This window comes from Oncorhynchus mykiss, chromosome 10, assembly GCF_013265735.2.
Source record: "Oncorhynchus mykiss isolate Arlee chromosome 10, USDA_OmykA_1.1, whole genome shotgun sequence".
Lineage (NCBI taxonomy): Eukaryota > Metazoa > Chordata > Actinopteri > Salmoniformes > Salmonidae > Oncorhynchus > Oncorhynchus mykiss.
The window spans coordinates 85,851,433-85,973,328 of record NC_048574.1 but is presented as its reverse complement, the minus strand read 5'-3'; the positions used below and the strand labels follow the sequence as shown (position 1 = coordinate 85,973,328).

Below are 121,896 nucleotides of genomic sequence, written 5' to 3'. Positions count from 1 at the left end.
AGAGTTGGACCAAGTCTGGACCTGAGGACACCAGAGACCATGGTGGAGAGAGTTGTATCAAGCCTGGACCTGAGGACACCAGAGACCATGGTGGAGAGAGTTGTATCAAGTCTGGACCTGAGGACACCAGAGACCATGGTGGAGAGAGTTGTATCAAGCCTGGACCTGAGGACACCAGAGACCATGGTGGAGAGTGTTGTATCAAGTCTGGACCTGAGGACACCAGAGACCATGGTGGAGAGAGTTGTATCAAGTCTGGACCTGAGGACACCAGAGACCGTGGTGGAGAGAGTTGTACCAAGCCTGGACCTGAGGACACCAGAGACCGTGGTGGAGAGAGTTGTATCAAGTCTGGACCTGAGAACACCAGAGACCATGGTGGAGAGAGTTGTATCAAGTCTGGACCTGAGGACACCAGAGACCATGGTGGAGAGAGTTGTATCAAGTCTGGACCTGAGAACACCAGAGACCATGGTGGAGAGAGTTGTATCAAGTCTGGACCTGAGAACACCAGAGACCATGGTGGAGAGAGTTGTATCAAGTCTGGACCTGAGAACACCAGAGACCATGGTGGAGAGAGTTGTATCAAGCCTGGACCTGAGGACACCAGAGACCATGGTGGAGGGAGTTGTATCAAGTCTGGACCTGAGAAATGTGAGTGTTTTTTTGATTTCATTGTTTTTAAATCAAAATAGTTTTAAAGCATTCATTATACTTTAACTTTATACTTGACATTCATTGTAGTTGATTTCAAGGCAAGGAACACAATCTATTTGGTCAAAACAAACGTCAGTAATATGACGTAGATGCACAACGTAAACAGCAGAGTGGGTCAATTTCTACAATAACTAAGAGTGTTGGAGAGCAAGGCTAAACTTCTCTGCTGTTTTGGTCCCGTGACTAACATTGTAAGAGAGTGAAGAGAACCCACGCACATGGGCAGATACTGTGTGTGACTGTGTGAGAGAGAAGTCAAGCATCTTGCTCATCACAATATCTGTGGTGCTGCTCGTACATCATCATTTAGCTGACTCTACCTTTAAGCTCTCATCCTAGAATCTACCAGAAATCAGACACCCAACATCTACAAAACATGGACCAGAACGATGTTGTTTCCTGCTTCTACAAACATTCATTAACATAACACTAATGTCAGATTATGGTATACTAAAGAGTGTACATTCTGTGACTGTTGCTCACTTATATTCATTTTTATTACAATTCTATTTAATGATTATTAATTCATTATTACATGAGATTGTCCATTTTAAATAACTACTTTTGACTTCAGGGATTCCTCAGAGCTGTAAGACTTGTGACCATGTTGTGGTAAGTCATAATGTCAATTATTACTTTTACATACCTGCAGGAGTCAGGCACAGTCTCAAAGCCAGGTGTGTACTGACCAACCATTCATACTGGGATATAGACAGTCCTGTGTTCTGCTTTAGTAATATAAACACAGTCTCAAAGCCAGGTGTGTACTGACCAACCATTCATACTGGGGTATAGACAGTCCTGTGTTCTGCTTTAGTAATATAAACACAGTCTCAAAGCCAGGTGTGTACTGACCAACCATTCATACTGGGGTATAGACAGTCCTGTGTTCTGCTTTAGTAATATAAACACAGTCTCAAAGCCAGGTGTGTACTGACCAACCATTCATACTGGGGTATAGACAGTCCTGTGTTCTGCTTTAGTAATATGAACACAGTCTCAAAGCCAGGTGTGTACTGACCAACCATTCATACTGGGATATAGACAGTCCTGTGTTCTGCTTTAGTAATATAAACACAGTCTCAAAGCCAGGTGTGTACTGACCAACCATTCATACTGGTATATATACAGTCCTGTGTTCTGCTTGTAGGCATGCAGGATTTTAGCTGTTGTCATATTTTGTCATTAGACAGTTTAATTGATAATTCACCAGCATTCCATGTAACATTGAGTAAATACATTAGTTATAGATTAGTTACTTTGGTTAATGGTCCAGTTTCCCAGACACAGATTAAGTCTAGTCCTGGACCGTAAAGAACTTTCTATTGAAACTTCCATTGAGCATGCTTTTTAGTCCAGCACTAGACTCAATCTGTGTCCAGGAAACAGGCCCCATATGTATTACTGACATGCTTGTCCTTGTTCAGGACTCCACACACTGGCTTCAGATTGAACCCTTGACTTCCACTGTCCAGGGAGTGACAATGTTCAGGTAAAATAACTACTTTTAACATTTCATTCCACTTGCTAGTGTATTTCCCCATTATCTTTGGGAATAGTCTTCTAATCCAACCTCTGCATTTGACCATTGACCCTCTCTACCATATCTTGTTGTTGCCCTCAGACACAGGACACCCAAAGGGAGTTATGAGTGCACAGTGTCTGGGCTCCGCTGGCTGTGTGAGAGAGATGTCATTCTGAAGTATCACTTCAGGAACTGGGAACCCTACAGTCAACTTCTGAAAGACATGCAGTACACACAAGGTGGTCCATTGCTGGACATCACTATGGAGTTAGGTGAACTGGAGGAAGTTCATCTGCCACACTTTGTCTGTTTAGGTAAAACCATGTAGAAATAGTATTCAGAAAGACACTTCCATGTAACTGATTTTCACTTCCTGAATTAACTATTTCTTGGAGTTTGAGTTTACTGTGATCTGGTACTGCATATTCTTTGTGTTTTAGTTGGATGAATAATACAATATTTGTCTTTCTGTCTCCTTTGTATTGTGTTGTTCAGGGACCAACCCTTCCCTGAGGAATGAGATGAAGATTCTTCATGTAGAGGAACATGGAGTGTCTTTAGAGGAAGTGCATGAGGTCACCAGATTCCATGTTAAGATTCTCCATCCCAAGTTCTCACCTATCGCTCTGATACTGAGATTACTGTCTTGGAACGTAGATGTCCACTGTGACGTGGTCCTCTATATGGCAGTAAAAAAGTCAACAGTCATTTCAAGGCTGTACCTGCTCCTCAGAAACTCCAGTCAGAAAGAGGTGAGCCACTATCACTGAAGTGACAACAGTATGTTGAAACCTACTGAAGGAAAGCTGATAGTTTGTTTAAATCTCTAGATTACAAAGACAACATGCAGCTCTGTGAGAAATCTATTTCTGTCTCGTTCATTTGAAGAGCCAGTAGACGGCACTCTTCCCTCTGGTCGAAGGAGAACCCAATGCCCGGGGCAGTGAAGGGGACATTGCCCTGCGTAGGGCGCTGTCTTTCAAATGGCATGTTAAACGGGTGGCCTCTCCATGGTCACTGAAGATCCCATGGCACTTATCGTAAGAGTGAGGATGTTAACCCCGGTGTCCTGACTCTCAATGGTCACTAAAGATCCCATGGCACTTATCGTAAGAGTGAGGATGTTAACCCCGGTGTCCTGGCTAAATTCCCAATCTGGCCCTCATACCATCATGGCTACCTAATCATCCCCAGCTTCCAATTGGCTCATTTTCCCCCTCTCCTCTCCCCTGTAACTCTTCTCCAGGTCGTTGCTGTAAAAGAGAATCTCTTCTCAGTCAACTTACCTGGTACACCTTTAAAATAATATCCTGGTAAAATAGGGATAGTAAAACAAAAGCAAACACATTTGTTGTTGTTGGCAAAAAATGGATTGCTCAGTGAGCTGCATGTTGTGTGAATTGCGAGACTACATTGTTCTGACTGACTACTACATTGCTCATTTTGTAGGCTGTTCAGGAACGGGAGAAAAATCAGGTGTCCAAAGGATTTTCAGAATTTGTCCTGTCAAGTCCAAACGGGTCCTTAAAGCTAAACAGTTGGTTTGCGTTCAAGAATCCCCGCTCCACTTCCATCAATCCAGAGGTGTAGTTTTATCAGGCTGAGGACATGAATCTGTCATATTGTATATGAATAACTGGAATGTCATTCTATTTCACTCTCTCTTTCTCTCTCTGTCTGTTGTCTCAATCGTTGCACCATATGGCCTCCTACAGAAGATTCAGCTGTTACCTGCAGACACCACACCAAGCTGTTGTCAGATGATAATGGGAAACACAGGGGTTGACATTGAGATGGAGTTAATCGGGGATGATGAGAGGACAGTATGGAAATCAGTGGTATCAAAAGGTAAGAAATACTGGACATGAACAGTATGTCAATCATCAATGTCCTTTTCTAACAGATGCTATTAAAATGTTTTATGATATTTTTTCTTGTTTGTCTTTCAGATGTGTACAGCAACGACTCTCATCCAACACGTAAGTTTGTTTTTGTGGACAAGTTTTATAAAATGGGTTATAGAGCTAACATCTCTTCAAGTTGGGATGAAGGACACTGATGAAAGTCTTCATGAGTCGTGTTCAGTGGGGTGATGAAGGTCTTCATGAGTCGTGTTCAGTGGGGTGATGAAGGTCTTCATGAGTCGTGTTCAGTGGGGTGATGAAGGTCTTCATGAGTCGTGTTCAGTGGGGTGATGAAGGTCTTCATGAGTCGTGTTTAGTGGGGTGATGAAGGTCTTCATGAGTCATGTTCAGTGGGGTGATGAAGGTCTTCATGAGTCGTGTTCAGTGGGGTGATGAAGGTCTTCATGAGTCGTGTTCAGTGGGGTGATGAAGGTCTTCATGAGTCGTGTTCAGTGGTGTGATGAAGACCTTCATGAGTCATGTTCAGTGAGGTGATGAAGGTCTTCATGAGTCGTGTTCAGTGGGGTGATGAAGGTCTTCATGAGTCGTGTTCAGTGGGGTGATGAAAGTCTTCATGAGTCGTGTTCAGTGAGGTGATGAAGGTCTTCATGAGTCGTGTTCAGTGGGGTGATGAAGGTCTTCATGAGTCGTGTTCAGTGGGGTGATGAAGGTCTTCATGAGTCGTGTTCAGTGGGGTGATGAAGGTCTTCATGAGTCGGGTGCAGTGGGGTGATGAAGGTCTTCATGAGTCGTGTTCAGTGGGGTGATGAAGGTCTTCATGAGTCGTGTTCAGTGGGGTGATGAAGGTCTTCATGAGTCGTGTTCAGTGGGTGATGAAGGTGTAATGATATAAATACTTACAAAGTTACTGTAAATGAGGCCTTGTCTTTGTAGAAAGTTGAATCTGTGCTTGAAATGCGATACTTGACTGAGGGACCTTCCAGCTGTTGTATGTATGGGGGACAGGTCCAATTTGACATTACGGAGTATTTTCAGTAGACTGTTGACAAAACATTACAATTAAATCCATCTGAATCCCACTATGTAACACAATAGAGAAATCCAAGGGGTATGAACACTTTTGCCAGGCTCTGTATGTTATGTAGAATAGACAATCGTGTCAGCCAGGGTAGGTGTCAATTCCAAATAAATCAGTCAATTCAGGAAGTGAACTGAAATTCCAATTCAATAACTGGAAAAGGGCATCTACTTTTTACTGTCAGTGACTTCTCAATAAACCCAATAGGAATTTCATTTTTATTTTTTGACTGACTTCAATTGGAATTGCCTACAACCCTGGAGTCAGCTCTATTCAAGAAATGACTATCAGAGGAATGGTAACTGGAGAGACTGCAAGAGGTAGAAACAGCTGCTGTTAACCCTAAAACCATATTAATTTAATTGACCTCCCCTTCAGCATTAACACTCCTTGGGATTCCTGCTGAGGAGTTTCTGAAGAAACACAGGGCTGAACTCATTCAGGGAGTCAAAAACACAAATCCAATAGCAGATGTTCTGCGGTCAAAGTACATGATTGGTGATGAAGAGTACTCCAGAATAAAAGCTGAAACAACTGAACAGGAGCGAATGAGAGAACTACTGAATGCAGTCCTCCCTAAAGGACCAGAAGTGATGGGAGCTTGTCTCAAAGCTCTCAGTGAACATGAACACCATCTTGTTAAGTACTTGAGTGAATCTAGGTAAGACCGGTTTCTTTTTCTCCCTCCCTTGAATATGTGGAATGATTAAATATAGGTCAAATAAAAACATAGCTACCCAGATCAAAGAGAAAGTACTTTTCAGAATGGAAGCATGTTTTTGTGTTGCTGCCTGTAATAAATGTATATTTGTATAGTTCTGTCATAGGAACATCATCACATCATTATCTCAGGTGTATCATAGGACCAAATACGCAAATCATTATCTCAGGTGTATCATAGGACCAAATACGCAAATCATTATCTCAGGTGTATCATAGGACCATCATCACATCATTATCTCAGGTGTACCATAGGACCATCATCTCATCATTATCTCAGGTGTATATCAGGACCATCATCACATCACATCATTATCTCATAGGACCATCATCACATCATTATCTCAGGTGTATCAGGACCATCATCACATCATGATCTCAGGTGTATCAGGACCATCATCACATCATTAGCTCAGGTGTATCGTAAGACCATCATCACATCATGATCTCAGGTGTATCATAGGACCATCATCACATCATTATCTCAGGTGTATCATAGGACCATCATCACATCATTATCTCAGGTGTATCAGGACCATCATCACATCATTATCTCAGGTGTATCAAGGACCATCATCAAATCATTATCTCAGGTGTATCATAGGACCAAATACGCAAATCATTATCTCAGGTGTATCATAGGACCATCATCACATCATTATCTCAGGTGTACCATAGGACCATCATCTCATCATTATCTCAGGTGTATATCAGGACCATCATCACATCACATCATTATCTCATAGGACCATCATCACATCATTATCTCAGGTGTATCAGGACCATCATCACATCATTATCTCAGGTGTATCGTAAGACCATCATCACATCATGATCTCAGGTGTATCATAGGACCATCATCACATCATTATCTCAGGTGTATCATAGGACCATCATCACATCATTATCTCAGGTGTATCAGGACCATCATCACATCATTATCTCAGGTGTATCAAGGACCATCATCAAATCATTATCTCAGGTGTATCATAGGACCAAATACGCAAATCATTATCTCAGGTGTATCATAGGACCATCATCACATCATTATCTCAGGTGTACCATAGGACCATCATCTCATCATTATCTCAGGTGTATCATAGGACCATCATCACATCATGATCTCAGGTGTATCATAGGACCATCATCACATCATTATCTCAGGTGTATCATAGGACCATCATCACATCATTATCTCAGGTGTATCATAGGACCATCATCACATCATTATCTCAGGTGTATCACAGGACCATCATCACATCATTATCTCAGGTGTATCATAGGACCATCATCACATCATTATCTCAGGTGTATCTCACTCCTCATCCTTCCCGTTTTGTAGCACCTAATCTGAAGATGCTGAGGCCTGTCTTTTAGTCTGTGGACAAAGACACTTCTCCACCTAATCTGAAGATGCTGAGGCCTGTCTCCTAGTCTGTGGACAAAGACACTTCTTCACCTAATCTGAAGATGCTGAGGCCTGTCTCCTAGTCTGTGGACAAAGACACTTCTTCACCTAATCTGAAGATGCTGAGGCCTGTCTCCTAGTCTGTGGACAAAGACACTTCTTCACCTAATCTGAAGATGCTGAGGCCTGTCTCCTAGTCTGTGGACAAAGACACTTAAATTATTGTAATGTAAATGTTTATGTTTGTGCTATTATTTTAACAAATGTCTGTGTTTTATTCATGTGCTGTTCTATAAACCAATGTGTGTTCATTAAGTGGCCGACTGTACAAATCCTCACTATCAGTAGCTGTAATTTGGCAGTAAGGCCAGACGTTGGTTTGAGAAGGAGAGATCTCAGTTTCAGTTTAGAGAGAAGAAGACTGGTGACGTGTTGGTCTGTCAAATGCTATGAACCAGTATTGGTCGGTCACATGAATGGAACAAAATGGTAATGAATCATGAATAAATGATAAATATAATATAATAATATATCTGTGTATAGCCATATATAAGACAACTGCTGGGTCTGACCAGGGAGAGCTCCTGATTGACATGTGTACTGTGGTACATTGAGTTGGGTCTGACCAGGGAGAGATCCTGATTGACATGTGTACTGTGGTACATTGAGTTGGGTCTGACCAGGTAGAGATCCTGATTGACATGGGCACTATGGTACATTGAGTTGGGTCTGACCAGGGAGAGATCCTGATTGACATGTGTACTGTGGTTCATTGAGTTGGGTCTGACCAGGGAGAGATCCTGATTGTAAATGTTATTCGAACATCACATATAAGATGCAGCGTTATTTGGTGAATATTTGTTGTGCATTTTTTTGTAGAGAATTCCGGCTAATACTGGCTAGCAACTTACTGTGTCTGGTGGGGGGGGGTTCGTATATGTTGTACAGTGTGTGAGTGCAGAGTTGGATGGTGAGCCCTGCATTGAATACATCTCCATGACTGGTGCTACAAGTTGGAGTTCGTGTCGATGATTGATTGTACACAACGCAAGAAGAGGACTGTTACAGTGGATGGTGTCAGAAATTGAATAGAGGTGCTGGTGTCAGATAATAAATAGAGGTGTTAGTGTCAGATAATGAATAGAGGTGATAGTGTCAGATATTGAATAGAGGTGATAGTGTCAGATATTGAATAGAGGTGCTGGTGTCAGATATTGAATAGAGGTGCTAGTGTCATATTGAATAGAGGTGCTAGTGTCAGATATTGAATAGAGGTGCTGGTGTCAGATATTGAATAGAGGTGATGGTGTCAGATATTGAATAGAGGTGCTGGTGTCAGATATTGAATAGAGGTGCTGGTGTCAGATATTGAATAGAGGTGCTGGTGTCCGATATTGAATAGAGGTGCTAGTGTCAGATATTGAAAAAGAGGTGATAGTGTCATATTGAATAGAGGTGCTGGTGTCAGATATTGAATAGAGGTGGTAGTGTCAGATATTGAATAGAGGTGCTGGTGTCAGATATTGAATCGAGGTGCTAGTGTCAGATATTGAATAGAGGTGCTGGTGTCAGATATTGAATAGAGGTGGTAGTGTCAGATATTGAATAGAGGTGCTGGTGTCAGATATTGAATAGAGGTGGTAGTGTCAGATATTGAATAGAGGTGCTGGTGTCAGATATTGAATAGAGGTGGTAGTGTCAGATATTGAATAGAGGTGGTAGTGTCAGATATTGAATAGAGGTGCTGGTGTCAGATATTGAATAGAGGTGCTAGTGTCAGATATTGAATCGAGGTGCTAGTGTCAGATATTGAATAGAGGTGCTGGTGTCAGATATTGAATAGAGGTGCTGGTGTCAGATATTGAATAGAGGTGCTGGTGTCAGATATTGAATAGAGGTGCCAGTGTCAGAAATTGAATAGAGGTGCTGGTGTCAGATATTGAATGGAGGTGCTAGTGTCAGATATTGAATAGAGGTGATAGTGTCAGATATTGAATAGAGGTGCCAGTGTCAGATATTGAATAGAGGTGATAGTGTCAGATATTAAATAGAGGTGCTGGTGTCAGATATTGAATAGAGGTAATAGTGTCAGATATTGAATAGAGGTGCTAGTGTCAGATATTGAATAGAGGTGCTGGTGTCAGATATTGAATAGAGGTGATAGTGTCAGATATTGAATACAACCAAAAGGTTGTATTTGTCTCACTCATTTGTGGTTTGATGTGTAAAAATGTAAACATATCTACAAATAGAGGACCATTAGGACAATTCAAGTTGATTCATCAATGACAAATATACTTCATATTAGTAGTCAATACTCACCAATAAGCCATCCGTCCTCAACAGCTCCCTCCTGTAGGCGGAAAGGCCAACACTGTTCTGAAGAACGAACAAGTCGTACTTTCTACCTGGCCACCACATTCAGTCTTTTACACATAACATGACCTATCATCACCTTCACATTAAGAGTAGAAACCTTCTCTGTTCACATAGTCTATCACCTTCACATTAAGAGTAGAAACCTTCTCTGTTCACATAGTCTATCACCTTCACATTAAGAGTAGATGTCTTCTCTGTTCACATAGTCTATCACCTTCACATTAAGAGTAGAAGCCTTCTCTGTTCATATAGCCTATCACCTTCACATTAAGAGTAGAAGCCTTCTCTGTTCATATAGCCTATCACCTTCACATTAAGAGTAGAAGACTTCTCTGTTCACATAGTCTATCACCGTCACATTAAGAGTAGAAACCTTCTCTGTTCACATAGTCTATCACCTTCACATTAAGAGTAGAAACCTTCTTTGTTCATATAGCCTAGTAGAACTCGTTTTTGGATGGTGCTCTTATGGCGATGTGGCTACCGTCTATTTCTCCATTCGTATTTGGGAACCCATTGATGGCAAAGAAACCCCTCTTAACCTGTTGCGTGTGTGAGATGCCTCTGGCTGAAAAGTTCCCCTTGCCGCCTCTACACTCTAACCACTAGGCTACCCTGCCGCCTCTACACTCTAACCACTAGGCTACCCTGCCACCTCTACACTCTAACCACTAGGCTACCCTGCCGCCCAGTGTGTGAGATGCCTCTGGCTGAAAAGTTCCCCTTGCCGCCTCTACACTCTAACCACTAGGCTACCCTGCCGCCTCTACACTCTAACCACTAGGCTACCTGCCGCCTCTACACTCTAACCACTAGGCTACCCTGCCACCTCTACACTCTAACCACTAGGCTACCCTGCCGACCAGTGTGTGAGATGCCTCTGGCTGAAAAGTTCCCCTGGCCAAAAACCCGAGGATGGATTTGGATGCAGCGGTGCCAAATCTTCCAACAGATCAGAACAGACATCTCTCATTGTGTTTCCATTATCTCAGTCTGTTATAGTATTTACACAGTAGTTGACCTTTCACACGTTCCTCTAACTTAACACATTACTGGCCTTTATATGGATGATTATCGCATCAAATGACCTGATGTGGTCAGATTATATACAGCCTGTCAAGACGTGTTGAATTCACACTGGAAATACAAATAAATAAAACAATACTGTCATTATTACTCTCACAATTTCACACATTTTCAACATACAGAATATTTTCCCCATTCTACACTTGACAAGCCGTTCCCTCATTCCACCACGCGGCACTGTTCTGTACGTACCATGGTCACGGGGCTGCACACTGTCAAGATAACGTTTATATTCATGAATCTCACACTTTTCGCGGTAATGATCCCTAGCATGGTTCACACACAGATTATCTCCTACGTCTGATTAATTAAATGAGGCCTCAGGTAATGAATAATAATAATAACAACAGTAAAAAATATTCATTATTTTGAAAACAAGAAAAATCTTAAAGTGCATCAAATAAAGGAGAAAATAAAGGTTAACAAACAACACATTAGTGTGTTTGGGGGGTTTGAAACAGAATTGTATTTTAGAACAAAACAGGACAGAAACAAAACTATGAGAAGACGGGAGACAAATTCAAAGGAAATTAAACCAAAGCTGGTTTGTTGTTACTAATGACCTCCATGGATCACTTCCTCAGTTATACATTACCCAAACAGACTCGTACCCTTCCCCCCCACCACCCAACAGACTCTTACCCTGCCCCCCAACACCTAACAGACTCGTACTCTTCCCCCCCACACCTAACAGACTCTTACCCTTCCCCCCCACCACCTAACAGACTCTTACCCTGCCCCCCCAACACCTAACAGACTCTTACCCTTCCCCCCCACCACCCAAACAGACTCGTACCCTTCCCCCCACCACCTAACAGACTCTTACCCTGCCCCCCAACACCTAACAGACTCTTACCCTTCCCCCCCACCACCTAACAGACTCTTACCCTTCCCCCAACACCTAACATACTCTTACCCTGCCCCCCAACACCTAACAGACTCTTACCCTTCCCCCAACACCTAACAGACTCTTACCCTGCCCCCCCAACACCTAACAGACTCTTACCCTGCCCCCCCAACACCTAACAGACTCTTACCCTGCCCCCCCACTACCTAACAGACTCCTACCCTGCCCCCCCAACACCTAACAGACTCTTACCCTTCCCCCCCACCACCTAACAGACTCTTACCCTTCCCCCAACACCTAACAGACTCTTACCCTTCCCCCCAAAACCTAACAAACTCTTACCCTTCCCCCCAACACCTAACAGACTCCTACCCTGCCCCCCACCACCTAACAGACTCTTACGATTCCCCCCCACCACCTAACAGACTCTTACCCTTCCCCCCCACCACCTAACAGACTCTTACCCTGCCCCCCACCATCTAACAGACTCTTCCCCCCCCACCACCTAACAGACTCTTACCCTGCCCCCCACCATCCAACGGACTCTTACCCTGCCCCCACCACCTAACAGACTCTTACCCTTCCCCCCCACCATCCAACAGACTCTTACCCTGTCCCCACCACCCAACAGACTCTTACCCTGCCCCCCAACACCTAACAGACTCTTACCCTTCCCCCCCACCACCTAACAGACTCTTACCCTTCCCCCAACACCTAACATACTCTTACCCTGCCCCCCAACACTAACAGACTCTTACCCTTCCCCCAACACCTAACAGACTCTTACCCTGCCCCCCCAACACCTAACAGACTCTTACCCTGCCCCCCCAACACCTAACAGACTCTTACCCTGCCCCCCCACTACCTAACAGACTCCTACCCTGCCAACCCAACACCTAACAGACTCTTACCCTTCCCCCCCACCACCTAACAGACTCTTACCCTTCCCCCAACACCTAACAGACTCTTACCCTTCCCCCCAAAACCTAACAAACTCTTACCCTTCCCCCCAACACCTAACAGACTCCTACCCTGCCCCCCACCACCTAACAGACTCTTACGATTCCCCCCCACCACCTAACAGACTCTTACCCTTCCCCCCCACCACCTAACAGACTCTTACCCTGCCCCCCACCATCTAACAGACTCTTCCCCCCCACCACCTAACAGACTCTTACCCTGCCCCCCACCATCCAACGGACTCTTACCCTGCCCCCACCACCTAACAGACTCTTACCCTTCCCCCCCACCATCCAACAGACTCTTACCCTGTCCCCACCACCCAACAGACTCTTACCCTCCCCCCCACCACCTAACAGACTCTTACCCTGCCCCCCACCATCCAACAGACGCTTACTCTTACAATTTTACATTCCTTTTCACAATGCAAATAGTAAATGGTAACAATAGACCTTTACAGGCCTTGTTACATTAACACCTATTGACAGAATTTAACCCGCAACATATTTGATGTGGATTCTGGTCTCCAGAATGGAAAATGTTGGGAACCACCGAGCTAGTCAGTCACATCTGTTTGTTAACATGATAGGAAGGGTAACCAATGATATAAAATTATTTTGCAAACCCAAAACAGACTGATTAGAATGTTTGGTATATGACTTTACATTGAACTAATCACAGTAATCAGAGATCAACTCAAACACACAGTATGTACAAAGACACACAAAATACATTCATTTTAATTTACATATACTGCATGTATTTGACAGAGATTCTGCACATCAGGAATATGATGCCATTTGTGACATCTTTGGCTGATCAGTAAAGATCGAGGGTCATGCTCAGGGGGTTACCATGGAGATAGAGGAATATGTAAAGGAGTGACAGGTTAACAGCTCCTTATACAGTGCCTTGCGAAAGTATTCGGCCCCCTTGAACTTTGCAACCTTTTGCCACATTTCAGGCTTCAAACATAAAGATATAAAACTGTATTTTTTTGTGAAGAATCAACAACAAGTGGGACACAATCATGAAGTGGAACGACATTTATTGGATATTTCAAACTTTTTTAACAAATCAAAAACTGAAAAATTGGGCATGCAAAATTATTCAGCCCCTTTACTTTCAGTGCAGCAAACTCTCTCCAGAAGTTCAGTGAGGATCTCTGAATGATCCAATGTTGACCTAAATGACTATTGATGATAAATACAATCCACCTGTGTGTAATCGAGTCTCCGTATAAATGCACCTGCACTGTGATAGTCTCAGAGGTCCGTTAAAAGCGCAGAGAGCATCATGAAGAACAAGGAACACACCAGGCAGGTCCGAGATACTGTTGTGAAGAAGTTTAAACCCGGATTTGGATACAAAAAGATTTCCCAAGCTTTAAACATCCCAAGGAGCACTGTGCAAGCGATAATATTGAAATGGAAGGAGTATCAGACCACTGCAAATCTACCAAGACCTGGCCGTCCCTCTAAACTTTCAGCTCATACAAGGAGAAGACTGATCAGAGATGCAGCCAAGAGGCCCATGATCACTCTGGATGAACTGCAGAGATCTACAGCTGAGGTGGGAGACTCTGTCCATAGGACAACAATCAGTCGTATATTGCACAAATCTGGCCTTTATGGAAGAGTGGCAAGAAGAAAGCCATTTCTTAAAGATATCCATAAAAAGTGTTGTTTAAAGTTTGCCACAAGCCACCTGGGAGACACACCAAACATGTGGAAGAAGGTGCTCTGCTCAGATGAAACCAAAATTGAACTTTTTGGCAACAATGCAAAACGTTATGTTTGGCGTAAAAGCAACACAGCTCATCACCCTGAACACACCATCCCCACTGTCAAACATGGTGGTGGCAGCATCATGGTTTGGGCCTGCTTTTCTTCAGCAGGGACAGGGAAGATGGTTAAAATTGATGGGAAGATGGATGGAGCCAAATACAGGACCATTCTGGAAGAAAACCTGATGGAGTCTGCAAAAGACCTGAGACTGGGACGGAGATTTGTCTTCCAACAAGACAATGATCCAAAACATAAAGCAAAATCTACAATGAAATGGTTCAAAAATAAACATATCCAGGTGTTAGAATGGCCAAGTCAAAGTCCAGACCTGAATCCAATCGAGAATCTGTGGAAAGAACTGAAAACTGCTGTTCACAAATGCTCTCCATCCAACCTCACTGAGCTCGAGCTGTTTTGCAAGGAGGAATGGGAAAAAAATTCAGTCTCTCGATGTGCAAAACTGGTAGAGACATACCCCAAGTGACTTACAGCTGTAATCGCAGCAAAAGGTGGCGCTACAAAGTATTAACTTAAAGGGGCTGAATAATTTTGCACGCCCAATTTTTCAGTTTTTGATTTGTTAAAAAAGTTTGATATATCCAATAAATGTCGTTCCACTTCATGATTGTGTCCCAGTTTTATATATTTATGTTTGAAGCCTGAAATGTGGCAAAAGGTCGCAAAGTTCAAGGGGGCCGAATACTTTCGCAAGGCACTGTATGTCCTTCAGCCACTCTCAAGTCATTGGTAAAGGAGTGACAGGTTAACAGCGGGTCCAGCTAGGTACCTAGTGGAGGACTAACTGACCCTCCTGCTAGATAGGGGTCCAGCTAGGTACCTAGTGGAGGACTAACTGACCCTCCTGCTAGATAGGGGTCCAGCTAGGTACCTAGTGGAGGACTGACTGACCCTCCTGTTAGAAGATCCACACGTCCAAGAGGCTGCAGAAGGAGAGAGGCTGTGTGGTTGGACCTAACTGACCCTCCTGCTAGAAGATCCACACGTCCAGGAGGCTGCAGAAGGAGAGAGGCTGTGTGGTTGGACCTAACTGACCCTCCTGCTAGAAGATCCACACGTCCAGGAGGCTGTGTGGTTGGACCTTTCGTACGTGCCTTCTCTGCCCTCTCAGCTATCCCCCTTAGTGAGTCCATTTCCTCATCCCATAAAGAATCTAAGGAAGGTCAAGATGACAACGTGGTGGTGTGTATCTTTGACTAGCCTCACACAGTGACACTCAAAGTCAATCTTAAATGAATCATTATTTATTGTCAGTGAGCTGGAGAGGTTCCAACCAACTCAATGCACCATAGTACACATGTCAATCAGGGGCTATGCCTGGGGCAGCCCCAGCAGTTTTCTTATATATAGCTATACACAGACAAGTTACATTTGCATGATTTAGCATAATTAATGAATCATTACTGTTTGCTTCATTCATGTGACCGACCAATACTGGTTCATAGCATTTGACAGACCAACACCTCACGAGACTTCTTCTCTCTAAGATGAGATCTTGAAACTGAGATATCTCGTTCTCAAACCAACGTCTGGCCTTACTGCCAAATTACAGCGACTGATAGTGAGGATTTGTACAGTCAGCCACTTGCATGAACACAGAAATTAGTTTACAGAACAGCACATGAATAAAACACAGACATTTGTTAAATTAATAGCACAAACAAACATTTCCCTTAAAATCATTTAAGTGTCTTTGTCCACAGACTAGGAGACAGGCCTCAGTATCTTCAGATTAGGTGGAGAAGTGTCTTTGTCCACAGACTAGGAGACAGGCCTCAGTATCTTCAGATTAGGTGGAGAAGTGTCTTTGTCCACAGACTAGGAGACAGGCCTCAGCATCTTCAGATTAGGTGGAGAAGTGTCTTTGTCCACAGACTAGGAGACAGGCCTCAGCATCTTCAGATTAGGTGCTACAAGACAGAGGATGGAGGAGAAGGGAAGAGGGAGATCAGAAACGTATGGAGAAGAAGGAGGAGTGAGATACACCTGAGATAATGATGAGATGGTCCTATGATACACCTGAGATAATGATGTGATGATGGTCCTATGATACACCTGAGATAATGATTTGATGATGGTCCTATGATACACCTGAGATAATGATGTGATGATGGTCCTATGATAGAACTATAATAAGACACATTTATTACAGGCAGCAACACAAAAACATGCTTCCATTCTGAAAAGTACTTTATCTTTGATCTGGGTAGCTATGTTGTTATTTGACCTATATTTAATCATTCCACATATTCAAGGGAGGGAGAAAAAGAAACCGGTCTTACCTAGATTCACTCAAGTACTTAACAAGATGGCGTTCATGTTCACTGAGAGCTTTGAGACAAGCTCCCATCACTTCTGGTCCTTTAGGGAGAACTGCGTTCAGTAGTTCTCTCATTCGCTCCTGTTCAGTTGTTTCAGATGTTATTCTGGAGTACTCTTCATCACCAATCATGCTCTTTGACCGCAGAACATCTGCTATTGGCTTTGGGTTTTTGACTCCCTGAATGAGTTCAGCCCTGTGTTTCTGAAGAAACTCCTCTGCAGGAATCCCAAGGAGTGTTAATGCTGAAGGGGGGGGTCAATTAAATTAATATGGTTTTAGGGTTAACAGCAGCTGTTTCTACATCTTGCAGTCTCTCCAGTTACCATTCCTCTGATAGTCATTTCTTGAATAGAGCTGACTCCAGGGTTGTAGGCAATTCCAATTGAAGTCAGTCAAAAAATAAAAATGAAATTCCTATTGGGTTTATTGAGAAGTCACTGACAGTAAAAAGTAGATGCCCTTTTCCAGTTATTGAATTGGAATTTCAGTTCACTTCCTGAATTGACTGATTTATTTGGAATTGACACCTACCCTGGCTGACACGATTGTCTATTCTACATAACATACAGAGCCTGGCAAAAGTGTTCATACCCCTTGGATTTCTCTATTGTGTTACATAGTGGGATTCAGATGGATTTAATTGTAATGTTTTGTCAACAGTCTACTGAAAATACTCCGTAATGTCAAATTGGACCTGTCCCCCATACATACAACAGCTGGAAGGTCCCTCAGTCAAGTATCGCATTTCAAGCACAGATTCAACTTTCTACAAAGACAAGGCCTCATATACAGTGCCTTTGTAAGTATTTATATCATTACACCTTCATCACCCCACTGAACACGACTCATGAAGGAAGACCTTCATCACCCTACTGAACATGACTCATGAAGACCTTCATCACCCCACTGAACACGACTCATGAAGACCTTCATCACCCCACTAAACACGACTCATGAAGACCTTCATTAACCCACTGAACACGACTCATGAAGACTTTCATCACCCCACTGAACACGACTCATGAAGACCTTCATCACCCCACTGAACACGACTCATGAAGACCTTCATCACCCCACTGAACACGACTCATGAAGACCTTCATCACCCCACTGAACATGATTCATGAAGACCTTCATCACCCCACTGAACACGACTCATGAAGACCTTCATCACCCCACTGCACCCGACTCATGAAGACCTTCATCACCCCACTGAACACGACTCATGAAGACCTTCATCACCCCACTGAACACGACTCATGAAGACCTTCATCACCCCACTGAACACGACTCATGAAGACCTTCATCACCCCACTGAACACGACTCATGAAGACCTTCATCACCCCACTAAACACGACTCATGAAGACCTTCATCACCCCACTGAACACGACTCATGAAGACCTTCATCACCCCACTGAACACGACTCATGAGGACCTTCATCACCCCACTGAGCACGACTCATGAGGACCTTCATCACCCCACTGAACACGACTCATGAGGACCTTCATCACCCCACTGAACACGACTCATGAAGACCCTCATCACCCCATTGAACATGATTCATGAAAACCTTCATCACCCGACTGAACACGACTCATGAAGACCTTCATCACCCCACTGAACACGACTCATGAAGACCTTCATCACCCCACTGAACACGACTCATGAAGACCTTCATCACCCCACTGAACACGACTCATGAAGACCTTCATCACCCCACTGAACACGACTCATGAAGACCTTCATCACCCCACTGAACACGACTCATGAAGACCTTCATCACCCCACTGAACACGACTCATGAAGACCTTCATCACCCCACTGAACACGACTCATGAAGACCTTCATCACCCCACTGAACACGACTCATGAAGACCTTCATCACCCCACTGAACATGACTCATGAAGACCTTCATCACCCCACTGAACACGACTCATGAAGACCTTCATCACCTCACTGAACACGACTCATGAAGACCTTCATCACCCCACTGAACATGACTCATGAAGACCTTCATCACCCCACTGAACACGACTCATGAAGACCTTCATCACCCCACTGAACACGACTCATGAAGACCTTCATCACCCCACTGAACACGACTCATGAAGACCTTCATCAGTGTCCTTCTTCCCAACTTGAAGAGATGTTAGCTCTATAAGCCATTTTATAAACCTCGTCCACAAAAACAAACCTACATGGTGGATGAGAGTCGTTGCTGTACACATCTGAAAAACAAACAATAGAAAATATCATAAAACATTTTAATAGCATCTGTTAGAAAAGGACATTGATGATTGACATACTGTTCATGTCTAGTATTTCTTACCTTTTGATAACACTGATTTCCATACTGTCCTCTCATCATCCCCGATTAACTCCATCTCAATGTCCACCCCTGTGTTTCCCATTATCATCTGGCAACAGCTTGGTGTGGTGTCTGCAGGTAACAGCTGAATCTTCTGTAGGAGGCCATATGGTGCAACGATTGAGACAACAGACAGAGAGAGAAAGAGAGAGTGAAATAGAATGATATTCCAGTTATTCATATACAATATGACAGATTCATGTCCTCAGCCTGATAAAACTACACCTCTGGATTGATGGACGTGGAGCGGGGATTCTTGAACGCAAACCAACTGTTTAGCTTTAAGGACCCGTTTGGACTTGACAGGACGAATTCTGAAAATCCTTTGGACACCTGATTTTTCTCCCGTTCCTGAACAGCCTACAAAATGAGCAATGTAGTAGTCAGTCAGAACAATGTAGTCTCGTAATTCACACAACATGCAGCTCACTGAGCAATCCATTTTTGTCAACAACAAAAAATGTGTATGCTTTTACGATCCCTATTTTACCAGGATATTATTTTAAAGGTGTACCAGGTAAGTTGACTGAGAAGAGATTCTCTTTTACAGCAACGACCTGGAGAAGAGTTACAGGGGAGAGGAGAGGGGGAAAATGAGCCAATTGGAAGCTGGGGATGATTAGGTAGCCATGATGGTATGAGGGTCAGATTGAGAGTTTAGCCAGGACACCGGGGTTAACATCCCTACTCTTACGATAAGTGCCATGGGATCTTCAGTGACCATGGAGAGTCAGGACCCCGGGGTTAACATCCCCACTCTTACGATAAGTGCCATGGGATCTTTAGTGACCATGGAGAGTCAGGACACCGGGGTTAACATCCCTACTCTTACGATAAGTGCCATGGGATCTTCAGTGACCATGGAGAGGCCACCCGTTTAACATGCAATCTGAAAGAGAGCGCCCTACTCAGGGCAATGTCCCATTCACTGCCCCGGGCATTGGTTTCTCCCTCGACCAGAGGGAAGAGGGCCTTCTACTGGCTCTTCAAATGAATGAGACAGAAAAATATTTCTCACAGAGCTGCATGTTGTCTTTGTAATCTAGAGATTTTCAACAAACTATCATCTTTCCTTCAGTAAGTTTCAACATCCTGTTGTCACTTCAGTGATAGTGGCTCACCTCTTTCTGACTGGAGTTTCTGAGGAGCAGGTACAGCCTTGAAATGACTGTTGACTTTTTTACTGCCATGTAGAGGACCACGTCACAGTGGACATCTTTCTTACGAGACAGTGATTTCCATATAACAGAGATAGCTGAGAACTTGGGATGGAGAATCTTAACATGGAATCTGGTGACCTCATGCACTTCCTCTAAAGACACTCCATGTTCCTCTACATGAAGAATCTTCATCTCATTCCTCAGGGAAGGGTTGGTCCCTGAACAACACAATACAAAGAAGACAGAAAGACAAATATTGTATTATTCATCCAACTAAAACACACAGAATATGCAGTACCAGATCACAGTAAACTCAAACTCCCAGAATAGTTAATTCATTCAGGAAGTGAAACTCAGTTACATGGAAATGACTTTCTGAATACTATTTCTATATGGTTTTACCTAAACAGACAAAGTGTGGCAGATGAACTTCCTCCAGTTCACCTAACTCCATAGTGATGTCCAGCAATGGACCACCTTGTGTGTACTGCATGTCTTTCAGAAGTTGACTGTAGGGTTCCCAGTTCCTGAAGTGATACTTCAGAATGACATCTCTCTCACACAGCCAGCGGAGCCCAGACACTGTGCACTCATAACTCCCTTTGGGTGTCCTGTGTCTGAGAGCAACAACAAGATATGGTAGAGAGGGTCAATCATCAAATGGAGAGGTTGGATTAGAAGACTATTCCCAAAGGTAATGGGGAAATACACTAGCAGGTGGAATGAAATGTTACAAGTAGTTATTTTACCTGAACATTGTCACTCCCTGGACAGTGGAAGTCAAGGGTTCAATCTGAAGCCAGTGTGTGGAGTCCTGAACAAGGACAAGCATGTCAGTAATACATATGGGGCCTGTTTCCTGGACACAGATTGAGTCTAGTGCTGGACTAAAAAGCATGCTCAATGGAAGTTTCAATAGAAAGTTCTTTAAGGTCCAGGACTAGACTTAATGTGTCTGGGAAACTGGCCCATTACCAAAGTAACTCATCAAATATATTTATTCAATGTTACATGGAATGCTGGGGATTTATCAATTAAAATGTCTAATGACAAAATATGACAACAGCTAAAGTCCTGCATGCCTCCAAGCAGAACACAGGACTGTCTATATCCAAGTATGAATGGTTGGTCAGTACACACCTGGCTTTGAGACTGTGTTAATATTACTAAAGCAGAACACAGGACTGTCTATATCCCAGTATGAATGGTTGGTCAGTACACACCTGGCTTAGAGTCTGTGTTTATATTACTAAAGCAGAACACAGGACTGTCTATATCCCAGTATGAATGGTTGGTCAGTACACACCTGGCTTTGAGACTGTGCCTGACTCCTGCAGGTATGTAAAAGTAAGAATTGACATTATTACTTACCTCAACATGGTCACAAGTCTTACAGGTCTGAGGAATCCCTGAAGGAAAAATTAGTTATTTAAAACGGACAATCTCATGTAATAATGAATTAATAATTATTAAATAGACTTGTAATAAAATGAATAAAACTAAGCAACAGTCTCAGAATGTACACTCATTAGCAGACCATAATCTGACATAAGTGTTATATTAATTAATGTTTGTGGAAGCAGGAAACAACATCGTTCTGGTCCGTGTTTTGTAGATGTTGGGGGTCTGATTTCTGGTAGATTCTAGGATGAGAGCTTAAAGGTAGAGTCAGCTAAATGATGATGTACGAGCAGCACCACAGATATTGTGATGAGCAAGATGCCTGACTTCTCTCTCACACAGTCACACACAGTATCTGCCCATGTGCGTGGGTTCTCTTCACTCTCTTACGGTGTGGTAGCCACGGGACCAAAACAGCAGAGAAGTTTAGCATCGTGTTACAACGCTCTTAGTTGTTGTAGAAAATTGACCCACTATGCGATTTACTTTGTGCATCTACGTCATATCGCTGACTCTACCTTTAATTTTTTGGGGACCAAATAGATCATGACTGTGTTCCTTGCCTGGGAATCAACTGTAATGAACGCTTTAAAAATATTTTGAGTCATAAACAATTATCAGATAACACTCACATTTCTCAGGTCCAGGCTTGATCCAACACTCTCCACCATGGTCTCTGGTGTCCTCAGGTCTAGGCTTGATACAACTCTCTCCACCATGGTCTCTGGTGTCCTCAGGTCCAGGCTTGATCCAACACTCTCCACCATGGTCTCTGGTGTCCTCAGGTCCAGGCTTGATACAACTCTCTCCACCATGGTCTCTGGTGTCCTCAGGTCCAGGCTTGATACAACTCTCTCCACCATGGTCTCTGGTGTCCTCAGGTCCAGGCTTGATCCAACTCTCTCCACCATGGTCTCTGGTGTCCTCAGGTCCAGGCTTGATACAACACTCTCCACCATGGTCTCTGGTGTCCTCAGGTCCAGACTTGATCCAACACTCTCCACCATGGTCTCTGGTGTCCTCAGGTCCAGGCTTGATACAACTCTCTCCACCATGGTCTCTGGTGTCTTCAGGTTCAGGCTTGATCCAACTCTCTCCACCATGGTCTCTGGTGTCCTCAGGTCCAGGTTTGATCCAACTCTCTCCACCATGGTCTCTGGTGTCCTCAGGTCCAGGTTTGATCCAACTCTCTCCACCGTGGTCTCTGGTGTCCTCAGGTCCAGGTTTGATCCAACTCTCTCCACCATGGTCTCTGGTGTTGGTAAAGCAGAAGGATAGACTGTGATTAAACTAAATGCAACTTACACAGGCTTTATATAGCATACATACAGTCTTCATAAGCAGTACAAAGTATGTATAAAGGGTGACAGACTAGCTCCCTATGTAGGGTGCATTGCCTAAATGTGACATAACCCACTATGTCAACTTCCATGAAGTCAATACTAATGGTGACATTACAGGTGACATTGCATAGCCCTTAGTGAGGTGAAGTCACCAGGTATCATGAGTTACATTCCCCCCTAGAGATGTGAAGTCACCAGGTATCATGAGTTACATTCCCCCCTAGAGATGTGAAGTCACTAGGTATCATGAGTTACATTCCCCCCTAGAGATGAAGTCACCAGGTATCATGAGTTACATTCCCCCCTAGAGATGTGAAGTCACTAGGTATCATGAGTTACATTCCCCCCTAGAGATGTGAAGTCACCAGGTATCATGAGTTACATACCCCCTTAGAGATGTGAAGTCACTAGGTATCATGAGTTACATTCCCCCCTAGAGATGTGACGTCACCAGGTATCATGAGTTACATACCCCCTAGAGATGTGACGTCACAAGGTATCATAAGTTACATTCCCCCCTAGAGATGAAGTCACCAGGTATCATGAGTTACATAACCCCCTAGAGATGAAGTCACCAGGTATCATGAGTTACATACCCCCCCTCCCTAGAGATGTGAAGTCACCAGGTATCATGAGTAATATACCCCCCTAGAGATGATGTCACCAGGTATCATGAGTTACATTCCCCCCTAGAGATGAAGTCACCATGTATCATGAGTTACATACCCCCCTATAGATGTGAAGTCACCAGGTATCATGAGTTACATTCACCCCTAGAGATAAAGTCACTAGGTATCATGAGTTACATTCCCCCTAGAGATGAAGTCACCAGGTATCATGAGTTACATACCCCCCCTAGAGATGAAGTCACCAGGTATCATGAGTTACATAACCCCCCTAGAGATGTGATGTCACCAGGTATCATGAGTTAAATACCCCCCTAGAGTTGTGAAGTCACCAGGTATCATGAGTTACATTCCCCCCTAGAGATGTGAAGTCACTAGGTATCATGAGTTACATACCCCCTAGAGATGTGACGTCACCAGGTATCATGAGTAACATACCCCCCTAGAGATGAAGTCACCAGGTATTATGAGTTACATACCCCCCCTAGAGATGAAGTCACCAGGTATCATGAGTTACATACCCCCCTAGAGATGTGATGTCACCAGGTATCATGAGTTACATACCCCCCTAGAGATGTGATGTCACCAGGTATCATGAGTTACATTCCCCCCTAGAGATGTGAAGTCACTAGGTATCATGAGTTACATTCCCCCCTAGAGATGTGAAGTCACCAGGTATCATGAGTTGCATACCCCCCTAGAGATGAAGTCACCAGGTATCATGAGTTACATTCCCCCCTAGAGATGTGATGTCACCAGGTATCATGAGTTACATTCCCCCCTAGAGATGTGACGTCACCAGGTATCATGAGTTACATTCCCCCCTAGAGATGATGTCAACAGGTATCATGAGTTACATTCCCCCCTAGAGATGTGACGTCACCAGGTATCATGAGTTACATTCCCCCCTAGAGATGATGTCACCAGGTATCATGAGTTACATTCCCCCCTAGAGATGAAGTCTCCAGGTATCATGAGTTACATACCCCCCTATAGATGTGAAGTCACCAGGTATCATGAGTTACATTCACCCCTAGAGATAAAGTCACTAGGTATCATGAGTTACATTCCCCCTAGAGATGAAGTCACCAGGTATCATGAGTTACATACCCCCCCTAGAGATGAAGTCACCAGGTATCATGAGTTACATAACCCCCCTAGAGATGTGATGTCACCAGGTATCATGAGTTAAATACCCCCCTAGAGTTGTGAAGTCACCAGGTATCATGAGTTACATTCCCCCCTAGAGATGTGAAGTCACCAGGTATCATGAGTTACATACCCCCTTAGAGATGTGAAGTCACTAGGTATCATGAGTTACATACCCCCTAGAGATGTGACGTCACCAGGTATCATGAGTAACATACCCCCCTAGAGATGAAGTCACCAGGTATTATGAGTTACATACCCCCCCTAGAGATGAAGTCACCAGGTATCATGAGTTACATACCCCCCTAGAGATGTGATGTCACCAGGTATCATGAGTTACATACCCCCCTAGAGATGTGATGTCACCAGGTATCATGAGTTACATTCCCCCCTAGAGATGTGAAGTCACTAGGTATCATGAGTTACATTCCCCCCTAGAGATGTGAAGTCACCAGGTATCATGAGTTACATTCCCCCCTAGAGATGATGTCAACAGGTATCATGAGTTACATTCCCCCCTAGAGATGTGACGTCACCAGGTATCATGAGTTACATTCCCCCCTAGAGATGATGTCACCAGGTATCATGAGTTACATACCCCCCTAGAGATGTGATGTCACCAGGTATCATGAGTTACATACCCCCCTAGAGATGTGATGTCACCAGGTATCATGAGTTACATTCCCCCCTAGAGATGTGAAGTCACTAGGTATCATGAGTTACATTCCCCCCTAGAGATGTGAAGTCACCAGGTATCATGAGTTACATTCCCCCCTAGAGATGATGTCAACAGGTATCATGAGTTACATTCCCCCCTAGAGATGTGACGTCACCAGGTATCATGAGTTACATTCCCCCCTAGAGATGATGTCACCAGGTATCATGAGTTACATTCCCCCTAGAGATGTGATGTCACCAGGTATCATGAGTTACATTCCCCCCTAGAGATGTGACGTCACCAGGTATCATGAGTTACATTCCCCCTAGAGATGTGATGTCACCAGGTACCAGGTAGTGGTTAGAGAGAGAATGACTTTACAGAGGGGATGTTTAACAGACTGAAATTAAATAGAGGACATGAATCTACTAACACATTAATACACACCACTACTACTAATCTAACTGTCTGTAGGTCCAACAGAACACATTAAAACACACCACTACTACTAATCTAACTGTCTGTAGGTCCAACAGAACCCAACACACCACTACTACTAATCTAACTGTCTGTAGGTCCAACAGAACCCATTAAAACACACCACTACTACTAATCTAACTGTCTGTAGGTCCAACAGAACACATTAATACACACCACTACTACTAATCTAATTGTAGGAATGATTCCAGAGGAAAACAAATGATAAATCATCGCTATGACTCACCTCTGAATGTGTTGGTCATCTATCGGACACAGGGTCAATGAGGTGTAGTCGGAGGAGTACATTATAAACCCAGGATAGAGGGGTTCAGTGAATGTGGTGTGTTCTGTGTGAAGGTGTGTCAGTGTACCAGAGGAGGACACACTATAGAAGGACAAAGTACCAGCTGGCCAGTCCAGATACACTCCAACTCTGTCAGAATCAGGACAAGTATCTGGTCGACTGTATCTGATGACTCCATTATGGTAAAAGTTATAAGCACTATCATAGCAGACTAAACACCAGGACTTCCTATTGAGTCCAATCCTACGGTCAATCTTCCCTCCCTTCCTCTTCATTCCTTTGTACGCCACACCAATGAAAGTCCCGTCACCATCCCTCTCCACCTCCCAGTAATAACGACCTCCAGATAAGCCTTCTCTGCAGAGAACTTGGGGATGATCCAATCTGTCTGGATGGTCTTCATAATGCTGGTCCTCCACCACCTGTGTCACCTTCCTGTTCCCCTCAGACAGTATCAGGTTTGGGTGTGCTGTATTTGGGTCCAGGGTGAGATAACAGGCATCTGTAGACAAACGGAGAGTTTAATCAAACCACATCTTCATATAAAATGTTGTATTGTAGGAACAGAACCAGTATTGATTAGTTACTATAGTTCTGAATATACAGTTAATTAGGATTGAAGAGACTTACATTTCCTCAGCCCTGATTTCAACCTGCACTCTCCTCCATGATCCACACTGTAGGAGAAACAGGTTATTGACTGACAAAGACCTAATAAAGCAGTCAACATGTAAAACATATTGTTGTGTTCTGGTGCACTATCCCAGTTCATTACTATCCTACCTACTGCATACAGAACGGAGTACAGTTCATTACTAGAGACATACAGGTATTCTATCCTACCTACTGCATACAGAACAGAGTACAATTCATTACTAGAGACATACAGGTATTCTATCCTACCTACTGCATACAGAACGGAGTACAATTCATTACTAGAGACATACAGGTATTCTATCCTACCTACTGCATACAGAACAGAGTACAATTCATTACTAGAGAAATACAGGTATTCTATCCTACCTACTGCATACAGAACGGAGTACAATTCATTACTAGAGACATACAGGTATTCTATCCTCCCTACTGCATACAGAACAGAGTACAATTCATTACTAGAGACATACAGGTATAGTATCCTACCTACTGCATACAGAACGGAGTACAATTCCAACAGGATATCAGAGATGCAGAAGAAGAGTATTCATGTGGTGATGATGTATGCTGTGTTGGAGTGCTCAGCCTGCTGAGTAAACTTCCCCTTAATTCTACCGTCATGTCCTCATGTTACTGACCCTACTACACTACATACAGTATGACACAACCGCTGCTCACACTATTAGGACATCTATTCTGACTTACTTCAGCTTCATCAGCTTATATGTGGGATCCACCAGAGCAGCTGAAAGCAGTCCCCCTGCAGAGACTCCTGGGTGATTGTAGCTCAGGTCCAGCTCTTTCAGGTGGGAGGGGTTTGACCTCAGAGCTGAAGACAGAGCAACACAGCCCTCCTCTGTGACCAGACAGCCAGACAGCCTACAGAGAGACACAACAGCGGTCTAGGTTGATGTACTGGTGTCAATCATCTTGTAGGACACCCATACATTTGTCCATGACACAAACATTGTGATGAAATATTAGATTATTTGTTTAACTCAGCTCAGTACCGACCTGACTGAAACAGCTGTACTTACCCCAGTGTGTGTAGTTTACAGTCTGGATCCTCCAGTCCAGCAGACAGCAGTGTAACTCAGCTCAGTACCGACCTGATTGAAACTGCTATACTTACCCCAATGTGTGTAGTTTACAGTCTGGATCCTCCAGTCCAGCAGACAGCAGTGTAACTCCTGAGTCCTGCAGGTCATTGTCTCTCAGCTCCAGTTGTTTCAGTTGTGAGATAGGTGAACTCAGGACTGAGGCCAGATCTGAACAACAAACCTCTGTCAGACCACACTGACCTAGACTAGAGGGCAGAAGAGCACATGATTAACACATGTTTAAAACATCCACATAATAACTCATACTGAAGATATTTAACTCACACTAGTGTCTGTATGTTGCAGAGTGGACTGGTTAGTCCAACACAGAGCATCTCCACTCCTCTGTCTCCCAGGTCATTGTAGCTGAGGTCCAGTTCTCTCAGAGGGGAGTTTGGTGTCTGCAGAGCAGAGGTCAGAGTCTCACAGGATTCATGTGTGATTTTACAGTCAACCAGTCTGGAGAGAGGAGATATGTTGATACACTGTTAAATATGCAAAGATTTAAGAATAATGTTATTCATTAAGACAATAACAGGAGGAAATTATTAAACAATGTTAAAAACATACACATACTTACTATATACAAAATATATAAAACACACAGTGGATACTGAAGATTACGGACATATTCAATCAATCCTTATCCCAGTCTGCTGTTCCCACATGCTTCAAGAGGGCCACCATTCTCCCTGTTCCCAAGAAAGCTAAGGTAACTGAGCTAAACGACTACCGCCCCGTAGCACTCACTTCCGTCATCATGAAGTGCTTTGAGAGACTAGTCAAGGACCATATCACCTCCACCCTACCTGACACCCTAGACCCACTCCAATTTGCTTACCGCCCAAATAGGTCAACAGACGACGCAATCGCAACCACACTGCACACTGCCCTAACCCATCTGGACAAGAGGAATACCTATGTGAGAATGCTGTTCATCAACTACAGCTCAGCATTTAACACCATAGTACCCTCCAAACTCGTCATCAAGTTCGAGACCCTGGGTCTCGACCCCGCCCTGTGCAACTCGGTACTGGACTTCCTGACGGGCCGATCCCAGGTGGTGAGGGTAGGCAACAACATCTCCCCAATAACCTCACACTCAATGTCAACAAAACAAAGGAGATGATTGTGGACTCCAGGAAACAGCAGAGGGAACACCCCCCTATCCACATCAATGGGACAGTATTGGAGAGGGTAGTAAGTTAAGTTCCTCGGCGTACACATCATGGACAAACTGAATTGGTCCACCCACACAGACAGCGTCGTGAAGAAGGCGTAGCAGCGCCTCTTCAACCTCAGGAGCTGAAGAAATTCGGCTTGTCACCAAAAGCACTCACAAACTTCTACAGATGCACAATCGAGAGCATCCTGGCGGGCTGTATCACCGCCTGGTACGGCAACTGCTCCGCCCACAACCGTAAGGCTCTCCAGAGGGTAGTGAGGTCTGCACAACGCATCACCGGGGGAAAACTACCTGCCCTCCAGGACACCTACACAACCCGATGTCACAGGAAGGCCATTAAGATCATCAAGGACAACAACCACCCGAGCCACTGCCTGTTCACCCCGCTATCATCCAGAAGGCGAGGTCAGTACAGGTGCATCAAAGCAGGGACCGAGAGACTGAAAAACAGCTTCTATCTCAAGACCATCAGACTGTTAAACAGCCACCACTAACATTGAGTGGCTGCTGCCAACACACTGACTCAACTCCAGCCACTTTAATAATGGGAATTGATGGGAATTGATGTAAAATATATCACTAGCCACTTTAAACAATGCTACTTAATATAATGTTTACATACCCTACATTACTCATCTCATATGTATATACTGTACTCGATACCATCTACTGCATCTTGCCTATGCCGTTCTGTACCATCACTCATTCATATATCTTTATGTACATATTCTTTATCCCTTTACACTTGTGTGTATAAGGTAGTAGTTTTGGAATTGTTAGGTTAGATTATTCATTGGTTATTACTGCATTGTCGGAACTAGAAGCACAAGCATTTCGCTACACTCGCATTAACATCTGCTAACCATGTGTTTGTGACAAATGCATTTGATTTGATTTGAGATATTTAACTCACACTAGTGTCTGTATGTTGCAGAGTGGACTGGTTAGTCCAACACAGAGCAGCTCCACTCCTCTGTCTCCCAGGTCATTGTAGCTGAGGTCCAGTTCTCTCAAGGGGGAGTTTGGTGTCTGCAGAGCTGAGGTCAGAGTCTCACAGGATTCATGTGTGATTTTACAGTCAACCAGTCTGGAGAGAGGAGATATGTCGATTAGAGGTCGGCCGATTAATTAGGGCCGATTAATCAAGTTTTCATAATCGGTAATCAGCATTTTCGGATGCCGATTATGGCCGATTAAATTGCAATCCATGAGGAGACTGCGTGGCAGGCTGACCACCTGTTACACAAGTGCAGCATCAAAAGGACCTTGTTGCTGCAAGGAGCCAAGGTAAGTTGCTAGCTAGCATTAAACTTACCTTATAAAAAACAATCTTCACATGATCACTAGTTAACTACACATGGTTGATGATATTACTAGGTTAGGCGTTGCATATAATCAATGCGGTGCCTTATAATTTATCATCGAATCACAGCCTACTTCGCCAAACGGCTGATGATTTAACAAAAGCGCATTGCCGAAAAAAGCACAATCGTTGCACAAATGTACCTAACCATAAACATCAATGCCATTCTTAATCAATACACAGAAGTATATATATTTTTTAAACCTGCATATTTAGTTGAAAGAAATTCATGTTAGTGGGACATATTATCTTAGCTTGGGTGGGACTGCTGTACGGGGACATCACCAGCAAAATCCTTGTAAATGGGCATCTGTCAAAAGCAGTGGGAGTACACTGCGGCGTCCGTCAGGGCTGTCCGTTATCTCCCCTTCTGTTCGTGGCCTGTATTGAACCACTGGCACAGGTCTTGAGAAGGGACCAAGGGATCAGTGGGGTGGGTATCCCGGGGAGTGGGGGGATGACCGCCAAGTGCGTCTTTTACATGGACGACGTCAACATTTTATGTACCGACCTTTTATCCGTCGACAGGACTCTGGACAGGACGGACTGGTACGGACGAGCCTCTGGGGTGAGACTGAACAGAGACAAGACAGAGGCCCAATACTTCGGACCGTGGGCAGACCCAGACTTGACCAGACTACCTCTGACAGTTAAACTGACGGACATAAGGGTACTGGGGGTAAAGTTTGACCGGGGGGGAGGAGGGAGCGGTAACTGGAGCGGAATCCTGGGGACGGTAAGACAGAAACTGGGTTTTTGGGGACTACGACAGCTGACTTTTGAGGGCAAGGTTTTAATCATTAAAGCTGTGATTTTACCTGTGCTTTTATTAATCAGTTCTGTTTTTATCCCCCCTCGAAGGAGCATTTTAGACCTGGAGCGGACGCTTTTTTACTTCCTGTGGGGAGGCAAGTGGGAGAGGCTGAGGAGGGAGGTGGTCAAGAGGCCCAGGTCCAAGGGGGGGAAAGGCTTGCCTGACCTCTACTTGTTCCTGGGCAGCCGCTACACAGCGTTACATCTGACTCTTGCCACCTCCCCGGTCAACAACAAGACCCAGGCCCTCGCACGGTTCTGGCTGGGATCTTACCTCAGGACTCTGAGGCTGATCCCAGTCGACCTGCGAGCCCCAGTCTCTTTCCTGCTACCCCCGCACTACGCCCAGCTCCAGAAGTTTTTAAGACATTTTAAACTGGAAAAAGAAACAGTCACGGTTTTAACAAAACACCGCTCTCTTCTCTCTCTTGTGCAGGATCGGGAACCAGTGTGTCCAGTGCGCGGGCTCGCTATAGGTGAGCCCACAACGGTTTGGCGCAATGTGGCCCATCCTGCTCTCCTGAATCGGCATCGGGACCTGTCCTGGATGGTCGCCCACGAGATCCTCCCGGTCAGGGCCGTTATGCACTCACGGGGCATGGCGAGGACATCCGCGTGCCCCCGACCAGGCTGCGGCCAAGAAGAGTCGGTGAGGCACATGCTCTGGGAGTGCAGAGCCGCCAGGGACCTGTGGAAGGAAGCAGGCCCCCTGATCACCTCGTGTCTGCCAGCAGGGGAGGACCTAACACCTCAGCTCGTGCTGTATGGGGTGGGCCGAAGGCCCATTCCATCGAAGGCCTTCACCAAGCTCTGGCCCACCCTCACGTGCCTGAAGGAAGCACTGTGGTCCTCCCGTAACCTGCTGGTAGCGAAAAACGTAGAGACCACCCCCCAGGCAGTGGCCATGGTAGCCACGGAAGCCCTGGGGTGGTACGGAAGGAAGGGGGCCTCGACCCCAGGCGAAGGGTCCCCCACAACACCCTAGGTCCCGGCGGCCACGGCCTGACAGCGCTGCGGCGCCTAGGGCGATGCGCCTAGGGGAGGGATCTCCTCTGGGCCCCGAAGGACGGGACGATGATCTATTCAGAAGAGCAGGATGAGGTGAGCTTGATAAAGACTCACCCCCCTCCTGTACAAGGGACTGAAGACAGCCTTTTAACAAAGTGACTTTTTAACATGGTTTTTCATGTCTTAAAAATGTTTTACCTTTGTTAGATCATTAGTACACATTTTAAATGGCTTTTACAGATTTGATGTTTTTACAAGGAAAGTACTTTTATCCATGGTTGTTTTCATTGGTTTTAACAACATGTACTTTTTAACAAATTTAAATGTAACTTTCAAATGCTGTGTTTTATGCTTTGTTGCCGTTTATGTGTATCAATGATGTAAAAAATGTATGAGCTGTTTTTAAAGGAAATGTATCAATAAAACTTTTCCAAAAGAAAAAATTAACTAGGGAAATTGAGTCATTTGATAGAGCAGTCTGACTGAGCGTTGGTAGGCAGCAGCAGACTCGTAAGCATTCATTCAAACAGCCCTTTACTCCGTTTCCCGGCAGCTCTTCGCAATGCTTGACGCCGTTTATGACTTCAAGCCTATCAACTCCTGAGATCAGGCTGGCGATACTAAAGTGCCTATCAGAACATCCAATAGTCAGAGGTATATGAAATACAAATGGTACAGAGAGAAATAGTCGCGGCGTCATAATTCCTTTGCGGCTGAACTCGAAAGGGGTTCCTTCATTATTTTACCGTTCGTGTCTTCCGTAGAGAATGTCTTGATCTACTTCAAATACGGTCTGTGTTTTGTGAAGGCTTGAAACGCCTCGGAGTTTTGATAGTCGTGTAAATCTCGCTAGGATAAGGTAACGTTTGTCAACATATTTTCAGAAATCCACTCTACAATTTAAAAAAAAATCTTCGTTATTATTTAGCCAATATTGATCAGAGTTACCTTGTCCTATGGATATCTACACAGTTATAAAATTGGCAAGGTGGTGTGAGCCTACACGAAACACAGACCTGATTTGAAGTGAATCTAAACATATCCTATGGAATATATGAATGAAAGAACCGCTTTTCAGATTTTGCTGGAAGGTGTCATGGGATTTATGACTCACACTTTGGTAGTCAATACATACCATGTCCATTATTAAAATAGGATTTCCTGCATATACAAATTACAGTTGTTTTCAACATTCATCACAGGTAACTTCAACTCTAGTTTTATTATTCAAACAGTTGAGAGTATTTGTGTCTCCTAAGCGGACTCTTCAGTATCCCTGTCACTTCAGAGAGCTGTGTGTGTGTGTGTGTGTGTACGATTATATTAATTTTACAGATAGCAGAGAAAAGCAGAGCACCAGTGTGGGACAATGACATTGAATTGGCACCAGGGAAAGCAAGGTGTCTAATTTGTGATAAAAAATACAAAATCGTCCAATTAATCGGTTTCTGCTTTTTTTGGTCCTCCAATATTCGGTATCGGTGTAAAAATCATAATCGTTTGACCACTAATGTCGATACACTGTTAAATATGCAACCCTTTAAGAATAATGAGATACATTAAGACAATAACAAAAGGACACATGATTCACCAATGCTAAAAACATACTATCTCACTCAAGATATTCTCAACCTTAGTTTGATATATTTATCACATTGTATGTATGTTTCTGCATATTTATCATAATGTTCAACTAATGTAAAAAACCTAACACATAATAACTACAAATATATAAACACTATAAAGACAGTGGATACTGAAGATATTTAACTCACACTAGTGTCTGTATGTTGCAGAGTGGACTGGTTAGTCCATCACAGAGCAGCTCCACTCCTCTGTCTCCCAGGTCATTGTAGCTGAGGTCCAGTTCTCTCAGGGGGGAGTTTGGTGTCTGCAGAGCTGAGGCCAGAGTCTCACAGGATTCATATGTGAGTTCACAGTCAACCAGTCTGGAGAGAGGAGATATGTTGATACACTGTTAAATATGCAAAGATTTAAGAATAATGTTATTCATTAAGACAATAACAGAAGGAAATGATTAAACAATGTTAAAAACATACACATACTTACTATATACAAAATATATAAACACACAGTGGATACTGAAGATTACGGACATATTCAATCAATCCTTATCCCAGTCTGCTGTTCCCACATGCTTCAAGAGGGCCACCATTCTCCCTGTTCCCAAGAAAGCTAAGGTAACTGAGCTAAACGACTACCGCCCCGTAGCACTCACTTCCGTCATCATGAAGTGCTTTGAGAGACTAGTCAAGGATCATATCACCTCCACCCTACCTGACACCCTAGACCCACTCCAATTTGCTTACCGCCCAAATAGGTCCACAGACGATGCAATCTCAACCACACTGCACACTGCCCTAACCCATCTGGACAAGAGGAATACCTATGTGAGAATGCTGTTCATCAACTACAGCTCAGCATTTAACACCATAGTACCCTCCAAACTCGTCACCAAGCTCGAGACCCTGGTTCTCGACCCCACCCTGTGCAACTGGGTACTGGACTTCCTGACGGGCCGATCCCAGGTGGTGAGGGTAGGCAACAACATCTCCCCAATAACCTCACACTCAACAAAACAAAGGAGATGATTGTGGACTTCAGGAAACAGCAGAGGCAGCACCCCCCCTATCCACATCAATGGGACAGTATTGGAGAGGGTAGTAAGTTAAGTTCCTCTGCTTACACATCATGGACAAACTGAATTGGTCCACCCACACAGACAGCGTCGTGAAGAAGGCGTAGCAGCGCCTCTTCAACCTCAGGAGGCTGAAGAAATTCGGCTTGTCACCAAAAGCACTCACAAACTTCTACAGATGCACAATCGAGAGCATCCCGTCACCGCCTGGTACGGCAACTGCTCCGCCCTCAACCGTAAGGCTCTCCAGAGGGTAGTGAGGTCTGCACAACGCATCACCGGGGGCAAACTACCGGCCCTCCAGGACACCTACACAACCCGATGTCACAGGAAGGCCATAAAGATCATCAAGGACAACAACCACCCGAGCCACTGCCTGTTCACCCCGCTATCATCCAGAAGGCGAGATCAGTACAGGTGCATCAAAGCAAGGACTGAGAGACTGAAAAACAGCTTCTATCTCAAGGCCATAAGACTGTTAAACAGCCACCACTAACATTGAGTGGCTGCTGCCAACACACTGACACTGACTCAACTCCAGCCACTTTAATAATGGAAATTGATGGAAATTGATGTAAAATATATATCACTAGCCACTTTAAACAATGCTACTTAATATAATGTTTACATACCCTACATTATTCATCTCATATGTATACGTATATACTGTACTCTATATCATCTACTGCATCTTTATGTAATACATGTATCACTAGCCACTTTAAACTATGCCACTTTGTTTACATACCCTACATTACTCATCTCATATGTATATACTGTACTCGATACCATCTACTGCATCTTGCCTATGCCGTTCTGTACCATCACTCATTCATATATCTTTATGTACATATTCTTTATCCCTTTACACTTGTGTGTATAAGGTAGTAGTTCTGGAATTGTTAGGTTAGATTACTCATTGGTTATTACTGCATTGTCGGAACTAGAAGCACAAGCATTTCGCAACACTCGCATTAACATCTGCTAACCATGTGTTTGTGACAAATACATTTGATTTGATTTGAGATATTTAACTCACACTAGTGTCTGTATGTTGCAGAGTGGACTGGTTAGTCCAACACAGAGCAGCTCCACTCCTCTGTCTCCCAGGTCATTGTAGCTGAGGTCCAGTTCTCTCAGGGGGGAGTTTGGTGTCTGCAGAGCTGAGGTCAGAATCTCACAGGATTTATATGTGAGGTAACAGTCATCCAGTCTGGAGAGAGGAGATATGTTGATTCACTGTTAAATATGCAAAGATTTAACAATAATGAGATGCATTGAGACAATAACAGAAGGACATGATTAGACAATGTTAATTAAAAACATACTTTATTTATTCATATATTTTTAGTATACGTTTTTACAAGATGAGTGATGAGAAGAGAATCAACCAGCTCATTGGGTCTCTCTCTACACCCCCTATACGCCATGTCATGAAATATGCAGACAGATGGATTAAAAGTATGTTTACATTGTAATACTTCTGACAGACAACTTCTATCTCCTCCCATAACTTTAGGAATTATAGCATTCCCAGAAAGCATGAATTATTGACTCATTGTTAGTTTTACACTTAAGACATGGCTCTGTCATTGTGCTGTAGAATTTGTTAATTTTGTCTCGTGTAACAAATTCTATACATTACTTTATACTGGATTAACCGTACATTTTTGCTAACTTTAATTTCATTAGTTATGTTCCAACATTCCCTCCATCTTGTGCCAATTTCAATTATTTTTAAGTCTTGGTTCCAATAGTAAAACATTTTTTTTTCTCTAAAAACAAATACTAACTCACACAAGATATTTAACCTTAGTTTGATATATTTATCACATTCGATTAATGTTTCTGCATATTTACCAAGATGTTCAAATAATGTTAAAAACCTAACACATACTAGCTACATACAAAATATATAAACACTATAGAGACAGTGGATACTGGAGATATTGAACTCACACTAGTGTCTGTATGTTGCAGAGTGGACTGGTTAGTCCAACACAGAGCAGCTCCACTCCTCTGTCTCCCAGGTCATTGTAGCTGAGGTCCAGTTCTCTCAGGGGGGAGTTTGGTGTCTGCAGAGCTGAGGCCAGAGTCTCACAGGATTCATATGTGAGTTCACAGTCAACCAGTCTGGAGAGAGGAGATATGTTGATACACTGTTAAATATGCAAAGATTTAAGAATAATGTTATTCATTAAGACAATAATAGAAGGAAATGATTAAACAATGTTAAAAACATACACATACTTACTATATACAAAATATATAAACACACAGTGGATACTGAAGATTACGGACATATTCAATCAATCCTTATCCCACATGCTTCAAGAGGGCCACCATTCTCCCTGTTCCCAAGAAAGCTAAGGTAACTGAGCTAAACGACTACCGCCCCGTAGCACTCACTTCCGTCATCATGAAGTGCTTTGAGAGACTAGTCAAGGACCATATCACCTCCACCCTACCTGACACCCTAGACCCACTCCAATTTGCTTACCGCCCAAATAGGTCCACAGACGATGCAATCTCAACCACACTGCACACTGCCCTAACCCATCTGGACAAGAGGAATACCTATGTGAGAATGCTGTTCATCAACTACAGCTCAGCATTTAACACCATAGTACCCTCCAAACTCGTCACCAAGCTCGAGACCCTGGTTCTCGACCCCACCCTGTGCAACTGGGTACTGGACTTCCTGACGGGCCGATCCCAGGTGGTGAGGGTAGGCAACAACATCTCCCCAATAACCTCACACTCAATGTCAACAAAACAAAGGAGATGATTGTGGACTCCAGGAAACAGCAGAGGCAGCACCCCCCTATCCACATCGATGGGACAGTATTGGAGAGGGTAGTAAGTTAAGTTCCTCTGCGTACACATCATGGACAAACTGAATTGGTCCACCCACACAGACAGCGTCGTGAAGAAGGCGTAGCAGCGCCTCTTCAACCTCAGGAGGCTGAAGAAATTTGGCTTGTCACCAAAAGCACTCACAAACTTCTACAGATGCACAATCAAGAGCATCCTGTCGGGCTGTATCACCGCCTGGTACGGCAACTGCTCCGCCCTCAACCGTAAGGCTCTCCAGAGGGTAGTGAGGTCTGCACAACGCATCACCGGGGGCAAACTACCGGCCCTCCAGGACACCTACACAACCCGATGTCACAGGAAGGCCATTAAGATCATCAAGGACAACAACCACCCGAGCCACTGCCTGTTCACCCCGCTATCATCCAGAAGGCGAGGTCAGTACAGGTGCATCAAAGCAGGGACCGAGAGACTGAAAAACAGCTTCTATCTCAAGGCCATCAGACTGTTAAACAGCCACCACTAACATTGAGTGGCTGCTGCCAACACACTGACTCAACTCCAGCCAATTTAATAATGGGAATTGATGGAAATTGATGTAAAATATATATATCACTAGCCACTTTAAACAATGCTACTTAATATAATGTTTACATACCCTACATTATTTATCTCATATGTATACGTATATACTGTACTCTATATCATCTACTGCATCTTTATGTAATACATGTATCACTAGCCACTTTATACTATGCCACTTTGTTTACATACTCATCTCATATGTATACGTATATACTGTACTCTATATCATCTACTGCATCTTTATGTAATACATGTATCACTAGCCACTTTAAACTATGCCACTTTGTTTACATACTCATCTCATATGTATATACTGTACTCGATACCATCTACTGCATCTTTATGTAATACATGTATCACTAGCCACTTTAAACTATGCCACTTTGTTTACATACCCTACATTACTCATCTCATATGTACATACTGTACTCGATACCATCTACTGCATCTTGCCTATGCCGTTCTGTAACATCACTCATTCATATATCTTTATGTACATATTCTTTATCCCCTTACACTTGTGTGTATAAGGTAGTAGTTCTGGAATTGTTAGGTTAGATTATTCATTGGTTATTACTGCATTGTCGGAACTAGAAGCACAAGCATTTCGCTACACTCGCATTAACATCTGCTAACCATGTGTTTGTGACAAATACATTTGATTTGATTTGAGATATTGAACTCACACTAGTGTCTGTATGTTGCAGAGTGGACTGGTTAGTCCAACACAGAGCAGCTCCACTCCTCTGTCTCCCAGGTCATTGTTGCTGAGGTTCAGTTCTCTCAAGGGGGAGTTTGGTGTCTGCAGAGCTGAGGTCAGAGTCTCACAGGATTCATGTGTGATTTTACAGTCAACCAGTCTGGAGAGAGGGGATATGTCGATTAGAGGTCGGCCGATTTTTTCAGTTTTCATAATCGGTAATCAGCATTTTTGGATGCCGATTATGGCCGATTAAATTGCAATCCATGAGGAGACTGCGTGGCAGGCTGACCACCTGTTACTCCATGAGGAGACTGCGTGGCAGGCTGACCACCTGTTACACCATGAGGAGACTGCGTGGCAGGCTGACCACCTGTTACTCCATGAGGAGACTGCGTGGCAGGCTGACCACCTGTTACTCCATGAGGAGACTGCGTGGCAGGCTGACCACCTGTTACACCATGAGGAGACTGCGTGGCAGGCTGACCACCTGTTACTCCATGAGGAGACTGCGTGGCAGACTGACCACCTGTTACTCCATGAGGAGACTGCGTGGCAGGCTGACCACCTGTTACTCCATGAGGAGACTGCGTGGCAGGCTGACCACCTGTTACTCCATGAGGAGACGGCGTGGCAGGCTGACCACCTGTTACACAAGTGCAGCATCAAAAGGACCTTGTTGCTGCAAGGAGCCAAGGTAAGTTGCTAGCTAGCATTAAACTTACCTTATAAAAAACAAACTACACATGGTTGATGATATTACTAGGTTAGGCGTTGCATATAATCAATGCGGTGCCTTATAATTTATCATCGAATCACAGCCTACTTCGCCAAACGGCTGATGATTTAACAAAAGCGCATTGCCGAAAAAAGCACAATCGTTGCACAAATGTACCATAAACATCAATGCCATTCTTAATCAATACACAGAAGTATATATATTTTTTAAACCTGCATATTTAGTCGAAAGAAATTCATGTTAGTGGGACATATTAACTAGGGAAATTGAGTCATTTGATAGAGCAGTCTGACTGAGCGTTGGTAGGCAGCAGCAGACTCGTAAGCATTCATTCAAACAGCCCTTTACTCCGTTTCCCGGCAGCTCTTCGCAATGCTTGACGCAGTTTATGACTTCACGCCTATCAACTCCTGAGATCAGGCTGGCGATACTAAAGTGCCTATCAGAACATCCAATAGTCAGAGGTATATGAAATACAAATGGTATAGAGAGAAATAGTCGCGGCGTCATAATTCCTTTGCGGCTGAACTCGAAAGGGGTTCCTTCATTATTTTACCGTTCGTGTCTTCCATAGAGAATGTCTTGATCTACTTCAAATACGGTCTGTGTTTTGTGAAGGCTTGAAACGCCTCGGAGTTTTGATAGTCGTGTAAATCTCGCTAGGATAAGGTAACGTTTGTCAACATATTTTCAGAAATCCACTCTACAATTAAAAAAAAAATCTTCGTTAATATTTAGCCAATACTGATCAGAGTTACCTTGTCCTATGGATATCTACACAGTTATTAAATTGGCAAGGTGGTGTAAACCTACACGAAACACAGACCTGATTTGAAGTGAATCTAAACATATCCTATGGAATATATAAATGAAAGAACCGCTTTTCAGATTTAGCTGGAAGGTGTCATGGGATTTATGACTCACACTTTGGTAGTCAATACATACCATGTCCATTATTAAAATAGGATTTCCTGCATATAGAAATTACAGTTGTTTTCAACATTCATCACAGGTAACTTCAACTCTAGTTTAATTATTCAAACAGTTGAGAGTATTTGTGTCTCCTAAGCAAACTCTTCAGTATCCCTGTCACTTCAGAGAGCTGTGTGTGTGTGTGTGTGTGTGTGTGTGTGTGTGTGTGTGTACGATTATATTAATTTTACAGATAGCAGAGAAAAGCAGAGCACCAGTGTGGGACAATGACATTGAATTGGCACCAGGGAAAGCAAGGTGTCTAATTTGTGATAAAAAATACAAAATTGTCCAATTTAATCGGTTTCGGCTTTTTTTGGTCCTCCAATATTCGGTATCGGTGTAAAAATCATAATCGTTTGACCACTAATGTCGATACACTGTTAAATATGCAACGCTTTAAGAATAATGAGATACATTAAGACAATAACAAAAGGACACATGATTCACCAATGCTAAAAACATACTATCTCACTCAAGATATTCTCAACCTTAGTTTGATATATTTATCACATTGTATGTATGTTTCTGCATATTTACCAAGATATTCAAATAATGTTAAACATACACATACTAACTAACTACAAACTATATAAACACACAGTAGATACTGAAGATATTTTACTCACACTAGTGTCTGTATGTTGCAGAGTGGACTGGTTAGTCCAACACAGAGCAGCTCCACTCCTCTGTCTCCCAGGTCATTGTAGCTGAGGTCCAGTTCTCTCAGGGGGGAGTTTGGTGTCTGCAGAGCTGAGGTCAGAGTCTCACAGGATTTATATGTGAGTTTACAGCGATCCAGTCTGGAGAGAGGAGATAATCTGTTAGATATACAAATCCTTCATTATAATGATACTGTATACATCAACTCAATAACATAACTCACAGTGCTCTCTTGCAGGTTTTCACTACAGGCAGCAACCTCTGATAACCATCCTCTGATGTGTTGTATGTCTTCAGGTCAAACTCCTCCAGCACCTCCTCTGACATCAGTAACAGGTAGGCCAGGGCTGAACATTGGTCAGGTTCTAGTCTTGTTTCTGAAAGAGTTCCTGAATGCAGGGAGGTCTGCATGTCTTCAACAAGAGAATTGGCACCAAGTTCATTCAGACAGTGGAACAAGTTGATGATCCTTTCTGGTGAGGATTCCTGGTTGATCTTGTCTGAAAGGTACCTGACTGTTCTCTTAACTGTTTCCTCATTGGTCTGTGTTGTACTTCCTGTCTGTGTCAGAAGGCCTGGTAACAGATTCTGATTGGACTCCAGTGAGAGACCCAGAAGGAAGCGGAGGAACAGGTCCAGGTGTCCATTCTCACTCTTCAAGGCCTGGTCCACTGCTCTCCTGTGTAAGTCAGACAACTGGATTGACCCCTTTTCTTCATCATCTTCAACATCCTTCTCCTCCTCATCTTCATCATCGGGGGGGAAAACAATATCCTTCTTGGACAGACATGATTCTAAAGCATGCACTGCTGCTAGAAACTCCTGAATGCTCAGATGCACAAAGCTGTAGACCTTGTCTTGGTACAGCCCAGATTCTTCTTTAAAGATCTCTGTACACAATGCTGAGTACTCTGATGCCTCTGTGACATCAAGGCCACACTCTCTCAGGTCCTCCTCATAGAAGATCAGGTTGCCCTTTTGCAGCTGTTGGAAAGCCAGCTTTGACAGTTTCAGGATCATCTCTTTGTCTGACTGAGACAGTTCCTTTGGGTTTGTCTCTGTGGTTTTGTTGTACTTCCTGTTCTTCACAATGATTTGGATGAGCATGAAGTGTAAGTACATCTGGGTCAGAGTTTTGACGACTTCATCCTTCTCTGCCCCTTTCAGTATCATCTCAAGGACAGTGGCTGATATCCAACAGAAGACTGGCATGTGGCACATGATGTGGAGGCTCCTTGATGTCTTCATGTGTTTGATGATTTCATTGGCCAGATTCTGATCTGGGATCTTCTTCCTGAAGTACTCCTCCTTCTGTGGATCATTGAACCCTCTTACCTCTGTCACCTGGTCAGCACACTCAGGAGGGATCTGATTGGCTGCTGCAGGTCGTGTGGTTATCCAGAGGAGTGCAGAGGGAAGCAGATTCCCCTCGATGAGGTTTGTCAGCAGCACATCCACTGAGGTTGGCTTCGTGAGATCACAGCACTTCTCATTGTTTTTGAAGTCTAGAGGAAGTCGACACTCATCCAGACCATCAAAAATGAAAACAGTTTTGCTTTCACCATCTTCAATGCTGTCAATCTCTTTCAGCTCTGAGAAGTAGTGGGAAAGAAGTTGCATCAGACTGTATTGGTCCTTTTTCAGGTTCAGATCACGGAAAGGAAGAGGAAACATGAAATGAACGTCCTGATTTGCTTTTCCCTCTGCCCAGTCATGGATGACTTTCTGCACAGAGACTGTTTTTCCAATGCCCGCGATTCCTTTGGTCAGCACAGTTCTGATAGGTTTGTCTTGTCCAGGTAAAGGCTTGAAGATGTCGTTGCATTTGATTGGTGTCTCTTGTGTGGTTTGTTTATTGGATGCCATCTCTATCTGTCTAACCTCATGTTCATTATTGAGCCCTCCACTTCCACCCTCTGTGATGTAGAGCTCTGTGTAGATGTCTTTGAACAGACTTTGGTTTCCATGGTGTCCAATTCCTTCAGATATGTGTTGATACTTGTGTTTCAGTTTAGCCTTAATGTCTTGTTGTACTGTCAGCAGAGTTTGACCTGTAGGAAAACAATGAGAGTTGGGACTCATAAGTTGGTGTGTTTTATAATGGCCTTTGTACCCTACTTTGTGATATTGTATGAAACACAGTCTTACTTCTTCTGTCCAGAAGGTTGTGTGTGATCTTTAATGCATCCTCACTGTCCAAACTCTCCACTTCCTTATTGTCATCTGGTAATGGTTCCTGGCTGAAAGCAGGTGGCTGATCACTCTTCATTGATACCAGGCTGGTTGTAGGGGACTCTCCTCTGGGCTTCTGGACACTGAACAAAACAGGGAGACAGATCACCTCATCAATATCACATTAATACCTCATCTACTTCATTTTAACAACTGTATAATGGAACTTCTAGAAGTCCTGATATTTATTTTAAAGCTACAGTCTGCAATTGGTAAATCCATGTTTGGCCTTTTAAATTAATTATGTAGATCTACATTCCATGTCATTTGGGAACACTTTTCATTAGTTTTCATTAGTTTGATTTTTTTAATAGCAATGTATATTTTGCAATTCATCTCTTACTTCTTTGAACTGGTGTCTTGACTCATTTTAGAGGCAGTGGTCCCCCCCTCTCTCTCCCCAGAGAGACTCATTTTAGAGGCAGTGGTCTCCTCCTCTCTCTCCCCAGAGAGACTCATTTTAGAGGTAGTGGTCCCCTCCTCTCTCTCCCCAGAGAGACTCATTTTAGAGGCAGTGGTCTCCTCCTCTCTCTCCACAGAGAGACTCATTTTAGAGGAAGTGGTCCCCTCCTCTCTCTCCCCAGAGAGACTCATTTTAGAGGAAGTGGTCCCCTCCTCTCTCTCTCCAGAGAGACTAATTTTAGATGTAAGTCACAGCTCACTCAGCTGCAATAAGAAATAACAGAACAGTCAATATTTCTGAACATTGTTGAAGAACCATTAACAACACATTTACTGTCTGAGGTCAAAGAGTTGAATCAGACTTTATATTGTATTCAAACATACACAGTCCACTATGTTATTAAAGATACACAGTCCACTATGTTATTAAAGATACACAGTCCACTATGTTATTAAAGATACACAGTCCAATATGTTATTAAAGATACACAGTCCACTATGTTATTAAAGATACACAGTCCACTATGTTATTAAAGATACACAGTCCAATATGTTATTAAAGATACACAGTCCACTATGTTATTAAAGATACACAGTCCACTATGTTATTAAAGATACACAGTCCACTATGTTATTAAGGATACACAGTCCACTATGTTATTAAAGATACACAGTCCACTATGTTATTAAAGATACACAGTCCACTATGTTATTAAAGATACACAGTCCACTATGTTATTAAAGATACACAGTCCACTATGTTATTAAAGATACACAGTCCACTATGTTATTAAGGATACACAGTCCACTATGTTATTAAGGATACACAGTCCACTATGTTATTAAAGATACACAGTCCACTATGTTATTAAAGATACACAGTCCACTATGTTATTAAAGATACACAGTCCACTATGTTATTAAAGATACACAGTCCACTATGTTATTAAAGATACACAGTCCACTATGTTATTAAAGATACACAGTCCACTATATTATTAAAGATACACAGTCCACTATGTTATTAAAGATACACAGTCCACTATGTTATTAAAGATACACAGTCCACTATGTTATTAAAGTCACACAGTCCACTATGTTATTAAAGATACACAGTCCACTATGTTATTAAAGATACACAGTCCACTATGTTATTAAAGTCACACAGTCCACTATGTTATTAAAGATACACAGTCCAATATGTTATTAAAGATACACAGTCCACTATGTTATTAAAGATACACAGTCCACTATGTCATTAAAGATACACAGTCCACTATGTTATTAAAACCTCTTAAGTCTACCCCTTCCTTTTTCGAACATTCTGTTAAAAATCGCGCAACTTTTCAGCGTCCTGCTACTCATGCCAGGAATATAGTATATGCATATGATTAGTATGTGTAGATAGAAAACACTCTGAAGTTTCTAAAACTGGTTAAATCACGGCTGTGACTATAACAGTCACTTTCATGGGTTGTTAAAAGGGCACAAAATGTATTATCGACCTGCATGCAATTCCTACAGATTCCACACGATGTCGCCATTGTCGTCATTTTGAAAGGAGTTTTTTCTTGGTAAATCCAACTAACTGGATTCCGTTTCTTCCGGTCTCCACCACGATGTTTTGAATGTGCACATTGGCAGCCATTGATTTGCAGACGAGGAGCTATTGAATAGACATCGCCCTGTAATCATTTTGATAGATTATAAACGTTTACTAATACCTAAAGTTGGATTACAAAAGTATTTAGAAGTGTTTTGTGAAAGTTTATCGTCGACTTTTTTAATTTAAAAAAATGACGCAGCGTTTAAAAACGATGTTTTTTTCTGAATGACACAGCTTCCATAGAAAGCTATTTTGGGTATATATGGACCGATTTAAACGAAAAAAAGACCCAATAGTGATGTTTATGGGGCATATAGGAGTGCCAAGAAAGAAGTTTGTCAAAGGTAATGAATGTTTTATATTTTATTTCTACGTTTTGTGTAGCGCCGGATAAGCAAAGTCTTTGTTTACGTCGCATTCAGGCATTTTGAGGTGTTGCATGCTATCAGATAATAGCTTCTCATGCTTTCGCCGAAAAGCATTTTAAAAATCTGACTTGTTGGCTAGGTTCACAACGAGTGTAGCTTTAATTCAATACCCTGCATGTGAATTTTGATAAAGGTTTGAGTTTTAACGAGTACATTTAGCATTTAGCGTAGCGCATTTGCATTTCCAGGTGTCTACTTGAGACATCTGCGTCTCAAGTAGGAGCAAGAAGTTAAAGATACACAGTCCGCTATGTTATTAAAGATACACAGTCCAATATGTTTTTCATTTGATTTGACTTGGATCCCGATTAGCTGACTCCATAACAACAGCTAGTCTACCTGGTTGGATCCCCTGACTCCATAACAACAGCTAGTCTACCTGGTTGGATCCCCTGACTCCATAACAACAGCTAGTCTACCTGGTTGGATCCCCTGACTCCATAACAACAGCTAGTCTACCTGGTTGGATCCCCTGACTCCATAACAACAGCTCGTCTACCTGGTTGGATCCCCTGACTCCATAACAACAGCTAGTCTACCTGGTTGGATCCCCTGACTCCATAACAACAGCTAGTCTACCTGGTTGGATCCCCTGACTCCATAACAACAGCTAGTCTACCTGGTTGGATCTCCATTAGCTGATCCCATAACAACAGCTAGTCTACCTGGTTGGATCCCCATTAGCTGACTCCATAACAACAGCTAGTCTACCTGATTGGATCCCCTGCCTCCATAACAACAGCTAGTCTACCTGGTTGGATCCCCTGACTCCATAACAACAGCTAGTCTATCTGGTTGGATCCCCATTAGCTGACTCCATAACACCTGGGGTCCAAACACAACTAACTAAAAGACATTACAGACATCGACTTTACAGTTTACATTGAAAGAAGGTAGTAGACATTATAAACATTTACCAAGTAGACATTACAGACTGTTAAAATAGCTGACAGGTATTTCTTCCTAACCCTTCGGCCTCATCAAGCAGCGCTTCCGAAAGATCAGAGTGAACACTTTGTCTGAGATTGCTGGTGTTGTGAAGAACAGCACAGTGACAGGGGTCACCATCCCACAGCTGGTTGGACTGGAGGATGGTACGGTGCAGGTGGAAAGCTATGGCTGGCAACAACACCTGACTCCGGTCTTCAGGCCACTGCCACAGATAAAGCAGAACCAGTACTTCAGGTGAATATCATTTTCATTGCATTGTATGAGGTTATTCTTCATATCTAAACTCGGGAGGTGAATTGATGTTATGCAAGGTTGTAATGTCTGTCTCAATTGGTTTAGTTATTTCCTGTTTTGCAGCATTGATGCTCTGAAGCCTGGTGTTGTTGTCAGCAAGGAGCATTGGGACTCAGTCGGGACCAGGTTTCTGTAGAGACCCATCCACGTTGCTAGATGTGGCTGGGGGTTATAGCATTTCTATCACATGACCCATCCTCGTTGCTAGATGTGGCTGGGGGGTATAGCATTTCTATCACATGACCCATCCACGTTGCTAGATGTGGCTGTGGAGTATAGCATTTCTATCACATGACCCATCCACGTTGCTAGATGTGGCTGGGGGGTATAGCATTTCTACGATAACGTCCGTTACTTCCTCTACTTCCTTATACAAATATTTCCTGTTTCAACTAGTGATGGGTCGTTCGATAACGACAGGTTGTTTTTGAACGGATCTTTTTGGTGAACGTCGGTAACCGAATTGCATCGGTGAAAGAGCCGTTCATTTCGCTCCCTGGTTTACATACAGCTACGAGGTGCTTTTTGAGCTCAAAACAACGATTACCTGCAGATAAGTTACACAATAATTCTCCGAAGAGGGTGAATCCTTACTGCAGAAACAATAAATAGTGGGCCGAGCGCGTCATTCTTGTCAAAGCTTTGTAGTGCGTAAAAAACAAACAGTTGATCTAATCATTTAAATACTAGTTATCGAAAAAAAGAAAACGCCCACTTAATTCTTTGGCCAAAACTTTTGTATTATCCAGATGTTATGAATTTTAGTGACGTTGCCAGTTCTTGTTCCTGAATGTATTTCGTTATTTGGTCCTCAAAACTTGAACTCGAGATTTCCCATTTGGAGATTGCAGCGTTTCCCGCAACCATATGATTGGTCGGGTAAGCTAATGCGTCATCACACTCCCTCATCTGATTGGTCGGGTAGGCGGACCTTCTGACTTTGTGGATGTGGTAACTAGTGAGCATAGCAGATCACCACCTTTCTGAGTTTATCAACTTAATGTCGCATTCAAAACCACAGCGATCTCGGTAAAAAACTAAATCTGACTGGGAAAAATCGATTTGAACCGTCCTCTTTCTCGAGAGCTGACATCGTATTTTTCAGAGCTCCCAGTTGTTCCCAGTTGTTGTGATCGCGGCAAAAACTTTTCACATAAGCCCTTCATTTGGTTTCAATACCCATTGCCGCACGTCACTTTTACTTGCCCGAATTGAGGAGAATTACTTTTATTTTTCAAAGAAACTAGTTTACGTGATACACGTCTTCCTCCGGGAAGTGAAAGAGCGCAAAGATAATAATCACGATCATGTGCAGTCAATCGCCCACACCCTACCTACCTCATAGCCCTGTAGACTGCAATATAACATTGATTCATATTGACTAGGCTGATCAATATGAATCAGCATCAATGTAAGGAAGCCTAAAATAATTATTATTGAAAGTTGAAATCAGTATTGTAATAACTTAACAATTTTGTGGATGTCTTACCCCTCTCTGTGCGATGGCCTAACTTCTCCGAACCACTTTTCTCCATAAAATTGTAAAAGAACGGTACAGTACAAACCTTAGAAACATTTTTCTTCTAACGATATTGTCCATTTTTTCCTTTACTTCCTTATAAATGTACTTCCTATTTCAACACAGTGGGCTGGTTCAACATGGATCAGTTTATATTATATATTCACATTTATGTCATGTAACGTTTTCATACACTTAATGCCAGTATTCAGCCCATAAATTCATATTCTATCTGGTACACGTGCATTTTGTATTATTTTATATCAGGATTTGATTAAGTGATGTTTTGCAGTGCTACCAGTAGAGGGCAGTGTGACAACAACCAGGTTCGGCAGAAGGACGCAAAACGGTCATATCTGTGTTGTTATGGTAACATGATAGGATGGGTAACCAATGACAGACAATGATTCTGCAAACCCCCCAAAATATTGATTATAATGTATAGCATATGAAGTTTAAAAAAATACAATTTATAATGTGAAGTTACATTGAACTAATCACACTAATCAAAGACACATTCACACACAGAGACCAACACACATTCAGAGATAGACATGCACAGACAAATACATTCCATTCCTTTTCCTGTCATTTATTGAAAATGTATTTGACAGAGATACTTCACATCAATTAACATTTCTGTAAATGTGACAGATTTACCAGCTAGCTAGTTTAACTGTAGTCCCTGGGCAGGTAGATCTACGTAGGTTGAACAGCTCCTTATATGTCATTCAGACACTCTCAAGTCATTGGTAAAGGGGTGACAGGTTACACAGCTCCTTATATGTCCTTCAGACACTCTCAAGTCATTGGTAAAGGAGTGACAGGTTAACAGCTCCTTATATGTCCTTCAGACACTCTCAAGTCATTGGTAAAGAGGTGACAGGTTACACAGCTCCTTATGTCTGTCAATGGTCAATATGTTCCAGACGTGAGGCTCTCACTGAGAAAACTGCTGATAGACTGAGATGGTTGTGTTGGTATTCAGCCTCTCTCATGAACCTCTAACAGGCCAACACTGTACAATATATTCATCAAATACATTTCTGTGGTTTAAAGTTGAATGCCAAATTCTCAGAGCCAGTTTCCCAGACACATTCACAGTGAGTATGCAAATACAGTAAGTACATTCCAATAACATCACAATACATGTTTACAAGTTATATACAATACATGTTTACAATCTCCTCCAATAGGGTGTCATTTCAGATGGTAATCCTAGCCTCCCCTCATCTCCTCCTGTAGGGTGTCATTTCAGATGGTAATCCTCCACTCCACTCATCTCCTCCAATAGGGTGTCATTTCAGATGGTAATCTTAGTCTCCCCTCATCTCCTCCAATAGGGTGTAATTTCAGATGGAAGACCGTTTTCTAATACTCATACTAACCACACTAACCGTACTATTTGTGACGTGATTTGAGTATATAGTATGCTTATTAGTCATAGTATGATATAGTTTAGTTTGCCAAAAGTTCCCGGATCTCGTACCTATTCGCCAAAATATGTTTACAAGCAGAGCACACTACTTCCGTACTTTGGGCCCATAATGCAATTCTTCATGAAATGGGCGGGGCTTTACATCGTTTTCAGATTTGAAGAAAATAGTGGAAAGTATGTTGCTGAAGTCCAACGACAGCGGATACAAATTAATTGCTTTAACAAATTTTGACAAATGTTAAGAACATTTTGAGCAATGTAATAAAGTAATTACTTTTCAAATAAGTTACCTTACACGTTATGTTGGCTGATAATTTGCTTGCTACGCTGTCCTTACGAACCACACATCATAACATTACAGCTGTATGTACCGGTATGTTAGCTACCTACCTAACGGTACATTAGTTGGCTACTTATACATCAAACGTGCCAGTATATTAACTACAGGCCAACTAACTACTCAACGTTTATTGACTGGATTATTCCCGTCATTCTTAGCTTAGCTAAATGGTATAGTCGTTGTGTTTTTGTAAATTCTCTCTGTCTCTACTCCGATTTCAGAGCATCTCGCCTGAGAGACCAGAGCGCAGAATAATGAATTTACGAGGCGCTCAACACCCGTTGAATATGACCAGTGTCAGTAAACATCGGGGGGAAAAAACGTAATTAAATTGTTTCCAGCAGCACCAGAAAGCTCAAATCAACCCTACTCCTCTGTCTAAGCGTCCAGATTGAATTTAATAACACACCCAAAGTCGAACAATGTCTAACTAGTAAATGTGTTACGCTAACTAGCTAGCAAGAGGTTGCATAGCAACAGCATCAACTTCCGGTAGAGAAAGCAACGAGCTGGTCGGTTACAGTATACTAAAATGAACTAATAATATGTAGTATACAGTATACTAAAATGAACTAATAGTATGTAGTGTATAATAATTAAGTATGTAGTATACAGTATACTAAAATGAACTAATAGTATGTAGTGTATAATAATTAAGTATGTAGTATACAGTATACTAAAATGAACTAATAGTATGTAGTATATACTCATTAGTATGTAGTACACAGTATACTAAAATGAACTAATAGTATGTAGTATATCCTCATTAAGTATGTAATATACAGTATACTAAAATGAACTAATAGTATGTAGTATATCCTCATTAAGTATACAGTATACTAAAATGAACTAATAGTATGTAGTATATACTCATTAAGTATGTAATATACAGTATGTTAGTATGGGTATTCGAACACAGCTCTAGACTCCCCTACCTCCTCATCTTGGCACACAAGACTGTCACCTCTAAACCAGAGACAATCACACAAACTCTGACTGTTGTCTATGGTCACACCCTGAAATAGCACCCTCCTCCTTATATAATGTACTGCTTCGCCCTATTCCCTATGGAGTGCACTAATATGACCAGGGCCCATAGGGCTCTCTATGGGGAATAGGATGCCATTTGGGACAGCTTTGGCTGATCAGTAAAGGTCGAGGGTCATGCTCAGGGGGTTGCCATGGAGATAGAGGAATATGTAGGATTAAAACGGGACGGCCAAACCTACTCCTGGAGAGATACTACTGGCCGTGCAGGCTTTCACTCCGACCCTGCTCTAACACACCTGATTCTACTAATCAGTCTAATCAGAACCTTGACTGGCAGAATGAGGTGTGTTAGAGCAGGGCTGAAGCAAAAGCCTGCAGACCCAGTAGCTCTCTGGGAGGAGGGTTGATATCACTAAGACCACTTTAGGTTCATACGGAATCAACTAGCTTTCTGATTGGTTTACCGGCCATCAACTAGCTTTCTGATTGGTTACCTCACATATAAAGCTAATTTAATGCCATACGCAGATTTCCGTTGTGTGTAGTTGTGTTTTCAACTGTAATCTCAGTCCATGATTGGATCTTGGTCACCCCTTTTATATTCTTTGTCTGGTATTTCTGAACAGGTGTGTTATGATCCTAGCAGACGTGTGTATGAATGATCACATAACAGGTGTGTATGTAACAGGTGTGTATGAATGATCATGTAACAAGTGTGTATGCAACAGGTATCTTTGTAACAGGTGTGTATGTAACAGGTGTGTATGAATGATCACATAACAGGTGTAAATGTAACAGGTGTGTATGAATGATCACGGACCAGGTGTAAATGTAACAGGTGTGTATGTGACAGGTGTGTATGAATGATCATGTAACAAGTGTGTATGCAACAGGTATCTTTGTAACAGGCGTGTATGTTACAGGTGTGTATGTAACAGGTATGTAACAGGTGTGTGTACAGTAAACTACCCAGAAACAGAATACTTTCTCTTTATCATGTTAAAACTCAAAACAAGAGCACTATGGAACCATGTTAAGAACCAAAAACTATATTTAAATGGTCTAGGATCAGGATCAACACTGTTACTACCCATTCTACCATTAGGTTGGTACCCCACCACTGTTACTATCCATTCTACCATTAGGTTGGTACCCCACCACTGTTACTATCCATTCTACCATTAGGTTGGTACCCCAACACTGTTACCATCCATTCTACCATTAGGTTGGTACCCCAACAGTGTTACTATCCATTCTACCATTAGGTTGGTACCCCAACAATGTTACTATCCATTAGGTTGGTACCCCAACACTGTTACTGTCCATTAGGTTGGTACCCCAACACTGTTACTACCCATTCTACCATTAGGTTGATACCCCAGCACTGTTACTATCCATTATACCATAAGGTTGGTACCCCAACACTGTTACTATCCATTCTACCATTAGGTTGGTACCCCAACACTGTTACTATCCATTAGGTTGGTACCCCAACACTGTTACTGTCCCCATTCTACCATTATGTTGGTACCCCAACACTGTTACTATCCATTCTACCATTAGGTTGGTACCCCAACACTGTTACTGTCCATTCTACCATTAGGTTGATACCCCAACACTGTTACTATCCATTCTACCATTAGGTTGGTACCCCAACACTGTTACTATCCATTCTACCATTAGGTTGGTACCCCAACACTGTTAATGTCCATTTTACCATTAGGTTGGCACCCCAACACTGTTACTATCCATTATACCATTAGGTTGATACCCCAACACTGTTACTGTCCATTAGGTTGATACCCCAACACTGTTACTGTCCATTAGGTTGATACCCCAACACTGTTACTGTCCATTAGGTTGATACCCCAACACTGTTACTATCCATTCTACCATTAGGTTGATACCCCAACACTGTTACTATCCATTATGTTGGTACCCCAACACTGTTACTGTCCATTCCAAATCAAATCAAATTTATTTGTCACATACACATGGTTAGCAGATGATAATGCAAGTGTAGCGAAATGCTTGTGCTTCTAGTTCCGACAATGCAGTAATAACCAACGAGTAATAACCTAACCTAACAATTCCACAACTACTACCTTATACACACACAAGTGTAAAGGGATAAAGAATATGTACATAAAGATATATGAATGAGTGATGGTACAGAGCGGCATAGGCAAGATGCAGTAGATGGTATCGAGTACAGTATATACATATGAGATGAGTAATGTGGCATAGTTGGGGTACCATTAGGTTGGTACCCCAACACTGTTCCTATCCATTCTACCATTAGGTTGGTACCCCAACACTGTTACTGTCCATTCTACCATTAGATTGATACCCCAACACTGTTACTATCCATTATGTTGGTACCCCAACACTGTTACTGTCCATTCTACCATTAGGTTGGTACCCCAACACTGTTACTATCCATTCTACCATTAGGTTGGTACCCCAACACTGTTACTGTCCATTCTACCATTAGGTTGGTACCCCAACACTGTTACTGTCCATTAGGTTGGTACCCCAACACTGTTACTGTCCATTCTACCATTAGGTTGGTACCCCACCACTGTTACTATCCATTCTACCATTAGGTTGGTACCCCAACACTGTTACTATCCATTCTACCATTAGGTTGGTACCCCAACACTGTTACTATCCATTCTACCATTAGGTTGGTACCCCAACACTGTTACTATCCATTCTACCATTAGGTTGGTACCCCAACACTGTTGATCTGAAGCTGTGAACAAAGATAGGCGTCCAGCTCCCCAAGAATGTTGATCATCCTGGAACATGACTCATTTCCTTTTCTCAACACCATGTCGATGATGTCACGTGCCTTCTCTGCCCTCTCAGCTATCACCTTCACTGACTCCATTTCCTCCTGGTTGATGACTGTGTGTTGCAGGAGTCTGTCCAGCAGACCATCCAGGACAGGTCCTGATACTCGTTTCACAAACTCTGTCCGTACAGAACGCAGCTGCTGCTCTGCAGAACCAGTCAGACTGCTCTCAGCCGGACCTCCTGCCCCCAACACAGCACCTGAGAGAGTCAGGTTACAAAATAATTACATTTGTACATTTACATTTCAGTCATTTAGAAGCAGACTCCTAAAATAAAAGTATTGAGAAAACATTCCCTTTTACAATAACGACCTGAACATATCACAAATTCTCATTTAGGGACGGTTTCACAGACATAGAAAAACAGTCTGGATCATTCAGAACCAGGCTAATCTACATCAAGTCCTGGAGGAGATGTCATTGGGGCATTCAAAACCAGGCTAATATACATCAAGTCCTGGAGGAGATGTCATTGGGTCATTCAGAACCAGGCTAATATACATCAAGTCCTGGAGGAGATGTCATTGGGACATTCAGAACCAGGCTAATCTACATCAAGTCCTGGAGGAGATGTCATTGGGACATTCAGAACCAGGCTAATCTACATCAAGTCCTGGAAGAGATGTCATTGTTCTTGAAGACAGTCTTTTATAATCAGGACTAGTCCAGGTCCTACAGTAAACCATGTTGACTGACCCTCAAGTCATTGGTTTGTACCTCTCCTGTTTACTTACTAGTTGAATGGGTTTCAGTGATGAATTCATCTGAAAGAAACAAAAATAGGTTTTATCACTCTAAATAGCATCTGTCAGAAAAAGTTATAATTGACATATTCTCCTACATTTTTGTAGAGTTTCTTTCCATACTATACTCTCATCATCACCAATTAACTCCATCTCAATCTCTGTAATTTCCATATCCACCTTGAAATAGCTTGGTGTGGTGACTCTATGTATGAGATGAATCCTCTGGGGGGAGGGAGGGGGAGAGAGAGCGAGGGAGGGGGAGAGAGCGAGAGAGAGAGAGAGAGAGAGAGAGAGAGACACAGGTTAAACAAAAACATGGTTAAACATTAATTAAAAACACAACTCCAAATCTTCCGCCACAGTAACTAAATATAACCGCCTCTGAATAACCCACATACTCAAACAGATCAATGTTAACCATTTTGTAACAGGCAAACTCAACCCTCAATCTGGCTGCCAACATCCCCTCCAGCATTCCCACCACGTCCACAGACCCCTGTCCCCGAATACTGTTCTTTCATGTCTATCAAATTGATAATTTAGCTGCCCCCTGACACAAAGTTAAGTAAGAGAACTACACCCCTTCTACTAAACCTGTACTTTGTCCCAAATACGAACATTTGGGAAGAGAAAACCTCTCCCATAGCTGAGAACCAACCAGTGATCAGGTCAATCATCCCTACCAACCTGGGACACTGTAAGAACAGATGTGCCAGAGTTTCAGACTCAGCACAGAATGGACACCCCTCCCCAACATGGTGAAAACTCTCCAAGCCTGTATAACAGACTCATAGAATGGAGTCAGACCAGACAAATCACCCCCTCTAGCTCTATGAGGAAAAGGTGCTTGTCTAAGCCAAACAGCCTGCTCTCCTCATCAATGTGTCGGCTGTATCCACCCAGCTAGAACCGTCACAGTACAACAGTCTCTGGGCTGCATGAAGCCAGAAAGCCATGATCCTAGAAGAGATGTCCACCAGGCCTTGTGTAACAGTTTAGAGTTTACGCCCATCCCCTCGCCCCAACCTGGGCGCGAACCAGGGACGCTCTGCACACGTCAACAGTCACCCTCGAAGCATCGTTACCCATCGCTCCACAAAAGCCGTGGCCGTAGCCGCGCACCACTGCTAACTAGCTACCCATTTCACACCAGTTACACTCACCTCCCTTTTGACCTCCTCCTTTTCCGCAGCAACCAGTGATCCGGGTCACGGCACCAATGTAACAGTTTAACTTTAGACAATATATCAGTCCTGAAATTGGGCATCCCTGCCTGATGCCCCTTTGGATGGGGATGGGGCAGCTCAACCCACCCTCCCCATACACGAGGCCCCAGCAGACAGTAAACTCATCCAAGACAAAAAAAACATCCCCAAACCCAAAGGCTTTCATTGTTTTAAACATGGTGGTCCACACGGTCAAAAGCCTTCTCCTGATCCAAAGGAAGTAAACCCACATTCACATCAGACAGTTTACAAATGTCTAAAACATCTCTTATCAGAAACAAGTTCTCAACGATAGAGCGGTCAGGTCCACAGTACGACTGGTCCTTGTGGACCAACAGCCCCAGATATTCTTTCAACCTGTTTGAGAGACACTTAGATATTTTATATTCTGCACACAGCAATGCAACAAATCGGCAGTTTTTTTTAAAGGGCCAAATCCCCCCTTTTTGCAACTATGAAAGCACAACACGTTGACAGGATACAGGAAGAGAATACTCACGACAAGATTCACACACCACTTCATAAAAATCCCCCCCAATAGACAGCTGGGGTAGCACCCCAGTGCTTATAGAACTCAGATGGAAAAACAGCGATGCCAGGGGCTCCGGGGTCCCTCTGAGTGAGCAACTTCAATTCAATAGATTTGATGTCCTGTTCAAGGGCCCTGATAGTCTCTTTAACTCAATACTAGACGGAGCAGTATACTGTTGACAAGACACACGTATTTGGGCCATCCCAACCTCCCACCATTGTCTCAAGGATTCAAAATTCAAATTAATAACCCTCAATTTTTCCCAAAACACCAAAAACCTTTCCCAAAACATTGCGTCATGTAATATCTTCATGTTAAAATATCAATAAGGTGATGACCTTCATGGACATGACAAGTGAATATCAACAGTAACAATATGGTGATCAGAAAAACCCTCAGGAGTAATGTCACCTTACAACCCTACTGCAGTAGTGATCAGATACATACAACCTGTCTAACCTTGCTGCACCAACACCACCTTCATTAAATACTACAGTAGAGCTCAGATAATACAACCTGTCTAACCTTGCTGCACCGACACCACCTTCATTAAATACTACAGTAGAGCTCAGATACATACAACCTGTCTAACCTTGCTGCACCAACACCACCTTCATTAAATACTACAGTAGAGCTCAGATACATACAACCTGTCTAACCTTGCTGCACCGACACTACCTTCATTAAATACTACAGTAGAGCTCAGATACATACAACCTGTCTAACCTTGCTGCACCGACACCACCTTCATTAACTACTACAGTAGTGATCAGATACATACAACCTGTCTAACCTTGCTGCACCGACACCACCTTCATTAACTACTACAGTAGAGCTCAGACACATACAACCTGTCTAACCTTGCTGCACCGACACCACCTTCATTAACTACTACAGTAGTGATCAGATACATACAACCTGTCTGACCTTGCTGCACCGACACCACCTTCATTAATTTTTAACCATGTGTACTGACTAACTTTTGCATTCTTTACTCTCCACACATCAGAAAGCTCAAACTCAGTTAGTAGACCAGACAGACACAAAGCCACGCTGTCTTAAGGTTTCCATTACCTGATCAAATACAGCAATAGGCTCTGTACCCTCATCAGGAGCAGAAACATTACAAAAAAAACATTGACCACTAAAACCCAACCTTTGACAATCTCTAGATACCAGTCACCCTTAAGCCTGAGGAAAACAAAATTGCCGTCCCAGCACTGAAAGTAGTACCATGACTGAGTATATCAAATCAAATGTATTTATAAAGCCCTTCGTACATCAGCTGATATCCCAAAGTGCTGAACAGAAACACAGCCTAAAACCCCAAACAGCAGAACATGTGTAAAAGCTGCCCCTCCCACCATATTCCCCAGTCCACCTCATTAGCATCATCATGTATGTCACGGTCGTCCTCCTCTTCATCTGAAGAGGAGAGGCGAGATGGATCGGAGGACCAAAATGCGACGTGGTATGTGTTCATCATTAATTTTAATACAGAAAACGCTGAACACTGAAACCCTATACAAAAAACAATAAACGAAAGAACCGTGAAGCTAAATGCAAACTGCGCTGAAACAAGCAATCAACATAGACAATCAGCCAACAAACAAACAGTGCAACCCAGGCTACCTAAGTATGATTCTCAATCAGAGACAACTAATGACACCTGCCTCTGATTGAGAACCATACTAGGCCGAAATCCCCAAATCATAGAAAATCAAACATAGACTGCCCACCCAACTCACGCCCTGACCATACTAACTAAATACAAAACAAAGGAAATAAAGGTCAGAACGTGACAGTACCCCCCCCCCCCCCCCCCCCAAAGGTGCGGACTCCGGCCGCAAAACCTTGACCTATAGGGGAGGGTCTGGGTGGGCGTCTGTCCGTGGTGGCGGCTCTGGCGCGGGACGCGGACCCCACTTCACCATTGTCTTAGTCCGCCTTATTGTCCGCCTCCGTGGCTTTCTCACCATGGCCACCCTTCTCAATGACCCCACTGGACAGAGGTGGGGCAGATCGGGACAGAGGTTGGCGCCGGACAGGCGGGAGGCTCCGGCAGCAGCGCCGGACAGGCGGGAGGCTCCGGCAGCAGCGCCGGACAGTGCAACCCAGGCTACCTAAGTATGATTCTCAATCAGAGACAACTAATGACACCTGCCTCTGATTGAGAACCATACTAGGCCTAAACATAGAAATCAAATCAAACATAGACTGCCCACCCGAACTCACGCCCTGACCATACTAAATAAATACAAAACAAAGGAAATAAAGGTCAGAACGTGACATGTATCTCCTGTTGAAAAACTACATGAAGCCTTTTCTGTTTTATTACTTCTAATACTGTGGGAGAAAGATGTACATATAGGGAGAAACATAATACTGTAACACAAGAGAGAGATACACTTAGAGTGCATTCGCCATTCTGGTAAAATGCATTGGCTATTGTATAGGACAGGAGGCCAGAGTAAGGCCATGAGAGTATAGGACAGCTGAACATGAAAAACAGACCACACGAAGAGAAGGCGACACATAGGCGCCTAGGACAACTGGACACACAAGACAGAGGAGACACATAGTCTGCTGATCCTAGATAACACACATACATAAGAACGCATTAAGCTAAGTGCAGGGACAAAGCAAGCCTATAGAATAAAGGAATGTATAGTATTTTTAGTATAGCTGGACACGCTAAAAACAGAGGAGACACATAGTCTGCTGATCCTAGATAACACACATACAAAATAACGCATTAAGCTAAGTGCAGGGACAAAGCAAGCCTATAGGATAGAGGAATGTATAGTATTTTTAGGACAAAGCAAGGGTCTTGCCACCATTATAATCTGACGAAAAGGAGATATAGGCGTTATTGGGCGTGAACAAGCAGGAAGCCTGAACTAAAAAGATAATGGTAGGCAAAAGAATTAGGGGAAGTATGCTTATCTGCATATGGGTTGGACCCATATGCTATATGTGTATAAATACAGGAGCCGGGGCTCTGGGAAGCGGGGTGTGTTCCACGGACCACTCCGGCTTGCTTTACGTTGTATTAAAAGCCTATATTGATTTCACAAGTTCTTGCAAGTGTCATATTTGAACCGATTTTTTACGACAATACCCAAGCCAATTTAACAGATTTCCCCGAAGTCTGGTCCAGAAACCCATTTACCTAGATTGTCCATTGAGTCATCGCCAGCTGCTATCATATCAGAAATGTCCATATCTGTTACGTTGCGTGAATGAGGACCCAAAAGCGAATTAACGTAAACAGAGCTTCTTTAATAAGAAAACAAACGTAGGCTCAGATGGACCGGCAGGTTCCGACAGGACAGGACAAGGTTGCAGCAAACATGACGATAGTCTGGTTCAGGCATGAACAACACAAACAAGAATCCGACAAGGACAGGAACAAAAACAGAGAGAGATATAGAGGACTAATCAGAGGGAAAAAGGGAACAGGTGGGAAAAGGGGTGACGAGGTAGTTAGGAGGAGACAAGGAACAGCTGGGGGAAGGAGGGGGAGAAAAGGTAACCTAAAACGACCAGCAGGGGGAGACAGGGTGAAGAGAAAGGACAGAAACAAGACACAACATGACAATACATGACAGTACCCCCCCACTCACCGAGCGCCTCCTGGCGCACTCGAGGAGGAAACCTGGCGGCAACGGAGGAAATCCTCGATCAGCGCACGGTCCAGCACGTCCCGAGAGGGAACCCAACTCCTCTCCTCAGGACCGTACCCCTCCCAATCTACTAGGTATTGATGACCACGGCCCCGAGGACGCATGTCCAAAATCCTACGGACCCTGTATATGGGTGCGCCCTCGACAAGGATGGGGGGGGGGGGGGGGAAGACGAGCGGGGGCGCGAAGAACGGGCTTGATACAGGAGACATGGAAGACCGGGTGGACGCGACGAAGGTATCGCGGAAGAAGAAGTCGAACTGCGACAGGATTAATGACCTGAGAAATACGGAACGGACCAATGAACCGCGGGGTCAACTTGCGAGAAGCCGTCTTAAGGGGAAGGTTCTGAGTGGAGAGCCAAACTCTCTGACCGCGACAATATCTAGGACTCTTAGTTCTACGCTTATTAGCAGCCCTCACAGTCTGCGCCCTATAACGGCAAAGTGCAGACCTGACCCTCTTCCAGGTGCGCTCGCAACGTTGGACAAAAGCCTGAGCGGAGGGGACGCTGGACTCGGCGAACTGAGATGAGAACAGCGGAGGCTGGTACCCGAGGCTACTCTGAAAAGGAGATAGCCCGGTCGCAGACGAAGGAAGCGAGTTGTGGGCGTATTCTGCCCAGGGGAGCTGTTCTGACCAAGACGCAGGGTTGCGAAAAGAAAGACTGCGTAAGATGCGACCAATAGTCTGATTGGCCCGTTCTGCTTGACCGTTAGACTGGGGGTGAAAGCCGGAAGAGAGACTGACGGAAGCCCCAATCAAACGGCAAAACTCCCTCCAAAATTGAGACGTGAATTGCGGACCTCTGTCCGAAACGACGTCTGACGGAAGGCCATGAATTCTGAAAACATTCTCGATGATGATTTGTGCCGTCTCTTTAGCAGAAGGAAGCTTAGCAAGGGGAATAAAATGAGCCGCCTTAGAGAACCTGTCGACAACCGTAAGAATAACAGTCTTCCCCGCTGACGAAGGCAGTCCGGTGACAAAATCTAAGGCGATGTGAGACCACGGTCGAGAGGGAATGGGAAGCGGCCTGAGACGGCCGGCAGGAGGGGAGTTACCGGACTTAGTCTGCGCGCAGACCGAACAAGCAGCCACGAAGCGACGCGTGTCATGCTCCCGGGTGGGCCACCAAAAACGCTGGCGAATGGAAGCAAGCGTACCCCGAACGCCAGGGTGGCCGGCTAACTTGGCAGAGTGAGCCCACTGAAGAACGGCCAGACGAGTAGGAACGGGAACGAAAAGAAGGTTCCTAGGACAAGCGCGCGGCGACGGAGTTTGAGTGAGTGCTTGCTTTACCTGCCTCTCAATTCCCCAGACAGTCAACCCGACAACACGCCCCTCAGGGAGAATCCCCTCGGGGTCAGTGGAGGCTACTGAAGAACTGAAGAGACGAGATAAAGCATCAGGCTTGGTGTTCTTAGAGCCCGGACGATAAGAAATCACGAACTCGAAACGAGCGAAAAACAGCGCCCAGCGCGCCTGACGCGCATTAAGTCGTTTGGCAGAACGGATGTACTCAAGGTTCCTATGGTCAGTCCAAACGACAAAAGGAACGGTCGCACCCTCCAACCACTGTCGCCATTCGCCTAGGGCTAAGCGGATGGCGAGCAGTTCGCGGTTTCCCACATCATAGTTACGTTCCGACGGCGACAGGCGATGAGAAAAATACGCGCAAGGGTGGACCTTGTCGTCAGAGAGGGAGCGCTGAGAAAGAATGGCTCCCACGCCCACCTCTGACGCGTCAACCTCGACAACGAACTGTCTAGAGACGTCAGGTGTAACAAGGATAGGTGCGGATGTAAAACGATTCTTGAGGAGATCAAAAGCTCCCTGGGCGGAAACGGACCACTTAAAGCACGTCTTGACAGAAGTAAGGGCTGTGAGAGGGGCTGCCACCTGACCGAAATTACGGATGAAACGACGATAGAAATTCGCGAAGCCGAGAAAGCGCTGCAACTCGACGCGTGACTTAGGGACGGGCCAATCAATGACAGCTTGGACCTTAGCGGGATCCATCTTAATGCCTTCAGCGGAAATAACAGAACCGAGAAATGTGACGGAGGAGGCATGAAAAGAGCACTTCTCAGCCTTCACAAAAAGACAATTCTCTAAAAGGCGCTGGAGGACACGTCGAACGTGCTGAACATGAATCTGGAGTGACGGTGAAAAAATCAGGATATCGTCAAGGTAAACGAAAACAAAGATGTTCAGCATGTCTCTCAGGACATCATTGACTAATGCCTGAAAGACAGCTGGAGCGTTAGCGAGGCCGAAAGGAAGAACCCGGTATTCAAAGTGCCCTAACGGAGTGTTAAACGCCGTCTTCCACTCGTCCCCCTCCCTGATGCGCACGAGATGGTAAGCGTTACGAAGGTCCAACTTAGTGAATAACCTGGCTCCCTGCAGGATCTCGAAGGCTGAAGACATAAGAGGAAGCGGATAACGATTCTTCACTGTTATGTCATTCAGCCCTCGATAATCTATGCAGGGGCGCAGGGACCCGTCCTTCTTCTTAACAAAAAAAACCCCGCTCCGGCGGGAGAGGAGGAGGGGACTATGGTACCGGCGGCAAGAGCTACAGACAAATAATCTTCGAGAGCCTTACGTTCGGGAGCCGACAGAGAGTATAGTCTACCCCGGGGGGGAGTGGTTCCCGGAAGGAGATCAATACTACAATCATACGACCGGTGTGGAGGAAGAGAGGTGGCCCTGGACCGACTGAACACCGTGCGCAGATCGTGATATTCCTCCGGCACCCCTGTCAAATCACCAGGCTCCTCCTGTGAAGAAGAGACAGAGGAAACAGGAGGGATAGCAGACATTAAACATTTCACATGACAAGAGACGTTCCAGGAGAGGATAGAATTACTAGACCAATTAATGGAAGGATTATGACAAACTAGCCAGGGATGGCCCAAAACAACAGGTGTAAAAGGTGAACGAAAAATTAAAAAAGAAATGGTTTCGCTATGATTACCAGAAACAGTGAGGGTTAAAGGTAGCGTCTCACGCTGAATCCTGGGGAGAGGACTACCATCCAGGGCGAACAAGGCCGTGGACTCCCTTAACTGTCTGAGAGGAATGTCATGTTCCCGAGCCCAGGTCTCGTCCATAAAACAGCCCTCCGCCCCAGAGTCTATCAAGGCACTGCAGGAAGCTGACGAACCGGTCCAGCGTAGATGGACCGACAAGGTAGTGCAGGATCTTGAAGGAGAGACAGGAGTAGTAGCGCTCACCAGTAGCCCTCCGCTTACTGATGAGCTCTGGCTTTTACTGGACATGAAGTGACAAAATGACCAGCAGAACCGCAATAGAGACAGAGGCGGTTGGTGATTCTCCGTTCCCTCTCCTTAGTCGAGATGCGGATACCTCCCAGCTGCATAGGCTCAGCACCCGAGCCGGCAGAGGAAGATGGTAGTGATGCGGAGAGGGGGGCAACGGAGAACGCGAGCTCCTTTCCACGAGCTCGGTGACGAATATCAACCCGTCGCTCAATGCGAATAGCGAGTTCAATCAAGGAATCCACGCTGGAAGGAACCTCCCGGGAGAGAATCTCATCCTTTACCTCTGCGCGGAGACCCTCCAGAAAACGAGCGAGCAAAGCCGGCTCGTTCCAGCCACTGGAGGCAGCAAGAGTGCGAAACTCAATAGAGTAGTCTGTTATGGATCGATTACCTTGACATAGGGAAGACAGGACCCTGGAAGCCTCCTCCCCAAAAACAGATCGATCAAAAACCCGTATCATCTCCTCCTTAAAGTCCTGATACTGGTTAGTACACTCAGCCCTTGCCTCCCAGATTGCCGTGCCCCACTCACGAGCCCGTCCAATAAGGAGAGATATGACGTAGGCGACACGAGCAGTGCTCCTGGAGTAAGTGTTGGGCTGGAGAGAAAACACAATATCACACTGGGTGAGGAACGAGCGGCATTCAGTGGGCTCCCCAGAGTAACACGGCGGGTTATTGATTCTGGGCTCCGGAGATTCGAAAGCCCTGGAAGTGGCCGGTGGATCGAGGCGGAGATGGTGAACCTGTTCTGTGAGGTTGGAGACTTGGGTGGCCAGGGTCTCAACGGCATGTCGAGCAGCAGACAATTCCTGCTCGTGTCTGCCTAGCATCGCTCCCTGGATCTCGACGGCTGAGTGGAGAGGATCCGAAGTCGCTGGGTCCATTCTTGGTCGGATTCTTCTGTTACGTTGCGTGAATGAGGACCCAAAAGCGAATTAACGTAAACAGAGCTTCTTTAATAAGAAAACAAACGTAGGCTCAGATGGACCGGCAGGTTCCGACAGGACAGGACAAGGTTGCAGCAAACATGACGATAGTCTGGTTCAGGCATGAACAACACAAACAAGAATCCGACAAGGACAGGAACAAAAACAGAGAGAGATATAGAGGACTAATCAGAGGGAAAAAGGGAACAGGTGGGAAAAGGGGTGACGAGGTAGTTAGGAGGAGACAAGGAACAGCTGGGGGAAGGAGGGGGAGAAAAGGTAACCTAAAACGACCAGCAGGGGGAGACAGGGTGAAGAGAAAGGACAGAAACAAGACACAACATGACAATACATGACAGTACCCCCCCACTCACCGAGCGCCTCCTGGCGCACTCGAGGAGGAAACCTGGCGGCAACGGAGGAAATCCTCGATCAGCGCACGGTCCAGCACGTCCCGAGAGGGAACCCAACTCCTCTCCTCAGGACCGTACCCCTCCCAATCTACTAGGTATTGATGACCACGGCCCCGAGGACGCATGTCCAAAATCCTACGGACCCTGTATATGGGTGCGCCCTCGACAAGGATGGGGGGGGGGGGGGGGAAGACGAGCGGGGGCGCGAAGAACGGGCTTGATACAGGAGACATGGAAGACCGGGTGGACGCGACGAAGGTATCGCGGAAGAAGAAGTCGAACTGCGACAGGATTAATGACCTGAGAAATACGGAACGGACCAATGAACCGCGGGGTCAACTTGCGAGAAGCCGTCTTAAGGGGAAGGTTCTGAGTGGAGAGCCAAACTCTCTGACCGCGACAATATCTAGGACTCTTAGTTCTACGCTTATTAGCAGCCCTCACAGTCTGCGCCCTATAACGGCAAAGTGCAGACCTGACCCTCTTCCAGGTGCGCTCGCAACGTTGGACAAAAGCCTGAGCGGAGGGGACGCTGGACTCGGCGAACTGAGATGAGAACAGCGGAGGCTGGTACCCGAGGCTACTCTGAAAAGGAGATAGCCCGGTCGCAGACGAAGGAAGCGAGTTGTGGGCGTATTCTGCCCAGGGGAGCTGTTCTGACCAAGACGCAGGGTTGCGAAAAGAAAGACTGCGTAAGATGCGACCAATAGTCTGATTGGCCCGTTCTGCTTGACCGTTAGACTGGGGGTGAAAGCCGGAAGAGAGACTGACGGAAGCCCCAATCAAACGGCAAAACTCCCTCCAAAATTGAGACGTGAATTGCGGACCTCTGTCCGAAACGACGTCTGACGGAAGGCCATGAATTCTGAAAACATTCTCGATGATGATTTGTGCCGTCTCTTTAGCAGAAGGAAGCTTAGCAAGGGGAATAAAATGAGCCGCCTTAGAGAACCTGTCGACAACCGTAAGAATAACAGTCTTCCCCGCTGACGAAGGCAGTCCGGTGACAAAATCTAAGGCGATGTGAGACCACGGTCGAGAGGGAATGGGAAGCGGCCTGAGACGGCCGGCAGGAGGGGAGTTACCGGACTTAGTCTGCGCGCAGACCGAACAAGCAGCCACGAAGCGACGCGTGTCATGCTCCCGGGTGGGCCACCAAAAACGCTGGCGAATGGAAGCAAGCGTACCCCGAACGCCAGGGTGGCCGGCTAACTTGGCAGAGTGAGCCCACTGAAGAACGGCCAGACGAGTAGGAACGGGAACGAAAAGAAGGTTCCTAGGACAAGCGCGCGGCGACGGAGTTTGAGTGAGTGCTTGCTTTACCTGCCTCTCAATTCCCCAGACAGTCAACCCGACAACACGCCCCTCAGGGAGAATCCCCTCGGGGTCAGTGGAGGCTACTGAAGAACTGAAGAGACGAGATAAAGCATCAGGCTTGGTGTTCTTAGAGCCCGGACGATAAGAAATCACGAACTCGAAACGAGCGAAAAACAGCGCCCAGCGCGCCTGACGCGCATTAAGTCGTTTGGCAGAACGGATGTACTCAAGGTTCCTATGGTCAGTCCAAACGACAAAAGGAACGGTCGCACCCTCCAACCACTGTCGCCATTCGCCTAGGGCTAAGCGGATGGCGAGCAGTTCGCGGTTTCCCACATCATAGTTACGTTCCGACGGCGACAGGCGATGAGAAAAATACGCGCAAGGGTGGACCTTGTCGTCAGAGAGGGAGCGCTGAGAAAGAATGGCTCCCACGCCCACCTCTGACGCGTCAACCTCGACAACGAACTGTCTAGAGACGTCAGGTGTAACAAGGATAGGTGCGGATGTAAAACGATTCTTGAGGAGATCAAAAGCTCCCTGGGCGGAAACGGACCACTTAAAGCACGTCTTGACAGAAGTAAGGGCTGTGAGAGGGGCTGCCACCTGACCGAAATTACGGATGAAACGACGATAGAAATTCGCGAAGCCGAGAAAGCGCTGCAACTCGACGCGTGACTTAGGGACGGGCCAATCAATGACAGCTTGGACCTTAGCGGGATCCATCTTAATGCCTTCAGCGGAAATAACAGAACCGAGAAATGTGACGGAGGAGGCATGAAAAGAGCACTTCTCAGCCTTCACAAAAAGACAATTCTCTAAAAGGCGCTGGAGGACACGTCGAACGTGCTGAACATGAATCTGGAGTGACGGTGAAAAAATCAGGATATCGTCAAGGTAAACGAAAACAAAGATGTTCAGCATGTCTCTCAGGACATCATTGACTAATGCCTGAAAGACAGCTGGAGCGTTAGCGAGGCCGAAAGGAAGAACCCGGTATTCAAAGTGCCCTAACGGAGTGTTAAACGCCGTCTTCCACTCGTCCCCCTCCCTGATGCGCACGAGATGGTAAGCGTTACGAAGGTCCAACTTAGTGAATAACCTGGCTCCCTGCAGGATCTCGAAGGCTGAAGACATAAGAGGAAGCGGATAACGATTCTTCACTGTTATGTCATTCAGCCCTCGATAATCTATGCAGGGGCGCAGGGACCCGTCCTTCTTCTTAACAAAAAAAACCCCGCTCCGGCGGGAGAGGAGGAGGGGACTATGGTACCGGCGGCAAGAGCTACAGACAAATAATCTTCGAGAGCCTTACGTTCGGGAGCCGACAGAGAGTATAGTCTACCCCGGGGGGGAGTGGTTCCCGGAAGGAGATCAATACTACAATCATACGACCGGTGTGGAGGAAGAGAGGTGGCCCTGGACCGACTGAACACCGTGCGCAGATCGTGATATTCCTCCGGCACCCCTGTCAAATCACCAGGCTCCTCCTGTGAAGAAGAGACAGAGGAAACAGGAGGGATAGCAGACATTAAACATTTCACATGACAAGAGACGTTCCAGGAGAGGATAGAATTACTAGACCAATTAATGGAAGGATTATGACAAACTAGCCAGGGATGGCCCAAAACAACAGGTGTAAAAGGTGAACGAAAAATTAAAAAAGAAATGGTTTCGCTATGATTACCAGAAACAGTGAGGGTTAAAGGTAGCGTCTCACGCTGAATCCTGGGGAGAGGACTACCATCCAGGGCGAACAAGGCCGTGGACTCCCTTAACTGTCTGAGAGGAATGTCATGTTCCCGAGCCCAGGTCTCGTCCATAAAACAGCCCTCCGCCCCAGAGTCTATCAAGGCACTGCAGGAAGCTGACGAACCGGTCCAGCGTAGATGGACCGACAAGGTAGTGCAGGATCTTGAAGGAGAGACAGGAGTAGTAGCGCTCACCAGTAGCCCTCCGCTTACTGATGAGCTCTGGCTTTTACTGGACATGAAGTGACAAAATGACCAGCAGAACCGCAATAGAGACAGAGGCGGTTGGTGATTCTCCGTTCCCTCTCCTTAGTCGAGATGCGGATACCTCCCAGCTGCATAGGCTCAGCACCCGAGCCGGCAGAGGAAGATGGTAGTGATGCGGAGAGGGGGGCAACGGAGAACGCGAGCTCCTTTCCACGAGCTCGGTGACGAATATCAACCCGTCGCTCAATGCGAATAGCGAGTTCAATCAAGGAATCCACGCTGGAAGGAACCTCCCGGGAGAGAATCTCATCCTTTACCTCTGCGCGGAGACCCTCCAGAAAACGAGCGAGCAAAGCCGGCTCGTTCCAGCCACTGGAGGCAGCAAGAGTGCGAAACTCAATAGAGTAGTCTGTTATGGATCGATTACCTTGACATAGGGAAGACAGGACCCTGGAAGCCTCCTCCCCAAAAACAGATCGATCAAAAACCCGTATCATCTCCTCCTTAAAGTCCTGATACTGGTTAGTACACTCAGCCCTTGCCTCCCAGATTGCCGTGCCCCACTCACGAGCCCGTCCAATAAGGAGAGATATGACGTAGGCGACACGAGCAGTGCTCCTGGAGTAAGTGTTGGGCTGGAGAGAAAACACAATATCACACTGGGTGAGGAACGAGCGGCATTCAGTGGGCTCCCCAGAGTAACACGGCGGGTTATTGATTCTGGGCTCCGGAGATTCGAAAGCCCTGGAAGTGGCCGGTGGATCGAGGCGGAGATGGTGAACCTGTTCTGTGAGGTTGGAGACTTGGGTGGCCAGGGTCTCAACGGCATGTCGAGCAGCAGACAATTCCTGCTCGTGTCTGCCTAGCATCGCTCCCTGGATCTCGACGGCTGAGTGGAGAGGATCCGAAGTCGCTGGGTCCATTCTTGGTCGGATTCTTCTGTTACGTTGCGTGAATGAGGACCCAAAAGCGAATTAACGTAAACAGAGCTTCTTTAATAAGAAAACAAACGTAGGCTCAGATGGACCGGCAGGTTCCGACAGGACAGGACAAGGTTGCAGCAAACATGACGATAGTCTGGTTCAGGCATGAACAACACAAACAAGAATCCGACAAGGACAGGAACAAAAACAGAGAGAGATATAGAGGACTAATCAGAGGGAAAAAGGGAACAGGTGGGAAAAGGGGTGACGAGGTAGTTAGGAGGAGACAAGGAACAGCTGGGGGAAGGAGGGGGAGAAAAGGTAACCTAAAACGACCAGCAGGGGGAGACAGGGTGAAGAGAAAGGACAGAAACAAGACACAACATGACAATACATGACAATATCCTTCTCCTGATCCTCCTCAACTGAGGCCACAGACACGTGACTCCCCTCTGTCACATCCCAACCAAAACCATCCCAACCAAAACCAGGACAATTCAACAAGAAATACAATATATCTAATTCTACCACTGAAAAAAACCTGAATCAGCGGCAAAAAGGAAACCACCCAGAAAAGTAACCACAGGCGATCTAACTCCAGGCAACACTCACACTCGCTCATACAATACCCAGCATGCACCAAACACTGCCAGCATGAACAGAGACAGAGAGAGAGAGAGATATGTGACTTGTGACTGAAATGTCAGATTCCTTTTCTTAGTCTACTAAAACTGTACCGGTGGATTGATGGAGGTTGAACAGGGAATGTTCAGTCTGAAGTAACTATTCAGTTTGAAGGACCGCTCTGGTCTTGTGATGGGAATCCTTTCAGACCCTTGAAACTTTGATTCCTGTTGTTCCACAGCCTGCGAAACGAGGCATGGAATACACAGCCAGTCAATGTATAGTCTGATTCAAACATGATTCAGAAAACTAGCAACACACTTATCTTCATTTAATGAGTGTCAACATAACTAACCAGTGGTACAGTTTAAGGTCATCTCTATAATAATGGTACCTCACCTGTATCTGGCCGGGGTCACTGGGGAACAGGTATAGGCGTTGAATTAGTTTTTCCTTTATCACTGTCAGATAGAGCATCAGCTCACAGTGGACGTCTACGTTCCAAGACAGTAATCTCAGTATCAGAGAGATAGCTGAGAACTTGGGATGGAGAATCTTAGCATGGAATCTGGTGACCTCATGCACTTCCTCTAAAGACACTCCATGTTCCTCTACATGAAGAATCTTCATCTCATTCCTCAGGGAAGGGTTGGTCCCTGAACAACACCATAAAAAGGAGACAGAACAACAAATATTGTATTATTCATCCAACTAAAACACAAAGAATATGCAGTACCAGATCACAGTAAACTCAATCTCCCAGAATAGTTAATTAACTCAGGAAGTGAAACTCAGTTACATGGAAATGTCTTTCTGAATACTATTTCTATATGGTTTTACCTAAACAGACAAAGTGTGGCAGATGAACTTCCTCCAGTTCACCTAACTCCATAGTGATGTCCAGCAATGGACCACCTTGTGTGTACTGCATGTCTTTCAGAAGTTGACTGTAGGGTTCCCAGTTCCTGAAGTGATACTTCAGAATGACATCTCTCTCACACAGCCAGCGGAGCCCAGACACTGTGCACTCATAACTCCCTTTGGGTGTCCTGTGTCTGAGGACAACAACAAGATATGGTAGAGAAGGTCAATGGTCAAATGGAGAGGTTGGATTAGAAGACTATTCCCAAAGGTAATGGGGAAATACACTAGCAAGTGGAATGAAATGTTAAAAGTAGTTATTTTACCTGAACATTGTCACTCCCTGGACAGTGGAAGTCAAGGGTTCAATCTGAAGCCAGTGTGTGGAGTCCTGAACAAGGACAAGCATGTCAATAATACATATGGGGCCTGTTTCCTGGACACAGATCGAGTCTAGTGCTAGACTCAATGGAAGTTTCAATAGAAAGTTGAAAAAGGGGGCTGAATAATTTTGCATGCCCAATTTTTCAGTTTTTGATTTGTTAAAAAAGTTTGAAATATCCAATAAATGTCGTTCCACTTCATGATTGTGTCCCACTTGTTGTTGATTCTTCACAAAAAAATACAGTTTTATATCTTTATGTTTGAAGCCTGAAATGTGGCAAAAGGTCGCAAAGTTCAAGGGGGGCGAATACTTTCGCAAGGCACTGTACCAGTATGGTTGGTCAGTACACATCTGGCTTTGAGACTGTGTTTATATTACTAAAGCAGAACACAGGACTGTCTATATCCCAGTATGAATGGTTGGTCAGTACACACCTGGCTTTGAGACTGTGTTTATATTACTAAAGCAGAACACAGGACTGTCTATATCCCAGTATGAATGGTTGGTCACTACACACCTGGCTTTGAGACTGTGCCTGACTCCTGCAGGTATGTAAAAGTAATAATTGACATTATGACTTACCTCAAAATGGTCACAAGTCTTACAGCTCTGAGGAATCCCTGAAGGAAAAAGTGGTTGTTATTTAAAATGGACAATATCATGGAATAATGAATTTATAATTAGACTTGTAATAAAAATGAATATAAGTGAGCAACAGTCACAGAATGTACACTCATTAGCAGACCATAATCTGACATAAGTGTTATATTAATTAATATTTGTAGAAGCAGGAAACAACATCGTTCTGGTCCATGTTTTGTAGATGTTGGGGGTCTGATTTTTGGTAGATTCTAGGATGAGAGCTTAAAGGTAGAGTCAGCTAAATGATGATGTACGAGCAGCACCACAGATATTGTGATGAGCAAGATGCCTGACTTCTCTCTCACACAGTCACACACAGTATCTGCCCATGTGCGTGGGTTCTCTTCACTCTCTTACGGTGTGGTAGCCACGGGACCAAAACAGCAGAGAAGTTTAGCATCGTGCTCTCCAATGCTCTTAGTTGTTGTAGAAAATTGACCCACTATGTGATTTACTTTGTGCATCTACGTCATATCGCTGACTCTACCTTTAAGTTTTTTTTGACCAAATAGATCATGATCGTGTTCCTTGCCTGGGAATCAACTGTAATGAACGCTTTAAAAATATTTTGAGTCATAAACAATTATCAGTTAACACTCACATTTGTCAGGTCCAAACTTGATCCAACACTCTCCACCATGGTCTCTGGTGTCCTCAGGTCCAGGCTTGATCCAGCACTCTCCACCATGGTCTCTGGTGTCCTCAGGTCCAGGCTTGATCCAACTCTCTCCACCATGGTCTCTGATGTCCTCAGGTCCAGACTTGATCCAACTCTCTCCACCATGGTCTCTGGTGTTCTCAGGTCCAGACTTGATACAACACTCTCCACCATGGTCTCTGGTGTCCTCAGGTCCAGGCTTGATCCAGCACTCTCCACCATGGTCTCTGGTGTCCTCAGGTCCAGGCTTGATACAACTCTCTCCACCATGGTCTCTGGTGTCTTCAGGTTCAGGCTTGATCCAACTCTCTCCACCATGGTCTCTGGTGTTCTCAGGTCCAGGCTTGATACAACACTCTCCACCATGGTCTCTGGTGTTCTCAGGTCCAGGCTTGATACAACTCTCTCCACCATGGTCTCTGGTGTCTTCAGGTTCAGGCTTGATCCAACACTCTCCACCATGGTCTCTGGTGTTCTCAGGTCCAGGCTTGATCCAACACTCTCCACCATGGTCTCTGGTGTCCTCAGGTCCAGGCTTGATCCAACTCTCTCCACCATGGTCTCTGGTGTCCTCAGGTCCAGGCTTGATCCAACACTCTCCACCATGGTCTCTGGTGTTCTCAGGTCCAGGCTTGATCCAACACTCTCCACCATGGTCTCTGGTGTTCTCAGGTCCAGGCTTGATCCAACACTCTCCACCATGGTCTCTGGTGTTGGTAAAGCAGAAGAATAGACTGTGATTAAACTAAACTAAACTACTTATTAAGGCTTTATATAACATACATAGTCTTCATAAGCAATACAAATAGTGTATAAAGGGTGACAGAACAGCTCCATATGTAGGCTGCATTGCCTAAATGTGACATTGCCCACTAAGTCAACTTCCATAAAGTCAATAATGATGGTGACATTTAACTAGGCAAGTCAGTTCAGAACAAATTGTTATTTACAATGACGGCCTACGCCGGCCAAACCCTCCCCTAACCAGGACGATTCTGGACCAATTGTGCGCCGTCCTATGGGACTCCCAATCATCTCCGGTTGTGATTAAGCCTGGGATCAAACCCGGGTCTGTAGTGACACATCTAGCACTGACATGCAGTGCCTTAGACAGCTGTGCCACTCATTGCTTATCTTGAGGAAAGCCCCTAGAGATGAAGTCACCAGGTATCATGAGATACAATCCCCCCTAGAGATGAAGTCACCAGGTATCATGAGATACATTCAATCCTAGAGATGTGAAGTCACCAGGTATCATGGGTTACATACCCCCCTAGAGATGAAGTCACCAGGTATCATGGGTTACATACCCCCCTAGAGATGAAGTCACCAGGTATCATGAGTTACATTCCCCCCTAGAGATGTGAAGTCACCAGGTATCATGAGTTACATACCCCCCTAGAGATGTGAAGTCACCAGGTATCATGAGTTACAATCCCTAGAGATGTGAAGTCACCAGGTATCATGAGTTACATTCCCCCCTAGAGATGTTAAGTCACCAGGTATCATGAGGTCCAACAGAACACATTAAAACACACCACTACTACTAATCTAACTGTCTGTAGGTCCAACAGAACACATTAAAACACACCACTACTACTAATCTAACTGTCTGTAGGTCCAACAGAACCCAACACACCACTACTACTAATCTAACTGTCTGTAGGTCCAACAGAACACATTAAAACACACCACTACTACTAATCTAACTGTCTGTAGGTCCAACAGAACACCTTAAAACACACCACTACTACTAATATAATTGTAGGAATGATTCCAGAGGAAACAAATGATAAAACATTGCTATGACTCACCTCTGAATGTGTTGGTCAACTATCTGACACAGGGTCACTGAGGAGGAGGAGTAAACCCAAAACCCAGGATAGAGGGGTTCAGTGAACGTGGTGAGTTCTGTGTGAAGGTGTGTCAGTGTACCAGAGGAGAACACACTATAGAAGGACAAAGTACCAGCTGGCCAGTCCAGATACACTCCAACTCTGTTAGAAACAGGACCAGAGATGGATCTGTTGACTCCAGCATGGTTAAATTCATAACCACTATGAGAGCAGTATAAACACCAGGACTTCCTATTGCGTCCAATCCTACGGTCATCCTCCCATCCCTTCCTCTTCATTTTTTGTACACCACACCAAAGTCAGCCCCGGTACCAACCCTCTCCACCTCCCAGTAATAACAACCTCCAGATAAGCCTTCTCTGCAGAGAACTTGGAAATTATAATTAATGGGTATTGAAGGGTATTGAACTTGGGGACGACAGTCAAATCTTTCTGGATGGTCTTCATAATGCTGCTTCTCCACCACCCGAGTCACCTTCCTGTTCCCCTCAGACAGTATCAGGTATGGGTTTGCTGTATTTGGGTCCAGGGTGAGATGACAGGCATCTGTAGACAAAAGGAGAGTTTAATCAAACCACATCTTCACATAAAATGTTGTTTTGTAGGTACAGAACAAGTATTGATTAGTTACTATGTTACTATAGTTCTGAATATACAGTTAATTAGGATTGAAGAGACTTACATTTCCTCGGCCCTGATTTCAGCCTGCACTCTCCACCATGATCCACACTGTAGGAGAAACAGGTTATTGACTGACAAAGACCTAATAAAGCAGTCAACATTTAAACCATATTGTTGTGTTCTGGTGCACTATCCCAGTTCATTACTATCCTACCTACTGCATACAGAACGGAGTACAGTTCATTACTAGAGATATACAGGTATTCTATCCTAGCTACTGCATACAGAACAGAGTACAAATCAATACTAGAGACATACAGGTATTATATCCTACATACTGCATACAGAACAGAGTACAATTTATTACTAGAGACATACAGGTATTCTATCCTACCTACTACATACAGAACAGAGTAAAATTCCAACAGGATATCAGAGATGCAGAAGAAGAGTATTCATGTGGTGATGATGTATGCTGTGTTGGAGTGCTCAGCCTGCTGGGGATGTATGCTGTGTTGGAGTGCTCAGCCTGCTGGGGATGTATGCTGTGTTGGAGTGCTCAGCCTGCTGAGTAAACTTCCCCTTAATTCTACCATCATGTCCTCATGTTACTGACCCTACTACACTACATATGACACAACCGCTGCTCACATTATTGGGACATTTTTTCTGACTTACTTCAGCTTCAGTTTATATGTGTGATCCACCAGAGCAGCTGAAAGCAGTCCCCCTGCAGAGACTCCTGGGTGATTGTAGCTCAGGTCCAGCTCTTTCAGGTGGGAGAGGTTTGACCTCAGAGCTGAAGACAGAGCAGCACAGCCCTCCTCTGTGACCAGACAGCCAGACAGCCTACAGAGAGACACAACAGCGGTCTAGGTTGATGTACTGGTGTCAATAATCTTGTAGGACACCCATATATTTGTCCATGACACAAACATTGTGATGAAATATTAGATTATTTGTTTAACTCAGCTCAGTACAGACCTGACTGAAACAGCTGTACTTACCCCAGTGTGTGTAGTTTACAGTCTGGATCCTCCAGTCCAGCAGACAGCAGTGTAACTCAGCTCAGTACCGACCTGACTGAAACAGCTGTACTTACCCCAGTGTGTGTAGTTTACAGTCTGGATCCTCCAGTCCAGCAGACAGCAGTGTAACTCAGCTCAGTACCGACCTGACTGAAACAGCTGTACTTACCCCAGTGTGTGTAGTTTACAGTCTGGATCCTCCAGTCCAGCAGACAGCAGTGTAACTCAGCTCAGTACCAACCTGACTGAAACAGCTGTACTTACCCCAGTGTGTGTAGTTTACAGTCTGGATCCTCCAGGCCAGCAGACAGCAGTGTAACTCAGCCCAGTACCAACCTGACTGAAACACCTGTACTTACCCCAGTGTGTCTAGTTTACAGTCTGGATCCTCCAGTTCAGCAGACAGCAATGTAACTCCTGAGTTCTGCAGGTCATTGTCTCTCAGCTGCAGCTGTTTCAGTTGTGAGTTGGGTGAACTCAGGACTGAGGCCAGATCTGAACAGCAACCCTCTGTCAGACCACACTGACCTAGACTAGGGGGCAGAAGAACACATGATTAACACATGTTTAAAACATCCACATAATAACTCATACTGAAGATAGTTAACTCACACTAGTGTCTGTATGTTGCAGAGTGGACTGGTTAGTCCAACACAGAGCAGCTCCACTCCTCTGTCTCCCAGGTCATTGTAGCTGAGGTCCAGTTCTCTCAGGGGGGAGTTTGGTGTCTGCAGAGCTGAGGTCAGAGTCTCACAGGATTTATATGTGAGTTTACAGCCATCCAGTCTGGAGAGATGAGATAATCTGTTAGATATACAAATCCTTCATTATAATGATACTGTAAACTTCAACTCAATAACAGAACTTACAGTGCTCTCTTGCAGGTTTTCACTACTGGCAGCAACCTCTGATAACCTTCCTCTGATGTGTTGTATGTCTTCAGGTCAAACTCCTCCAGCACCTCCTCTGACATCAGTAACAGGTAGGCCAGGGCTGAACATTGGTCAGGTTTTAGTCTTGTTGCTGAAAGAGTTCCTGATCGCAGGGAGGTCTGCATGTCTTCAACTAGAGTGTTGGCACCAAGTTCATTCAGACAGTGGAACAAGTTGATGATCCTTTCTGGTGAGGATTCCTCCTTGATCTTGTATGAAAGGTACCTGACAGTTCTCTCAACTGTTTCCTCATTGGTCTGTGTTGTCCTTCCTGTCTGTGTCAGAAGGCCTCGTAACAGATTCTGATTGGACTCCAGTGAGAGACCCAGAAGGAAGCGGAGGAACAGGTCCAGGTGTCCATTCTCACTCTTCAAGGCCTGGTCCACTTCTCTCCTGTGTAAGTCAGACAACTGGATTGACTCCTCTTCATCGTCATCATCATAATCCTCCTCCTCATCATCTTCCTCCTCCTCCTCATCATCACAATCTTCATCATCAGTAGTGACTGCTTTGGGGGGGAAAACACTTTCCTCCTTGCCCAGACATGATTCTAAAGCATGCACTGCTGCTAGAAACTCCTGAATGCTCAGATGCACAAAGCTGTAGACCTTCTCTTGGTACAGCCCAGATTCTTCTTTAAAGATCTCTGTACACAATGCTGAGTACTCTGATGCCTCTGTGACATCAAGGCCACACTCTCTCAGGTCCTCCTCATAGAAGATCAGGTTGCCCTTCTGCAGCTGTTGGAAAGCCAGCTTTGCCAGTTTCAGGATCATCTCTTTGTCTGACTGAGACAGTTCCTTTGGGTTTGTCTCTGTGGCTTTGTTGTACTTCTTGTTCTTCGCAATGTTTGGATGAGAATGAAGTGTGAGTACATCTGGGTCAGAGTTTTGGGGACTTCATCCTTCTCTGCCTCTTTCAGCATCATCTCAAGGACAGTGGCTGATATCCAACAGAAGACTGGCATGTGGCACATGATGTGGAGGCTCCTTGATGTCTTCATGTGTTTGATGATTTCATTGGCCAGATTCTGATCTGTGATTTTCTTCCTGAAATACTCCTCCTTTTGTGGATCATTGAACCCTCGTACCTCTGTCATCTGGTCAACACACTCAGGGGGGATCTGATTGGCTGCTGCAGGCCTTGAGGTTATCCAGAGGAGCGCACAGGGAAGCAGATTCCCCTTGATGAGGTTTGTCAGCAGCACGTCCACTGAGGTTGGCTTCATGACATCACAGCACTTCTCATTGTTTTTGAAGTCTAGAGGAAGTCGACACTCATCCAGACCATCAAAAATGAAAACAGCTTTGGTTTTACTATCTTCAATGCTGTCAATCTCTTTCAGCTCTGGGAAGTAATGGGAAAGAAGTTGCATCAGACTGTATTGGTCCTTTTTCAGGTTCAGATCACGGAAAGGAAGAGGAAACATGAAATGAACGTCCTGATTTGCTTTTCCCTCTGCCCAGTCAAGGATGACCTTCTGCACAGAGACTGTTTTTCCAACACCAGCGATTCCTTTGGTCAGCACAGTTCTGATTGGTTTGTCTTGTCCAGGTAAAGGCTTGAAGATGTCGTTGCATTTGATTGGTGTCTCTTGTGTGGTTTGTTTATTGGATGCCATCTCTATCTGTCTAACCTCATGTTCATTATTGAGCCCTCCACTTCCACCCTCTGTGATGTAGAGCTCTGTGTAGATGTCCTTGAACAAACTTTGGTTTCCATGGTGTCCAATTCCTTCAGATATGTGTTGATACTTGTGTTTCAGTTTAGCCTTAATGTCTTGTTGGACTGTCAGCAGAGTTTGACCTGTAGGAAAACAATGAGAGTTGGGACTCATAAGTTTGTGTGTGTGTTTTATAATGGCCTTTGTACCGTTCTTTGTGATATTGTATAAAACACAGTCTTACTTCTTATGTCCAAAAGGTTGTGTGTGATCTTTAATACATCCTCACTGTCCAAACTCTCCACTTCCTTATTGTCATCTGGTAATGGTTCCTGGCTGAAAGCAGGTGGCTGATCACTCTTCATTGATAGCAGGCTGGTTGTAGATGTTTCTGCTCTGGGCTTCTGGACACTGAACAAAACAGGGAGACAGATCACCTCAACAATATCACATCAATACCTAATCTACTTCCTTTTAACAACTGTATAATGGAACTTCAAGAAGTTCTGATGTTTCTTTTAAAGCTACAGTCTGCAATTGGTAAATCCATTTTTGGCCATTTAAATGAATGATATAGACCTCCATTTTATGTCATTTGTGAACACTTTTCTGTATATTTTACATGTAATCTCTTACCTCTTAGAACTGGTGTCTTGAGTCATTTTAGAGGCAGTGTTCTCCTCTCTCTCCCCAGAGAGACTCATTTTAGAGGCAGTTGTCTCTTCTCTCTCCCCAGAGAGACTCATTTTAGAGGCGGTGGTCCCCTCCTCTCTCTCCCCAGAGAGACTCATTTTAGAGGTGGTGGTCCCCTCTCTCTCCCCAGAGAGACTCATTTTAGAGGCAGTGGTCTCTTCTCTCTCCCCAGAGAGACTCATTTTAGAGGCAGTGGTCCCCTCCTCTCTCTCCCCAGAGAGACTGGTTTTAGATGTAAGTCACAGCTCACTCAGCTGCAATAAGAAATAGCAGAACAGTTAATATTTCTGAACATTGTTGAAGAACCATTAGCTTCTTATGGCTGAGATCCCGTTAACGGGATCGATATGACAACAGCCAGTGAAAGTGCAGGGCACCAAAAACAGAAATCTCATAATTCAAATTCCTCAGACATACAAGTATTTTACACCATTTTAAAGATCAACTTGTTAATCCCACCACAGTGTCCGATTTCAAAAAAGGCTTTAAGACGAAAGCACACCAAACGATTATATTAGGTCTGCACCTAGTCACAGAAAAACACAGCCATTTCCTAACCAAGCAGAGGAGTCACAAAAAGCAGAAAGAGATCAAATGAATCACTAACCTTTGATGATCTTCATCAGATGACACTCATAGGACTTCATGTTATACAATGCATGTATGTTTTGTTCAACAAAGTTCATATTTATATCCAAAAATCTCAGTTTACATTGGCGCTATATGTTCAGTAATGAGCCACATCAATTTACAGAAATACTCATAATAAACATTGATCAAATATACAACTATTATACATGGAACTTTAGACAAACCTATGCTTAATGCAACCGCGGTGTCAGATTTTTTAAAAATCTTTACGGAACAAGCACACCATGCAATAATCTGAGTACAGCGCTTAGAGACCAAAACAACCATACAGATATCCGCCATGTTGTGGAGTCAAAAGAAGTCAGAATAGTATTATAAATGTTCACTTACATTTGATGATCTTCATCAGAATGTACTCCCAGGAATCCCAGTTCTATAATAAATGTTTGATTTGTTAGCTAAAGTCCATTTATGTCCAAATACCTCCTTTTTTGCACGTTTAGTACACAATCCAAACTCGCGATGCGCAGGCAAGTCCAGGCAAAAGTTCAGACGAGAAGTCATATTACAGTTTGTAGAAACATGTCAAACGAAGTATAGAATCCATGTTTAGGATGTTTTTATCATAAATCTTCAATAATGTTCCAACCGGAGAATTCCTTTGTCTGTAGAAATGCAATGGAACAGAGCTAACTCTCACGGGAGCGCGCGAGACTGAGCTCGTGGCACTCTGCCAGACCCCTTACTCAATCAGCTCCCACCCCCCCCACCCCTTCACAGTAGAAGCATCAAACAAGGTTCTAAAGACTGTTGACATCTAGTGGAAGCCTTAGGAAGTGCAATATGACCAAAATTCCACTAATATACATATACATATACATACACATACATATATACATACATACATACACATATATATATATATATATATATATATATACATATACACACACACGATAGGCAAAGAGTTGAAAAACTACAAACCTCAGATTTCCCACTTCCTGGTTGGATTTTTTCTCTGGTTTTTGCCTGCCATATGAGTTCTGTTATACTCACAGACATGATTCAAATCGTTTTAGAAACTTCAGAGTGTTTTCTATCCAAATCTACAAATCATATGCATATATTAGCAACTGGGCCTGAGTAGCGGGCAGTTTACTCTGGGCACCTTATTCATCCAAGCTACTCAAAACTGCTCCCAGCCATAAGAAATGTAACAACGCATTTACTGTCTGAGGTCAAATAGTAAAATCACACTTTTTGTATTCAAACATACACAGTCCAATATGTTATTCATTTGATTTGACTTTGATCCCCATTAGCTGACTCCATAACAACAGCTAGTCTACCTGGTTGGATCCCCTGACTCCATAACAACAGCTAGTCCACCTGGTTGGATCCCCTGACTCCATAACAACAGCTAGTCCACCTGGTTGGATCCCCTGACTCCATAACAACAGCTAGTCCACCTGGTTGGATCCCCTGACTCCATAACAACAGCTAGTCCACCTGGTTGGATCCCCTGACTCCATAACAACAGCTAGTCCACCTGGTTGGATCCCCTGACTCCATAACAACAGCTAGTCCACCTGGTTGGATCCCCTGACTCCATAACAACAGCTAGTCCACCTGGTTGGATCCCCTGACTCCATAACAACAGCTAATCCACCTGGTTGGATCCCCTGACTCCATAACAACAGCTAGTCCACCTGGTTGGATCCCCTGACTCCATAACAACAGCTAGTCCACCTGGTTGGATCCCCTGACTCCATAACAACAGCTAGTCTACCTGGTTGGATCCCCTGACTCCATAACAACAGCTAGTCTACCTGGTTGGATCCCCTGACTCCATAACAACAGCTAGTCTACCTGGTTGGATCCCCTGACTCCATAACAGCCCCGTTTTGGGGGGGAAATCCATTACAGCAAAGTACTTCATTAATTGTTAACCAGAAATTATTTGTTATTGATATAAACATGCCTGCATTGGGTCTTTAAAGCTTAGAATCCTTAGTTGCTACATCCATTTTTGGACTCATAAATGAATGATATACTGATTCATTCTTGAAGAATCTAACTTATAAATTTCTCATGAGCTCGGTTCCACTGTTGTCCTCCATCAGAACCCAAAATATAAGCTTGTTTAACTCCAATATTTGTAAAAACACCATTTAATGTTGATATCATGTATGGTCAGTCCTAGCATCCAGAGCTCCATCTATGAATTTAAAATCCCTTAGCCTACAATGGTCGCGCTCCCGCGGAAATCAAATTATCATAAAACAATCCCCATCGAAAAACGATTTTTGCATGGGCTGCGTCTCAATCCACACCATCCGCCGATATCGCCCTTCAGCATCTGCGGTGGAAGGTGGCAGAGCTAGAGCGGTGTTTCTCAGACCATGAGACATCCCAAAAATCGGTTCTCACACATAATGTTACGTAGCATCAGAACGGTTTGGCCTACAAACTAAACTCAGCAAAAAAAGAAATGTCCTCTCACTGTCAACTGCGTTTATTTTCAGCAAACTTAACATGTGTAAATATTTGTATGAACATAAGATTCAACAACTGAGACATAAACTGAACAAGTTCCACAGACATGTGACTAACAGAAATGGAATAATGTGTCCCTGAACAAAGGGGGGGGGGGGGTCAAAATCAAAAGTAACAGTCAGTATCTGGTGTGGTCACAAGCTGCATTAAGTACTGCAGTGCATCTCCTACTCATGGACTGCACCAGATTTGCCAGTTCTTGCTGTGTGATGTTAACCCACTCTTCCACCAAGGCACCTGCAAGTTCCCGGACATTTCTGGGGGGGAATGGCCCTAGCCCTCACCCTCCGAACCAACAGGTCCCAGACGTGCTCAATGGGATTGAGATCCGGGCTCTTCGCTGGCCTTGGCAGAACACTGGCATTCCTGTCTTGCAAGAAATCACACACAGAACGAGCAGTATGGCTGGTGGCATTGTCATGCTGGAGGGTCATGTCAGGATGAGCCTGCAGGAAGGGTACCCCATGAGGGAGGAGGATGTCTTCCCTGTAAAGCTCAGTGTTGAGATTGCCTGCAATGACAACAAGCTCAGTCCGATGATGCTGTGACACACTGCCCCAGACTATGACGGACCCTCCACCTCCAAATCTATCCCGCTCCAGAGTACAGGCCTCGGTGTAACGCTCATTCCTTCAATGATAGACGCAAATCCGACCATCACCCCTGGTGAGACAAAACCACGACTCGTCAGTGAAGAGAACCTTTTTTGCCAGTCCTGTCTCGTCCAGCGACGGTGGGTTTGTGCCCCTAGGCGACGTTGTTGCCAGTGATGTCTGATGAGCACCTGCCTTACAACGGGCCTGCAAGCCCTCAGTGCAGCCTCTCTCAGCCTATTTTGCGGACAATCTGAGCACTGCTGGAGGGATTGTGCGTTCCTGGTGTAACTCGGGCAGTTGTTGATGCCATCCTGTACCTTTCCCTCAGGTGATGTTTGAATGTCCCGATCCTGTGCAGGTGTTGTTACACGTGGACTGCCACACTCATGCCTCCTTTCAGCATGCCTAAGGCACGTTCACGCAGATGAGCAGGGACCCTGGGTATCTTTCTTTTGGAGTTTTTTCCAGGGTCAATAGAAAGGCCTCTTTAGTGTCCTAAGTTTTCATAACTGGGACCATAATTGCCTAACGTCTGTAAGCTGTTAGTGTCTTAACGACCGTTCCACAGATGCATGTTCATTCATTGTTTATGGTTCATTGAACAAGCATGGGGGAACAGTGTTTAAACCCTTTACAATGAAGATCTGTGAAGTTATTTGGATGTTTACGAATTATCTTTGAAAGACAGGGTCCTGAAAAAAGGGACGTTTCTTTTTTTTTGACGAGTTTATTATGACCGCATTGAAAGATGAGAGTCTCTGGGAGAACATGATGGTGTTCTCTGTTTTCCTCTCGGACGCCCTCAAGCCTCAGAACCAGTTTTAAAATGAATGGAAGTATAAATGGAGATATTTTAGTGCCTAAACTAAGGCGATAAATACATTGTAAAAAGATACACGTTTCCTGATCGTTCTTATCTCTCTCAGATAGAGGACAGACACTCCAGAACGGACTTCCTTTAGATTTTTCCTTTTGACGTTGTGATACGAAACCAAAGTTTTACAAGGCAAAACATTTGCAGTGGTTCAAGGTAGATGATGGAAACTGGCCGCTTGAGTTATATTTCATGAGTTAATTTCTCCTGTGTTTTCCATCTTACTGGCTAGCTGCTACTTTGTGTCCGGCAGAGATGTTTACAATAAGCAGAGAGGAAGAGGTGAATCGACAGGGGTAATTTGGCGGAAAATCACTTCCACCAATCGAGGATTTTTTGTATGGAGGTCAATGAAAGAGTGGTGAATTTGGTCAGCAAAAAAACCTATGGCTGATTTGCTGCATGTGGTTTATTTGATCAAATAGAAGTTTTGTAGTGATCCGGTTGTTACACGTGTACTGATATGAATTGGACACATGACAGCCCTGCAACTTTGATAAAAAACACTTCATATCGGAATATATATTTTTAAAATAGGATTTTAAATCTAACCTTAACCAGTCTGCTAACCTTGTGCCTAAGCATGACCTTAAATTAAGACAAAAAAAAGGTGTTTTTAGTCATTTTACGAAAAAGCTCATTTGGACTTTGTGGCTGTGGTAACTAGTGGAAACCGTTATGCCCGTTTTTCACACGCGTGTATCTGCCCTGTCATTGGCTAGAATGCTCACACCTGATCTGCCCTCTCATTGGCTAGAATGCTTTCACCTGATCTTGCCTCCTCTCAACTGCCTTCCATTTTTGAAGACATTTTAATTGTTAGAGAGGCCACTATAGTACCTGGTCAATATAATGGATAATCTGATACAGCAGCCACTATAGTACCTGGTCAATATAATGGGTAATCTGATACAGCAGCCACTATAGTACCTGGTCAATATAATGGGTAATCTGATACAGCAGCCACTATAGTACCTGGTCAATATAATGGATAATCTGATACAGCAGCCACTATAGTACCTGGTCAATATAATGGATAATCTGATACAGCAGCCACTATAGTACCTGGTCAATATAATGGGTAATCTGATACAGCAGCCACTATAGTACCTGGTCAATATAATGGATAATCTGATAGAGCAGCAAATATAGTACCTGGTCAATATAATGGATAATCTGATAGAGCAGCCACTATAGTACCTGGTCAATATAATGGGTAATCTGATACAGCAGCCACTATAGTACCTGGTCAATATAATGGGTAATCTGATACAGCAGCCACTATAGTACCTGGTCAATATAATGGATAATCTGATACAGCAGCCACTATAGTACCTGGTCAATATAATGGATAATCTGATAGAGCAGCCACTATAGTACCTGGTCAATATAATGGGTAATCTGATATAGCAGCCACTATAGTACCTGGTCAATATAATGGATAATCTGATTGACCAGGTACTATAGTGGCTGCTCTATATAATGGGTAATCTGATAGTGGAGCCACTATAGTACCTGGTCAATATAATATAATATAGGAGGAGAACTAACACGGCAGGTTAGGAGGAGAACTAACACAGCAGGTTAGGAGGAGAACTAACACGGCAGGTTAGGAGGAGAACTAACACGGCAGGATAGGAGGATAACTAACACGGCAGGATAGGAGGAGAACTAACACGGCAGGATAGGAGGAGAACTAACACGGCAGGATAGGAGGAGAACTAACACGGCAGGATAGGAGGAGAACTAACACGGCAGGTTAGGAGGAGAACTAACACGGCAGGATAGGAGGAGAACTAACACGGCAGGATAGGAGGAGAACTAACACGGCAGGATAGGAGGAGAACTAACACGGCAGGATAGGAGGAGAACTAACACGGCAGGATAGGATTAGAACTAACACGGCAGGATAGGAGGAGAACTAACACGGCAGGATAGGAGGAGAACTAACACGGCAGGATAGGATTAGAACTAACACGGCAGGATAGGAGGAGAACTAAGGCAGCAGGTTAAGAGGAGAACTAACACGGCAGGATAGGAGGATAACTAACACGGCAGGATAGGAGGAGAACTAACACGGCAGGTTAGGAGGAGAACTAACACGGCAGGATAGGAGGAAAACTAAGGCAGCAGGTTAAGAGGAGAACTAACACTAACACAGGAGACTGAGGTTAAGTTTAGGAAAGGGTTCGGTTTAGCTAAAGTGCTACATTTGTTAACATATGTTGTCCCCAACTCAACCACTAGATGGAGCTGTAGGCCTACAGCTCCACTCCATCAAGCCACAACCGTAGAAACATAAAAAAAAACATCTACGGAGACAAATCATCAGTATCATAACACCGGAATGCAACATCCATCCACTTATATCAGCACATCTGTAACAGCCTAAACATTACAAACCTTCTATTAGATCTAATAAGCCTCACGGAACTCCACACTCTCATAGAACTTGTTCTCACCTGGCCTACCTGGTTAAATAAAGGTGTTCTCACCTGGCCAACCTGGTTAAATAAAGGTGTTCTCAACTAGCCTACCTGGTTAAATAAAGGTGTTCTCACCTGGCCTACCTGGTTAAATAAAGGTGTTCTCACCTGGCCTACCTGGTTAAATAAAGGTGTTCTCAACTAGCCTACCTGGTTAAATAAAGGTGTTCTCAACTAGCCTACCTGGTTAAATAAAGGTGTTCTCAACTAGCCTACCTGGTTAAATAAAGGTGTTCTCAACTAGCCTACCTGGTTAAATAAAGGTGTTCTCAACTAGCCTACCTGGTTAAATAAAGGTGTTCTCAACTAGCCTACCTGGTTAAATAAAGGTGTTCTCAACTAGCCTACCTGGTTAAATAAAGGTGTTCTCAACTAGCCTACCTGGTTAAATAAAGGTGTTCTCAACTAGCCTACCTGGTTATATAAAGGTGTTCTCAACTAGCCTACCTGGTTATATAAAGGTGTTCTCAACTAGCCTACCTGGTTAAATAAAGGTGTTCTCAACTAGCCTACCTGGTTAAATAAAGGTGTTCTCAACTAGCCTACCTGGTTATATAAAGGTGTTCTCAACTAGCCTACCTGGTTAAATAAAGGTGTTCTCTACTAGCCTACCTGGTTAAATAAAGGTGTTCTCAACTAGCCTACCTGGTTAAATAAAGGTGTTCTCAACTAGCCTACCTGGTTAAATAAAGGTGTTCTCAACTAGCCTACCTGGTTAAATAAAGGTGTTCTCAACTAGCCTACCTGGTTAAATAAAGGTGTTCTCAACTAGCCTACCTGGTTAAATAAAGGTGTTCTCAACTAGCCTACCTGGTTAAATAAAGGTGTTCTCAACTAGCCTACCTGGTTATATAAAGGTGTTCTCAACTAGCCTACCTGGTTAAATAAAGGTGTTCTCAACTAGCCTACCTGGTTAAATAAAGGTGTTCTCAACTAGCCTACCTGGTTAAATAAAGGTGTTCTCAACTAGCCTACCTGGTTAAATAAAGGTGTTCTCAACTAGCCTACCTGGTTAAATAAAGGTGTTCTCAACTAGCCTACCTGGTTATATAAAGGTGTTCTCAACTAGCCTACCTGGTTAAATAAAGGTGTTCTCAACTAGCCTACCTGGTTAAATAAAGGTGTTCTCAACTAGCCTACCTGGTTAAATAAAGGTGTTCTCAACTAGCCTACCTGGTTAAATAAAGGTGTTCTCAACTAGCCTACCTGGTTAAATAAAGGTGTTCTCAACTAGCCTACCTGGTTAAATAAAGGTGTTCTCAACTAGCCTACCTGGTTAAATAAAGGTGTTCTCAACTAGCCTACCTGGTTAAATAAAGGTGTTCTCAACTAGCCTACCTGGTTAAATAAAGGTGTTCTCAACTAGCCTACCTGGTTAAATAAAGGTGTTCTCAACTAGCCTACCTGGTTATATAAAGGTGTTCTCAACTAGCCTACCTGGTTATATAAAGGTGTTCTCAACTAGCCTACCTGGTTAAATAAAGGTGTTCTCTACTAGCCTACCTGGTTAAATAAAGGTGTTCTCAACTAGCCTACCTGGTTAAATAAAGGTGTTCTCAACTAGCCTACCTGGTTAAATAAAGGTGTTCTCAACTAGCCTACCTGGTTAAATAAAGGTGTTCTCAACTAGCCTACCTGGTTAAATAAAGGTGTTCTCAACTAGCCTACCTGGTTAAATAAAGGTGTTCTCAACTAGCCTACCTGGTTAAATAAAGGTGTTCTCAACTAGCCTACCTGGTTATATAAAGGTGTTCTCAACTAGCCTACCTGGTTAAATAAAGGTGTTCTCAACTAGCCTACCTGGTTAAATAAAGGTGTTCTCAACTAGCCTACCTGGTTAAATAAAGGTGTTCTCAACTAGCCTACCTGGTTAAATAAAGGTGTTCTCAACTAGCCTACCTGGTTAAATAAAGGTGTTCTCAACTAGCCTACCTGGTTAAATAAAGGTGTTCTCAACTAGCCTACCTGGTTAAATAAAGGTGTTCTCAACTAGCCTACCTGGTTAAATAAAGGTGTTCTCAACTAGCCTACCTGGTTATATAAAGGTGTTCTCAACTAGCCTACCTGGTTATATAAAGGTGTTCTCAACTAGCCTACCTGGTTAAATAAAGGTGTTCTCAACTAGCCTACCTGGTTAAATAAAGGTGTTCTCAACTAGCCTACCTGGTTATATAAAGGTGTTCTCAACTAGCCTACCTGGTTAAATAAAGGTGTTCTCTACTAGCCTACCTGGTTAAATAAAGGTGTTCTCAACTAGCCTACCTGGTTAAATAAAGGTGTTCTCAACTAGCCTACCTGGTTAAATAAAGGTGTTCTCAACTAGCCTACCTGGTTAAATAAAGGTGTTCTCAACTAGCCTACCTGGTTAAATAAAGGTGTTCTCAACTAGCCTACCTGGTTAAATAAAGGTGTTCTCAACTAGCCTACCTGGTTAAATAAAGGTGTTCTCAACTAGCCTACCTGGTTATATAAAGGTGTTCTCAACTAGCCTACCTGGTTAAATAAAGGTGTTCTCAACTAGCCTACCTGGTTAAATAAAGGTGTTCTCAACTAGCCTACCTGGTTAAATAAAGGTGTTCTCAACTAGCCTACCTGGTTAAATAAAGGTGTTCTCAACTAGCCTACCTGGTTAAATAAAGGTGTTCTCAACTAGCCTACCTGGTTATATAAAGGTGTTCTCAACTAGCCTACCTGGTTAAATAAAGGTGTTCTCAACTAGCCTACCTGGTTAAATAAAGGTGTTCTCAACTAGCCTACCTGGTTAAATAAAGGTGTTCTCAACTAGCCTACCTGGTTATATAAAGGTGTTCTCAACTAGCCTACCTGGTTAAATAAAGGTGTTCTCAACTAGCCTACCTGGTTAAATAAAGGTGTTCTCAACTAGCCTACCTGGTTAAATAAAGGTGTTCTCAACTAGCCTACCTGGTTAAATAAAGGTGTTCTCAACTAGCCTACCTGGTTAAATAAAGGTGTTCTCAACTAGCCTACCTGGTTAAATAAAGGTGTTCTCAACTAGCCTACCTGGTTAAATAAAGGTGTTCTCAACTAGCCTACCTGGTTAAATAAAGGTGTTCTCAACTAGCCTACCTGGTTAAATAAAGGCGTTCTCAACTAGCCTACCTGGTTAAATAAAGGCGTTCTCAACTAGCCTACCTGGTTAAATAAAGGTGTTCTCAACTAGCCTACCTGGTTAAATAAAGGTGTTCTCAACTAGCCTACCTGGTTAAATAAAGGTGTTCTCAACTAGCCTACCTGGTTAAATAAAGGCGTTCTCAACTAGCCTACCTGGTTAAATAAAGGTGTTCTCAACTAGCCTACCTGGTTAAATAAAGGTGTTCTCAACTAGCCTACCTGGTTAAATAAAGGTGTTCTCAACTAGCCTACCTGGTTAAATAAAGGTGTTCTCAACTAGCCTACCTGGTTAAATAAAGGTGTTCTCAACTAGCCTACCTGGTTAAATAAAGGTGTTCTCAACTAGCCTACCTGGTTAAATAAAGGTGTTCTCAACTAGCCTACCTGGTTAAATAAAGGTGTTCTCAACTGGCCTACCTGGTTAAATAAAGGTGTTCTCAACTAGCCTACCTGGTTAAATAAAGGTGTTCTCAACTAGCCTACCTGGTTAAATAAAGGTGTTCTCAACTAGCCTACCTGGTTAAATAAAGGTGTTCTCAACTAGCCTACCTGGTTAAATAAAGGTGTTCTCAACTAGCCTACCTGGTTAAATAAAGGTGTTCTCAACTAGCCTACCTGGTTAAATAAAGGTGTTCTCAACTAGCCTACCTGGTTAAATAAAGGTGTTCTCAACTAGCCTACCTGGTTAAATAAAGGTGTTCTCAACTGGCCTACCTGGTTAAATAAAGGTGTTCTCAACTAGCCTACCTGGTTAAATAAAGGTGTTCTCAACTAGCCTACCTGGTTAAATAAAGGTGTTCTCAACTAGCCTACCTGGTTATATAAAGGTGTTCTCAACTAGCCTACCTGGTTAAATAAAGGTGTTCTCAACTGGCCTACCTGGTTAAATAAAGGTGTTCTCAACTGGCCTACCTGGTTAAATAAAGGTGTTCTCAACTAGCCTACCTGGTTAAATAAAGGTGTTCTCAACTAGCCTACCTGGTTAAATAAAGGTGTTCTCAACTAGCCTACCTGGTTAAATAAAGGTGTTCTCAACTAGCCTACCTGGTTAAATAAAGGTGTTCTCAACTGGCCTACCTGGTTAAATAAAGGTGTTCTCAACTGGCCTACCTGGTTAAATAAAGGTGTTCTCAACTAGCCTACCTGGTTAAATAAAGGTGTTCTCAACTAGCCTACCTGGTTAAATAAAGGTGTTCTCAACTGGCCTACCTGGTTAAATAAAGGTGTTCTCAACTAGCCTACCTGGTTAAATAAAGGTGTTCTCAACTAGCCTACCTGGTTAAATAAAGGTGTTCTCAACTAGCCTACCTGGTTAAATAAAGGTGTTCTCAACTAGCCTACCTGGTTAAATAAAGGTGTTCTCAACTAGCCTACCTGGTTAAATAAAGGTGTTCTCAACTAGCCTACCTGGTTAAATAAAGGTGTTCTCAACTAGCCTACCTGGTTAAATAAAGGTGTTCTCAACTGGCCTACCTGGTTAAATAAAGGTGTTCTCAACTAGCCTACCTGGTTAAATAAAGGTGTTCTCAACTAGCCTACCTGGTTAAATAAAGGTGTTCTCAACTAGCCTACCTGGTTAAATAAAGGTGTTCTCACCTGGCCTACCTGGTTAAATAAAGGTGTTCTCACCTGGCCTACCTGGTTAAATAAAGGTGTTCTCACCTGGCCTACCTGGTTAAATAAAGGTGTTCTCACCTGGCCTACCTGGTTAAATAAAGGTGTTCTCACCTGGCCTACCTGGTTAAATAAAGGTGTTCTCAACTAGCCTACCTGGTTAAATAAAGGTGTTCTCAACTAGCCTACCTGGTTATATAAAGGTGTTCTCAACTAGCCTACCTGGTTAAATAAAGGTGTTCTCACCTGGCCTACCTGGTTAAATAAAGGTGTTCTCACCTGGCCTACCTGGTTAAATAAAGGTGTTCTCACCTGGCCTACCTGGTTAAATAAAGGTGTTCTCACCTGGCCTACCTGGTTAAATAAAGGTGTTCTCACCTGGCCTACCTGGTTAAATAAAGGTGTTCTCACCTGGCCTACCTGGTTAAATAAAGGTGTTCTCAACTAGCCTACCTGGTTAAATAAAGGTGTTCTCAACTGGCCTACCTGGTTAAATAAAGGTGTTCTCAACTAGCCTACCTGGTTAAATAAAGGTGTTCTCAACTAGCCTACCTGGTTAAATAAAGGTGTTCTCAACTAGCCTACCTGGTTAAATAAAGGTGTTCTCAACTAGCCTACCTGGTTAAATAAAGGTGTTCTCAACTAGCCTACCTGGTTAAATAAAGGTGTTCTCAACTAGCCTACCTGGTTAAATAAAGGTGTTCTCAACTGGCCTACCTGGTTAAATAAAGGTGTTCTCAACTAGCCTACCTGGTTAAATAAAGGTGTTCTCAACTGGCCTACCTGGTTAAATAAAGGTGTTCTCAACTAGCCTACCTGGTTAAATAAAGGTGTTCTCAACTAGCCTACCTGGTTAAATAAAGGTGTTCTCAACTAGCCTACCTGGTTAAATAAAGGTGTTCTCACCTGGCCTACCTGGTTAAATAAAGGTGTTCTCACCTGGCCTACCTGGTTAAATAAAGGTGTTCTCACCTGGCCTACCTGGTTAAATAAAGGTGTTCTCACCTGGCCTACCTGGTTAAATAAAGGTGTTCTCACCTGGCCTACCTGGTTAAATAAAGGTGTTCTCACCTGGCCTACCTGGTTAAATAAAGGTGTTCTCACCTGGCCTACCTGGTTAAATAAAGGTGTTCTCACCTGGCCTACCTGGTTAAATAAAGGTGTTCTCACCTGGCCTACCTGGTTAAATAAAGGTGTTCTCACCTGGCCTACCTGGTTAAATAAAGGTGTTCTCACCTGGCCTACCTGGTTAAATAAAGGTGTTCTCACCTGGCCTACCTGGTTAAATAAAAGGGGAAATTTATACAAAGAAAAGACCTCCATACAAAAAAAAGGGGCTCATCTCACAAGGACAGATTTAGGGCGGAGTAGATCCTCTCACTTCGCCTGTTCCTCTCTGTCTCTTTCCCAACTGACCGCAGAAACTTCTCCAGACATGTATCAGAGAAGAAGAAGATGCGATGCGAGAGATGTTACTCAGCGCAAACTCTGTCCACGAAAATAATAAAATAAAAAAAAGGGCTTATCTCACAAGGACAGATTTAGGGCGGAGTAGATCCTCTCACTTCGCCTGTTCCTCTCTGTCTCTTTCCCAACTGACTTCTCCAGACATGTATCAGAGAAGAAGATGCGATGCGAGAGATGTTACTCAGCGCAAACTCTGTCCACGAAAATAATCCACAAAAAAAAGGGCTTATCTCACAAGGACAGATTTAGGGCGGAGTAGATCCTCTATCCTGTTGTCATAGAGATGGAGGAGTCATGGATATAATCTGTTTCAGCATGGACATTGCTCTTGAGGCCTCCCACCATTTTAAAGTAGTCAACTGGGTAGGGATTCCTATGAGTTGGGAGCGATCAGCCAATGAAGAAGAAAATGTACTTCTTTAAAAATGGAGATATCCTCAATGGCACTGCCCATGCTGTCACAGAGGCTATAATGGCTAGATGGTCCCACCGGATCTCACCTCCTCCCGCCTGCCTTCCATCTTTGAGGCCATGCATTTCCATTGTTGGAGTGGTCACTTGAGTATCTTCTCAATATAATAGACAATCTTTGCTTGCATGCAGGAACATTGGTACATGATGGGAGGGAACCTGTCTGTCTAGGGAGACTAGTGATGAACAAGTTGGGCCTATTTGAAACGTCACCAACTCCTGGCAACATTTACCAGACAATATATAGAAGGAAAAACTAACTGAACATAATTTATGATGGTTTATATTTTATTTTTGTTTTGGAATCAATGATTATAGTTTGAATTTTTCAAATTACTTTCTTAATTATTTTAGTTTCAGATTTGGTAACATAATTACGACTTTTAATCATTTAATAATGAATAAATACAAATGTATATCAGTAACCCACAACCATACCCCTTTCTCCTGCACAAATGAAATAGCAATTTTCTAACTCTAACTTTCTGCAATTCAAAGAAAACATTTTCAGTTTTACAGATAATTCTACTCGCGTTGCCATGGGGACATGTTGCCATGGGGTGGAGGCAAATTTGACCAGCTTTTAATATGTTAACTGATGATCAACGGGCCCCATCCCGGTTGGTAATTCAACCATGCTTACTACAACTTTAGCCGCTAGACTAATTTACCAATCTAAAAAACATGTAGCTAACATTGGCTAATAGACTGACTGCTGATGCTCAACCACATTTACACACTGCACTATGTGTTTTCTATTATTATACCGGTCAACAGGAAAACAATGTTTTTTATTATTGGTTGCGGGCCGCCAGTTGCACATCCCTGGTTGAGTGAATAGACCCATGCACTGCTTGAGTTCATTTGAGTTGCGATCCGTTTATCTCGTCCGGCGCACCGGGGTTTTCATTCTGAGAAAAGGCGTGCTGATGATTCAACCCGGGGTTCACAACGCGCATAGATGAGCCGGTGACGTAATATCGAGCGCATCTGCAGTTCGTCTTTAAACTTAATATTTGATATTTGATATATTTGATTTAGCACAACATTTAAATAGTTTATATGCACATTGTTGAACTTCACATTTACTTGACGAGACAGACTATTTTATTTAATGACAGCTTTACATAATTCCGATGCACGTCTTCTTTCAGGAAGTGAAAGTAAGCCAGTTTCCAGTTCTTTTGTGCGTATAATAATCACCTTACTAATGTACTGTCAATCGGCGATAACAATAATACCATACCTCATAGCCCTGTAGCCTATATCACATCACATCGGATCTTATTGAATAAGCTTATCACTATTAATCAACACCAATGTAAATAAGCCTAAAATAATCATTCTTGAAAGTTTAAATCAATATCGTAATAACATGGCGGATGTCTTAACCCCTAAATCATCACTCTCTCGAGTTCTACATAAAATTGTAAAAGAACGCTACAAACCTTTTAAACATTCCTCTTGGTCGACAACGTTCTTCCTCCTCTTCTTCTTCTGTGGGGATTATGGAGGACTGCGCCCCAAAAGGTGTATTGCCGCCACCAACTGGACGGTTTGAAAGAAAAAATAAAAAATAAAATCAATGCGTAACAGTGAAACTAACTTCATCCACCCTAATAAAAACAGTATATTGCCAAAACAAACACAACTCCCACTTCATTCTTGTAGTTCTCCATATAACCCTTCTCAGGCTCTAGGACCTGAGAGGGTGGTACGGCTCTAGGACCTGAGAGGGTGGTACGGCTCTATAATCTGAGAGGGTGGTACGGATCTAGGATCTGAGAGGGTGGTAGGGCTCTAGGGTGGTACGGCTCTAGGACCTGAGAGGGTGGTACGAATCGAGGGTGGTACGGCTCTAGGACCTGAGAGGGTGGTGCGGCTCTAGGATCTGAGAGGGTGGTACAGCTCGAGGACCTGAGAAGGTGGTAGGGCTCTAGGACCTGAGAGGGTGGTACGGTTCTAGGACCTGAGAGGGTGGTACGGCTTGTGCCAATATTCCATGTAACTCTTATGCTGTGAAATCTTATTGCCCACAATCACTATAATTTCTATCTATCTGGACATTCTCTCCACCTTGGCAGTGCCATTAATTACCACAGCTATAAAGGCCACAAAGTCCACCTTCTCTCCACCTTGGCAGTGCATTAATTACCACAGCTATAAAGGCCACAAAGTCCACCTTCTCTCCACCTTGGCAGTACCCTTAATTATCACAGCTATAAAGGCCACAAAGTCGTGCCATTAATTACCACAGCTATAAAGGCCACAAAGTCGTGCCAATAATTACCACAGCTACAAAGGCCACAAAGTCGTGCAAATAATTACCACAGCTATAAAGGCCACAAAGTCCACCTTCTCTCCACCTTGGCAGTGCATTAATTACCACAGCTATTGGACATTTCCACCTGACCTAATTAAAGCGTCCCTGAGCATGAATTAAAGGACAATTCCACCAACTCCTTGGGCCTTTTCTATCATTTTTATTTTCCATAATGACAGAAGCAAAAATCAGGTTTTTAGACATTTTAACATATTATGTTAACTACCCGGAAATATTCCATTTACATAAGTATTCAGACTTTGTTGAAGCACCTTTGGCAGCGATTACAGCCTTGGGTGTGATGCTACAAGCTTGGCACACCTGTATTTGGGGAGTTTCCTCCAATCTTCTCTGCAGATCCTCTCAAGGTCTCTCCCTTACCACCTGTTTCCTCCCGCTCTCACACTCCACCTCTCCCCACCTCTCCGTCTCCTCCCCCTCTCCCTCCGTCTCCTCCCTTCCCACTCTCCACCTCTCACCTCCTTCTCTCCATCTCTCCACCTCCATCCTCCACTCCCTCTCTCCACCTCTCCCTCTCTCCACCTCCATCCTCCCTACACCTCATGTCCCAACACAGGTAGTCCATGTTTAAGGACCTAGAGGAAGACATGGACCTTACGGGTAGAAGACAAAAACATGTGAGGTTTGTTACGTTCTTTTATAATTTAATGTAGAAAAGTGTTGTGGAGAAGCTAGGCTTTCATAAAGAGACAGATGATTTAAGGGAAAGACGTCTGAAGAATTGTAAAGTTAATACAATACAATACATAGATTTCAGCTTTCAAGAATGGCAAGTTTAGTCTTATTTACATTGGTGTTGATTCATATTAATTAGCCTAATCAATATGATCCAATGTGGTGTTGTAGGCTACAGGTCTACGAGGTAGAGTATTATTGGTAAAGGCGACGGACAGCGCATTATCGTGATTATTATCCGCATGATGAAACTACGTTAGAAGACGTGCATCGGAATTATGTGAAGCTGTCACTAAAGAAAACACTCTCTTTCGTCAAGTCAGTCAAGAGAAAGTGACGAGCAACAATGGGCATAGAAACTTTTTGAATGTAGGGCTAAATCAACGTTGAAAATGCTTTCTGGCGACACCGATTAGCCGGCATTATTTTACCCACTGGTTCAGTCGTTGTCTGCACACCTTTCTTCTTCTGAATACAAGACCCAGTACAGCGGGCGAGATTAACTGATCGCACCTCATTGTGAACTCAAGCAGTGCATGTGTGTATTCACTAAGGGCACTATTCAAATTTTAGGAAATTACGCCCTTCTTATGTACGCCTTTCCTATGCACTTGTCATCAGTTTATATTCAGACTTACCTTATTAAGTTGCATAACGGGCTTTGCAGGCGTGGTTACCTTACGTGCGCTAAATACATGTAATTTAATCACTGAAAACACCCACTTGCAGTTATCATTCAACAGCATTTTCACACGAAATATATTGATAAATAATAAATACAGCGGTTTGATTCATCCTGAAAGTTGTCATATTCAAGTTGAATACATTAAACATTGGAAGGTGTACAATAGAGGTTGAATAGGGAGGGGTCCTGTACATCTACCCCTAATTCTCACTAATAAAGGAACCGTATGACAACGGTCCAGTCGTCGCGAACCGAGCACCAGGCGACAGGTTTAACCCGCTCCGTGGGGTCTGAGTTCCAAAATGACTCAAAACAGGCGATATGTTCCACATTGTTGCACAACTTTAGCCTGATGCTAACGACCCTCAGGAACAACTTACACTGACGTGACAGAGGACAGAAAGGTGAACAGAATGGAATGATGCAACAATGGAAGATACAATTAGAAGGAAACGAACACTCAAGTGACAGTTATACATGTACGTGGGTATTACTGACCCTGGTTCTCGATAGTGGCTGATAATGAATGACATGATACAAATTAAAATTAAAATTATAAAACGGAGAACGCCCGGACATAGCCTATAATTAAAACATTCCGTAGCTCTTACATCAACTTGGCCGGTTCAGTCCTACAGAAGCCTAAAGCGGGGGTGTCCACATTACATCCACGCCAATTATGAGGTCACACCAGTATCGGTGCGTGGGTAAAATCACTGTTATTAATATATAATTACTATGTCCCGGGACAATAAGAATTCAACCACACCTTTGTTTTATCACAGAACCAGAGCGCAACATCTGTCCGGTTAAGTCCACAAAGCATATTGTATTTAAAAGACAGTTACATGACCTACAGCAGGGTCAAGCAAGTTCATGTTTCCGACATTTCTGGACCACTAAACAACTATTAATTTAGAACCACAGAGAGTTACTGCACGTTGCAAAGAACGGTTCGTGGCGTCTGTGTGCACGTTCATACAAGTAGAAAAAAAACATGTTGACTCACCCTAATCGTAGAGAAACACCAATGACATCCTCCTCTCTGTCATGTAGACAAAACGGTCTATCACTCTGTCATACAGTACACACTTTTCTTGTTTGTTGTCATAGGCTACATGGCTAATATGCTTGCTCGCTGGCCTTACTTCCATTCATGGGTAACGTTTCCTAGTTAACATTAGCCGTCTACATATTTAACTTCTATCCTCTCAGGCCAGAACAAAACAATGTATGAATAAATCTTTGGATCAGATTCGCAATTATAATCATTGGCCAGTATGGAGAATTAAGTTGAACCACAAGTTAGAATCCCTCTCTCAATCCATGGCTAATTTAGGAAAGGGACAATTTTAACTAGTAGCCCCTCCCCTCTTGGTCGGGGTCCCAGGCCCGGTCTTCAGGCCCATAACCTTCCCAGTCCACTATAGGTAGTGGATGAGACCTCTCAGGCGTTTGGAATCAAGGATGGCCTGTATGGCGTAAGCAGGTTCCCCTCTGATGTTCAACGGTGGGGGACACTGGGGGTTGAGACTGGAGGATGGAGGACTGTAGGTGACCCGTTTAACAGAGACACATGGGGGCGCGCTGCGTGACCGGTTTAACAGAGACACATGAGGGAGCGCTGCTGGTTGAGACTGGAGGAAGGAGGACTGTAGGTGACCGGTTTAACTGAGACACATGGGGGCTCGCTGCAGGTTGAGACTGGAGGATGGAGGACTGTAGGTGACCGGTTTAACAGAGACACATGGGGGCGCACTGGGGGTTAAGACTGGAGGATGGAGGACTGTAGGTGACTGGTTTAACAGAGACACATGGGGGCGCACTGCGGGTTGAGACTGGAGGATGGAGGACTGTGGGTGACCAGTTTTAACAGACATGGAAGGACGAGGAGATTTTATACTGACAGGGTAACTGGAGGATGTACGTGACAGGGTTGATGCGATGGGTTATCTTGAAGGGACCAATGAAGCGAGGACAGAACTTTTTGCAGGGGAGGCGGAGCCGGATGTCTCTGGTAGAAAGCCACACACGCTGTCCGGGGTGAAAGAGCGGCGTCTGTCAGCAAAGCATTTCTGGTTATTAGAGGCTTCCTGCTGATGCCAGTGAGCGGTTTCCCATACCCGCTCACTACGCCGAAACCAGTCGTCGACAGCTGGGACAGTACCAGGCTCCACCTCCCAGGGAAACGTGTGGTTGTTAACCAAGGACACACTGAAATGGAGTAATGTAGAGGGATGAGTGCATGAGTGAGTTCTGAGCGTATTCAACCCAGGACATATACCGACTCCAGTTGTGTGGAGAGGCAGAAGATTGTTGGCGGAGGTACTTCCCTATTTCTTGGTTCAGACGTTCGTCTGCCCGTTGGTCTGGGGGTGTTACCCGGAGGAGAGACTGAGGGCGACCCCCAATCAGTCACAGAAGGCTCGCCACACCCGGGAGACAAACTGGGGCCTCTGGTCAGAGACGATGTCCTCTGAAATCCCATACACCCTTAACACCTGCTGGAACATGCACTCCGCCAATTCCATGGCATTAGGTAGATGAGGAAGAGGACCCAGGCGACACATTTTTGAAAAACAGTCTACTATGACAAGGATTGTGGTATTGCCAGACGATTCAGGAAGGTCTGTGATGAAGTCAACAGATTTGTGGGACCAACGTCTGTGAGGGATTGGCAAAGGTTGAAGCTTCCCAGAAGGAAGATGATGGGGAGCGTTTGGTTTGGGCACAGACTGGACAGGTGAGTAAGTAATCCCTTACGTCGGATGCCAGTGTGGACCACCAGAATTTCTGGGCTAGAAGTTCAGTGGTTTGTGTAATGTCTGGATGTCCTGACCCCAAGGACGTGTGACAACATTGCACCAGCTGGTGTCTCAGGAGGAGCCTGGTCTAAGGTTTGGGTCTCTTGTATCGGCAGAGTGAACCTCCCACTGTACTGGTCCCATAATGCAAGAAGGAAGAATGGGTGTAGGGTCTTAGTTACTGGTCGGAAGGTCAAACTGGCGAGAGAGAGCATCAGCTTGTACGTTTTTCTTTTCCAGGGATGTAAGTAACATGAAAATGGAAGTGTGTGAAGAGCCCAGCTTGTCTGGAGTTTAACCTCTTGGCCCCTCTGATATATTCCATATTACAATGATCTGTTAGGACAAGAAAGGGAATGTTGTGCGCCCTCCAACCAGTGGCACCACTCCTCGAGAGCCAGCTTGATGGAGAGGAGTTCTCTGTTCCCCACATCGTAATTCCTCTCAGCGGGGGATAACTTCCTGGAGAGTTTTGATTTGGAAGGTGTTCCCACCCGCTGAGAGAGTATGGCTCCTACTTCAGAGGCATTCACCTCCAAGGTGAAAGGAAGGGTCGGAACAGGTTGGAGAAGGACAGGAGCTGAGGTGAAGAGGCATCCACCTCAAGGGGAAAAGGAAGGGTCGGATCAGGTTGGAGAAGGACAGGAGCTGAGATGAAGAGGCGTTTCAAGCTGAACGCAGTCAGGGCTGTATCAGTCCATTGAAGGGTCCCGGTCTTTTGTCTGGTAAGGGCAGTGAGGGGAGCGGTTTGGGTCCTTAGCGGTTTGGGCCCGTTGCTGACGGCAATGACTTTGTTCTCATCCATGCTGACCCGTCCAGGTGTCAGCACGAAGCCGAGGAAGCTCACATGGAAGGCGCTCTTGTCAGTCTTCACATAAAAGGTTATGGTCAAGGAGCCGTTGAAGAACCTTTTGCACATGCTTTATGAGTTCCTTCAGGGAGTAGGAGTATATCAGGAGGTCATCAATGTAGATGATGAGAAAGCGATTGATCATTTCCTGGCAAACCTCGTTCACAAAGGATTGGAAGATGGCGGGGGCGTTCGTAAGGCCGTAGGGCATGACCAGGTATTCATAGTGTCCTCGTGTGGTGATAAAGGCCGTCTTCCATTCGTCACCTTCACGTATACGGACAAGGTATATGCACGTCGCAGGTCGAGTTTAGTATAGATGTCGGCACGGCCCACTTGTTCAAGGGTCGCTGGGTACAAAGGAAGAGTTCTTGACCGTGACATCATTCAGGGAACGATAATCAATACATGGACGGAGACCACCGTTCTTTTTTTCCAACGAAGAGGAAGCTGGACGCAGTCGGGGAAGAAGGACGAATGAAACCTTTTTAGTTATTCATCAATGTAGTTCTCCATTGCCTCATTTTCTGGGATAGTCAAGGGTTAAACGTGGCCATTCTGTGGGGACACTCCAGGGAGTAAATCAATAGCACAGTCTCCTGGACAATGTGGTGGCAGAGTGGAGGCCTTGACTTTGCTGAAGACGTTGCTGTACTGGGCGTATGCAGATGGCATGGTGGGTGGCACTGCCGAGGCATGGTGGTGGCTCTGCAGGCTGAGACAACTGGAGAAGCAGAAGTAGAAGACCAGGATAGTAGTTCACCTTATTGCCACGAGATGGCAGGGTCATGATGACAAAGCCAGGGGTGTCCGAGGATGGATGGCTATATGGGGGATGAGAGTTCCATGAGTTGAATGGTTTCAGTGTGGAAGACTCCAATCTGGAGGGTGACGCTCTGTGGTCAGGTGCATGATGAACCCCTTGCCCAATGGCTGCCAGTCCAGGGTGTTAATCCTTAAGGGAGGGGTGACGCTCTGTGGTCAGGTGCGTGATGAACCCTGTGCCTAATGGCTGCCAGTCCAGGGTGTTAATCCTTAAGGGAGGGTGACAGGTGTTAGATCAATGTCAAGCTCTTCTACTCGCTGGTGATTGATGAATTTACCTGCTGCTCCCGAATCTATCGAGCCCTCTACGGACTTGGTAACCCCCTTCACTGTCATCAATACTGGGACGGAGAATTGGTTCTGGGAGATATTTAGATAAAAGGACACACCTACCTGCATGGCAGTGGAGGGACCCTTCTCATCTCTCCGTGGGGGGACAGAGCAATGTCTGAGTAGATGATCTTTCCCTCCACAGTATAGGCAGAGCCCTTCTTGGATTCGCTTTTGACGTTCGATACACGGGAGAGGAGCACGGCCCAACTGCCTGGGCTCTGGAAGACTGACAGGATGCATGGGCTCTGGAAAACTGACAGGATGCACGGGCTCTGGAAAACTGACAGGATGCACAGGCTCTGGAAAACTGACAGGATGCACGGGCTCTGGAAAACTGACAGGACGCATGGGCTCTGGAAAACTGACAGGATGCATGGGCTCTGGAAAACTGACAGGATGCATGGGCTCTGGAAGACTGACAGGATGACGGAATCATGGAAAGAGAAGGTTTCGGGTTCCTGTTCTTCGGAGGTCGGCGATGAGTTGGTCGATGGCGAAACAAATGTATTGATTTAAATCCTGAAGGTCACCTCTACAGGCCAGCTCTGCCAGAAGTTCCATGTTGAGCCCTCTTCAGTAGATGCCAATTAAAAACAGTTGGATTCCATCCACTCCCTGTAGACATGGTGCGGAACTCGAAGGCATACTCGGCAGCTGAATTGCGTCCTTGTTGAAGTTCTATGAGGTCTCCTATAGGAGGGAGAGCAATCAAATGAATACCTCTTTGAAGATTTTGTGGAAATGGGTCTCGGATCTGAGTTCTGTGCTGTTGGCAGTCCATATGCCGGTGGCCCAATCCAGGGCTTTGCCTGTGAGTAGAGACACAACAAAATCCACCCTGCTCTTATCGATGGCGAAATTAGTGGGGTTGTGCTCAATGTGTTTGCTGCATTGCATCAGAAATCCCTGACATTTACCAGGTGAACCGTCATATTTTCCAGGCATGTGTATGAACGAAGGAGGCTATCGGTTACGATACCTGGCATCGGAGGAGAAGGGATAGGCTGGCGGAGAAGATGGCACATTTCCTCCATAAACTCCTCTTGCTGGGTTACGATACCTGGCATCGGAGGGGAAGGGATAGGCTGGCGGAGAAGATGGCACATTTCCTCCATAAACTCCTCTTGCTGGGTTACGATACCTGGCATCGGGGGAGAAGGGATAGGCTGGCGGAGAAGATGGCACATTTCCTCCATAAACTCCTTTTGCTGGGTTAGGCGCCGCAGTAGCACCACTGAATCCATTCCGTTTTTAGGTGAGCGGTAATGAATATTCAGGGAGAATATTCACACGCAGAGCACAGCAGATGTTGATTAAGCCTGAAGGCAGGAGGCAGGAATCATGGTCACAAGCAGTCAATGGTAAAACACAGGTAGAAAGTCAAAAAAATCAAACACTACCTCACAAACATACAAACAGAAAGAACTGAACTAAATAGGGAGCTGATGAGACCAGATGAGAAACGAACAGAGGTGAAATCAATGAAGATAAATGAAAGACAGAGCTACGTTCCAGAACACAAAGAAACAGGGCTACGTTCCTGAACACAAAGAAACAGGGCTGGGTTCCAGAACACAAAGAAACAGGGCTACGTTCCAGAACACAAAGAAACAGGGCTACGTTCCAGAACACAAAGAAACAGGGCTACGTTCCAGACCACAAAGAAACAGGGCTACGTTCCAGACCACAAAGAAACAGGGCTACGTTCCAGAACACAAAGAAACAGGGCTACGTTCCAGACCACAAAGAAACAGGGCTACGTTCCAGAACACAAAGAAACAGGGCTACGTTCCAGACCACAAAGAAACAGGGCTAAGTTCCAGAACACAAAGAAACAGGGCTACGTTCCAGACCACAAAGAAACAGGGCTACGTTCCAGACCACAAAGAAACAGGGCTACGTTCCAGAACACAAAGAAACAGGGCTAAGTTCCAAAACACAAAGAAACAGGGCTACGTTCCAGAACACAAAGAAACAGGGCTACGTTCCAGACCACAAAGAAACAGGGCTATGTTCCAGACCACAAAGAAACAGGGCTACGTTCCAGACCACAAAGAAACAGGGCTATGTTCCAGACCACAAAGAAACATGGCTAAGTTCCAGAACACAAAGAAACAGGGCTACGTTCCAGAACACAGAGAAACAGGGCTACGTTCCAGAACACAAAGAAACAGGGCTACGTTCCAGAACACAAAGAAACAGGGCTACGTTCCAGAACACAAAGAAAAAGCAGAACCTTACACTTGGTATAGAACAAATACCTGCCAGCTATTTTAACTGTTTGTAATGTATCCTTGGTAAATGTTCTTAATGTCTACTACCGTCTTTCAGTCTAAACTGTAATGTTCTTTTAGTTGTGTGTACCCCAGGTAGACTAGCTGCTGTTATGGAGTCAGGGGATCCAACCAGGTAGACTAGCTGTTGTTATGGACTCAGCTTATCTGGATCCAAGTCAAATCAAATTAATAACATATTGGAAGGCGTATGTTTAAATGCAACATGAATTCTCTGATTTAACTCTTTGACCACAGACAGTAAATGTGTTGTCATTGTTAATGGTTCTTCAATGTTCAGAAATATTGACTGTTCTGTTATCTCTTATTGTAGCTGAGTGAGCTGCGACTTACACCTAAAATGAGTCTCTCTGGGGAGAGAGAGGAGGAGACCACTGCCTCTAAAATGAGTCTAATTGGGGAGAGAGAGGAGGGGAACACTGCCTCCAGAATTACCCAAGACACCAGTTCGAAGAGGTAAGAGATTAAATGTAAAATATACAGTTCTCTTAAAGATATAAGTGTTTTTGAAAGGAAGTAGATGAGGTATTGATTTGATTTTGATGAGGTGATCTGTCTCCCTGTTTTGTTCAGTGTCCAGAAGCCCAGAGCAGAGTCACCTACAACCAGCCTGCTATCAATGAGGAGTGATCAGCCACCTGCTTTCAGCCAGGAACCATTACCAGATGAAAATAATGAAGTGGGGAGTTTGGACAGTGAGGATGCATTAAAGATCACACACAACCTTCTGGACAGAAGAAGTAAGACTGTGTTTCATACAATATTACAAAGAATGGTACAAAGGCCTTTTTAAAACACACAAACAAACTTATGAGTCCCAACTCTCATTGTTTTCATTCAGGTCAAACTCTGCTGACAGTCCAACAAGAGATTAAGGCTAAACTGAAACACAAGTATCAACACATATCTGAAGGAATTGGACACCATGGAAACCAAAGTCTGTTCAAAGACATCTACACAGAGCTCTACATAACAGAGGGTGGAAGTGGAGGGCTCAATAATGAACATGAGGTTAGACAGATAGAGATGGCATCCAAGAAACAAACCACACAAGAGACACCAATCAAATGCAATGACATCTTCAAGCCCTTACCTGGACAAGACAAACCAATCAGAACTGTGCTGACAAAAGGAATCGCTGGTGTTGGAAAAACAGTCTCTGTGCAGAAGGTCATCCTTGACTGGGCAGAAGGAAAAGCAAATCAAGACATTCATTTCATGTTTCCTCTTCCTTTCCGTGATCTGAACCTGAAAAAGGACCAATACAGTCTGATGCAACATATTTCCCACTACTTGTCAGAGCTGAAAGAGATTGACAGCATTGAAGATGGTGAAACCAAAACTGTTTTCATTTTTGATGGTCTGGATGAGTGTCGACTTCCTCTAGACTTCAAAAACAATGAGAAATGCTGTGATGTCACGAAGCCAACCTCAGTGGATGTGCTGCTGACAAATCTTATCAAGGGGAATCTGCTTCCCTCTGCTCTCCTCTGGATAACCTCACGGCCTGCAGCTGCCAATCAGATCCCTCCTGAGTGTGTTGACCAAGTGACAGAGGTACGAGGGTTCAATGATCCACAGAAGGAGGAATACTTAAGGAAGAAAATCAAAGATCCGAATCTGGCCAGTGAAATCATCAAACACATGAAGACGTCAAGGAGCCTCCACATCATGTGCCACATACCAGTCTTCTGTTGGATATCAGCCACTGTCCTTGAGATGATGCTGAAAGAGGCAGAGAAGGATGAAGTCCCCAAAACTCTGACCCAGATGTACTCACATTTCATTCTCATCCAAATCATTGCGAAGAACAAGAAGTACAACAAAGCCACAGAGACAAACCCCAAGGAACTGTCTCAGTCAGACAAAGAGATGATCCTGAAACTGGCAAAGCTGGCTTTCCAACAGCTGCAGAAGGGCAACCTGATCTTCTATGAGGAGGACCTGAGAGAGTGTGGCCTTGATGTCACAGAGGCGTCAGAGTACTCAGCATTGTGTACAGAGATCTTTAAAGAAGAATGTGGGCTGTACCAAGACAAGGTCTACAGCTTTCTGCATCTGAGCATTCAGGAGTTTCTAGCAGCAGTGCATGCTTTAGAATCTTGTTTGGACAAGAAGGAAAATGTTTTCTCCCCCACTAGTGATTATGACGAGAAGGAGTCAATCCAGTTGTCTGACTTACACAGGACTGCAGTGGACCAGGCCTTGAAGAGTGAGAATGGACACCTGGACCTGTTCCTCCGCTTCCTTCTGGGTCTCTCACTGGAGTCCAATCAGAATCTGTTACGAGGCCTTCTGACACAGACAGGAAGTACAACACAGACCAATGAGGAAACAGTTGAGAGAACAGTCAGGTACCTTTCAGACAAGATCAAGGAGGAATCCTCACCAGAAAGGATCATCAACTTGTTCCACTGTCTGAATGAACTTGGTGCCAACTCTCTAGTTGAAGACATGCAGAACTCCCTGCATTCAGGAACTCTTTCAGAAACAAGACTAAAACCTGACCAATGTTCAGCCCTGGCCTACCTGTTACTGATGTCAGAGGAGGTGCTGGAGAAGTTTAAACTGAAGAGATACAACACATCAGAGAAAGGTTATCAGAGGTTAATGCCGGTAGTGAAAACCTGCAAGAGAGCACTGTGAGTTATGTTATTGAGTTGATGTGTATACAGTATCATTATAATGAAGGATTTGTATATCTAACAGATTATCTCCTCTCTCCAGATTGGATGGCTGTAAACTCACATATAAATCCTGTGAGACTCTGGTCTCAATTCACCAGACACCAAACTGCCCTCTGAGAGAACTGGACCTCAGCTACAATGACCTGGAAGACAGAGGAGTGAAGCTGCTCTGTGTTGGACTAACCAATCCACTCTGCAACATACAGACACTAGTGTGTGTTAAATATCTTCAGTATCCCCTGTTTCTTTATTGTTTATTTATTCGTAGTTATTACATATACATAAAATGTGATAAATATATAAAATAAATGTTACGACTCTCTTGGTGTGGCTGGCAGGATGGAACAATATCAGTCTAACACATAGGAGAGTAAACCTGCTAGTCTGGCATATTTATTCAAAATAATAGAATCACAAAGGTTCTCAAACTGTAACTGAAAACTAAAGGCTCTAATGATCTGAACCTATAGTTAGACTTAACTTGAATGAAAACTAGCTAGGTTACTACCCAGTTTCTCTTGCAGTCCGGCTAGTTTTGCTGTGGAGACCACAATGTCCAGCCAGGAGCTCTCCCTTGCTGAACTAAAGCAACACCTTAAATGTCCCAGGAGCGTTGCTGCATAACGAGGCTAAGTGGACTCAGGAGTGGATATAGCCCTGCAGCCTAGCTTGCGGCAGCCTAGCGCTTGCGGCAGCCTAGCTTGCGGCAGCCTAGCGCTTGCGGCAGCCTAGCTTGCGGCAGCCTAGCTTGCGGCAGCCTAGCTTGCGGCAGCCTAGCTTGCTGCAACCTACAATGCTGGTTGTGGGGTGTTGCTGACACTCAAAACAGTGGCTATCCCCCGGCCACATTCCTGGAGGCACCACACAAAGGTTAAATATCTTGAGTGAGTTGGTATGTTTTTAACGTGAGTTATTCCTCAGCATTGTTGAAGGCTCATTTCTGATTGGCTAGAAGGGCATTCTAGAATGCACATTCAAATCAGATAACGGGACAGCTGGAAAAGATATGATGACGCGATAAGCGCCTATACATGCAGAGAGGACAAGCAACAAAGTTACAGAAAGCAAAACCGAAATTGGATACATTGTGAACACAGGACTAGCGAAGTCAATTGGATACATTGTGAACACAGAACTAGCGAAGTCAATTGGATACATTGTGAACACAGGTCCAGCGAAGATAGACGTAGCTAGCTAGCTAGCAATTGATTCGTTTTTTGCAGATAATTGTTCTTTTTCAGAGCATTTGATGACTTGAACATGAATTTCTCATGTCCCTACTGTTGCAGACGTGACACTTTTGAGGGAGCATGCAATTGGCATGGTGACTACAAGAATGTCCACCAGAGCTGTTTCCAGAGAACTCAATGTTTATTTCTCTACCATAAGCCGCATCCAACTTAATTTTAGGTTTGCTGATGTCAACTTTGCGAACTGAGTGCCCCATGGCGGCGGGAGGGTTATGGTATGGACAGGAATAAGCTACGGACAATGAACACAATTGAATTTTATCAATGGCAATTTGAAAAAGCTACAGTGACGAGATCCTGAGGCCCATTGTCGTGCCATTCATCTGCCGCCATCACCTCATGTTTCAGCATGATAATGCACAGCCCGATATTGGATCTGTGCACAATTGCTGGAAGCTAAAACATTTCCCAGTTCTCTCATGTCCTGCATACTCACCAGACATGTCACCCATTGAGCATGTTTGGGATGCTCTGGATCGAAAGTGTACGACAGCGTGTTCCAGATCCCGCCGATATCCAGCAACTTTGCACAGCCATTGAAGAGGAGTGGGAGAACATTCCACAGGCCACAATAAACAGCCTGATCAACTCTATACGAAAGGAGATGAGGCAAATGGTGGTCACACCAGATACTGACTGGTTTTCTGAATTATATCTGTATTCCCAGTCATGTGAAATTCATAGATTAGGACCTAATGAATTAATTTCAATTAGTTGATTTCCTAATGCACTGTACCTCAGTTCAATCTTTGAAGTGGTTGCATGTTGAGTTTATATTTTTGGGGTCAGTGTACTTTGCTCTCATTCTGCCTGCAGAGGTCCAGCCTGTGTTAGAAAAAGTGTATCACTATATCTCCTCTCTCCAGACTAGCCGGCTGTAACCTCACATATGAATCCTGTGAGACTCTGGCCTCAGCTCTGCAGACACCAAACTCCCCCGTAAGAGAACTGGACCTCAGCTACAATGACCTGGGAGACAGAGGAGTGGAGCTGCTCTGTGTTGGACTAACCAGTCCACTCTGCAACATACAGACACTAGTGTGAGTTAAATATCTTCAGTATGAGTTATTATGTGGATGTTTTAAACATGTGTTAATCATGTGTTCTTCTGCCCTCTAGTCTAGGTCAGTGTGGTCTGACAGAGGGTTGCTGTTCAGATCTGGCCTCAGTCCTGAGTTCACCCAACTCACAACTGAAACAACTGGAGCTGAGAGACAATGACCTGCAGGACTCAGGAGTTACACTGCTGTCTGCTGGACTGAAGGATCCAGACTATAGACTACACACACTGGGGTAAGTACAGCTGTTTCAGTCAGGTTGGTACTGGGCTGAGTTACAATGCTGTCTGCTTGACTGGAGGATCCAGACTGTAAACACACACTGGGGTAAGTACAGCTGTTTCAGTCAGGTCGGTACTGAGCTGAGTTACGCTGCTGTCTGCTGGACTGGAGGCACCAGACTGTAAACTACACACACTGGGGTAAGTACAGCTGTTTCGGTCAGGTCGGTACTGAGCTGAGTTACACTGCTGTCTGCTGGACTGGAGGATCCAGACTGTAAACACACACTGGGGTAAATACAGCTGTTTCAGTCAGGTCGGTACTGAGCTGAGTTACACTGCTGTCTGCTGGACTGGAGGATCCAGACTGTAAACTACACACACTGGGGTAAGTACAGCTGTTTTAGTCAGGTCGGTACTGAGCTGAGTTACACTGCTGTCTGCTGAACTGGAGGATCCAGACTGTAAACTACACACACTGGGGTAAGTACAGCTGTTTCAGTCAGGTTGGTACTGGGCTGAGTTACAATGCTGTCTGCTTGACTGGAGGATCCAGACTGTAAACACACACTGGGGTAAGTACAGCTGTTTCAGTCAGGTCGGTACTGAGCTGAGTTACGCTGCTGTCTGCTGGACTGGAGGCACCAGACTGTAAACTACACACACTGGGGTAAGTACAGCTGTTTCGGTCAGGTCGGTACTGAGCTGAGTTACACTGCTGTCTGCTGGACTGGAGGATCCAGACTGTAAACACACACTGGGGTAAATACAGCTGTTTCAGTCAGGTCGGTACTGAGCTGAGTTACACTGCTGTCTGCTGGACTGGAGGATCCAGACTGTAAACTACACACACTGGGGTGAGTACAGCTGTTTCAGTCAGGTCGGTACTGAGCTGAGTTACACTGCTGTCTGCTGGACTGGAGGATCCAGACTGTAAACACACACTGGGGTAAGTACAGCTGTTTCAGTCAGGTCGGTACTGAGCTTAGTGAAATAAATACTCTGAAAATCTAATATTTCATCAAAATGTTTGTGTCATGGACAAATGTATTGGTGTCCTACAAGATGATTGACACCAGTACACCAACCGAGACATCTGTTGTGTCTCTCTGTAGGCTGTCTGGCTGTCTGGTCACAGAGGAGGGCTGTGCTGCTCTGTCTTCAGCTCTGAGGTCAAACCCCTCCCACCTGAAAGAGCTGGACCTGAGCTATAATCACCCAGGAGACTCTGCAGGGGAACTGCTTTCAGCTGCTCTGGTGGATCCCACATATAAACTGATGAAGCTGAAGTAAGTCAGAATAGATTTGCTAATAGTGTGAGCAGCGGTCGTGTCATACAGGTGCAATACCAATGATGTGAGCCCTTTGGAATTACCTGGATTTCTGCATCAGTTGATCATAAAAGTCACAACAATAGACAAACACAGTGTGCTTAATCTAATAACACACAAACTATTGTATTTGTATTGTCTATATTGAATACAGAATTTAACCATTCACAGTGTAGATTGGAAAAAGTATGTGAACCCCTAGGCTAATGACTTCTACAAAAGCTAATTGGAGTCAGGAGTCAGCTATCCTGGAGTCCAATCAATGAGACGAGATTGGAGATGTTGGTTAGAGCTATGTTGCCATATAAAAAAAACTCACAAAATTTGAGTTTGCTATTCACAAGAAGCATTGCCTGATGTGAACCATGCCACGAACAAAATAGATCTCAGAAGACTGTAAAAAGATTAAGAAAGGGTTAGAAAAGTATCTCTGAAAGCCTTGATTTTCATCAGTCCACGGTAAGACAAATTGTCTATAAATGGAGAAAGTTCAGCACTGTTACTACTCTCCCTAGGAGTGGCCGTCCTGCAAAGATGACTGCAAGATCACAGCACAGAATGCTCAATGAGGTTAAGAAGAATCCTAGAGTGTCAGCTAAAGACTTACAGAAATCTCTGGAACATGCTAACATCTCTGTTGACGAGTCTACGATATGTAAAACACTAAACAAGAATGGTGTTCAAGGGAGGACGCCACGGAAGATGCCACTGCTGTCCAGAAAAAAACATTGCTGCACATCTGAAGAAAAATAGCTACTGGCACAATATTCTGTGGATGAAACTAAAGTTTAGTTTTTTGGAAGGAAGGAACACACAACACTGTGTGGAGAAAAAAAGGCACAGCACACCAACATCAAAACCTCATCCCAACTGTAAAGTATGGTGGAGGGAGTATCATTGTTTTGGGCTGCTTTGCTGCCTCGGGGACTGGACACCTTGCTATTAAAAATTTGGGAATTAATTTTTTCCGTTGATCAAGACATTTTGCAGGAAGGCTATCTTCTCCGCCAATTTAAGCTCAACAGAAGATTGGTGATGCAACCGGGCAATGACCCAAAACACAGAAGTAAATCAGAGTCCTGATCTCAACCCGATTGGGATGCTGTGGCATGACCTCAAGAGACCGGTTCACACCTGACATCCCAAGAATATTGCTGAACTGAAACAGTTTTGTAAAGATGAATGGTCCAGAATTTCTCCCGACCATTGTGCAGGTCTGATCCGCAACAACAGAAAACATTTGGTTTGAGGTTATTGAAGGAGCTTCAACCAGTTATTAAATCCAATCGATAGTCTCAGAGTTGATAGTCTCAGAGTTGAACTCTTTTCCAACCGTTCAGCCAAAACTACAGCTGAATGGTCTCCGTAGAGTTGTAGTTCTTAACCATTTTAACATGTAACAGTTGTAGTTCTTAACCATTTTAACATGTAACAGTTGTAGTTCTTAACCATTTTAACATGTAACAGTTGTAGTTCTTAACCATTTTAACATGTAAGAGTTGTAGTTCTTAAACCAGCTCCATGTTTTCTAGTCTTATCCTCTGGTAGACTTGTAATGTTTAACCAGCGTACCTCGCCATGTTTTGGTCTTAGAAAATTTGACCATTGTGCAACCTTAGCACATCGTGGTTTATGTGGTCTGGTGTGAATTGGGTCACGGAGGGGGGCTTTTATACTTGAGTAGAAAAGGGGTGGGTCTCATCGTGTTTGTGGCCCACCTGGGCGTGGCTACTGACTGCATAAATTACCGTAAAACAACCAATTATCATTTAGAAGAATAAATCACACTGTTTTCTTTTTTCAAAAGTATTCTTCTACTTATTCATCCATCTTATACAACATTCAAAAGTAAACCTGACAGCTGGGAAAATGTACACTTTTTAAGAGATATAGTTATGTGTGTTTCCTGTCCTTCATGAGATCACCAAATAAAACGACACGACTGTCTCTTAAGTGTCCATGGACCATTCCCACATTCCCAAAAAATGTAAATATTGTTTAATTCTCCCATTTTGGGGATTAGGAGTTTCTAAATAAAAATGATTTATTCTCCATAGGATCTCTTGCTCCATACTCCATGGAATAGGATCTCTAGCTCCATACTCCAAGGCAGCAAAGAGAGAGAGTTTCTAGCAGGAGTTTATGACCGTTTTAAAACCTGATGTGGGAGAGAGAGTGAGAGGGGAGCCACGATATACACCCCAAAAAAGGGCCACATCGTGACAATGGTGTGTTCAATAAATACATGAAAACGTAGAATTGTTTGTGTGTTATTAGTATAAGCAGACTGTGTTTGTCTATTGTTGTTTACATTTGATGACCAATTTATGCAGAATTCCAGGTAATTCCAAAGGGTTCGCATACTTTTTCTTGCCACTGTATGTAGTGGAGTAGGTTCAGTAACATGAGGACATGATGGTAGAATTAAGGGGGAAGTTTACTCAGCAGGCTGAGCACTCCAACGCAGCATACATCATCACCACATGAATACTCTTCTTCTGCATCTCTGATATCCTGTTGGAATTGTACTCTGTTCTGTATGTAGTAGGTAGGATAAAATACCTGTATGTCTCTAGTACTGAATTGTACTCTGTTCTGTATGCAGTAGGTAGGATATAATACCTGTATGTCTCTAGTAATGAATTGTACTCTGTTCAGTATGCAGTAGGTAGGATAGAATACCTGTATGTCTCCATTCTGTATGCAGTAGCTAGGATAGAATACCTGTATGTCTCTAGTAATGTATTGTACTCTGTTCCGTATGCAGTAGGTAGGATAGTAATGAACTGGGATAGCGCACCAGAACACAACAATATAGTTTAAATGTTGACTGCTTTATTAGGTCTTTGTCAGTCAATAACCTGTTTCTCCTACAGTGTGGATCATGGTGGAGAGTGCAGGCTGAAATCAGGGCTGAGGAAATGTAAGTCTCTTCAATCCTAATTAACTGTATATTCAGAACTATGGTAACTAATCAATACTTGTTCTTCTTAATTAACTGTATATTCAGAACTATAGTAACTAATCAATACTTGCACTGTAACATTTTATATGAAGATGTGGTTTGAATAAACTCTCCTTTTGTCTACAGATGCCTGTCATCTCACCCTGGACCCAAATACAGTAAACCCACACCTGATACTCTCTGAGGGGAACAGGAAGGTGACATGGGTGTTGGAGAAGCAACATTATGAAGACCATCCAGACAGATTTGATTGTCTTTTCCAAGTTCTCTGCAGAGAAGGCTTATCTGGAGGTCGTTATTACTGGGAGGTGGAGATGGACGGTGACCAGATTTACATCGGTGTGGTGTACAAAGGAATGAAGAGGAGGGGAGATGAGGATGACAGTTGGATTGGACTCAATAGGAAGTCCTGGTGTTTATTCTGCTCTGATAGCGGTTATGACTTTTACCATCCCGGAGTCAGTGTCAGAAGATCCATCTCTGATCCAGTTCCTAACAGAGTTGGAGTGTATCTGGACTGGTCAGCTGGTACTTTGTCCTTCTATAGTGTGTCCTCCTCTGGTACACTGACACACCTTTACACAGAACACACCAGATTCACTGAACCCCTCTATCCTGGGTTTGGGTTTGAGGTTTCCTCCTCCTCAGTCACTCTGTGTCAGATAGACGATCGACAAAATCAAAGGTGAGTCATCGATCTAGGTAACAATCATTCTAGGTAACATAATAACAAAATCCTCATCAATCATCCTACCAGGAATCAAGGTAAGACCCAGATTCAGACACATTGATTTGACAATGGTTTAATATTCCAACAGGGGCAGGCAATAGACAGGTCGAGGCAGGCAGGGGTCAGTAAACCAGAGGTGGGGCAAAGGTACAGGTCGGCAGGCGGGCTCAGGGTCAAGGGTCAGGGGCAGCCAGAGTGGTCAGGCATGCTGGCTAAGAGTCAGGACAGGCAAGGGTCAAAACCAGAAGGGCGAGAAAAGAGAGACTGGGGAAAAGCAGGAGCTGAGATCAAAACCGCGGGTTGACTTGACAAACAAGACGAACTGGCAACGTACAAACAGAGAACACAGGTATAAATACACAGGGGGTAATAGGGAAGATGGGCGACACCTGGAGGGGGGTGGAGCCAATCACAAGGACAGGTGAAACAGATCATGGAGTGACAGTACCTCCCCCCTCTAGGGGCGCCACCTGGGGGCATACCTGGTTGACCGTGGTGTCAGCGTTGAAAATCTGCGATGAAGCCTAGGTCCGGGATGTCCCTGGCAGGGACCCATCACCTCTCCTCTGGGCCATAACCCTCCCAGTCAACCTGGTACTGGAACCACCTAACCCAAGGTCGAATCTTCAGGAGATGCCTCACTGTGTAAGCCGGTAGAGGGGTGGGCCTGGAAACACCAGAGACGAAGGGCTGTGAGACATTGGTTTGAGTCTGGACACATGAAAGGTGGAACGTATACAAAGGGTACAGGGCAACAGAAGAAGAACAGCAGAGGGGCTTATAATCTTGGAGATTGGGAATGGGCCGATAAACTTGCGGGAGAGTTTGTGGGATTCCACCGGGAGCGGCAGATCCTGGGTGGATAGCCATACCTTCTGCCCAAGACGATACCGTGGAGCCGGGGTCCGATGGTGACCCGCTTGTCGTCGATTCCTGGAGGTGGTCTTGAGGAGGGCCGCCCGGGCTCTCCTCCAGGTACGGCGACAGCGGCGGACAAACATCTGGGCAGAAGGTGCGCTGATCTCTTCCTCCTGCTAGAGGAGACCAGGCAGCGCAGAGTAGTCTCAAGATCCTGTTTGGCTCGCTCCGACTGGCCATTGGACTGGAGGTGGAACCCAGAGGACAAGCTGGCCGACGACCCAATGAGGGTGCAGAACGCCTTCCAGAACTGGGATGAGAACTGAGGACCCCGGTCGGAAACCATGTCCACGGGAGGTCCATGGATCCGGAAGACGTGCTGGTCCATGAGCTATGCCGTCTCCTTGGACCAGGGTAGTTTTGGGAGTGGAATTAAGTAAGCGGCCTTGAAAAACCAGTCAACCATGGTCATGATGGCAGTGTTTCCCTCAAACGGTGGGAGACCCGTTACGAAATCCAGGGATATGTGGGACCAGGGATGGTGAGGGACAGGCAGTGGTTGCAGAAGACCAGCCGGAGCTTGCCGAGGAGTCTTATTCTGAGCACAGACCGTGCAGGTGGAGACAAACGCGACGACATCCGGAACCATCGTAGTCCAATTTCCTCTCCCTCCGTTGTTCCATAATCGCCCATTGATTCAGATGGTCAAAGTGATGATGGAATTGAGCTCCGTAGGTAACTCCCGGGCTGCAAGCTCGTCCTTGACCTCCTTCGAGACATTGTGCAGAAACATATCGAACAGTGCCTCAGTGCCTCCAATGTGCGGGAGTCCTGCCAAAGCTGAATTAGCTTCCGGGGGCCTCTCGCCCGGAGAATGGGGCATCAAAAACCTTCCCCACATCTTCCACGAACCCCTCCAGACTAGCGCATTTGGCCGGCTGTTGTTCCCACATGGCAGTATCCCAGGTACAGGTACAGGTATCCCAGGTACATGGTACAGGTCGGCAGACAGGCTCAGGGGCAGGCAGAGTGGTCAGGCAGGTGGTCTAAGAGTCAGGACCGGCAAGGGTCAAAACCAGAAGGGCGAGAAAAAGAGAGACTGGGGAAAAGCAGGAGCTGAGAACAAAAAACGCTGGTTAACCTGACAAACAAGACGAACTGGCAACAGACAAACAGAGAACACAGGTATAAATACACAGGGGGTAATAGGGAAGATGGGCGACACCTGGAGAGGGGGGTGGAGACAATCACAAGGACAGGAGAAACAGACCAGGGTGTGACACATCCGCCAGTTTACGATAGATATATCTGTGTTTCAATCCACCTCATCCACGGTGAAAGGTGGCAGAGCGTTTTGTCAGAACTGTCAACTAACGTGCGTCAACTTGTGTTTGTAGCGTCAGAACCGGTTTGGCTACAAACTCATCTGACCCCACAATGAAAAGGGCCGATTTTCACAAACACGTTGGTGTTCATTCTCCATTTGAAGGTTGTGTTGTCACCCTAACCCAAAAACATATTGCCAAAGCTTTCTTATATCTCCTACATGTAGGAAAAGACACTTCAAAACCTTGTCTTGTGATTTATTTTTTGACTGTCTTCTATGTATGTGTTCTTCAATGTGTTTCTATGGGCTTAGATTAGTAGTAGTTATATTAGTAGTAGTGGTGTGTTTTAATGTGTTCTGTTGGACCTACAGACAGTTAGATTAGTAGTAGTGGTGTGTTTTAATGTGTTCTGTTGGACCTACAGACAGTTAGATTAGTAGTAGTGGTGTGTTTTAATGTGTTCTGTTGGACCTACAGACAGTTAGATTAGTAGTAGTGGTGTGTTTTATTGTGTTCTGTTGGACCTATAGACAGTTAGACCGTATGTATGTATGCTATATCAAGCCTTTATAAGTTATATTTAGTTTAATCACTGTCCTCCTGCTTGTCCATCACCAGCGACCATGGTGGAGAGTGTTGGATCAAGCCTGGACCTGAGACATGTGAGTTAACTGATAATTGTTTTAAAAATCAAAATACGATAAAAAGCATTCATTATACTTGAGTGCCAGACAAGGAACACAATCAAGATCTATTTGGTCAAAACAAACTTAAAGGTAGAGTCAGCGATACGACGTAGACGCACAAAGGTAAACAGCATAATGGGTGAACTTCCATAACAACAAAGAACATTGGAGGCTAATCTTCTCTGCTGTTTTGGTCCCGTGACTAACACGCTGTAAGAGAGTGAAGAGAACCCTTGCACCTGGGCAGATATTGTGTGTGACTGTGTGAGAGAGAAGTCGGGCATCTTGCTCATCACAATATCTGTGGTGCTGCTCGTACAACATCATTTAGCTGACTCTACCTTTAAGCTCTCATCCTAGAATCTACCAGAAATCAGACCCCAACATCTACAAAACATTATATATTATTTTATTATATAGGTTATATTCATTTTTATTACAAGTCTATATAATAATTATTAATTAATTATTATGTTGTCAATTTTAAACTATTTTTGACTTCAGGGATTCCTCAGAGCTGTAAGACTTGTGACCATGTTGAGGTAAGTCATAATGTCAATTCTTACGTTTACATACCTGCAGGAGTCAGGCACATTCTCAAAGCCAGGTGTGTACTGACCAACCATTCATACTGGGATATAGACAGTCCTGTGTTCTGCTTTAGTGATATAAACACAGTCTCAAAGCCAGGTGTGTTGTGACCAATCATTCATACTGGGATATAGACAGTGCTGTGTTCTGCTTTAGTAATATAAACACAGTCTCAAAGCCAGGTGTGTACTGACCAACCATTCATACTGGGATATAGACAGTCCTGTGTTCTGCTTGGAGGCATGCAGGATTTTACCTGTTGTCATATTTTATCATTAGACAGTTTAATTGATAAATCCCCAGCATTCCATGTAACATTGAATAAATACATTAGATGAGTTACTTTGGTTAATGGGCCAGTTTCCCGGACACAGATTAGGTCTAGTCCTGGACCTTAAAGAACTTTCTATTGAAACTTCCATTGAGCATGCTTTTTAGTCCAGCACTAGACTCAATCTGTGTCCAGGAAACAGGCCCCATATATATTATTGACATGCTTGTCCTTGTTCAGGACTCCACACACTGGCATCAGATTGAACCCTTGACTTCCACTGTCCAGGGAGTGACAATGTTCAGGTAAAATCACTACTTTTAACATTTCATTCCACCTGCTAGTGTATTTCCCCGTTACCTTTGGGAATAGTCTTCTTATCCAACCTCTCCGTTTGATGATTGACCCTCTCTACCACATCTTGTTGTTGCCATAAGGCACAGGACACCCAAAGGGAGTTATGAGTGCACAGTGTCTGGGCTCCGCTGGCTGTGTGAGAGAGATGTCATTCTGAAGTATCACTTCAGGAACTGGGAACCCTACAGTCAACTTCTGAAAGACATGCAGTACACACAAGGTGGTCCATTGCTGGACATCACTATGGAGTTGGGTGAACTGGAGGAAGTTCATCTGCCACACTGTTTCTGTTTGGGTAAAACCATATAGAAATAATATTCAGAAAGATGTTTCCATGTAACTGAGTTTCACTTCCTGAGTTAATGAATGAACTGTTCTGGGAGTTTGAGTTTACTGTGATCTGGTACTGCATATTCTTTGTGTTTTATTTGGATGAATAATACAATATTTGTCTTTCTGTCTCCTTTTTATTGTGTTGTTCAGGGACCAACCCTTCCCTGAGGAATGAGATGAAGATTCTTCATGTAGAGGAACATGGAGTGTCTTTAGAGGAAGTGCATGAGGTCACCAGATTCCATGCTAAGATTCTCCATCCCAAGTTCTCAGCTATCTCTGTTATACTGAGCTATATCCTTTCTTGGAACGTAGATGTCCACTGTGAGCTGATGCTCTATCTGACAGTGAAAAGGAAAACATTAATTCCACGCCTGTACCTGTTCCCCAGTAACCCCGGCCAAATACAGGTGAGAGACCATTATTATAGAGATGACCTTAACTAACCAATGGTGTAGTTTATGTTGACACTCATTACATGAAGATAAATGTGTTGCTAGTTTTCTGAATAATGTTTGAGTAAGACTATACATTGACTGCCTGGGTATTCCATGCCTTGTTTCGCAGGCTGTGGAACAACAGGAAATAAAGTTTCAAGGGTCTAAAAGGATTCCCATCACAAGACCAGAGCGGTCCTTCAAGCTGAAGAGTTCCTTCAGACTGAACATTCCCTGTTCAACCTCCATCACTCCACCGGTACAGTTTTAGTAGACTAAGAACATGAATCTGACATTTCAGTCACAGTTCTATGCATTGATCTCTCTCGCTCTCTCTCTCTCTCTCACCATCTCTCTCCCCCTCCAGAGGGTTCATCTCATACATAGAGACACCACACCAAGCTTTTTCAGGGCGGTTGTGAAAATGACAGGGATTGACATTGCGATGGAATTATTTGGTGATGATGAGACGACAGCGTGGAAAGAAATAGTACCAACAGGTAGGAAGGAGCCTATGTCAATCATAACTTTGTACTTTAGTACCAGATGCTGTTTAGAGTGATATAACCTCGTTTTGTTTATCTTTCAGATGAATACATCGCTGACAGCAGTTCAACAAGTAAGTAACCATGAGAGTTACAGAGCATTCGGGAAGTATTGACTGGACTTTTCCCACTTTTTCTTACGTTACAGCCTTGTTCTAAAATGGATTCAATTGTTTTCTTTCCTCGTCAATCTACATACAATACCCCATAATGACATCACAATACCCCATAATGACATCACAATACCCCATAATGACATCACAATACCCCATAATGACAAAGCAAAAACAGATATCACATTTACATAAGTATTCAGAACCTTTACTCAGCACAGAGTTTCTCCCATTCTTCTCTGCATATCCTTTCAAGCTCTGTCAGGTTGGATGGGGAGTGTTGCTGCACAGCTATTTTAAGGTCTCTCCAGAGATGTTAGATCATGTTCAAGTCCGGACTCTGGCTGGGCCTCTCATGGACATTCAGAGACTTGTCCCCAAGCAACTCCGGTATTTTCCTGACTGTGTGCTTAGGGATGTTGTCCTGTTGGAAGGGGAACCTTCGCCTCAGTCTGAGGTCCTGAGCGCTCTGGAGTAGGTTTTCATTAAGGATCTCTCTGTTCTTTACTCCATTAATCTTTCCCTTGATCCTAACTTGTCCCCCAGTCGCTGTCACTGAAAACATCCCCACAGTATGATGCTGCCACCTCTATGCTTCACTGTACAGATGCTGCCGACCTCAATGCTTCACTGTAGGGATGGTGACAGGTTTCTTCCAGATGTGAAGCTTGGCATTCAGGCCAAATAGTTCAATCTTGGTTTCATCATACCCAGAGAATCTTGTTTCTCATGATCTGAATCTTCGCCCCAGTCTGAGGTCCTGAGCACTCTGGAGCAGGTTTTCATCAAGGATCTCTTTGAACGTTCATCTTTCCCTCGATCCTGACTAGTCTCCCATTCCCTGCCGCTGAAAAACATCCCCACAGCATGATGCAAGGTTTCCTCCAGACGTGAAGCTTGGCATTCAGGCCAAATAGTTCAATCTTGGTTTCATACCCAGAGAATATTTTTCCTGCTCTGAGAGTCTTATCATGCATTTTGTCAATCTCCAAGCAGGCTGTCATGTGTCTTTTACAGAGGAGTGGCTTCCGTCTGGCCACTCTGACATAAAGGCCTGATTGGTGGAGTGCTGCAGAGATGGTTGTCCTTATGGAAGGCTCTCTCATCTCCACAGAGGAACTCTGGAGCTCTGTCAGAGTGACCATTGGGTTCTTGATCACCTTCTTGACCAAGGCCCTTCTGTCCTTACTGCTCAGTTTGGCCGGGCGGGCCAGCTCTAGGAAGAGTCTTGTTGGTTTCAAACTTCTTCCATTTAAGAATGATGGCTACCACTGTGTTCTTGGGGATCTTCAATGCTGCAGATTTTTTTTGGTACCCTTCTCCAGATCTGGGCCTCGAGATTTTCTTTTTTTCAGAGCTCTACGGACAAATTCCTTCGACCTCATGGCTTGGTTTTTACTCTGACATGCACTGTCAACTGTGGGACTTTATATAGAAAGGTGTGTGCATTCCAATCAATTGAATTTAACACAGGTTCATTCCAAGTAAGTTGTAGAAACATCTCAAGGATGATCAATGGAAACAAGATCCATCAGCTCGATTTCGAGTATCTTCTAATACATGTGTAAAAATTAGCAAAAGCCTTTTTTTGCTTTGTCATTATGGGATGTTGTGTATATAAATGTTGAACAAGTCGTACTTTCCGAATGCAATGTACAAACCAATGACTTGAGGGCCAGTCAACAGGGTTTACTGTAGGACCTGGACTAGTCCAGACTATAAAAGACTGTCTTCAAGAACAATGACATCTCCTCCAGGACTTGAGGTAGATCAGCCTGGTTCCGAATGCAATGTACAAACCCATGACTTGAGGTCCAGTCACCAGGGTTTACTGTAGGACCTGGACTAGTCCAGACTATAAAATACTGTCTTCAAGAACAATGACATCTCCTCCAGGACTTGAGGTAGATCAGCCTGGTTCCGAATGCAATGTACAAACCAATGACCCGAGGGCCAGTCAACAGGGTTTACTGTAGGACCTGGACTAATCCAGATTATAAAATACTGTCTTCAAGAACAATGACATCTCCTC

At 44.3% G+C, this 121,896-nt stretch overlaps 6 protein-coding genes across 10 annotated transcripts in view; 2 read left to right on the top strand and 4 right to left on the bottom strand.

Annotated features, from left to right (window-relative positions):
• Positions 1–499: 499 nt before the first annotated feature.
• LOC110497197 (NACHT, LRR and PYD domains-containing protein 1 homolog) lies at positions 500–7,307 on the top strand. The gene is made up of 10 exons (XM_036934354.1): positions 500–654; positions 1,292–1,329; positions 2,145–2,209; positions 2,342–2,556; positions 2,738–2,994; positions 3,692–3,826; positions 3,958–4,090; positions 4,192–4,221; positions 5,564–5,846; positions 7,248–7,307. Exons 3-10 carry the CDS (start codon positions 2,202–2,204, stop codon positions 7,252–7,254), a joined length of 1,068 nt encoding a protein of 355 aa, XP_036790249.1. The 5' UTR covers positions 500–654; positions 1,292–1,329; positions 2,145–2,201; the 3' UTR covers positions 7,255–7,307.
• An 8,929-nt stretch (positions 7,308–16,236) lies between these two features.
• Positions 16,237–22,299, bottom strand: LOC110528615 (NACHT, LRR and PYD domains-containing protein 1 homolog). The gene is made up of 10 exons (XM_036934355.1): positions 22,279–22,299; positions 21,617–21,654; positions 20,995–21,059; positions 20,648–20,862; positions 20,207–20,463; positions 19,311–19,445; positions 19,047–19,179; positions 18,916–18,945; positions 16,673–16,955; positions 16,237–16,300 (listed from the first exon to the last, which is right to left on the bottom strand). Exons 3-10 carry the CDS (start codon positions 21,000–21,002, stop codon positions 16,294–16,296), a joined length of 1,068 nt encoding a protein of 355 aa, XP_036790250.1. The 5' UTR covers positions 21,003–21,059; positions 21,617–21,654; positions 22,279–22,299; the 3' UTR covers positions 16,237–16,293.
• Positions 22,300–22,721: 422 nt separating this feature from the next.
• On the bottom strand, positions 22,722–79,475 carry LOC118966668 (protein NLRC3-like). The gene is made up of 11 exons (XM_036989417.1): positions 79,450–79,475; positions 79,058–79,224; positions 78,125–78,956; positions 77,088–78,047; positions 76,831–77,004; positions 76,578–76,751; positions 75,869–76,039; positions 75,252–75,298; positions 26,147–26,708; positions 22,848–22,898; positions 22,722–22,740 (listed from the first exon to the last, which is right to left on the bottom strand). The coding sequence occupies exons 1-11, from the start codon at positions 79,473–79,475 to the stop codon at positions 22,722–22,724; spliced, it is 3,183 nt and encodes a 1,060-aa protein (XP_036845312.1).
• LOC110516966 (NACHT, LRR and PYD domains-containing protein 12-like) lies at positions 28,148–44,172 on the bottom strand. Of its 4 annotated transcripts, XM_036934336.1 has the most exons (10): positions 44,041–44,172; positions 43,614–43,780; positions 41,689–43,516; positions 41,432–41,605; positions 39,078–39,251; positions 36,952–37,125; positions 36,032–36,205; positions 34,109–34,282; positions 30,063–30,236; positions 28,150–28,422 (listed from the first exon to the last, which is right to left on the bottom strand). In XM_036934336.1, the coding sequence occupies exons 1-10, from the start codon at positions 44,154–44,156 to the stop codon at positions 28,245–28,247; spliced, it is 3,333 nt and encodes a 1,110-aa protein (XP_036790231.1). In that variant the 5' UTR covers positions 44,157–44,172; the 3' UTR covers positions 28,150–28,244. The 4 variants fall into 4 exon arrangements, with proteins under 4 accessions (XP_036790233.1, XP_036790234.1, XP_036790231.1 ...); XM_036934338.1 differs by lacking the exon at positions 36,032–36,205 and having other exon boundaries at positions 28,148–28,422; XM_036934339.1 differs by lacking the exon at positions 39,078–39,251 and having other exon boundaries at positions 28,148–28,422.
• Positions 52,930–72,773, bottom strand: LOC118936495 (NACHT, LRR and PYD domains-containing protein 1 homolog). Of its 2 annotated transcripts, XM_036934352.1 has the most exons (10): positions 72,657–72,773; positions 71,996–72,033; positions 71,355–71,419; positions 71,008–71,222; positions 70,567–70,823; positions 70,281–70,409; positions 55,365–55,491; positions 55,258–55,287; positions 54,346–54,722; positions 52,930–53,108 (listed from the first exon to the last, which is right to left on the bottom strand). In XM_036934352.1, the coding sequence occupies exons 3-9, from the start codon at positions 71,360–71,362 to the stop codon at positions 54,388–54,390; spliced, it is 1,101 nt and encodes a 366-aa protein (XP_036790247.1). In that variant the 5' UTR covers positions 71,363–71,419; positions 71,996–72,033; positions 72,657–72,773; the 3' UTR covers positions 52,930–53,108; positions 54,346–54,387. The 2 variants fall into 2 exon arrangements, with proteins under 2 accessions (XP_036790247.1, XP_036790246.1); XM_036934351.1 differs by lacking the exons at positions 71,996–72,033; positions 72,657–72,773 and having other exon boundaries at positions 71,355–71,462.
• A 24,986-nt stretch (positions 79,476–104,461) lies between the features above and the next one.
• LOC110515004 (NACHT, LRR and PYD domains-containing protein 3-like) overlaps positions 104,462–121,896 on the top strand; it is an 18,816-nt gene continuing 1,381 nt past the window's right edge. The window contains exons 1-17 of the mRNA XM_036934358.1: positions 104,462–104,559; positions 104,677–104,843; positions 104,945–106,745; positions 106,831–107,004; positions 108,907–109,080; positions 109,160–109,333; positions 110,435–110,608; positions 113,527–113,573; positions 113,742–114,300; positions 117,150–117,193; positions 117,722–117,759; positions 118,320–118,384; positions 118,517–118,731; positions 118,920–119,179; positions 119,337–119,465; positions 119,574–119,706; positions 119,796–119,825. Coding sequence (XP_036790253.1) covers positions 104,489–104,559; positions 104,677–104,843; positions 104,945–106,745; positions 106,831–107,004; positions 108,907–109,080; positions 109,160–109,333; positions 110,435–110,608; positions 113,527–113,573; positions 113,742–114,300; positions 117,150–117,193; positions 117,722–117,759; positions 118,320–118,384; positions 118,517–118,731; positions 118,920–119,179; positions 119,337–119,465; positions 119,574–119,706; positions 119,796–119,825 — 4,255 coding nt within the window. The 5' untranslated portion in view covers positions 104,462–104,488. The remainder of the gene's footprint in view (positions 104,560–104,676; positions 104,844–104,944; positions 106,746–106,830; positions 107,005–108,906; positions 109,081–109,159; positions 109,334–110,434; positions 110,609–113,526; positions 113,574–113,741; positions 114,301–117,149; positions 117,194–117,721; positions 117,760–118,319; positions 118,385–118,516; positions 118,732–118,919; positions 119,180–119,336; positions 119,466–119,573; positions 119,707–119,795; positions 119,826–121,896) is intronic.

What these genes read in the sequence shown, in the direction of transcription:
- LOC118936495 (XM_036934351.1), bottom strand. Translation starts at nt 71,437, where the DNA reads ATGCTTGTCCTTGTTCAGGACTCCACACACTGGCTTCAGATTGAACCC. An exon ending in GCCACACTTTGTCTGTTTAG is followed by an intron (nt 70,824 to 71,007) that starts GTAAAACCATAT and finishes GGTGTTGTTCAG; the next exon opens with GGACCAACCCTTCCCTGAGG. An exon ending in CAACCTCCATCAATCCACCG is followed by an intron (nt 55,492 to 70,280) that starts GTACAGTTTTAG and finishes CCCTCCCCCCAG; the next exon opens with AGGATTCATCTCATACATAG.
- LOC110528615 (XM_036934355.1), bottom strand. An exon ending in GCCACACTTTGTCTGTTTAG is followed by an intron (nt 20,464 to 20,647) that starts GTAAAACCATAT and finishes TGTGTTGTTCAG; the next exon opens with GGACCAACCCTTCCCTGAGG. An exon ending in GAAACTCCAGTCAGAAAGAG is followed by an intron (nt 19,446 to 20,206) that starts GTGAGCCACTAT and finishes CTCATTTTGTAG; the next exon opens with GCTGTTCAGGAACGGGAGAA.
- LOC118966668 (XM_036989417.1), bottom strand. Translation starts at nt 79,475, where the DNA reads ATGACTCAAGACACCAGTTCTAAGAG. An exon ending in TCAAGGAGCCTCCACATCAT is followed by an intron (nt 78,048 to 78,124) that starts GTGCCACATGCC and finishes AGAAGGATGAAG; the next exon opens with TCCCCAAAACTCTGACCCAG. An exon ending in AAAACCTGCAAGAGAGCACT is followed by an intron (nt 77,005 to 77,087) that starts GTAAGTTCTGTT and finishes TCATCTCTCCAG; the next exon opens with ACTGGATGGCTGTAAACTCA.
- LOC110497197 (XM_036934354.1), top strand. An exon ending in GCCACACTTTGTCTGTTTAG is followed by an intron (nt 2,557 to 2,737) that starts GTAAAACCATGT and finishes TGTGTTGTTCAG; the next exon opens with GGACCAACCCTTCCCTGAGG. An exon ending in GAAATCAGTGGTATCAAAAG is followed by an intron (nt 4,091 to 4,191) that starts GTAAGAAATACT and finishes TTTGTCTTTCAG; the next exon opens with ATGTGTACAGCAACGACTCT.
- LOC110516966 (XM_036934336.1), bottom strand. Translation starts at nt 44,156, where the DNA reads ATGAGTCTCTCTGGGGAGAGAGAGGAGGAGACCACTGCCTCTAAAATG. An exon ending in TGCAACATACAGACACTAGT is followed by an intron (nt 37,126 to 39,077) that starts GTGAGTTCAATA and finishes TCCTCTCTCCAG; the next exon opens with ACTGGTTGACTGTGAACTCA. An exon ending in TGCAACATACAGACACTAGT is followed by an intron (nt 30,237 to 34,108) that starts GTGAGTTAAATA and finishes TCCTCTCTCCAG; the next exon opens with ACTGGTTGACTGTAAAATCA.